Below are 144,179 nucleotides of genomic sequence, written 5' to 3'. Positions count from 1 at the left end.
AATTGAGGTGTACAAAATCATGAGAGGTATAGACAGGGTGGATAGCAAGAAGCTTTTTCCCAGAGTGGGGGATTCAATTACTAGGGGTCACGAGTTCTAAGTGAAAGGGGAAAAGTTTAGATTAGATTATGATTAGATTAGAGATACAGCACTGAAACAGGCCCTTCGGCCCACCGAGTCTGTGCCGAACATCAACCACCCATTTATACTAATCCTACACTAATCCCATATTCCTACCAAACATCCCCACCTGTCCCTATATTTCCCTACCACCTACCTATACTAGTGACAATTTATAATGGCCAATTTACCTATCAACCTGCAAGTCTTTTGGCTTGTGGGAGGAAACCGGAGCACCCGGAGAAAACCCACGCAGACACAGGGAGAACTTGCAAACTCCACACAGGCAGTACCCGGAATCGAACCCGGGTCCCTGGAGCTGTGAGGCTGCGGTGCTAACCACTGCGCCACTGTGCTGCCCTTTAGGGGGGATATGCGTGGAAAGTTCTTTACGCAGAGGGTGGTGGGTGCCTGGAACGCATTGCTAGTGGAGGTGGTAGACGCGGGCACAATAGCGTCTTTTAAGATGTATCTAGACAGATACATGAATGGGCTGGAAGCAAAGAGATACAGACCTTTAGAAAATAGGTGACAGGTTTTGATAGAGGATCTGGATCGGCGCAGGCTTGGAGGGCCGAAGGGCCTGTTCCTGTGCTGTAATTTTCTTTGTTCTTTGTTTCTTTGTTCTTTGTTCTTTGTTCTGACGTTCCAGCTTGCAAAACAAAGGGCTGGTACCTTCTTTTTTTTTTTGGTCATGCTGTTTGGTGAGGTGTTACAGTCCACTTGTCGGGCAATGACCCTGAGCTCCAAGCACCCATTGAAGCAGGTGGACTGTGCCGGAACAGTACCTTACTGACCAGGGGCTGCCCGGTTTGAGGCGGGCGGTAGCTGTCCAGTGAGATGCGATGACTTCTTCCACCGACAAATGCAACCTGTGGCGCCCAATCTCTCCGCTAATTGAGCTGGACTTAGTCTTAGGATAAGGGCATGAAATGAGCAGAAATTTCTTCATTCACGGTTGTGAATCTTTGGAATTCTCTGCCTCAGAGGGCTATGGATGTTCTGTTATTGAATATATTCAAGGCTGACTTTGATCAGATTTTTGGACTCTAAAGGAATCAAGGGATATGGGGATTGGGTCGGAAAGTGGAGTTGAGATCAAGGATCAGTCCTGCTGTTATTAAATGCCAGAGCAGTCTCGAGGGCTCATATTGCTCACTCCTGCTCCTTCCTATGTCACAACTTTCACATACTGCCAGCTATTCAGCTATGTCAGGTACATCATCCAGACAGATTACAACGCTCTCACTGACACTCTTCTTTCTCTCTTCTAGGCCAAGGTGACCCATAATACACGGCAGCAACCGCAAACCATCAGGGGAGCAGGCACGGCTGCATGTGCTGACCCCATGGAGGAGACGGTGCTGGGGATGATTGGAGCAGCCGGCACTGAGGCGTGGCAAGCAGTGTTGCTGAAGCCATCCAGGATGATCATCTGTTGTGGCCTTATGCATCTTCTCAAATCTCACTCACCCACACCCCATAATCTGGTATGACGTACAAGCTTCAGATGGTATAATCATGCACCTCTTGCATTCCCCACAACCCCGCCTTCCTTCAATCCAATCATCCCCTTGTGCATTTGTACTGTCAGCTGGCCAGCCAGACATGCCAGAGTCTGAAGGCCCAGAGGGAGAGCAGACCTCTGAGAAAGAAACACCGTCACTTGATCAAACAATCGCAGCCACCAGCTCCGATAATGGCACTGCATGTACCACTGAAGGAATTGCAGAGGATCTGCACATGGTGAGTCACTGAGCACCAGTGGGCTGCAGTCAGGCTGGGGAGAAATGATAGCACATGTGCCAGTTCACTGGAGGGTGAGGACTCAGATGAAGACTATGATGGGGTGGGTACACACGAAAAAGCTGATGGGCATGCATACAGAAAGGCTTGGTGCATTAGTAGGTCTGCCAGAGAGCCTGTTGTCACTGTTAAGGACCATGGAGGAGTCTGACTCCAACTTGGCAATGGGTTTTGCACAGAGCTTGGAGGCCATTCTTTCCAGCATAGATCTGCAGCTAACTCCATGAGGACACTTGCAGATCCAACCATAATGTAGCATCTGATGGCCAATGTTTCAGCTTCCATTGCAGCACAGGCAGAAGCCACCCAACGTCCGAGTGTTGCAGTGGAAGCTCAGGCTGAGCTCATGGGATCTCTGCTTGTTGCCTTGCAAGTCCAGCTTGGTGCCATGCAGAGGCAGACTGCTGCCATCAGCACTGTGGATACCAGTGCTCAATGGGGCTTGCAGGTCACAAAGCAGTCCAGCATCTGTGCTCCTGCAGATTACTAGGATTGCTGAAGCGCCAACACAGGAGCTTTGGCAGTGGCTCCATGGTGCAGAAACCTACTGTCCTCTCTCAGTATTGCAGCATTCATGCTCCACCATTGCCAATTCACCAGTGCCCTTGCTGTTGCCTGTCAGCCAGCCAGCCAGCCCAGACTGCTGCAGTATGCTGAGGTGGTGCAGTCTGAAGTCAGACTCTTAAGGCCCAGAGCTACTCGAGGTTATCATGCAAGGCCAGTTGCAGTCTCCCCACTGAAAGTCAGCATCCTGCTACCAGCCTTACTGCAGTCACAGGGGTAGCTCTACATGGCAGCATGAGGCCAAGAAAAGGCACCAGCAAGACAGACACTAAGGGAAGGCACAAGGTGATTAGTTGAGTATTGATGTGTCGTTGGATAAAATTAGCATGGAATGTTTGTTTTGTGGTGTCTTTTATTTCAGGATCAAGGCCAAGAGAATGCTGTGATGGTCCACAGCAGAGGGGAACCGGATGATATGCTCATGGACAGCCGTCTAGCTTGCAAATGTGCCGGCTTGCTCCTGCTCTTCTTCCTGCTCCTCCCGAGGTAGTCGCTGAAGCCCTGGTTGGAAGGGTTGCACCCTCATGATGACCGGGTTGTGAAAGATGCAGCAGAGCACCACACATTGGGAGATAGGGTCTGGCAAGTAATGGAGGGCTACCCCTGAGCACTCCAGGCAGCAGAACCAGTGCTTCAGGACTTCGATGCTCTGCTCTCCGATGTTTCTCATGGCAGTATGGCATGGCCCTCATTGTATAAGCACTGGTCACGTGTGCTGGAGATAAGGAGGTGAGTCATTATCCATGTGTAGAGCAGATAGCCTTTGTTGACGAGCAGCCACACTCTGGTTCAACAGCTGGAACTGTGGATTGGCACAGGGTGAAAGCAGACATTCACCAACATTAAGTTCTGGGCATGGCCACACAGTGAATTGAGTGGTACCCCTTGTGATTTTGATACATCTCTTCATTGAGAAGCAGTGCCTGGATGGTGATGTGCATGTAGTTGATGGCTCCCTAAACTATAGGAAATCCCACTATGCTGGTAAAATCATGTGTGCCTTCTCCTGTTTCTCCCTGTTTAGAGAGAAGACAATGAAGTCCCCTCTCCTGGCTTACAGGGCACCTGTGGCCTCCTGGATGTAGCGATGGTTGGTGAACTGCGATGTGTTGGTAATGTCACCTGATTCGGCCTGGAAGGATCCACTGGTGTAAAACTTCAGCGCCACCATCACCTTGATAGGCACTGGCAGTGCCGTCCTTACCCTACTCTGCAGCTGCAGCTCCAGTTCAAGGAGGTGGAGCAGTTCTCCCACCATCTCTTTGGTTTATAAGAATGAGAGGTGATCTCATTGAAGCATACAAAATTCTTACAGGGCTCGACAGGGTGGATGCAGGAAGGAGTTTTCCCCTGGCTAAGGTATCTAGAACCAGGGGTCACAGTCTCAGAATAAGGTGTAGGTCATTTAGAACTGAGATGAGGAGGAATTTCTTCACTCAGAGGGTGGTGAATTCCAGGTGGTGAAGCACAACTGGAAAACATGCTGTTCCTGGCTTAAATGGAGGTAGAAGAAATGTTCCCTGAAGACGCTAGGTGAGTGAGGTCTGCTACTAAGAGTCCTCCTCCTCCTCCCTCTGCAAGCAGATCATCTTCTTTGCTGCCTCTGCTCCAACTGGCTCTGATTCTGTAGTCCCAGGGGAACCACAACTATAACCCCACGACTGGGAGCAAGTGGTGTACACAGAGGTTTTGCAGAAGCACACAACTCCTTCCAAACATCCAGCACCTCTCCCTTCAGACTTAAAACAACTTCTCACAACTCCTGCAAAAGCACTACACTTCATTAACTTTGCAACAGCAAATAGATGGTGTTACGACCTCAGAGAGTTCGTTAATGTGAAAAATACAAGATATGAACCCCCAGACCAATTTAACAAATTACAAGATTTAATGTTTTAACTCTTTTATTATAGCTACTAAACTAAAAGAAATCCCTAATTAACTGTATTTTCTTTGCTTATTCATAGAACCATAGAGTCATAGAGTTATATCGGACAGAAACAGGCCCTTCGGCCTTCGTGTCCATGCCTGCCATCAAGCACCTATCTATTCTAATCCCATTTTCCAGCACAGATGCAACATATGAAAATCTTACAACACACATATACGTTACACAGTCCTTTTTGCAGTTAAAAAGTGCAAAACTCATCCTAGTTGCAATGGGTTGGATCTCCCAGACTTTTCAAAAATCAATATGCTTTCTGCTCCCTTCCTCGAGCACTTCCAACTTGAACATCCACGGTTAATGTGATTTCTGGTGATCCAATAGGTCCTTTACTTCTCCACAAGCTTCAACTCCCAAAACAGGTTCAAGCTTTCACAGCCTTTTGCTGTACATCTTCAGAGAGCATCCTCTCTCTCTCGCTCTCTCTTACTTTCTCCAGCTGTCACCACTTCTCTTACAGCTTGCCTTGAGGCTGCATCCTAATGGATTCCATCTTACAGCCTGTCTGAGGCCACAACTGTTGATTCCTTCTCTTACAGCCTCCTTTTCCTCCAGAATGTCTGTTAAATTTATCTGGAATTCAATAAAAGCAAAATACTGCAGATGCTGGAAATCTGAAATAAAACAGAAAGTGCTGGAAATACTCAGCAGGTCTGGCAGCATCTGTGGAGAGAGAAGCAGAGTTAACGTTTCAGGTCAGTGACCCTTCATCAGAACTGGCAGATATAAGAAATGTAAAAGATTTTAAGCAAGTAAAGTGGGGGTGGGGCAAGAGATAACGAAAGAGAAGGTGTTGATAGGACAAGGTCACAGAATAGCTGGCCAGAAGGTCATGGAGCAAAGGCAAAAAATATGTTAATGGTGTTCTGAAAGACAAAGCATTTGTACAGATAGGCTGTTAATGGACTGAAAATTGAACAGTCACAAGCACAAACATGAAAATAACAGTGGGTAGGGATAGTAGATTCAAACTGAACAAACTAAAATAAAATAAACACAAAAAATAAAAGAAAAAAGAAAAAATAACTAAAGATAAAAGTAAAAAGGGGGGCCCGTCATGCTCTGAAATTATTGAACTCAATGTTCAGTCCGGCAGACTGTAGTGTGCCTAATCGATAAATGAGATGCTATTCCGCGAGCTTGCGTTGATGTTCACTGGAACACTGCAGCAATCCCAGGACAGAGATGTGAGCATGAGAGCAGGGGGGAGTGTTGAAATGGCAAGCAACCGGAAGCTCAGGGTCCTGCTTGCGGACTGAGCGGAGGTGTTCCGCAACGCGGTCACCCAGTCTGCATTTGGTCTCCCCAATGTAGAGGAGACCACATTGGGAGCAGCGAATACAGTATACTACATTGAAAGAATTACAAGTAAATCACTGCTTCACCTTAAAGGAGTGGCTGGAGCCTTGCATAGTGAGGAGAGAGGAGGTAAATGGGCAGGTATTACACCTCCTGCGATTGCAGGGGAAGGTGCCGTGGGAAGGGGACGAGGTGGTGGGGGTAATGGGGGAGGGGACCAGTGTGTCTCGGAGGGAACGATCCCTTTGTAATGCTGAAAGGAGAAGGGAGGGGAAAATGCCTTTGGTAGTGGCATCACGCTGGAGGTGGCGGAAATGGCGGAGGATGATCCTTTGGACATGGAGGCTGAAGGGGTGGAAAGTGAGGACAAGGGGAACCCTGTCGCGGTTCTGGGAGGGAGGGGAAGGGGTGAGAGTAGAGGTGCAGGAAATGGGCCAGACACGGTTGAGGGCCCTGTCAACAACAGTGGGAGGGAATCCTCAGTTGAGGAAAAAGGAAGACATATCAGAAGCGTTGTCATGGAAGGTAGCATCATCAGAGCAGATGTGTCGGAGATGGAGAAACTGGGAGAATGGAATGGAGTCCTTACAGGAGGCAGGGTGTGAAGAAGTGTAGTCGAGGTAGCTGTGGGAGTCGGTGGGCTTATAATGAACATTAGTAGACAGCCTATCCCCAGAGATGGAGACAGAGAAATCAAGGAAGGGAAGGGAAGTGTCGGAGATGGAGCATGTAAAGGTGAGAGAAGGGTGGAAATTAGAAGCAAAGTTGATAAAGTGTTCCAGTTCGGGGCGGGAGCAGGAAACGGCACCGATACAGTCATCAATGTACCGGAAAAAGAGTTGGGGGAGGGGGCCTGAGTAGGACGGGAACAAGGTATGTTCAACATATCCCACAAAAAGACAGGCATAATTAGGACCCATGCGGGTACCCATAGCAACACCTTTTACTTGAAGGAAGTGAGTAGAGTTGAAGGAGAAGTTGTTCAATGTGAGAACAAGTTCAGCCAGGCGGAGGAGGGTGTTGGTGGATGGGGACTGGTTGGGCCTCTGATCAAGGAAGAAGCGGAGAGCCCTCAAACCATCCTGGTGGGGGATGGAGGTGTAGAGAGATTGGACGTCCATAGTGAAGAGGAGGCAGCTGGGGCCAGGAAACTGGAAATTGTCAAAATGACATAAGGCATCAGAAGAGTCATGGATGTAGGTGGGAAGAGACTGGACCAGGGGAGAAAAGATAGAGTCAAGATAGAAAGAAATAAGTTCAGTGGGGCAGGAACAGGCTGAAACAATAGGTCTGCCGGGACAGTCCTGTTTGTGGATTTTGGGAAGAGTTAGAAGCGGGCTGTCCGGGGATGCGGGACTATGAGGTTGGAAGTCCTAGAAGGAAGATCTCTAGAGGAGATGAGGTCAGTGACAGTCCTGTGGACAGTAGTTTGAAGTTCGGTGGTGGGGTCATGGTCCAGGCGGAAGTCGGAAGAAGTGTCTGAATTCAATAGTTTGAATTCAATAGTTTGCTGTTCTGTTTCAAGAGGCAGAGACCATAAGTCTGAGTTCCCAAAGACACTCAGGCCTTTCCTTCCCCAAGTGTTAACACCTATCTGGTTTATTTGCATGTTCTGAATGGAGTTACAACCCAAATGTCTGGGAAGGCGAAACTCATTTTACTTCAGGTGTTCGTGTTGTAGTCTCTGTTTCTTCAGAAGACTGTCTTGATCTGTATTCTCTGTTGTCTTGGTAACCTTTCGCAGAGTGGAGGTGAGGTCAGCTGACCTTCTGGACTCCATCTTGAACTTTTTGAAATCACAATTAAGACATAATTATGTTACAAGGTCTGTATTCATAACAATAGTCAAAAGCACTTCACCTGCAAGTTAAATGGTGATGCCTTTAAGTAGTGCTGGTTCCCTCATACAGCTGAAAGCATGCTTTTCTGAGCATGTTTGAGTCGGCTTTAGCTACAGCAATGAACTTCAAAATGGCAGGTCGGACACCAAATCAGGCATTAGACGCTAACCAATGTCACAATCTGCCCACTCTGCATAATTCTGGTGCATGCATAGGATTCCCATGCTATTGGCCTCCACAACAGACATCGAAGTTGTTAGAAGCACCACCCCCCCCCTCCCCCCTACAGTTTTTTACCACAGCTGGCTCCAATAGCACAATAATCAGTACCACTATGGTTGAATTTCATAGCCACATTGTCTAAATGTTGGATGCCTTGACTGAGTCCCACAAGTATAACTCATAGAACACAAAATTCGGATCCATTGTGCTGCTGGACACAGCGCTACGGAAGATGGACACTCTCTGATTGGGGGTGGGGTGTTGGGGGGGTGCGTGCTGTGTCTCCAGAGTTTATGGCACAGCCATGTGTCACCCCATGTTGAAAAGGACACTCGTGTGGGCAGCACCTATGTGAACCAGAAACGTCTGAACTGAAGCTGTCATGATGTCACTCAGCACTATTGGCTGATTCGATTCTCGTTTTATGAACTATGACCACACAGGTTAATTTAGCATAATAGCTTGTCACTCACCAAAGAACATGTATTTAATTGCAGAGGGGCCCAGCACTCATGTTAGTCAAAGGGCCGAGCACACAACTTCCAGATAATGTAAGTTAGAATATTTCTGCTATTGCAAAGTGCCTGGAAGTCCTATGGACCTTTTCTACAGATGTTGGGTTGAATTCTACAATGGCGGCCCACCTATACGAGCCGCATGTCACGGAGCTGCCACGATCCTCAGCACGGTGGATCATTTAAACAGCCGGGACAGACCGTCCCCACCCCCTGCCGATGACATGGAGGGGGCGGGCTGTCCGTCCCCAGCAATGGCATCAGCTGCCTATGAGCAGGCACTGACGCCATCTTGAAAGGGCTTTGAGCCCTTCCGTTAAATGTAAAGATTTAAAGGTACAGTTATAAAAACAATGAAATACATTAATTTTGCCCCATCCCACCCCCCACAGCCATAAAATTAATTGCTTGCCCTCTCCCCCCCAAAACACTTAGCTTGTCCACCAGACCTTCCCTCTCCCCCCACAAATTGCATAAAACCTAAAACCCTTCCCATCATCCCCTACACCAATGATGTTACTTTGACCCCATTCCTCACGCCCTTCCCCCGCACTGATAAACCTTCCTCCTCCCCCCTCTCCACCAGAATGGCGCCTCATTTTCCCGGATGGGGATCTAAAGGTGCGGGAGTGTGGGCCAGCAGCAGGAAGATCGCGCCAGGACGGAAGGCAGGAATGTAAGTATAATTAATGCGTAATTTTAATTTATTTGCATATGTAAATGGGGGTCCCATCACTGAGCGATGGGGGGGCCCACCAAGAGGCCTCGCCGACAACAACAATATCAGGCTGGGCCCTCCCGGCATCGGGGTCATAGAGAGAGTCATAGTCATAGAGAGATACAGCACTGAAACAGGCCCTTTGGCCCACCGAGTCTGTGCTGACCATCAACCATCCATTTGTACTAATCCTACGTTAATCCCATATTCCCTACCACATCCCCTCAACTCTCCTACCACCTACCTACACGAGGGGCAATTTACAATGGCCAATTTACTTATCAACCTACAAGTCTTTGGCTGTGGGAGGAAACCGGAGCACCCGGCGGAAACCCACGCGGTCACAGGGAGAACTTTCAAACTCCGCACAGGCAGTACCCAGAACTGAACCCGGGTCGCTGGAGCTGTGAGGCTGCAGTGCTAACCACTGCGCCACTGTGCCGCCCCCACTGCACCACTGTGCCACGAGGGGTGCATGGCAGCCCTCTCCCAGAGGCATTTTCAGGCCCCACGTCACCACGTACCCCGATGTCAGGGGGTCTGGAAAATTCAGCCAGTTCTGCAGAGTTCCAGGGTTTGACATGGAGTTTTGCTGCATCCTGACAGGGAGGGCAAAGGATTTAGTGACCTGCCCACGTAAAGGTTGTATGGGGGCTGCAATTGCACTGCCTCTGGGTCAGCAGCACAACTGGGAGATGGAGCAGAGGCTGTGGAGAGGGCAAGCTCTGCACCATGTCCTCTGCCAAGTTGAAGCTGGACCGCCTCCCCCCCTCCCCACCAAGCTCCTTGACAGTGACACGAGGCTGTCTGGCAGGCAATAATGCACCCATTATCTCAGTATGCATCTTCATTAGGGTTCTCCTGACCCCATCAAGGTCCTCCTCTGAGTTCCCTGCAGCAGGACTCATCTGTGATCTTGCCTTCCAATGAGCTGACACACAAGCTATTCTTCCCCCCCCCCCCCCCCCACCAGCTTGGTTGCAGCCCACTCATGCCCGGTTACTCACCACGTGCACATCCTAACTCCATACTTGCCTTTAAGGTAGGCACAGTGCCAGTATCTGAGCTGGTAGCTGCAATGTCAAATTAAGTGACTGTGCCTCTTCATCAGTGCTGTGTTGTTGCTCTCTTTCCTCCTCCAGGGTGTGCTGTGGCTGGGCAGGTGGCAGATTTTGGGCATCTCAAAGCAGAAATCAGAAAGGGGAAGGTTGAGTTGAGGGAAGGTGGATTACGTGGAAAGCAAAACTCCCAGGGTCTCACCATCTGCAATTTGCTCATCGTGCCAGTTAGCAGGATGAGGGTGGGCTGGGAGTTGAGAAGGGCCATAAGGCAGTAACATATCGTCATCCTCAATGTTCTTAGCAATGCCAAATGCCACTGGTTCAGTCACAGCCAACCCCATGATAGGAAGAAACATCTCTGCCGTAGTGCTCAAAGATGCAGGTGCCTTCATGCCCCATCAGTTCTGCTCCGCTTCTTCTATGGTGTGCCAACATGTCCTGTGCGAGAGGGCAGAATGGTTGTGTAGCACTGTCTTTGGGTGATGTGCCTGCCACAGCTGAATAGCTGGAGGTATGTGGATGTGGTGGGAACTGCATATGAGACTGGCCTCATTGGACTGTGTGTGCCAGTGAGATGGAGTATCTGGATGTTAGGTGTACATTCTGACAGCCAGGGACTACTGATGGCTGAGTGATGGCGTGAGCAGCATGAGAGGTTGATGTTGTGGTTGGTAGCAGATTATCATGTGAAGATGCATTCATTGACCTTGTCTACCCATGTGATTTCATTAGATTTCGTGTGGCATTGTAGCCAGGTCCTCAGGACTAGAGTTCATGCATTGACGTCCCTGGCCTCCTGTTCCCAACCCTTCTGAAGGTAGTCCTTGAAGGCCTGGTCCCCATGGCATCTTTCCTCCTGTCCACTTCCATGAGTAAGGCCTCCAGTGCCACATCTGTGAACCTGAGAGTCCTCTCTCTGCTCTGCCCTGGAATGGGGGTCGGCTGTCTTATGAGGAAAGATTGGACAGGTTAGGCTTTTATCTTCTGGAAGTTAGAAGAGTAAGAGATGACTTGATTGAAACACATAAGATCCTGAGGGGTCTTGACAGGGTGGATGTGGAAAGGGTGTTTCCCCCTGTGGGAGAATCTAGAACTGGGGTTCACTGTTTTCAAATAAAGGGTCGCCCATTTAAGACAGAGATGAGGAGAAATGTTTTCTCTCAGAGGGTCGTGGCCTTTGGAATTCTCTTCCTCAAAAGGCGGTGGAAGCAGAATCTTTGAATATTTTTAAGGCAGAGGTAGATAGATTCTTGATAAGCAAGGAGGCAGGAGGTTATCGGGGGTAGCTGGAAATGTGGAGTAATCAGTTCAGCCATGAACTTATTGAATGGCATAGCAGGCTCGAAGGGCCGAATGGCCTACTCCTGCTCCTAATTTGTATGTTCATATGTACGTATGTATATGTTCCATTTTCCTCTTCAGAATTGCTGCAACAGTGTTCAGCAGCATCCTCCTGTAATTGAGTGCAGCTTCCCTTTAAGAAGGACAGAATGCCTTTAAGAGGAGTAGGCTGTCTGCACCATGTGCTATCAGTACATGCAAGTCGGCTCCCTATGAAGTATTTAGGAAACCCACAGCATGAGGCCTGCTTGGAACAACACTATGATCAGGAAAATGAGGAGGCAGCACCAAATTTTCATGGTGTCGCCCTCCACAACAATGGACACAGGCAGATCATTAGTCACGACCCCTGCACTGTTAAAACAGTGTGGGGCAAGTTCTAGTCCGAAGTCTTGACTGATTCTCAGCAACAGTTCACCAAGATCTGTAAGAGAAAGGGAACATTATCTACAACCGCATGAGGTTAAAATGGATTAATTCTGACCTGGAGCATGGTGCTTGATTCATTAAACAGTCCAAAAGGTATGGCTCAAGTTGGACTTTATTTTCCCAGGCTCTCCATCGGCGGTGGGATCTCGCACGCCACTGCCTCCCATCAGGAAATCGGGCATGGAACCACAAGCAGCACATCCACTTCATGCCTCATTATCCAATCAACCTTTTAGGCTTTTGCTTGAAGGCCTCCACAACCAGGATGTGCAAGCTTCCTAATTTTTTTTAACTGGGGTCTTAAGGAGCCAGAATTTCCTGATGCTGAGTGAAGTCCCACCTACAGCACAAGCCATGCACACAAGAACCTGAGTCAAAGACACGGCGGCCTGCTTAGTCGGCCATTTTGAGGAAGAAGGTAAATGTTCATGTTTTTTCAGGTTTGTTTTTGTTTTTATGTGTGCTTGCCTGATTATGCTCTGTGCATTAGGTGATTTTGCTGCCAAGGCTTCCACTTTAGCAGACCACCCCCTACACTAGAGACGTGAGTTCATCTGTGCCACAGATGCTACAGCACTTGTCACAACACGCACAGGCTTCATATTTTTGTTATTAGAAAATTGGACTCAAGGGGACTTTATTCCCCCTTCCAACCCCACTAATATCTTTGAATTGTTTTCTACTTGTATTCAGTTAATATCCTCACATTTGCAACATAACATGTGAAGACAATGGTCATTTGCATACATTCCATGGGTATTCAAATTACATAGAAACATAGAAAATAGGAGCAGGAGTAGGCCATTTGGCCCTTCGAGCCTGCTCTGCCATTCATTATGATCATAGCTGATCATCCAACTCAGTAGCCTGTTCCCGCTTTCGCCCCATATCCTTTCATCCCTTTCACCCCAAGTGCTATATCTAACTCCTTCTTGAAAACATACAATGTTTTGGCCTCAACTGCTTTCTGTGGCAGAGAATTCCACAGGCTCACCACTCTCTGGGTGAAGAAATTTCTCCTCATCTCAGTCCTGAAAGGTTTACCCCGTATCCTTAGACTATGACCCCTGGTTCTACTCCCCCACCAGCAGGAACATCCTTCCTGCATCTCCCATGTCAAGTCCTGTCAGAATTTTATAGGTTTCTATGAGATCCCCCCTCACTCTTCTGAAGTCCAGAGAATATAATCCTAACCAACTCAATCTCTCCTCATACATCAGTCCCACCATCCCAGGAATCAGTCTGGTAAACCTTCGCTGCATTCCCTCTATAGCAAGAACACCCTTCCTCAGATAAGGAGACCAAAACTACACACAATATTCCAGGTGTGGCCTCACCAAGGCCCTGTATAATTGCAGCAAGACATCCCTGCTCCTGTACTCGAATCCTCAAATATTTCAATATTTCAGTACATCTGATTATTAATTGATGTATGAGCAGTCTCCATAAAAATTGGATCCATTAACACCTGCCAATGTGAAAAATCTCATTGCTTTACGCCGCAAAACACTTTCCTCCTGATCTTTTTCCCCACTACACCCCATCTGAATGTTGCCTAGTCTCTTTCCCAGATTTAGATTTGTGTAAAAGACATTCACAAGGAACAACTTCAGTTCACTCAGTCATCTGTTCAGCACTGTAAAATTCTGGACTTCATATAAGCATCAGCTGTACTGTCTTGACACCAAAAGACATGAGGTTTTCTATTATAATTTGGACGGTCCGCCACTGCCAGAGCCACTCTCAGCTGGATTCAATGGGATACACAATCTTGAGGTCCTTTCAAGAAATCTAAAATCAACCCTGCAGAAGTCAGCTTTATACCAATTCTGATACATGTTAAGGGACAATTTAAAAAAAGACATTTTTGACCTAGAAAATCTGTCGACAGTCATGCTAGGATTGCACCCGCAGCAATATTCTGCAGAGGTTTGTGGAGATAAGGGAGGGGGTTTCATTAGAGGCCTTCAGCTAATTGGAAGTGCACCTCCACACCCAACCCCCTTCCCTCGACCAGCCCAAGAAACACTGGCTCTGCAAGAGGAAATTGAAAGATTAGCCTTGGGAAAGAAATCTAGTTTCCACGTGGTTCTATATTGGAGGCTATTTCAAAATGTAAAATTCAAAATGGACCCCAGTTGGGCCACACTGCTGCTACTGTCAGCCAGGTATGCTTGCTAAGACCAGGCACAGACTGAGGGCCAGCACATGAAAACTCCTGACTATGAAAAACTCCACCTCAGATCTGCTCCTCCCTGATGTACATAAGAATATAAGGAATAGGAGCAGGAGTAGACCATATTGCCCATCACGCCTGCTCCACCATTCATTATGATCATGTTTGATGTTAAGTTTCAACTCCACTTTCCCATCCACACACCACATCCCTTGATTCCCTGAGAGACAAAAGATATGTCTAGCCCAGCTGTAAATGTATTCAACGATGGAATGTTCATTATCGTCTGCAGCTGAGAATTCCAAAGATTCCGAACTCTTTGAGTGAAGAAATTTCTCCTCCGGAGACAGAGAGAGAGCGAGGGGCATGGTGGGAGCAGAGAGAGGCGCACGGCGGGAGCGGAGAGAGAGAGAGAGGAGCACGGCAGGAGCAGAGAGAGAGCAGCACAGCAGGAGCAGAGAGAGGAGCACGGCAGGAGCAGAGAGAGGAGCACGGCAGGAGCAGAAACAGGAGCACAGTGGGAGCAGAGAGAGTGAGGAGCACGGCAGGAGCAGAGAGAGGAGGAGTACAGCAGGAGCAGAGAGAGTGAGGAGCACAGCGGGCACAGAGAGAGAGAGGAGCATGGTGGGAGCAGAGAAAGAGAGGAGCAGGGCAGGAGCAGAGAGAGAGGAGCACGGCGGGAGCAGAGAATGAGAGGAGCAGGGCAGGAGCAGAGAGAGATAGAGAAGCATGGCGGGAGCAGAGAAAGAGAGGAGCAGGGCAGGAGCAGAGAGAGATAGAGGAGCACGACGGGAGCAGAGAGAGACAGGAGCACGGCAGGAGCACAGAGAGAGAGAGGAGCAGGGCAGGAGCAGGGAGAGATAGAGGAGCACGGTGGGAGCAGAGAGAGAGTGGACCACAACAGGAGTATAGAGAGAGAGGAGCCCGGCGGGAGCAGACAGAGACAGGAGCATGGAAGGAGCAGAGAGAGTGAAGAGCACAGAGGGAGCAGAAAGAGAGAGGAGCATGGCAGGAGCAGAGAGAGAGAGGAGCACAGCAGGAGCAGAGAGAGATAGGAGCATGACAGGAGCCGAGAGAGGAGCACGGCAGGAGAAGAGAGAGAGAGGAGCACGGCGGGAGCAGAGAGAGAGACGAGCATGGCTGGAGCAGAGAAAGGAGCACCGTGGGAGCAGAGAGAGAGAGGGGAGCCTGGTGGGAACATAGCGAGAGAGAGTAGCACGGTGAGAGCAGAGAGAGGAGCATGCCGGGAGCAGAGAGAGTGAGAGGAGCATGGCGGGAATGGAAATAGAGAGAGGAGCACGACGGGAGCGGAGAGATAGAGGGGAGCACGGTGGGATTGGAGAGAGAGAGGGGAGCATGGTGGGAATGGAGAGAGAGAGAGGAGCACAGCAGGAGCGGAGAGATAGAGGGGAGCACCGCGGGAGCACAGAGAGAGAGGGGCGCAGCGGGAACGGAGATAGAGGGGAGCACGGCGAGAACAGAGAGAGAGCAGAGCACGGCGGGAACGGAGAGAGAGAGAGGAGCACAGCAGAAGTGGAGAGAGAGAAGGAGGAGCATGGCAGGAACAGAGAGAGAGAGAGAGAGAGAGAGAGAGAGGAGCCTGGCGGGAGCAGCAGGAGCAGAGCAGGAAAAATAGAAAAGTAACATCGGATTGACGTCACAATCAACAGTGAGAGCAGGGAAACAGAGAGTCACCGGGGTGAGTGTATCGGCTACGCTTTTAATTTAATTTAAATCAAACATAGCATCAAACATCGCAGGCAAACAGGTATCTGATTGATTTGGGAAGAAGCTAGCTGTTTGGTGAGTATCTGGTAAGTGATTAAGGTCCATTATAAACCTAGCGTTTAAAATAGAAAAGAAACTAGTGGTAAGCTTAATAAAATATATTAAAAAAAGGAAAATAAAATAAATAATTGAATAAAATAATTAAGTAGTTAATTAAAACACATTAAGGATGGCAGGACAGGTGATGTGTCATGGCTGCAGCACGTGGGAGCTCCTGGATGCCAGTGTGATCCAGGGAAAACATGTCTGCGGTAAGTGTTTGTGGCTCGAAGAGCTTCGGTTCAGAGTCATTGAACTGGAGTCCGAGCTGCAGACACATCAGGGAGCGGGAAAGCTACCTGGACATTTTGTACCAGGAGGTGGTCATACCCCTTAGGATAGGGTCTTCTGATTTGGTCAGTGGTCAGGGACAGGAGAGTGTGGCTGCAACTGAGGCAGGTAAGGGGACCCAGAGGACAGGAGTGCAGGAGCCTCAGCCTTTGCAATTGTTTAATAGGTTTGAGGTTCTTTGAGCTTGTTTGGATGAGAATGGGGGCTGCAGGGTGGATGAGCAACCTGACTATGGCACCATAGTCCAGGAAGCCATTCAAGTGGAGAGAATAAAGTAATGTAGTGGTAGTAGGGGACAGCATAGTTAGGGATTGACACTGTTCCCTGCAGAAAAGAGCGACAGTCCAGAGAGCAGTGTTGCCTGCCCGGTGCCAGGGTTCGGGACATCTGCTCAGGGCTGGAAAGGAACTTACAGTGGGAGGGGAGGATCCCGTTGTCGTGGTCCATGTAGGTACCAGTGACATAGGCAGGACAAGGAAAGAGGTTCTGCATTGTCCATGTGACGAACTAGGCACCAAATTAAGAAGCAGAACCTTAAAAGATAATAATCTCTGGATTATTACCTGAGCCACGTGCAAATTGGCATAGGGCAAATAAGATTAGAGAAATTAATGCGTGGCTCAAAGATTGGTGTGGTAGAAGTGAGTTACGGTTCATGGGGCACTGGCACCGGTACTGGGGTAAGTGGTGGCTGTATCGTTGGGACGGTCTGCACCTGAACCATGCTGGAACCGGTGTTCTAGCGGGCCGCATAATTAGAGAAGTAAAGAGGGTTTTCAACTGAATAGTGGGGGCAAGGGATCAAATTTGGGAAGATATGGTAAATCAAGGAGTCGAGACAAGGCAAGAGAGAAAGGTATTAATATGGGAAATGATAGACTGTGACAGGAAGAGACAGAGTGTGCAAATCTAAGAGTAAATTAACAGATAAAGCTAGAGGTTATAAAAATAATAAAAGGACAAAACTAAAGGCTCTGTATCTGAATGCACGTAGCATTCGAAACAAAACAGCTGAACTAACAGCACAAATAGAAATAAATAAGTACGATCTGATAACCATTACAGAGACATGGCTGCAGGACGACATAGATTGGGATGTGAATATTGAAGGGTACATAGCATTTAGGAAAGACAGGAAGGTAGGAAAAGGTGGTGGGGTAGATCTGTTAATTAATGATGGTATTAGCGCAATAGAGAGAGATGACCTAAGTTCAGGAGACCAGGATGTAGAAGCAGTTTTTGTAGAGATGAGAAATCATAAAGGCAAGAATTCAATTGTGGGAGTAATGTACAGACCACCTAACATTAACCATACTATAGGATGGGGTATAAAGGAAGAAATAATGGCAGCTTGTCAGAATGTACAGCGATAATTCTGGTGGATTTTAACCGACATATAGACTGGAAAAATCAGATGGACAGAGGTAGCCTAGATGAGGAGTACGTAGAATGTTTTTGGGATAATTTCTTGGAACAATACGTTCTGGAGTCAACCAAAGAGCAGGCTATACTAGACCTGGTATTGTGCAACGAGATAGGATTAGTTAATGACCTCATAGTTAAGGCACCCCTATGTAGCAGCGATCATAATATGATTGAATTTTACATTCAGTTTCAGGGAGAGAAGAGTGGGTCCAAGACTAGTATTTTAAACTTATATAAGGGCAATTAAAATGGCATGAAAGCAGAGCTAGCTAAAGTGAACTGGCAAATTAGGTTAAGGGATAGAGATGCAGTGGCAGACATTTAAGGGGATATTTTAGAATACACAGAATAGGTACATTTTAATGAGAAAAAAAATTCCAAGGGTGGGACCCGCCATCATGGTTAACTGAAACAGTTAAAGATAATATCAAACTTAAAGAAAAAGCCTATAATTGCACAAAGATGGGAGGAAGATTGGACAGAATATAAAAAACAGCAAAGAATGACTGAAATATTGATCAGGAAGCTAAAATTAGAGTACGAGAGAAAGCTAGCAAGAAATATAAAGACAGATAGTAAGAGTTTCTATACATATTTTAAAAAGAAAAGAGTTAACAAAGTGAGTGTTGGCCCTATAGAAAGTGTGTCTGGGGAATTAATCATGGATAATAAGGAGATGGCAAATGAATTGAACAGATATTTTGCATCATTCTTCACAATTGAGGATACAAGTAATATTCCAGTATTAGCTGTAAATCAGGAAATTGATGGGATGGAGGAACTCAAGAAAATTATAGTCACCAGGGAAGTGGTACTGAACAAATTGTTGGAGCTGCGGGCTGACAAGTCCCCGGGTCCTGATGGACTTCATCCTAGTGTGCTAAAAGAAGTGGCTAGTGAGATAGTTGATGCGTTAATTTTAATTTTCCAAAATTCCCTAGATTCAGGGAAGGTTCCCGTTAGATTGGAAAATAGTGCATGTAACTCCTTTATTCAAAAAGGGAGACAGAAATCAGGAAACTACAGGCCGGTTAGCTTAACATCTGTCTTAGGGAAAATGTTAGAAGCTATTATTAAAGACGTTATAGGAGGGCATTTAGAAAAATTCAAGATAATCAGGCAGAGTCAACATGGTTTTGTGAAAGGGAAATCATGTTTAATCAATTTATTGGAGTTCTCTGAGGGAGTTACATGTACTGTGGATAAAGGGGAACTGGTGGATGTATTGTACTTAGATTTCCAGAAGGCATTTGATAAGGTGCCACATCAAAGGTTATTGCAGAAAATAAAAGGGATCTGTGCTGGGGCCTCAACTTTTTACAATTTATATAAATGACTGAGATGACAGGACCAAAGGTATAGTTGCTAAATTTGCTGATGACACAAAGATAGGTAGGAAAGTAACTTGTGAAGAGGACATAAGGGGTCTACAAAGGGATATAGATAGGAAAAGTGAGTGGGCAAAGACCTGGGTAAAGAGAACGTTTACTAGACTACTACCTGGAATGGACGGGCTGTGTTATAAGGAAAGATTGGACAGGCTAGGCTTGTATCCGCTGGAATTTAGAAGAGTAACAGGCAACTTGATTGAAACATATCAGATCCTGAGGGGTCTTGACAGGGTGAATGTGGAAAGGATGTTTCCACTTGTGGGAGAATCTAGAACTAGGGGGTCACTGTTTTCAAATAAAGGGTCGCCCATTTAAGACAGAGATGAGGACAATTTTTTTCTCTCAGAGGGTTGTGAGTCTTTGGAACTCTCTTACTCAAAAGGCGGTGGAAGCAGAGTCTTTGAATATTTTTAAGGCAGAGGTAGATAGATTCTTGATAAGCAAGGGGGTGGAAGGTTATCAGGGGGTAGGTGGAAATGTGGAGTAATCAGTTCAGCCATGAACTTATTGAATGGCGGAGCAGGCTCGAAGGGCTGAGTTGCCTACTCCTACTCCTGCTCCTAATTCATATGTTCATATGTTCATCCCAGTCCTAATTGAGCAACCCCTGATCCAGAGACTGTACAACCATGTTTTAGATACCCGACCAGTGGAAACATTCTCTCAGTGTCTACTCCATCAAAGCCCTTCAGAATTTTGTTTTGTTTCTATGAGATCACCTCACATTCTTCTGAACTGCAGAGAATATAGGTTCAATTTACTCAGCCTCTCCTCATAGGACAACCCTCTCCTCCCAATCTAGTGAACCTTCCAATGCTAGTATATGGAGACCAAAACTGCACACAGTATACCAGGTGTGATCTCACCAAAGCCATGTACAATTGTAGCAAGACTGCTTTACTCCAATCCCCTTGCAATAAATGACAACATGCCATTTGCCTTCCTAATTGCTTGCTGTGCCTGCATGCTAAGTTTCTGTGTTTCTTGTACAAGCACACCCAACATCAACATTTACAAGTTTCACACCTTTTAAAAAATATTGTGCTCTTCTATTTTTACAATCAAAATGCATAACCACACACTTCCTCACATTATACTCCATCTGCCACCTTGTTGCCCACTTACTTAACCTGTCTATATCCCTTTGCAGCCTGTGTCCCCCTCACAACTTACCTTTCCACCTACCTTTGTGTCATCAGCAAACTTGGACACATCACTCTCCTCGTCTAAGTCATTAATATAGATTGTAAATAGCTGAGGCCCCAGCACTGATCCTTGCAGCACCCCACTAGTCACAGCCTGCCAACTTGAAAATGCCCCATTTATTCCCTGTTCTTTGTTTCCTGTCCGTTAACCAATCCTCTACCCATGCTAATATATTACCCCCAAATTCATGAGCCCTTATTTTACAAATTAACTTTTTGTGTGGCACCTTATCAAATGCTTTTAGGAAATCCAGGAATTCTACATCTACTGGTTCCCGTTTATCTACCCTACTAGGTACATCCTCAAAAAACTCCAATAACTTTGTCAAACACAATTTTCCTTTCATAAAACCATGTTGACTTTGCCTGATCATACTATGATTTTTGAAGTACATAACTAAGACGTCCTTAATAATCGATACCAACATTTTCCCAACAACTGATGTTAAACTAACTGGCCTGTAGTTCAATGGTTTCTCTCTTCCTCCTTTCTTGAATAGCAGTGTTACACTTGCTAACTTCCATTTTGGTGGGACCATTCCAGAATCCAGGGAAATTTGTAAAATCATAGCCAGCGCATCCATTATCTCTGCAGCTAACTCTTAGAACCCTAGGATGTAGGACATCTGGTCCTTGGTGATTTGTCAGATGTTAGTCCATTTAAAATACTTTTTATCTACTGATATTAATTACCTTAATTTCCTCACTCTTTTTAGTCCCATGGTTACTTTTTATTTCTGGTATGCAATTTGTGTCTTCTATTGTGAAGACAGACACAAAATATTTTTTCAATGTCATTTCCTCATTCCCCATAATAATTTCTCCTATCTCTGCTTCTAACAGACCAACGTTTACTTTAGCTACTCTCTTCCTTTTTATATAGTTGTATAAGCTCTTAAAACCTGTTTTAATATTCCTAGCTAGTTTACTCTCACATTCTATTTTTCTTCCCTTTTATCAAAGTTTTGGTGGCCCTTTGATGCTTTCTAACATATTCCCAATCCTCAGGCTTGCTACTATTCTTTGCAACACTATAAGCCTCTTCATTTAATCTAATACTATCCATGACTTCCTGAGTAATCCACAGATGGATTTTTCTTGCTGAGTTTTTATTTTTCAATGGCAAGTATTTTTGTTGAACATTTTGAATTGTTTCTTTCAATATTTTGCACTGTTTATTTACTGCCATACATTTTAGTTTACTTACCCAATCAACCTCAGCTAGCTCTCTCCTCATACCTATGTAATTGGCATTGTTTAAGTTAAAGATTCTTGTTTGTAGCACCAAACAGAGACTCCGTATCTATAAGACCATGCACTTATCCCATTCTTCTGCGCCCGAACTGAGTTTATTCCAAAAGATAGTTGGATATTTTTAAAAATACATCATATCAGCATTATATTACAACAGTGACGATGTGCTGGATATTGTTGCACCATTGGGTCCCACCGCCAGGTTGAACAGGCGAGGGGTGTCCCACCCCAGCCCTTTCAAGTCCCACCCCAGCACGATCTAGCTTTGCTCAGTCACTTAAGTGATTCTTTTAAAGACAGGGATCCCGCCTCCAAGAGCTGCCAGTCAATCACAGGCTGGGAGCTCAGCAATATCGACAGTGCCACCGGAAGTGGTAGCCACTGCCAGTACTGTAGAAGCCTTGGACCCAGGCCCAGCGCTGGAGACCCGGATCCAAGGTAAGTGAGGTGGGGTTGCTGGAGGCAGAGAGGCAGGCCCCAGCAAGGGGGATCAGGGTGGGAGGATGGGTGTCTACTGCAGGGGGAGGGTGGTTGAGGAGGTGCAGGTATTCCTGGTGAGCCATAGATTGCCCACAGAGGAGGGTCCCCCCTCAAAGCCCACAAGGAGGTCACCTCGTTTTACTGGGCTGAATCCAAAAACCAGTTAACCAGGAAAAAAGGGATTTTGGTTTACAGCTGTTTCATAGGAATAAAAGGACTAAAAAAAAACTTAGACTTCCACGATCTGGAATGACTTTCTTTGGTCTGGCGAGGAGTTCCAAAGTCGAATAGTTGGATGCCACTCAAAGTCTTTCCAGGCAAGGCTGATAAACAGTCTGTGATGGGTCGGCATTCAAAGAACTTCAACTGTAGAAGTCTTCACATAGGTCTTCCGTCAGGGGTGTAGCAACAAGTGTCAGTTCTCACATTTGATGCAAAAGTCCTTTTTAAGGTGCAAGATTTCTGCAAATTCAGGGTTTCTTCAAAAAGGCAGGAGGTAACAGTACCCTTCATACAAGCTTTTGCTTTTCAAGAGCAAGGATTCTTTACAGAGAGATAATAGTTATCTGGTTTTTCTTCTGATCTCCAGGTCCAAATCAAATTCCAATTGCCTGCTTTAGTCTAAAGTCACTGGCTTTTAAAGAGTTCAAACTGAAACCAAAACCTTCCAGAAACAAGTGATATGTCAAGACATAAATTCTCCCTTGTCACACAAAGCCTAGCTCTTAGATCAAACCCCCTGCTGGTTCCCTTGAAATTACCTGGTTTCCACTATTTGTTTACTGGTAAAAACCAGGAAGCTCTCTTTGACCCTGCCTTCCTTCCAAAAGCATCCGTAAAGTTTAGCTATCTCCAGATGTCTCAATGTCCACTGAAATCCTTTTCAGTTTGTAAAAATATAGAATCCCAAGTTTTAATACAACAAAAAATGGAAATCCTCGTAACAACGGATATCCTGGCACTTGATCCGGTGCCGCAGTATTGCCCTGGGGGAGCTCCAGAGAGCCGAGGCGGGATTCCCCCCGCCTTTTTAGCCTTCTGCCGGGATCCCCATCGTAAAGGCCTGCTACCTGACCCGAACCCGATGGGACCCGACGAATGTGTCGGGTTCTGGTTGGGTCAGGCACCTCTTCCGGATACGGCCATCGGGCTCAGATCAGGTCGGGTCGGGCGTGGGACGAAATTGGAGGAACTCGGGCCGGGTCGGGCTCGGGTCTGCTGTGGATCGGTCAGGTTCGGGTTGGGTTCTTTTTCCCGACCTAAGCAGACCTTTACTCCACCGTAGGCACAAAGTCCAGCCCACTAGGAACATTCCCCACGTGGCGGGGGCCTACCCCCCACTGCTGGTTAACTCACAGTGGCAGCAGAAAGAAGCCTTTAAGTAGCTATTAATAGGCCTCTTAAAGGCCTCAATTGGCCTCCAGGAGGGAAGGCCATCTTCGGCCTATCCTACCCCAGACAAAGTTGTGTTGCAACGGGAAGGCGATAAGCCCTCCGCCCCCGCCCCTGCCTCTGAACCGGTCTTTGGTTGTGGGAGGTTGCTGGGTGGGTGAGCACCATAAAATTACACCCGTATATTTCAAAAGTCTTCCCCAACAAAGTCAGCAAAGAGTATAAAGCACACACAACAGTTTGGTACATGAGACAATGGAAATGACCTGCTCATTTAATTTTCCCTCAGCATCAAAATCAGTACATGGGCTTTGAAAGATAATTTTATTAAATTCACAATAAGGTACAAGATAACCATAACTACATACATACAATATTAGTCCATGACATGAGAGGGAAGGTCGTCTTGTGTTAATAAACTTAAGCAATGTAGTATGCATTTCCAAATTATTACATTCATTCCAAGTAACCTCTATCTAGCGCATTGCAGGAGCCAAGAGGTTAATTATTTGAAAGGGTGAATTATAATTAAACTCATAAATTAAGCCAATTGTCCATAGTTCTAATTTAATTAAAGCACACCCATTAAATTACATAACCTCCTGCCTCTCTTAATGGAATAATGGAAGCTCTGCTAAATGACTCCGAGAATTCAACCAATCAAGAACCTCGAACCTCGTGATTTGTTATTGAATAATTTGCAATTTACTGCATTGTACAAAATATAAATCACCACATTTGAGGTACTCAGTCCCTTGGTTTCCAGACTGTTAATTAACCCATGGTTGCATGTATATTATAGGATGCTCTCACAGTTCTAATTTTTGATACAAGTGATCATTAACTACATTCACCTTATAATGATGACAGAGAAGGGTGACAACATTATTATGGTTGGGAACACATAACTTGAAAATGCTTTTAAATCAATGAATCTTCATTTCCTGCCAATGTGGATGAAGCAAACTGAGCTTGAGCTCTGTTGCAAAATCACAGTTTGTGAACGTGGGTTAGTAAAGTGCATGTGGGAGAAATTAGTCCACAGTGTGGGTTGTTGGTCAGAAGGCATGGAATGAATGGGGAAGGGCAAAACTGGAGACTGCCCCCTGGAGACCAGGTTCAGAGGTCATACCATCATTTCATGTTATTCTTTCTTTCCCTACTCGCTCTGGTATACAATCCAGCACGAGCCATGACACACAGAGGTCACTTTTCTCAGACCTTGCCCCACTGACTGGAATTCCCACATAGTGGGTAGTTTATCAGGAAATGGTGGGTGCAGTGCCAAAGAGTTTCCATTCACCTGCCTGCTGTGTATAAGTCTGCACCATTTATAACCATGTGGGCACTTTTTGAAGAGATGCCTCCAAGATTTCAATGTAACATGTTTCTATAGGCATCCCCCAAAGCAGCCACTAGTCCCAATGTCATACAGGAAGCAAATACTTCATAGCAGCTAGTGTCTCTCACGCCATCTGTCATTAAGATTGAGAACATCCATTTACCTGCCTCTGCTGCTTCCCTCCTTTCCTGTAGCTCACCAAGCCAAACTTCTCCAAAGGATCCCCCTGCCATATCTCTGAGCTAGCTTCTATTTCTAGTTATTCCCCTATGTATTGTCCCTCATGCCTTCTCCAAGCTTATTTTGTCCATGAAACCTATCTCCTGCTCCCTCAAACCTATTCACACCAAACTGCTTACCACCACCTGGCCCCCATACTACCTGATATTGTTAATGGTTCCCTCTCCTCTGGTACTGTCCCCTTCCCTTTCAGACCTCTGATTTTTCACACTGCTTGTCCCCTCTAATCCTTCTACCAATCACCTTAAATCTGTGCCTCCTTTCCACTAGGGGAAACAGGTCCTTCCTGTCTACTCGATCTAGGCCCCTCATAATTTTATACACCTCGACTAAGTCACCCCTCAGCCTCTACTGTTCTCAGGAAAACAACCCTAGCCTATCCAATCTTTCCTCATAGCTGCTACTTTCGAGCCCTGGCAACATTCTTCTCGTAAATCTCCTTTGTATTCTCTCCAGAGCAATTATGTCCTTTCTGTAATGTGGTACGATTATAGATACTGTACTATTAAAGAAAGAGAAAGAAAATCAAATAGCTTTTAGAAATCTGTTGTTGAATTCAGATTTTCTGCTTCATTTCATATGAATTTGAAGGGACACTGTCACCTGGGCGGCACAGTGGCGCAGTGGTTAGCACCGCAGCCTCACAGCTCCAGCGACCCGGGTTCAATTCTGGGTACTGCCTGTGTGGAGTTTGCAAGTTCTCCCTGTGTCTGCGTGGATTTCCTCCGGGTGCTCCGGTTTCCTCCCACATGCCAAAAGACTTGCAGGTTGGTAGGTAAATTGACCATTATAAATAGTAGGTGGTAGGGAAATATAGGGACAGGTGGGTATGTGGTAGGAATATGGGATTAGTTCAGGATTAGTATAAATGGGTGGTTGATGGTCGGCACAGACTCGGTGGGCCGAAGGGCCTGTTTCAGTGCTGTATCTCTAAACCTCAAGAGTGTTTACAAGCAGAACAGCTAGCTCTGAAAACACAGCTATAACTCTGCCATCTTGGTCACCAGGGAAGGCTTGCACTGTAGCAGATGCTAGATCTACTACTGTGAAAACTTGTGTCACTTTGCTTGTTTAATAATTTATGCAAATTTTACAAAATTTAGCAGCACTTCCAGCTTTGGATGAAATGGCATCACTGATTGAGTTTATGTGCTGCCTTCAGCTTGTTAACTGGGTGAAATGATTTAAAGACAGACATTGCAGTAAAAACAAGTATTGGTCCAGAAAGAAAATTTCCAGACTTGAACGTTCCCAACACACTAGAAAAACTAAAGCATGCATTTAGTATGGATTACAGTGAAATCACTCCCACTTACAAATTCAAGGTCGAGATTTGTATGCACTGATTATACTGCATTAGATTCTGCGTTGTTAAAATTGTTGGGTAATGTGGCATTGCTGCATATCCCATGTAATAGGGACATGATCTGAGCCATGCTGAATGGAGAAGTTCCAAGGGAGGTTATGATGAAAATTGGATGGGGAGGAAGTCACAGCTGCACGGTCCCTACCAGCTCCTCCTGCCCTGTTATAGGGGCCAGTGATGACTGACTGGCAGCTGATACTCCATCTGCCCTCTTGGCTACAATGCAATCAAGCAGGCAGACGAAAGAGGGAGATAATATACAGATGGGATAAATTAACAAAAAAAAAGTTTTTTAAGTTCAAAAAGAGGGCTTGTCATCACTGGAAAGTAATTGGCAAAACATCTTAGTGTTGAAATAAAACAGAATATGCTGGAAATACACAGGTCCATCAGTATCTAGAGCAAGTAAAGGCAGGGTGAGATCATTCCTTAGAACTGACTTCTTAGTGGTATTTCTATATATGTTACACACATTATGATATCAACAATATGGTTTTATTCTCCTCACTGAGCATTTCCCCATAAATAGTTTACAGGAGATAAAAAATGTACCATTTACAGAAAAGCATTATAAGAGCTTGCTTCGCAGCACTATCCTTCACTGTAGCTTGAACAATCTGGCTGCAGAGCTGCTGGCTCCAAAATATAATTTCAGAGCTACAAAAGCACAGACAGTTTTATAATTCCCAAGAGAAGGCATCACTTTAACAGGACTGTGGAGGATGGTGCAGCTCATTTCGGACAGTATAAGGCTGGGAGGATGATAGATTCAATGAAATGGAACTTGCACAGAGGAGTTCAGTTTGTAGAAAAACTACAGATGTCTCCATCCCCCTCATCACATAAATTCAAGATAAAGTCTTGAATCTGAAAGAGCATTAATTGCCTTTTTTCTTGTAGGAGGTAGGAATTCAGATCTGTTATCCTGTATACAGTAAAGGCATAATTTTCCCCTGCACCATTAAAAAATTCAGGCCACTCTGCATAATGCCAGAATCCATTTCCTCACGATGACAACATCTTTGTTCCCATTTCCATTGAAATAATATATTAGATATGGGCAGCATGAAATAGCTCAGCAGGTTCTACATTGGATTGAGACCATTGCAAGGATTGGATTGTGTACAATTCTCTTCCAGTTAAGCTTCCTAATTTAAAATTGTTTTCAGGCTCTGCTCACACTTCTTTCCTATTGATTGAAGTTTTTGACCAGCCCGATAGACAGCAGTAAATATGTTCTTTTTATCCTGTTGGTTTTTGTACTACGTATGTTGCAAGGAATACATTGCCTTTAATGATTTTAAGGGCTTTGTACTGAGTGGCTGGATTGTCCTCTTCAGAGCAGAGCTTTGGTAGGACAAGATTACTACCCAGTCTACCTCAGCCCAGATTTATTGTTCTGGATTGGGGCTCTTTAAAAGTGCACTTGGAATCCTGGATGTCTGCCTATCAGAGGATACCACTGTAGCACCAGAAGATCCACAAGAGGATTTAAAGGGGCAGAGGTCACCCAAAGATTGGAGCAAAGGTTTCCACCTCAGCTGGTTTTTCAGCCTCAGCTGAGTTTATGGGGCTATCTAGAGGGAAAAGGTCATCACTCTATTTGAGTATTTACTTCCCTTCATTATCAGAAACAAATCTGATTGTCTCTTAAACCTATTTGCAGTTCCCACTTCTTTGGTTTTTTTTGGTACTTTATTCCACATTTTACTCTTTCCACATTTTCACTTTCATTTTTACTCCTAATGTTTAAGTTGTTCCACTGATATTTGAAAACATCACCACAGTAAACTGTTTGCATATATTGGTTCATTTTCTAATTTTTAAAAAAGAAAATACAAGTAAATCACCTCAGAGTCTTCTCTTTTCCAAAAATAAACACCAATTTCCTTAACCTTTCTTATAACTTAAATTCCTGATCTGTGGAATCATCTTCGTTACTCACTTCTGCTCTCTCAAAGGCAATAATAATCCTCTGTGATTAAGTAAGCAGAACGATGCAAAAGGTTCCAGATGGAACATAGAAAGATATCTGCCAAGCTTAAGTAATAAAAAATAAATGTCTATATCGAGTCTGAATTTAACAACAGTCTGAGAATATTCTGGAACTCTTAGCTAACTGTAATCGGAAATCTTCAGGCAAATGTGCTAAGAATCACTTAATAAAATATTTCCTTTGTCTAAATCTACTCTTTACAACAGTGCAATAAACCTAAGTTCAACAACTCTGAGATTTATGTTGGCATATTGGACAAATTGGGCCAAGGAAACTTGTGTGTGGAGGCAGAAGCTGTGGGCATAGTTTTTAATGTATACTTTGCATCTGTCTTCACAAAAGAGGGGGACAATGCAGACATTGTAGTTAAAGAGGAGTGTGACATATTGGATGATATGAACATCATGAGAGGGGAAATATTAAAGAGTTTACCATCTTTAAAAGTAGATAAATTGCCAGGATGCAATAAATCCCAGGCTGCTAAGACAAGCAAGGAAAGGAATAGCAGAGGCTCTGACAATCATTTTCCAATCCTCTCTGGATACAGGTGTGGTGCTGGAGGACTGGAAAATGTTGCGTATTGTTGTAGCGTAGATTGAGTGTTGTCTAAAGAAGTCTCGGGTGCAATGAGTTCTTTTATGTTTTCTGATGCAACATAAATGAGATGCGTGGAATTAAAGACAGGTTTATTAGAGCTAACTTAGTATGTACTGTACAGAGCTGACTATTTACAGAACTTGCCTCTAGGTGTTAGTTACTGAGTGATGCAGGCTCTGAGTCACATGACTGTATCCTGGTACTTAGCTCATTGGCATACTAAGATCATAAAGGGGCATCGATCTTAAAGGCAATCATGCATTGGGTTCTTTGTAGGGCTAAAGAATAACTCATTTATTGTATACTGATATAACTATTTACACTCTCCACAAGCCTGTCTAACCAGTACACCTCGTGTTGCTTCTAGCTTCTTCTCAACGAATACCCATGTGACTATTACATCATCATCACTACAGTGAGAGGGGTTTACTCGCACTGTCTCAAACATTAACCTTTTCAGGCCTTTAAACAACATCTTCCCCCAAGTCTTTGTCCCTATCTATTTGAAATATATATGTATATTCATTCATTTTGACTTTACATATTACCCCAAGTCTCTGTCCCTCACAAATTCAGCCTAACAGGAGGCTTCATAATTCTTCCTGATCACGTTCTTATCGGGTTCAGAAGATGGGTAGTCTTCCTTGAAAGTCTTGTTGGACAACTTGAATGGCCTTGGCCAATGTTTGTAGTATCCTGTTGACTCTGTGTTTCTTGATCATCATCTGGTTCGTCAAGATAAATGATTGCCTCTTGTTTCTGTGGAATAGGGATAGTGTTTCTCTTATTTCATCAGATGGAAAGTATTCAGCATGGAGCTCGGTGACCAGTGGTGTTCCACAAGGATCTGCTCTGGGACCTCTGCTCTTTGTGATTTTTATAAATGACTTGGATGAGGAAGTGGAAGACTGGGTGAGCAAGTTTGCCGATGACACGAAGGTTGCTGGAGTTGTGGGTAGTGTGGAAGGCTGTTGTAGGTTGCAACGGGACATTGACAGGATGCAGAGCTGGGCTGAGAAGTGGCAGATGGAGTTCAACCTGGAAAAGTGTGAAGTGATTCATTTTGGAAGGTCGAATTTGAATGCAGAATACAGGCTTAAAGACAGGATTCTTGGTAGTGTGGAGGAACAGAGGGATCTTGGGGTCCATGTCCATAGATCGCTCAAAGTTGCCACCCAAGTTGATAGGGTTGTTAAGAAGGCTTAGGTAAGTTGGCTTTCATTAACAGGGAGATTGAGTTTAAGAGCCGCGAGGTTATGCTGCAGCTCTATAAGGCCCTGGTTCGACCACACTTGGAATATTGTGTTCAGTTCTGGTTGCCTCATTATAGGAAGGATGTGGAAGATTTATAGAGGGTGCAAAGGAGATTTACCAGGATGCTGCCTGGACTGGAGGGCATGTCCTACGAAGAAAGATTGAGGGAGCTAGGGCTTTTCTCATTGGAGCGAAGAAGGATGAGAGGTGACTTGATAGAGGGGTACAAGATGATGAGAGGCATAGATAGAGTGGATAGTCAGAGACTTTTTCCCAGGGTGGAAAGGGCTATCACCAGGGGGCATAATTTTAAGGTGATTGGAGGAAGGTTTCGGGGAGATGTCAGAGGTAGGTTCTTTACACAGAGAGTGGTGGGTGCGTGGAATGCGCTGCCAGCGGTGGTAGTAGAAGCAGATACATTAGGGGCATTTAAGCGACTCTTGGATAGGTACATGGATGATAGCAGAATGAAGGGTAGGAAGTTAGTTTGATCTTAGAGTAGGTTAAAGGTTCGGCACAACATCGTGGGCCGAAGGGCCTGTACTGTGCTGTACTGTTCTATGTTCTATGTTCTATAGCACTCTCTGCCATGTGTACTAGATACGAACTCTGACAATTTTCATCTTTTGGATGAGAACACCTTCCCATTCTAGGTCTCTTATCCATATTTCTCAATTTCCTTTAGCGGAGGTAAGTTTCTGCTACAAAATCTTTTGTTGCAATTGTGAGCTTGTTGGTTCCTGTAGTACTTCTATCTTGCAGTTTTCAGTAGTCTTTGAGGTCTAGTCCTGGAAGCAGCTTTCTAGGCAAAATGGGAAGTTGGGTTTTTATCTTCCTCCTCACCAACAGTTCAGAAGGTGATAGTTCACACAACAATATAGTAGATTGAAAGTTAGTCAATGTGGTTGGAAGATCTTCGTTGTTCTTCAACAACGCCTTTATGGTTCTTACTCCTCTTTTGGCCTCATTTTTCGACTGAGGATATCGTGGTGAACTCCCCATTTTCTTGAAAATTGTGTGAAGTATTCATTTGCGAACTGTGGTCCATTGACACGACTTCGTCAGGGGTACCATGCATCGCAAAGGTCCCCTGCAAAGTTCTGATAACAGATTCTCTTGTTGTTCAGTGCAACCATATCACTTCAATCCATTGTGAGGAATATTCAAACACGATTATACAGGATTTTCTGTTGTACATAAATAAATCCATCCCTAGCCATTCCCAGGGTCTAGTTGGAAATTTTGTTGTAATCAGAGGTTCTCTCTGTTCCGTTCTATGTATTGCACATACTTGGCGGTTCAGGACCATGTTTTCTATGTCTTTGGATATTTCTGGCCACCACACTGATGACTGAGCCCATGCTCTGCACTTTGTTACACCCATGTGGCCCGGATGTAGACGTTGCAAGATCTGAGTGAACTCGGAATGTGTAGTTTTCTTTTCATTTGTTACATGGGATGTGGGCGTCGTTGGTCAGGCAAGCATTTATTGCTCATCCCTAATTGTCCATGAGAAGGTGGTGGAGTGCTGCCTTCTTGAACCACTGCAGTCCATGTGGGGTAGGTACACCCAGAGTGCTAATGGGAAGGGAGTTCCAGGACTTTGAAAAAGCAACAGTGAAGGAACGGTGATATAGTTCCAAGTCAGAATGGTGTGTGACTTGGAGGGAAACTTGCAGGTGGTGATGTTCCCATGCATCTGCTGCCCTTGTCTTTCTAGGTGGTAGAGGTCATGGGTTTGGAAGGTGCTGCCTGAGTAGCCTTGGTGCGTTGCTGCAGTGCATCTTGCAGATGGCACACACTGCTGCCACTGTGCGTCGGTGGTGGAAGGAGTGATTGTTTGTGGATGGGGTGACAATCAAGTGGGCTGCTTTGTCCTGGATGGTTTCGAGCTTCTTGAGTATTGTTGGAGCTGCACCCATCCAGGCAAGTGGAGAGTATTCCATCACACTCCTGAATTGTGCCTTGTAGATAGTGGACAGGCTTTGGGGAGTCAGGAGGTGAGTTACTCGCCGCAGGATTCCGAGCCTCTGACCTCTTGTAGCCACGGTATTTATATGACTACTCCAGTTCAGTTCCTGGTTAATGGTGACCCCCAGGATGTTGATAGTGGGGGTTTCGGCGATTGTAATGCCGTTGAATGTTAAGGGGTGTTGGTTAGATTCTCTCTTGTTGGAGATGGTCACTGCCTGGCACTTGTACAACGTGAATATTATTTGTCACTTATCAGCCCAAGCCTGAATATTGTCCAGGTCTTGCTGCATTTCTACACAGACTGCTTCAGTATCTGAGGAGTTGCGGATGGTGTTGAACATTGTGCAATCATCAGCGAACATCCCCACTTCTGACCTTATGATTGAAGGAAGGTCATTGATGAAGCAGATGAAGATAGTTGGGCCTCGGACACTACCCTGAGGAACTCCTGCAGTGATGTCCTGGAGCTGAGATGATTGACCTCCAACAACCATAATCATCTTCCTTTGTACTAGCTATGATTCCAACCAGTGGAGAGTTTTCCCCCTGATTCCCATTGACTTCAGTCTGGCTAGGGCTCCTTGATGCCATACTCGGTCAAGTGCTGCCTTGATGTCAAGGGCAGTCATTCTCACCTTACCTCTTGAGCTCAGCTCCTTTGTCGATGTTTGAACCAAGGCTGTAATGAGGTCAGGAGCTGAGTGGCCCTGGTGGAACCCAGACTGAGCATCAGTGAACAGGTTATTGCTAAGCAATACTGTCTATGGCACCTTCCATCACTTTACTGATGATCGAGAGTAGGCTGATGGGACGGCAATTGGCCGGGTTGGATTTTGGTATATAGGACATACCTGGGCAATTTTCCACATTGCAGGGTAGATGCCAGTGTTGTAGCTGTACTGGAACAGCTTGGCTAGGGGCGCAGCAAGTTCTGGAGCACATGTCCTCAGTACTATTGTCAGAATGTTGTCAGGGCCCATAGCCTTTGCAGTGCCTTCAGACATTTCTTGATATCACGTGGAGTGAATCGAATCGGCAGAAGACTGGCATCTGTGATGCTGGGGACTTCAGGAGGAGGCCGAGATGGATCATCCACCCGGCAATTCTGGCTGAAGATTTTTGCAAATGCTTCAGCCTTATCTTTCACACTGATGTGCTGAGCTTCCCCATCATTGTGGATGGGGATATTTGTGGAGCCACCTCCTCCAGTTAGTTGTTTAATTGTCCACCACCATTCACGACTAGATGTGGCAGAACTGCAGAGCTTAGATCAGATTGGTTGTGGGATCGCTTAGATCTGTCTGTCGCATGCTGATTACGCAGTTTGGCATGCAAGTAGTCCTGGGTTGTAGCTTCACCAGGTTAACACCTCATTTTGAGGTATCCCTGGTGCTGCTCCTGGCATGCCCTCCTGCACTCTTCATTTAACCAGGTTCGATCCCCTGTCTTGATGGTAATGGTAAAGTGGGGGATATGCCAGGCCATGAAGTTACAGGTTGTGGTTGAGTATAATTCTGCTGCTGCTGATGGCCCACAGCGCCTCATGGATGCCCAGTTTTGCATTGCTAGATCTGTTCTAAATCTATCCCATTTAGCACAGTGGTAGTGCCACAGAACATGATAGAGGGTATCCTCAATGTGAAGATGGGACTTTGTCTCCACAAGGACTGTGTGGTGGTGACTCCTATGCATCTGCAGCAGGCAGATTGGTGAGGATCAGGTCAAGTATGTTTTTCCCTCTTGTTGGTTCCCTCACCACCTGCCGCAGTCCCAGTCTAGCAGCTATGTCCTTTCAGACTCGGTCAGCAGTGGTGCTACTGAGGCACTCTTGGTGATGGACATTGACGCCCCCACCCAGAGTACATTCTGTGCCGTTACCACCCTCGGTGCTTCCTCCAAGTGGTATTCAACATGGAGGAGTATTGAGTCATCAGCTGAGGTGGGGTGCGGTGCGGGGGGGGGGCGGGGGGGTGGTGCGGTGCGGTGCGGTAGGTGATAATCAGCAGGAGGTTTCATTGCCCATGTTTGACCTGTTGCCATGAGACTTCATGGGGTTTGGAGTCAAAGCTGAGGACTCCCAAGGCAACTCCCTCCCTACTGTATACCACTGTGCCGCCACCTCTGCTGAGTCTGTCCTGCCGGTGGGACAGGACATTCCCAGGAATGGTGATGGTCGTGTCTGGGACATTGTCTGTAAGGTATGATTCTGTGAATATGATTATGTTAGACTGTATTTTCTGCCTTAACTATTTTCTCATTCTTAATAACCAGATGGGTTTTTGCGACAATCGACAATGATTCCATCGCCATCATTAGACTAGCTTTTTCAATTCCAGATTTTTTAAAATTGATTTCAAATTCCACCTTCTGCCATGGTGGGATTCGAACCCATGTCCCCAGGGGAATACCCTGGGTCTCTGGGTTACTGGTCCAATGACAATGCCCCTACACCGCTGCCTCCCCGTCTGTCATTATACACCAACAAATAGTCAATGATTGTGAAGTGTTTTCTGAATTCATAGAAGATTTTCATGATTTTACTGCTCGGACATTCTTAAGGCCAACCCTCTGTGCAGTATTGATATATACGAGTACTTTCTTCATCCTGTTTTTGGGCGTGACGAATTTCTTGCAGTTTCTGTATACCTGCAGGCCACTGTTGTGCAGTATACTGTGAATATGACTCTGTCACATCCACAGAGTTCACATCCTGTTGAGTTAGATGATCCACAGTTGCTCTTGACAGTGCATCAGCAAAAGTTTGCATCTTTCTCCGAACATAAACAGTCACGCATGTATAGTCTGCCTTAAAGGCGACTGTTTGACTTTAGCTGTTTGACTTCATCCACTATTTCGCGTAGATGTAGGTCTAAACACACTTCTCTGCTTAACAAGGAAAATTCTTGGTTTTCAAAACGTATAGGGTTTCCCAAATCTGTCTTCCTTTATATTGGAGAGTTGCTTGAAGCTTACCCTTCACTTTCAGTTGGATCCCTCATGGTCCATACAGTTGTGTGTCTGTTGGTTATAAGCAATGTCTCGACAACCAATACTCCTGGTCTGACTGAACTGTGTCCCAATTTGAAATTAGTAATATCTCCATTGACATAGATATCTGCCATCCAAAATTCTTGATTGGGGTCATTAATTTCCCCTAGGAAGTCTCTTCCGCTATTTGGTCCCTGATCAACTCGGACTTCAGTTCTCCATACTCGCATCCCTCAGCCAATCTGTACAAGTCATTAATGAAAGCATCCATGGATTTGCCTATCTTTTGGACTTTCTTATTAAATTTGGCACTTTCCAGGATCTTATTAGCTCTCAAATTAAAATATTTGCTGAATGCTTGTACACTGTGGAAGCTGCGTGTGATTTGAATGCTGTTTTAGGAGGCTCACCTTGTGACGATGAGGTCCAGCTGGTGCCAACGACGTGATCTTGGGTGTCTCCAAGATACCTGGTGACAGGGTTTAGAATGAAGGAACGAGTTGGTGATGCAGAAGTTATGATAGGTACACAACTCAAGCATTACGATCACTTCATCAGCAATGACAGCCCCGGAGTATAAACGAGTATTAACTTGCTCAGCCTTTGATTTAGTGTGTAGCTGAGAAGCTATTCTAAATAGTAGAAATCTTTTTCTCCATACTGACCAATTCTGTATCTGATTGGGTCCTTCCCAATTCTGGAACCTTTCAGGCATCATATATTTCAAATCCATTCTTTGCTAGACTTTTTTTAACTTTCTTTAAGATTTTTTTTTTCTTTTTAGGCTTGCTTGCTTTAATGGACGTGTCCCCACTCTGTTCAGGAGTTCCCGTGCTTTTCGGGGTTTCCTGCTCTTCAGCAGTTCCGCACTTTTACGGGATTTTCCCACTCTTCGCCCTTACATTCAGCCCGAGTTTAGGATTTTTTTCCCTCTTTTTTTCTTTCTGTGCTTACTTCAACCTTTTCAAAAGGCTTCTTACATGATCCCTGACCATTGGATTCGTCTTTTAGGCCACCACACTTCTGTGGTGCAGCCTGTATTTCAGTGCACCAACTCCCCGACTCTACATGTCGGAGCAGCTCCAGAGCGCTTCACAGCCTCTTCTACTGGTCAGCAGTTTTCTTCAGTCTTCAGGCTCTACTATAACAGTAAGTATTTTTCTTTAAATTCTTTGGTTGTTTACCATTGGCACCACTGCCACCATACTGTGTATTGTCATACAGTAGATCAAGTGTTGTCCAAAGAAGTCTCGGGTCTTGGTAACTCATTTATTATATACAAATATAATTATTAATACTCTCCACAAGCCTGTCTTACCAGCACACCTTGTGCTGCTTCTTGCCTCTTCTCAGACTAATACCCACGTGACTATTACATCATCATCACAACAGTGGGAGAGGTTTACTCTCACTGTCTCAAACGTTATCCCATTCAGGCCCTTATACTATGGTGAACTGCTAAAGCTGTACCGTTGTTTAAAAAGGGAGGAAGGGATAGACCGAGTAATTTCAGGCCAGTCAGCCTAACCTCAGTGGTGGGCTAATTATTGGGAAATTTGTTTGGAAAGGCACAGATTAATCAAGAACAGTCACAATGGATTTGTTAAGGGAATACCATGCCTGACAAAGTTGATTGAATTTTTTGCAGAGGTAACAAGGAGGGTTGATGAGGGTAGCACTTTAGCAAGGTTTTTGACAAGGTCCCATTAGGCAGCTTGGTCAGAAAAGTAAAAGCTCATGGGATCCAAGGGCAAGTAGCAAGTTGGATCCAAAATTGCCTCAGTGGCATGAAGCAAAAGGTAATTTTGTGACTTGAAGGCTAATTCCAGTGAGGTTCTGTAAGGTTCAGTATTAAGTCGCTTTCTTTTTGTGGTATATATCAATGATTTAGACTAAAATATAGGGGGCATGATTAAGAAGTTTGCAGGTTATACAAAAAATGATGGTGTGGTTGGTAGTCAGGCAGAAAGCTGTATCAATTGACTTGTCAGATGGGCAGAAAAGTGGCAAATGTAATTCAATCCAGAGAAGTAACACATCTGTGGAGGGCAAACAAGGCAAGGGACTGCACAATAAATTGTAGAATACTAAGAAGTGTAAAGGAACAGAGGGACCTTAGAGTGCATGTCTACAAATTCCTTAAGGTAGGAGAACAGGTAGATAAGATGGTTAAGAAGGCATATGGGAGGTTATGCTAGAACTGTGTAAACTTCTAGTTAGACCACAACTAAAGTACTGCGTACAGTTCTGGTCACATTACAGGAAGGATGTGATCACACTAGACAAAGCACAAAGGAGATTTACAAGAATGTTGCCAGGAATGGAGAATTTTAGCTATAAGGAAAGATTGGATAGGCTGGAGTTGTTTTCTTTGGAACGGAGGAGGCTGAGGGGAGATTTAATTGAGGTGTATAAAATTATGAGGGGCATAAACATAGTGGATAGGAAGGACCAATTTCCCTTAGCAGAGAGGTCAATAACCAGGCAGCGTAGATTTAATGCAATTGGCATAAGGATGACAGGGGTTCTAAGGAGAAATGTTTTCACCCAGAGGATGGTTGGGACCTGAATTCACTGCCTGAAAGGGTGGTAGAGGCAGAAACCCTCATTGCACTTACAAAATGCATGGATTATAACCTCCACGGCTCTGGATCAATAGGTGGAAAATGGCATTAAGCTGGATAGTTCTTTTTCATCCGGCACAGACATGCTGGACTGAAAGACCTCCTTCTATGCTGTAAATTTTCTCTCTTTCTATATTTGTATTTTTCTAGGCTGCAGGCCAGTGGTAGTAATGCGACGTGCCCACCCAGGCCTCCACAATGTTACAGGGTCAGTTGGAATCCTTTTATTTTTATATGACAGACTGGTTTCAGATCATAGGAACATAGGAAGATAGGAACAGGAGTAGGCCATTCAGTCCCTTGAGCCTGTCCCACCATTCAATGAGATCATGGCTGATCTGCGGCCTAACTCCATATACCTGCCTTTGGCCCATATCCCTTAATATCTTTGCTTAACAAAAATCTATCTATCTATCAACTGTTCTAGCTTCAACTGCTGTTTGTGGGAGAGAGTTCCAAACCTCTATCACCCTTTGCGTGAAGAAGTGCTTCCTAACATCTCTCCTGAATGGTCTGGTCCTAATTTTTAGACTATGCCCCCTAGTTTTAGAATCTCCAACCCGTGGGAATAGTTCTTCTTTATCTAGCCTGTCTTTTCCTGTTAATATCTTGAAGACTTCAATCAGATCACCCCTTAACCTTCCAAATTCTAGCGAATTGGTTGGGACTGTTTAGAATTCCTATTTCATTTTTGCATATGGATGCATTCCAAATCATGGTACATAATGGTAAAAGTCCTGGCCTACAAACAAAGCATTTGAATGCACTTCATCTTGCATTTGCTTATAGCACTGCATGTGTGATATTGAGGATTATTAACTTGTCATTCAGCCCACTGTTCCATTTTTAGGAGTTACTGGTATAAAATCAACAGCTGAATGGAGTTTAAAGTCACATCCCCAACTTCAGTGTGAAATTATATTCAGTGAAATGGTGCATTTAAATGATTGTTGAATGTCTGTTAGTGTTAGAGAGAACACAATGTTGGACAGTAGCTAATAATTCTATTGTATGCGATATCCAGACACTTCTTTCACAAAGCTGAGAATTCAGATTTCATGAGTCATTGCAGGTGATAATTTATCAGACTTAGTCGTGTTGGAATAGTATGGATGAAGAACTGTATTTTCTGCCTTAACTATTTTCTCATTCTTAATAAATGATAAATGTTGGCAGGTCTAGGCTATAAATTCAAATCAATTGGCACAGAATCAGATCAGACGATCTGTGAAAATACATTTTTCACAGAAGGGCTCTATTCGTGCTGAGAGTTTTCAAATGGTTAAAATCATCCATGAAAAAGAAGGAAAAAACAAACACACAGAGGCCAAAAAGATCTCATGGGAATTCAACTTGGACTGTATGAGCCCATGTGTGATGTGTATAAACTATATCACTATGGTGTGCTGTCACTTTGAAGTGAGCCATATTGAAGTTTACAATGTTGCAGAGAATCTCTGATGAAAAAATATCTTAGAGCTTGCTGGAGTGATAGTTAATTAGCCTCTGGTAGCCTGTTATTGAGGCTACAGGGAGTGCACTTAAATTTTTCTGTCTAGAAATTCTGCCAAATATCTGTTGGCCTGTTATCTTTTGAGGGTTAATGCATTTATATATATATTTTTAAATCTACCACTTAGCAAGGCCAAATTTGGGCTGGCTCCCTTGCTTAATAGCCTGTGGAAATATATAGACATTTTGATCTTCTTTATAACCTGTGTAAGGTACCTTGCCTTGCATTTTACAGCAAAATATTTTCCACTGGCAATTGGTTTGTTCTGTGTGGTTATTTAACTTTGTGTGAAAAAATGGTTGCTGACAAAGTATCTCAGAAATAAATAACACAAGCTCACATGGTGACCCTGAGTGAATAATGGCAAGTGCTCAATAGAAGCAAAAGCTAGCTGCATTTGTTGTTGCTTCTAGATGCAATCCTCCTTTTATCAACATCACAATAAATCAAGATGCTGGAAATGCATGTTACGAAGCTTGTTTAATATTTTCCAAATCCTAACCACTTGTTACACAAAAACGCTTTTCCTCATGTCGTTTCTGGTGCTTTTGCCAATCGCTTTAATCTGTGCCCTCTGGTTAGCGACCCTTCAGCCATTGGAAATAATTTCTCTATGTTTACTCTATCTAAACTCTTCATGATTTTAAACATGAGCATTGCTGAAAATAGAGATGCTGTCAAAGCTTTTCATCTTGCACTCATCAGGACAATCACAAGAATAAACAATGTAAGGGAAAACAACAACTTATACTGCATGAGAGGAGAGTGCTGATTGGTTGGCAAGTGAAATCTGATTGGTAGAGGTGTTGCCATGGCAAATGCATCAGTTTATGGTGACTGATTAAATGCCAAGCGTTGTTTAAAATTTATCCCAGGCAGCTTGACTATGACTGGTCAAGGCATTGCCCTGAGGAATGAACCAGCGAATGGCCATTACTTATTTGCAGACAGAAAGAATATGTACAAACATTGCGCCTGTTTCAGCTGAACAAAATAAGTTGTTACTTTGTCAGCTCACCTGCTGTGCACCAGTCCACATCTGCAGCATCTCTGTGTAAACCATTGGAGGCAGCAGCTGACTGAGCCAATGTCCATGTCACTGAGTCCGTGGAGACGCTCGTGTGTAATGGTGGCATGGCAGTGATGTTATTGCATGCGTTGGCTCTCCTGAAAGGTCAATGGTGAAAACAGATGTGGCATCGGCACTACATGCTGGCACGCATCATTCACACAGAGAACTGTGGCGGCTGCTAAATGCGGGCATTGCGCTGAGTTGAAAGGGCGCTGCCGCGCAGCGTGGTGCCCGAATAAAATTCAGCACATTGTGCACAGATTTCTCATGGCAACGTTGAGTTAAAAAAACAAGGACTAACAGTTGAGGACTGACTCCCAGGTGGCATTGGACAACTGGGATGGAATTTTATGCTCTCCCCCGTGGCAGGTTTGGAGGCAGGAAGGGCAGGGTACCCTGCCATCATCCCGCCTCCGCCGAAATTTAGTCTGGTGTGGGAAGGCCTTTGAACAGCCTTCCTGCCCTGCTGCCAATTGAGGGACTTGATTGGGTAATTAACTCCTAATTAAGGGCCTCATCCCACCACAGCCACAATTACCTGTGCGGCAGGTGGCCCTGTCACCACACAGGAAGCACGGCATGAAAAACTGTGCTGCCTGCTTCACGGCTGAGGCAGGGGGAGGGTGGGTCCGCTTTCAAAGGCACTTAGTGCCTGAACGCGGGACCCAGCATCAGGAAGGAGGGGGGCACTGAGGGCCACACCCCTGCCCTTGTGCCAACCCTCCTTCCCTTCCCTCCCCACCCACCGCTGCCTCCACTCCGCAAGATCCCTCCCACCCAGACCTACCTTAAGCCTGGTTCCAGTGCCGCTCCTCTGTGTCTGGTCACTGCAGCTACAACAACAGTCATCGCCTCGCAGTAGTGCTGAAGCTGCCGGCCTCTGATTGGTCGGCAGCTCTATAAGGCCGGGACCTCTGGTACCGGGGTCCTAAATCATACGGAGAGCCCTCTGCTGTCCAGCTAAGTGCCTGATTGGTGCTAAACTCGGTGGGTGTTCCATACTAGAGCCAACCCGGGGATCCCGGTGTCCATTTCGCCTGATGCCAGCACAAAATTCCACGCTGTATGTAAGAGATCTGGTGGAATCACTGTGTTAAAGTGCAAGAAGAGATTTTGAGGTTGTACATACCAGGAAGTACTATTGGGAGAGATGGCCTACACGTATTATAAGGTCATTAATTTGTGTCTTTTTAAACAGAATATATTCTAAATAGTTAATTGTACACCTGTTCATTTTAAATGAAGTGTTTTTTTATTTGTTCATGGTAGGTAGGTGTCACTAGCTAGGCCAGCATTTATTGCCCTTCCCTAATTGCCCTTGAACTAAGTGGCTTGCTTGTCCATTTCAGAGTCAACCACATTGCTGTGGGTCTGGAGTCACATGTAGGCCAGACCAGGTAACGATGGCAGATTTCCTTCCCTAAAGGACATTAGTGAACCAGCTGTGTTTTTACAACAATTGACAATGGTTTCATGATCACCATTAGACTAGCTTTTTTTTAAAAATTCCAGATTTATTAATTTAATTCAAATTTCACCATCTGCCTTGGCGAGATTCAAACCCATGACCCCAGAGGACTAGCCTGGACCTCTGGATTACAAGTCCAGTGACATTGCCACTACGCCACTGCCTCCCCTTACTTTTTAATAAGGGTCACTGGATAATGATTTTCCCCTCCTTAGACACCCCAAAGGTGATCAATTAATCAGGAATCAAATCTAGCTCCATTCTTACCTTTATGCTTCAGCATCCCATAAGGTGGTGCATTTATCCATTGCATCATGATAGGAGCTCTGGTTTGAAGTATTTTAACCATCTTTTCTCCGTCTACTTAGTGTTAAATAGTGGAGGCATCAAAGAAATAGAAGCACAATTTTCAATCTGCCTGCCCTGTTTGAACAGTGCAGACGAGGGTTCAAAATGGGGTCAGCCATTCGTTGTTGTGTTCTGCCACTATTTTATCTCCCGGGCTTTTGGGAGCATTCCAGGCAGATTGAGGCGTCATTAACACTGAAATGTCGGGATCCAATAATTAAGACCTGTGATCATAACTTTAGATCTCGCTGCGATGTTCAGTCCCAGAAGTCTCCTCTGGGTCCCGTAGGGAATCCGTGGGCCTCCCCTGCATTATCCATTACCATGATAACTTTCAACCCTCCTTCACGTATTTTGTTGGGAACCATTTCCTTGGGTCACCAGAGTCATGGTCTGCAGCCATGCGATTTCCCGCTCCCACTCGCTGGTCAACACATCCGTTCTATCGGTTTGGGTGGGAGGGCAATGTAAGAAATTAAAATGAAGCCCAGGAGTTAAGATGGCCAGACCTCACAGCAGCACCGTCGTAGGAGCTTCCATTTTGCCCCAACCCTTGCACGCTGCACTCCCAGCCCCCATTAAAATCAGGGCTGGAATACTGTGCTGGAATGTTTTCATTTATTCGTTTCATGGAATGTGAAGGTGGTGGCGAGCTGCCTTCTTGAACCACTGCAGTCCATCTGGTGTGGGTACACCTACTGACCTGTTAGGGAGATTGGCTGGCGTCCTTCGATCTACGAAAGATGGTGGACATGCAGCAAACAATCCATTTAGGTGAGGTGTCTTCTCTTGGTGCACCTTTGTTGATGGCTGTGAAGGCCGATCCTTGAGAGGGCAGGTTCTGCCACAAGTGCTGCTCGTGAAGCTGCCAAGTGATGCTGTGAGTTGTTGTTTTTGATGTTGGCACCTATTGCCAAGCTGCTGTAGCAACTGGCTATCGTGGTTAACAGACAGTCCATGAGTCTTTGGAGCTGAGTTTCTGTGTGAGCGACTAGCGCAGCATCATCAGAGTAGAGGAGTTCCCTGATCAGGACATGATGTGTTTTTGAATTCGCTTTCAGGCTTGATAGATTGTGGAGCTTGCTGTCTGACCTAGTGTACAAGTAGAGTCCTTCCATATCTGCAGGGAAGGTGAAGGTCACAAGCATGGAGAAGAAGATGCCAATCAGAGTGGGGGTTAGGACACAAACCTGTTTCACTCCATTCTTCACTCCGAAACTGCCGGAATTGGAGCCGTCAAGCTGTACAGTGCAGTGGATGAGACTGAGGAGCTTCAGTGGACAGCCAATTTTACCAAAAATCTTGTAGAGCTCTGCTCTGCCAAGGGTGTGAAATGCCTTACTTTGTTCCCTACACTTCTCTTGTAGCTGGCGTATGGAGAAGATCATATCCACAGTCGATCTGCCGGCACAGAAACCACACTGTACTTCTGGGTGCATTCAGTCTGCAAGTGTGATGGAATATAGGTATAATAGGTTTAATTAGGTAGAATTTAGACATAGTTAATATATGATACCTTTTAGAATTAAAGATTGAATAAATGGTCAGTTTTCAAGACTCATTGACATTCTCCTTTAAGAAGATAGAGTTAAAACTTTCAAGGTCTTTCAAGGTCACTGTTACAATAGAATGTGCACCAGAAACAAGTTGGAAAATCCATTTCAGTGCTTCTGTTGCCAGGGAATTGGAGGATAAACACACATTGAAATATCCTGTCTGACATCAGTAAAAGGTAGCCATAAATTTAATGAATGGATGGTGTTGGTAATTGTCAGCAGATTGACCCACATAGAGAGTTCAAGCTACCAGAAAACACAATTATCAATAATATAATAATAAATTAGAAAGGTACTTACAAAAACAGATGTCGAGTAAAGCCAATTATAAACATTTTGACCAGATAAATGCTCACAACTTCAAGAGCAGGGAAATCCAGCAAAACATTAAATGGAGCTGTTAGTTAATGATATTCCCATATATGGATCTTGAAAGCAGGAAAAACACACAGAAAGGTAGCACATAAATGCTAAAAGGTCAGATGATACCTTAGAAACAGTATAAACATGAGGGGTTCTGAAGCAAAAATTAGAAATGTTGAATTCCTCATCAATACTTCCCACCCGATGGCTTACTTGGGGAATTTAAGGTAAAAGTTTACTTAAAATTTTGATGGATATTCTAAGATATTCTGCTGTAACATTAGCAAGGTTAAACTTTTGGATTCTATGTTAGAAATAAGATTATATGTTACATCTCTTAGTAATATTTGATATTGTGATATACTTATCCACTTAAAAGTGTATTGCATGTTAAATTGTTTAATCAATATATAAAAGTTAATAAATATATAAAAGTTAATAAATCATCTCATGTAGTATTCTGTATACAATTACAAGAACCCCCTCTCTATGTCTCTTTAAGTGGACAGCTATGTATTGAAGAGAGTTTCTCAGACCCTTGTATTATCTGGGACATTTATGACTTAGCCATAATTATTACAAATAGGCTATCCGAAAGATGGTAATATTCTCTGTTAGTTTTCTTTCTTTGAGAACAAACTAGTTCAATTCTTTGGACCCAAATAAGTGTCTGTAAGAATTTGTCTGGTTTGAACTTAATTAAGGATGATTCATAAGGATGTATGCCTAATTTGGTTTAATCCCTATAAGGGGTTAAAGTCAAAATCACTTCACAAGTAAATGGAGTCTTTTAAGTATGATCCTAGAAAAGGCCTCCCTCATGACCCTAAGGACTGTGATGCCCCTGTAATTGTTGCAGCCTCCTCTGTTGCCTATATTTTTGTATAGTGTGATGATTTTGGCATCACGCATCTCTTGTGGAACAGAGCCTACTTTACAGCAGAGAAGGAGTAGGTCATAAAGGTGTGGCAACAGATGGGTCTTTCCATACTTGAGCAGTTCAGCTGGGATTCCGTCCTTGCTCGGTGTCCTTCTGTTCGCTAGGTGGTCTATGGCCTTCCAGAGCTCCAGTGACGAGGGTTTTTCATCTAACTCATCCATACCAGGAAGTTGTGGGACAGCGTCGAGCACAGACTGGGAGTCCAGCTCAGAGTAGTGTTCAGCCCAGTGGACATCTGTTTACTTCTGTCAGTGAATACTTCATCATCTGCCGACTTCAGGGGATCAACATTGGTGATAGCAGGGCCAAACCCCCTCTTGATCCCTACCTACATAGCTCATGGATTTCCTTTGCCACATGCAGTTTGGATTTCTTGACATAAATTGATCCAGTCTTTGTTTGAGTAGTATCTCCCTCTCCTTTGCACAGCTGTCTTGGCTACTTGTAGGTCTTGCAGTGTCTTAGCTGTTGTGGTCATGTTGTGCGACAAGTAGGCTTTGTTTTTTGCATCAATGACAGCTATCATCTCAGCTGAGTAGGTCTCAAACCAGCCTTTGTTGCAGGTTCCGTCTTTACCAAATGATGCTTCTGCTGCTTCATAGATGATTGAGTTTAGTGACTTCCAAGCTTCATCAATGCTGGCATCGGTGCTTCCTGTTAAGGCTTTGGTGGGTGCCAGGTGTTAGGGAGGATTTTGACCCAGTGGCAGTGAAGGAACGGCGATGTATTTCCAAGTCAGTATGGTACGGAACTCAGAGGGGAACTTGCAGCTGGTGGTGTTCCCATGCTTCTACTGCCCTTATCCTTCAAGGTGTTAGAGGTTGCGGGTTTGGAAGGTGCTGTTGAAGGAGGCATGGTGCGTTTCTGCAGTGCACCTTGTAGTTGGTACACGCTGCTTCCACTGTGCATCAGTGGTGAAGGGAGTGAATGTTTAAGGTGATGGATGGGGTGCCGATCAAGTGGGCCGGTTTGTCTTGGATGGTGTCCAGCTTCTTCAGTGTTGCTGGAGCCACACTCATCCAAGCAAGTGGAGTGCATTCCATCACACTCAGGACTTCTGCCTTGTAGATGGTGGACAAGTTTTGGGGAGACATGAGGTGGGATACTTGTCACAGAATTCCCAGCCTCTGGCCTGCTCCTGTGGCCACAGTACTTAAGTAACTGGTCCAGTTCAGTTTCTGGTCAATGGTAACCACCAGGATGTTGATCGTGGGGGATTCAGTGATGGTAATGCCGTTGAATGTCACAGATTCACAGAATCAGAGAATTGTTGCAGCACAGAAGGAGGCCATTCGGCCCATCGTGTCAATTCTCCAAATGAGCATTTCACCTAATGCCATTCCCCCACCTCTTCCCCGTACTCCTGCACATTCTTCCTTTTCAGATAACAGTCTAATTCCCTTTTGAATGCCTTGATTGAACCTGCCTCCACCACACTCTCTGACAATACATTCCAGACCTTAACCACTCGCTGAAGGAAAAAGTTTTTCCTCATGTCACTTTTGCTTCTTTTGCCAATCACTTTAAATCTGTGCCTTCTCGTTCTCGATCCTTTCACGAGTGGGAACAGTTTTTTTCCTATCCACTTTGTCAAGACCCCTCATTATTTTGAATACTTCTATCAAATCCTCTCTTAGCCTTTTCTCCAAGGAAAACAGCCTCAACTTCTCCAATCTATCTTCATAACTGAAGGTCCTCATCCCGGAAACCAGTCTAGTAAATCTTTTCTGTACTCTCTCCAACGATTTCATATCTTTCCTAAAGTGCGGTGCCCAGAATTGGATGCAATACTCCAGCTGAGGCCAAACTAGTGTCTTATAGAAGTTCAACATAACCTCCTTGATCTTGTACTCTACGCCCCATTAATAAAGCGAAGGATACTGTATGCTTTATTAACCGCTCTCTCAGCCTGTCCTGCCATCTTCAATGAATTATGCACATATACACCTAGGTCCCTCTGCTCCTGTACCCCCTTTAGAATTGTACCCTTTATGTTATATTGTATCTCCATGTTCTTCCTACTGAAATGAATCACTTCACATTTCTCTACATTGAACTTCATCTGCTACCTATCTGCCCATTCCAACAACTTGTCTATGTCCTTTTGAAGTTCTATACTATCCTCCTCACAGTACACAATTGTTACAAATTTTGTATCATCTGCAAATTTTGAAATTGTGCCCTGTACAACAGTGTCTAGATCATTAATATATATCAGGAAGAGCAAAGATTCCAACACTGAACTCTGGGGAACTCCACTACAAACCTTCCTCCAGCCTGAAAAACATCCATTAACCACTACTCTCCATTTCCTGTCACTCAGCCAATTTCGTGTCCATGTTGCTACTGTCTTTATTCCATGAGCTGTAATTTTGCTCACAAGTCTGTTATGTGGCACTGTATCAAATGCCTTTTGAAAGTCCATGTACACCACATCAACAGCATTGCCCTCATCAACCCTCTCTGTTACCTCCTCAAAAAACTACAGCAAGTTAGTTAAACATGATTTTCCCTTAAGAAATTCCTAAACATCTGAATCTGTTTATTCACCTTTAAAAACCTGCTTAAAATCCATCTCTGCCTAAATGTTTGGCCATTTCTCCTAATCTCTCATTTGGCATTTCCTTTCACCTATTTATGATGTTTGGGCTGTTTTTGTACCTTATGCACAATATGGATAGAAGTTATCATTGTTATAAATATCAATTCAGCATAGTATTCCAGCTCTGATTTTAACCGGGGCAGGGAGTGCAGCACGCAAGGGTTAGGGCAAGATGGAAGCTCCCATAACGGTGCTGCTTTGAGGCCTGGCCATTTTAACTCCTGGGCTTCATTTTAATTTCTTACATCGTCCTCCCGCCCAAAACCAATAGAAAGTATGTGTTGACCAGCGAGTGGGAGTGGGAAATTGCATGCCACTTCTCTTCCAGAAATGCCCACCTTGAAGACGTTCTGCCCTTCTCTCTGATGGGATTTCCATTTGTCTCTTTTACCTTGGTCATCTTCATTGCTTTCTGTTTCTCTTCTCGTGTTTGATCAAGGAGCTGCCCAAACTCACTTTCACACCCACATCGCTTTCCTCAGCAACTGTCTCCGGCTCCGACTTATTCCACGTGGATTTCAATTGAAATTCCACCATTCATGCTTCAGGTCTATCTCTGATTATAGATATCTCCAAGACATTCAATGTTCCTTGAGCCACAGCTCACGCTGCAGCCTGAGATCCATGGCCTGCACCACCAAATGCTCTCAACCTCTCTCTTCAGCAGAACCAACTCATTCTATCTGAAAGCTGTCCTGGTCCGCGGATCCATTTCATCTTTCTGCTCACCTGGTGCTTGAACAAAAAACTTATTTCCTTCCTTTCAGGTGTTAATGACTGCAAGCTTCAACAAGTCTTGGATACCAATGTCCCTCCGGATCCTTCTTTCCTTTCACTTTCATGTGACCACATCCCTTCTTCCAATTTCACCCCTTTCTGTGTTTTCACTCTTCCTTCTGACCTTACATTCTCTGATCCCATACAATCAATCCTCAGCAAAGGCCTCAGCTTCATTGCCATATGTCCCTACCTCAATACATTTCAAACTCTCTTTCTCTCTCCACAGATGCTGGCAGATCAGCATTTTTATTTCAGATTTCCAGCATCTGCAGTATGTCGCTTTTGAATGAAAAAAGCATGTCGTAATCATAAAACTCGCTGTTACCAAGGGTTTATGGATTCACAACTGCATGCACCTCTTGAGTTGGTTTCCTGAACTCTATTTGAACTTGAACTGCGACTTCATGTATGATGTGAAACTGACTGGATGCATTAGACGAGATCCTACTCCATGGAGAGGTCTTTAGGAACTGTACAAAAAGTATATTGTAGCTGGAGGATATTACAGGAATTATGTTTTATGTTTCTCATTAAAGGAGAAAGCTATATAGTAATCAATGCAAGTTAGATCAGAGGCCACAGTGCATTGGAAAGCATTAAATGACAGAGTTGAATAGATAAACTGCTCATTTGCGGCAATATGAACACTTTAAAGTGAAAGGGTGGGCTGGGCAGCACAGTGGTTTGGCAAGCTGTCTTCCAATCCCAAAAAACTTAGGTTCAACTCTAAACCAGGCTGATGGGTTCAAAATCTCCTGTCTGACAGCTGTAGTAGATTTAGCATCCAAGCTAAATCCTGACATATGGATTTTCACCATGCATTTAAATGAACATTGGCAGGCTTAGGGTTAAAGAAGTTAAATGCCTCTCTTGTGTTCTTTTTAATATTGCTGGAACATGATCATGTCTCATTAATTTGACCCTAGCCAGAGCACAAAAATACTTGGGCAAATTATAGCAGCAGACAAGCCCGATATTTCCTCTCTTTTTAGGCAGTCGCTCAGGATCGAGGATGACTTGCCTCCACTTCGGTATGATGGGCGGAATCTAATGCTTGATCTGCAGACTCGGCCACATGAGGGGCAGGTGGTGCTTGAAGGGTCCGGTGGTTGAGTAATTTGGAGGTTTGTGTGCTCCCTCCTATGCCTTGACTTTGCCTTCACATGTTCCCGACAAAGTTCATCGAGGTGTGCAATGCCTGCTGAATGAGCTTTCTCCATCCAGGATGGTCACGAAACAAGGAATCCCAGGAGTCAATGGGGATGTCAGATCTCTTCAGGGATGCTGTGAGGACATTGCTAAAGCATTTCTGCTGCCCTCCTGGGGGTCTCCTGCAGCGATCAAGTTCAAAGTACAACAGCTGCTTCGGCAGTCTGGTGTCAGGCATGGGAACAACATGTCCTGCCCAGGTTTATGTTGATTAGCATCCCAATTAGCAGGTTATCTTGGGAGAGGATGCTGCTGTTGGACCACCTTTCTTGCCACTGGATTTGGAGGATCTTGCGGAGACATCTCTGATGATACTTCTCCAGAGCTTTGACGTGCCTGCTGTAGGTTGTCCAAGTCACTGAAGCATATAGGAGCACAGGGATCACTGCTGCCCAGTAAACCACGATCTTAGTCTGGGTTTGAAAGCCTGATCCTCCAATACTCTCTTCCTTCGTCAGCCGAAGGCTGAGCTGGCATATTGGAGGCGATAATAAACCTCGTCATCAATGTCTGCCTTCACTAGGAGGAGGCTCCCAGGAGATGGAAAATGGTCTTGATTGACAGTGGGAGGTATGAGCTGTGGGAGCTGGTTGGACAAAGACCTTCCTTTTCCGAGTGTTTGGTGAAAGACTCATTTTCTCATATGCTTCGGAGAAGGAGTCGACAATGATCTGGAGCTCAGTTTCACAGTGAGCACACACCAGGGATCGGCACCAACACGTTGCACCACGGACATTTGACAAAATTATTGATTCAGCCATGGACTTGATGCAATTAATCTGTATACAAACTATATAGCCAACCTAATGCCATCAAAACACAGTCTGATCTAAAACACAGTTCTCCCTATTTCGTGAGATGCCTGGCATTGTTTTCACTTGTACCAGTAGTTAATGTCTGCCCACACACTTGCTGAGCGATGCAAAGAATTCAAATAGATGTCCATCGGTCAGGAGTGATCTTGATCTCTTTCTCTCTCTCTCTCTCTCTCCATCCCTCTCCCCTCTCCCCCTCTTCTCTCTGTGTGCATCTCTTTTGCCTCTCCCCTGCTCCTGTGTCCATCCCTCTCCCCTCTGTGACCTATCTCTCCCCCCTCTCCCTTTCTTCATCCTCTCTCCCATCTGTGTCTCCCTCTGCCCCATCCCTCTCCCCCATCCCTCTCCCCCTCTCTCTCTCCCCTTGCCCTCTCCCTCTCCTCCCTGCACCCCTCCCTCACGCCCACTGCACCCTTCCCTCTCCCCCCTTTGTCCCCCACCCCCTTCTCCCTCCTGCTCCTTCTCCCCCTCCCCTCTCCCCCTCTCTCCCCTTTCTCCCTTCTCTCTCCCCCACTGTCCCCTTCTCCCTCTCTGCCCCCTCTCTCTCTCTCTCCCATCTCCCCCTCTCTTACTTTCCTCTATTCTTCACCCCCACTCTCTCTCTCCCCTCCCCACTCTCCCCCCACTCTCCCTCTTTCCCTCACCACCCCCTTCCACCCGCATGCACCAGTTGCTCGGCGCCGGCCCTGTACTCTGAGGGAAACCAGGATGTTTGGAGAGCTGCGACAGTGGACTGTCTGCCTAAAAAAACAGCTTGCTCTGGCTCAAAGAAGTCTTGCCTTCCCAAGTCTATCTTTGCTTTCCTATGTCCTATCCCATCTGTTTTACTCACACCAACACTCTTCAGGGCTGATTCCCCAGGTGAGACAAGGGCAGAGAGCAGCTGATTGATGGCTCCAGTCTTCCCAGCGAGTCCTGCCTCTCCTGTGCTCCGATTGGACGGAGATCTGCGCACAGGCAAACCATTCGCACTTTTGATTGGCGGGCTGGATAAAAAACTTTGGCGGGCTGTATGAACTAGTCCAATGCCCCAAACTTTTGTCATTACTTTTGTTGTTAGTAATTACAAATGTCTTGATCCAAGCCTTTAAAACACAAGTTTAAAGGCTTGGAGCAAGACATTTAAAATTACCACAGAGCTCAAACTTTTTACCACAAACACTGGTGTCCGAGTACGGACATGTTGCTGACCACTGGCCCACACGCAAGCGTCATCTGCATACGAAAGCTTAACAACTGAGGTGATAGTGATTTTGGTTTTGGGTTGAAGGCAGCGTAGGTTGAATAGTTTCCCATCTGTTCTGTACATTAGCTCCACACCTGCAAGTGGTTTGCTGGAGGTGAGGTGTAACATTGCAGCAAGGAAAATGGAGAAGAGGGTTGGTGCGATGACACAGCCTTGCTTGACCTTGGTCTTGACTCAGATAGGGACTGGGGTGGTTCCATTTGTGAGGATCACAGCTTGATGTCATTGTGGAGTAGACGGAGGATGGTGACAAACTTCTGAGGGCAGCCAAATTTGAGCAGGATGCTCCATAAGCCTTCGTGGTTGACGGAGTCAAAGGCTTTTGTAAGGTCGAAAAAGGCCATGTACAGCGATTAGCATTGTTTCCTGTATTTTCCTTGGATTTGCCAAGCAGTGAAGATCGTGTCTGTGGTGCCTCAAGATGGGCAAAAAATGCACTGCGACTCTGAAAGGAGTTCTTCAGCCAGTGGAAGGAGGCGATTGAGGAGAATCCTTGCAATGATCATCCCTGAGGCAGACAGCAGGGAGATTCCTCTGTCGTTGCTGCAATCAGTCTTGTCTCCCTTCTTGAATACAGTCACAATCACAGCGAACCAGAAGTCCCCCGGTAAGCATTCCTCATCCCAGATGAGGGATAAGAGGTTGTGCAGTCGTGCCAGGAGTGTTTCGCCACTGTGCTTCAGGATTTCGGAGGGATTCCGTCTGCTCCAGAGGTATTGTTGTTCTTCAGACTGGGGTAGCACTGAGACTGAGCTGGATGGGTTGTTGAGGGATGGAGTTCAGGACATTCAAGACAAAGGCGGAGTCTCAGTTGAAACTTTCTTCGAAATGTTCCCTCCAGCAAGCACTGACTGTCTCCTGTCCTTGAGTGCTCCTTCAGGATTTGCTGTCAGCGGGGTGGACCACTGAGTGCTTGGGCCATAGGTTGCCTTGACAGCGCTGAAGAAATCATACATGTCATTGGTGTCTGCAAGTTGCTGGATCTCTCACACACTTTCTGACCATTTGTTTTTTTATGTCCCGGGTTTTATGCGGCATTACTGCCTTCAGGAGCCTGTAGGGTTCCTGCCTTACCTTGGATGTGTGTTGAAGACAAGCCCTATATTTCCTATAACTGGAGTGTGTACAATTGGGATCCAATATAAACATGTTAACGGCATTCAGATATGTTGCAATTGACCAAGATAATTGTGAGGAAGATCGGGATTGGAGCAGCGTGAAGCAGAATGGGAGTATTATGGAGTCATAGAGTTATACAGCACAGAAACAGACCCTTCGGCCCATCGTGTCTGTGCCGGCCAACAAGCACCTATCTATTCTAATCCCATTTTCCAGCACTTGGCCTGTAGCCTTGTATGCAATGGCGTTTCAAGTGCTCATCTAAATACTTCTTAAATGTTGTGATGGTTCCTGCCTCTACCACCCCTTCAGGCAGTGTGTTCCAGATTCCAACCACCCTCTGAGTGAAACTTTTTTCCCTCAAATCCCCTCTAAACCTCCTGCCACTTACCTCAAATCTATGCGCCCTGGTTATTGACTCCTCTGCTAACGGAAAAAGTTTCTTCCTACCTACCCTATCTATGTCCCTCAAAATTTTGTATACCTCAATCATGTCCCCCCTCAGCTTTCTCTGTTCCAAGGAAAACAACCTGAGCCTATCCAGTCTCTCAGCACAGCTGAAACGCTCCAGCCCAGGCAACATCCTGGTGAATCTCCTCTGCATCCTCTCCAGCGCAATCACATCTTTCTTATAGTGTGGTGACCAGAACTGTACACAGTACTCCAGCTGCGACCTAACTAGTGTTTTATACAGCTCCATCATAACCTCCCTGCTCTTATATTCTATGCCTTGGCTAATAAAGGCAAGTATCCCATATGCCTTCCTAACCACCTTATCTACCTGTGCTGCTGCCTTCAGTGATCTATGGACAAGTACACCAAGGTCCCTCTGACCCTCTGTACTTCCTTGGGTCCTACCATCCATTGTATATTCCCTTGCCTTGTTAGTCCTCCCAAAATCCATTACCTCACACTTCTCAGAATTAAATTCCATTTGCCACTGAAGGAAACTGGGATTGGAGCAGGATGAAACAGACTGGAAACAATGTGAAGCAGATTGGGATTGGAGAGTGTGAAGCAGACTGGGAGTATTGTGAAGCAGACCGGGATTGGAGTAGTGTGAAGCAGACGGAGAGCAGTGTGGAGTAGGCGGTGCGCAGTATGGTGCAGACAAGGAGCAGTGTGAAGCAGACTGGGAGCAGTGGGAAGCAGACTGGGAGCAGTGGGAAGCAGACTGGGAGCAGCATGAAGCAGACTTGCAGCAGTGGGAAGCAGACTGGGAGAATTGTGAAGCAGACAGGGAGCAGTGTGAAGCAGACTGGAAACAGTGTGGAGCAGACTGGGCGTATTGTGAAGCAGACAGGGAGCAGTGTGGAGCAGACTGGGAGCAGTGTGCAGCAGAATGGGAGCAGTGTGAAGCAGACTGGGAGCAGTGTGAAACAGACTGGGAGCAGTGTGGAGCAGACTGGGATTGTTGTGAAACAGACTGGGAGCAGTGTGAAACAGACTGGGAGCAGTGTGGAGCAGACTGGGAGCAGTATGGAGCAGACTGGGAGCAGTGTGGAGCAGACCGGGAGTATTGTGAAGCAGACAGGGAGCAGTGTGGAGCAGACTGGGAGCAGTGTGGAGCAGACAGGGAGCATTGTGAAGCTGACCGGGAGTATTGTGGAGCTGACCAGGAGCAGTGTGAAACAGACTGGGAGCAGTGTGAAGCAGACGGGGAGCAGTGTGAAACAGACGGGGAGCAGTGTGGAGCAGACCGGGAGCAGACTGGGAGTGGGAGGGCGGCACATTGGCGCAGTGGTTAGCACCGCAGCCTCACACCTCCAGCGACCCGGGTTCAATTCTGGGTACTGCCTGTGTGGAGTTTGCAAGTTCTCCCTGTGTCTGCGTGGGTTTCCTCCGGGTGCTCCGGTTTCCTCCCACATGCCAAAGACTTGCAGGTTGATAGGTAAATTGGCCATTATAAATTGCCCCTAGTATAGGTAGGTGGAAGGGAAATATAGGGAGAGATGGGGATGTGGTAGGAATATGGAATTAGTGCAGGATTAGTATAAATGGGTGGTTGATGGTCGGCACAGGCTCGGGGGGCCGAAGGGCCTGTTTCAGTGCTGTATCTCTAAACTAAACTATTGTGAAGCAGAGAGGGAGCAGTGTGGAGCAGGCGGGAAGCAGTGTGAAGCAGACGGAGAGCAGTGCGAAGCTGACTGGGAGGAGAGTGAAGCAGACTGGGAGCAGTGAAGCAGACCAGGAGCAGTGTGAAGCAGACAGGGAGCAGTGTGGAGCAGACTGGGAGTATTGTGAAGCAGACCAGGAGTAGTGTGGAGCAGACTGGGAGCAGTGTGGAGCAGACTGGGAGCAGTGTGAAACAGACTGGAGCAGTGTGAAACAGACTGGGAATATTGTGAAGAAGGCTGGGAATATTGCGAAGCAGACGGGGAGCAGTGTGAAGCAGACCAGGAGCAGTGTGGAGCAGGCGGGAAGCAGTGTGGAACAGACGAGGAGCAGCGTGGAGCAGACAGGGAGCAGTGTGAAGCAGACCGGGAGCAGACTGGGAGTATTGTGAAGCAGAGAGGGAGCAGTGTGGAGCAGGCGGGAAGCAGTGTGAAGCAGACGGAGAGCAGTGTGAAGCTGACTGGGAGGAGAGTGGAGCAGACTGGAAGCAGTGTGAAGCAGACTGGGAGCAGTGTGAAGCAGACCAGGAGCAGTGTGAAGCAGACCGGGAGCAGTGTGAAGCAGACCAGAAGCAGTGTGAAGCAGACCGGGAGCAGTGTGAAGCAGACTGGGAGCAGTGTGGAGCAGACTGGGAGCAGTGTGAAACTGACTGGGAGCAGTGTGAAACAGACTGGGAGCATTGTGAAACAGACTGGGAGCAGCGTGAAGCAGACTGAGAGCATTGTGAAGCAGACCGGGAGCAGTGTGAAGCAGACTGAGAGCACTGTGAAACAGACTGGGTGCTGTGTGAAGCAGACTGGGAGCAGTGGGAAACAGAACAGGAGCAATGTGAAACAGACCGGGAGCAGTGTGAAACTGACGGGGAGCAGCGTGAAACAAACAGGGAGCAGTGTGAAACAGACTGGGAGCATTGTGAAACTGACTGGGAGCAGTGTCAAACTGACTGGGAGCAGCGTGAAACAGACTGGGAGCAGTGTGAAACTGACTGGGAGCAGTGTGAAACAGACTGGGACAGACAGGGAGCAACGTGAAACAGACTGGGAGCAGCGTGAAACAGACTGGGAGCAGTGTGAAACTGACTGGGAGCAGTGTGAAACTGACTGGGACAGACCGGGAGCAGCGTGAAACAAACAGGGAGCAGTGTGAAACAGACTGGGAGCATTGTGAAACTGACTGGGAGCAGTGTGAAGCAGACAGGGAGCAGCGTGAAACAGACTGGGAGCAGTGTGAAACTGACTGGGAGCATTGTGAAACTGACTGGGAGCAGTGTGAAACTGACTGGGACCAGCGTGAAACAGACTGGGAGCAGTGTGAAACTGACTGGGAGCAGTGTGAAACTGACTGGGACAGACAGGGAGCAGCGTGAAACAGACTGGGAGCAGTGTGAAACAGACAGGGAGCAGTGTGAAACTGACCGGGAGCAGAGTGAAAGAGACCGGGAGCAGTGGGAAGCAGACTGGGAATATTGTGAAGCAGACAGGGAGCAGTGTGAAGCAAAGGGGGGGCAGTGTGAAACAGACCGGAAGCTGTGTGAAGCACACTGAGAGCATTGTGAAGCAGACCGGGAGCAGTGTGAAGCAGACTGAGAGCATTGCGAAACAGACTGGGAGCAGCGTGAAACAGACAGGGAGTATTGTGAAGCAGACTGGGAGCAGTGTGAAGCCGACTGAGAACATTGTGAAGCAGACCGGGAGCAGTGTGAAGCAGACTGAGAGCATTGTGAAACAGACTGGGAGCAGTGTGAAGCAGACTGGGAGCATTGTGAAACAGAAAGGGAGTAGTGTGAAGCAGACTGAGAGCATTGTGAAGCAGACTGGGAGCAGTGTGAAACAGACCAGGAGCATTGTGAAACAGACCGGGAGCAGCGTGAAACAGACAGGGATCAGCGTGAAACAGACAGGGAGCAGTGTGAAACAGACCGGGAGCAGTGTGAAGCAGACTGAGAGCAGTGTGAAACAGACCAGGAGCAGTGTGAAACAGACTAGGAGCAGTGTGAAACTGACTGGGAGCAGTGTGAAACAGACAGGGAGCAGCGTGAAACTGACTGGGAGCAGTGTGAAACAGACTGGGAGCAGTGTGGAGCAGACTGGGAGCAGTGTGGAGCAGACTGGGAGCATTGTGAAGCAGACTGGGAGCATTGTGAAACAGACTGCGAGCTGTGTGAAGCAGACTGGGAGCATTGTGAAGCAGACTGGGAGCATTGTGGAACAGACTGGGAGCAGCGTGAAACAGACAGGGAGTATTGTGAAGCAGACTGGGAGCAGTGTGAAGCAGACTGAGAGCAGTGTGAAGCAGACTGAGAGCATTGTGAAACTGACTGGGAGCAGTGTGAAGAAGACAGGGAGCATTGTGAAGCAGACTGGGAGCAGCGTGAAACAGAGCAGGAGCATTGTGAAACAGACTGGGAGCAGCGTGAAACAGACCGGGAGCAGCATGAAATACACAGGGAGCAGTGTGAAACAGACCAGGAGCAGTGTGAAACAGACTAGGAGCAGTGTGAAACAGACAGGGAGCAGCGTGAAACTGACTGGGAGCAGTGTGAAACAGACTGGGAGCAGTGTGGAGCAGACTGGGAGCAGTGTGGAGCAGACTGGGAGCATTGTGAAGCAGACTGGGAGCATTGTGAAACAGACTGCGAGCTGTGTGAAGCAGACTGGGAGCATTGTGAAGCAGACTGGGAGCATTGTGGAACAGACTGGGAGCAGCGTGAAACAGACAGGGAGTATTGTGAAGCAGACTGGGAGCAGAGTGAAGCAGACTGAGAGCAGTGTGAAGCAGACTGAGAGCATTGTGAAACTGACTGGGAGCAGTGTGAAGAAGACAGGGAGCATTGTGAAGCAGACTGGGAGCAGCGTGAAACAGAGCAGGAGCATTGTGAAACAGACTGGGAGCAGCGTGAAACAGACCGGGAGCAGCATGAAATACACAGGGAGCAGTGTGAAACAAACCGGGAGCAGTGTGAAGCAGACCGAGAGCAGTGTGAAACAGACCAGGAGCAGTGTGAAACAGACGAGGAGCAGTGTGAAACTGACTGGGAGCAGTGTGAAACAGACCGGGAGCAGCGTGAAACAGACTGGGAACAGCGTGAAACAGACTGGGAGCAGTGTGAAACAGACAGGGAGCAGTGTGAAACTGAATGGGAGCAGTGTGAAACAGACTGGGAGCAGTGTGGAGCAGACTGGGAGCAATGTGAAGCAGACTGAGAGCATTGTGAAGCAGACTGGGAGCAGTGTCAAACAGACAGGGAGCAGCGTGGAACAGACTGGGAGCAGTGTGAAACAGTGAGGGAGCAGTGTGAAACTGACTGGGAGCAGTGTGAAACTGACTAGGAGCATTGTGAAACAGACAGGGAGCAGTGTGAAACTGACTGGGAGCAGTGTGAAACTGACTGGGAGCAGTGTGAAATAGACTGGGAGCAGTGTGAATCAGACAGGGAGCAGCGTGAAACAGACAGGGAGTAGTGTGAAGCAGACTGGGGGTATTGTGAAGCAGACTGGGAGCAATGTGAAGCAGACTGAGAGCATTGTGAAGCAGACCAGGAGCAGTGTGAATCAGACTGAGAGCATTGTGAAACAGACTGGGAGCAGTGTGAAGCAGACTGGGAGAATTGTGAAGCTGACAGGGAGCAGCGTGAAACAGAAAGGGAGTAGTGTGAAGCAGACTGAGAGCATTGTGAAGCAGACTGGGAGCAGTGTGAAGCAGACCAGGACCATTGTGAAACAGACCGGGACCAGGGTGATACTGACCGGGAGCAGCGTGAAACAGACAGGGAGCAGTGTGAAACAGACCAGGAGCAGTGTGAAGCAGACCGGGAGCAGTGGGAAACAGACCAGGAGCAGTGTGAAACAGACTAGGAGCAGTGTGAAGCAGACAGGGTGTTGTGGGAAGCAGACTGAGAGCATTGTGAAGCAGACTGGGAGTATTGTGAAGCAGACTGGGAGCAGTGTGAAGCAGACTGGGAGCAGCGTGAAACAGACCAGGAGCATTGTGAAACAGACCGGGAGCAGCGTGAAACAGACAGCGAGCAGCGTGAAACAGACAGGGAGCACTGTGAATCAGACCGGGAGCAGTGTGAAACAGACCAGGAGCAGTGTGAAACAGACCAGGAGCAGTGTGAAGCAGACAGGGAGCAGCGTGAAACAGACAGGGAGCAGTGTGAAACAGACAGGGTGTTGTGTGAAGCAGACTGAGAGCATTGTGAAGCAGACTGGGAGTATTGGGAAGCAGACTGGGAGCAGTGTGAAACAGACTGGGAGCAGTGTGAAACAGAAAGGGAGTAGTGTCGAGCAGACTGAGAGCATTGTGAAGCAAACTGGGAGCAGTGTGAAACAGACTGGGAGCAGTGTGGAGCAGACTGGAAGCAGTGTGAAGCAGACTGAGAGCATTGTGAAGCAACTGGGAGCAGTGTGAAGCCGACTGAGAACATTGTGAAGCAGACCGGGAGCAGTGTGAAGCAGACTGAGAGCATTGTGAAACAGACTGGGAGCAGTGTGAAACAGACTGGGAGCAGTGTGAAGCAGACTGGGAGCATTGTGAAACAGAAAGGGAGTAGTGTGAAGCAGACTGAGAGCATTGTGAAGCAGACTGGGAGCAGGGTGAAACAGACCAGGAGCATTGTGAAACAGACCGGGAGCAGCGTGAAACAGACAGGGAGCAGCGTGAAACAGAGAGGGAGCAGTGTGAAACAGACCGGGAGCAGTGTGAAGCAGACCGAGAGCAGTGTGAAACAGACCAGGAGCAGTGTGAAACAGACTAGGAGCAGTGTGAAACAGACTGGGAGCAGTGTGAAACAGACAGGGAGCAGCATGAAACAGACTGGGAGCAGTGTGAAACAGACCGGGAGCAGTGTGAAACAGACAGGGAGGTGTGTGAAACTGACTGGGAGCAGTGTGAAACAGACTGGGAGCAGTGTGGAGCCGACTGGGAGCCGTGTGAAGCCGACTGAGAGCATTGTGAAGCAACTGGGAGCAGTGTGAAACAGACAGTGAGCAGCGTGAAACAGACTGGGAGCAGTGTGAAACAGACAGGGAGCAGTGTGAAACTGACTGGGAGCAGTGTGAAACAGACTGGGAGCAGTGTGGAGCCGACTGGGAGCAGTGTGAAGCCGACTGAGAGCATTGTGAAGCAACTGGGAGCAGTGTGAAACAGACAGTGAGCAGCGTGAAACAGACTGGGAGCAGTGTGAAACAGACAGGGAGCAGTGTGAAACTGACTGGGAGCAGTGTGAAACTGACTGGGATCAGTGTGAAACAGACAGGGAGCAGTGTGAAACTGACTGGGAGCAGTGTGAAACTGACTGGGAGCAGTGTGGAGCAGACTTGGAGCAGTGTGAAACAGACAGGGAGTAGTGTGAAACTGACTGGGAGCAGTGTGGAGCAGACTGGGAGCAGTGTGAAACTGACTGAGAGCATTGTGAAACAGACTGGGAGCAGTGTGAAACAGACTGGGAGCAGTGTGAAACAGACAGGGAGCAGTGTGAAACTGACTGAGAGCATTGTGAAACAGACTGGGAGCAGTGTGAAACAGACTGGGAGCTGTGTGAAGCAGACAGGGAGCAGCGTGAAACTGACAGTGAGCAGCGTGAAACAGACTGGGAGCAGTGTGAAACAGACAGGGAGCAGTGTGAAACTGACTGGGAGCAGTGTGAAACTGACTGGGAGCACTGTGAAACTGACTGGGAGCAGTGTGGAGCAGACTGGGAGCAGTGTGAGACAGACTGGGACAGACAGGGAGCAACGTGAAACAGACTGGGAGCAGCGTGAAACAGACTGGGAGCAGTGTGAAACTGACTGGGAGCAGTGTGAAACTGACTGGGACAGACCGGGAGCAGCGTGAAACAAACTGGGAGCAGTGTGAAACAGACTGGGAGCATTGTGAAACTGACTGGGAGCAGTGTGAAGCAGACAGGGAGCAGCGTGAAACAGACTGGGAGCAGTGTGAAACTGACTGGGAGCATTGTGAAACTGACTGGGAGCAGCGTGAAACAGACTGGGAGCAGTGTGAAACTGACTGGGAGCAGTGTGAAACTGACTGGGACAGACAGGGAGCAGCGTGATACAGACTGGGAGCATAGTGAAACTGACTGGGAGCAGCGTGAAGCAGACCGGGAGCAGTGTGAAGCAGACTGAGAGCACTGTGAAACAGACTGGGAGCTGTGTGAAGCAGACTGAGAGCAGTGTGGAGCAGACTGGGAGCAGTGTGAAACAGACAGGGAGCAGCGTGAAACAGACAGGGAGCAGTGTGAAACAGACAGGGTGTTGTGTGAAGCAGACTGAGAGCATTGTGAAGCAGACTGGGAGTATTGGGAAGCAGACTGGGCGCAGTGTGAAACAGACTGGGAGCAGTGTGAAACAGAAAGGGAGTAGTGTGAAGCAGACTGAGAGCATTGTGAAGCAGACTGGGAGCAGTGTGAAACAGACCAGGAGCATTGTGAAACAGACCGGGAGCAGCGTGAAACAGACAGGGAGCAGCGTGAAACAGACAGGGAGCAGTGTGAAACAGACCAGGAGCAGTGTGAAACAGACTAGGAGCAGTGTGAAACTGACTGGGAGCAGTGTGAAACAGACAGGGAGCAGCATGAAACAGACTGGGAGCAGTGTGAAACAGACCGGGAGCAGTGTGAAACAGACAGGGAGCAGTGTGAAACTGACTGGGAGCAGTGTGAAACAGACTGGGAGCAGTGTAGAGCAGACTGGGAGCAGTGTGAAGCAGACTGAGAGCATTGTGAAGCAACTGGGAGCAGTGTGAAGCCGACTGAGAACATTGTGAAGCAGACCGGGAGCAGTGTGAAGCAGACTGAGAGCATTGTGAAACAGACTGGGAGCAGTGTGAAGCAGACTGGGAGCATTGTGAAACAGAAAGGGAGTAGTGTGAAGCAGACTGAGAGCATTGTGAAACTGACTGGGAGCAGTGTGAAACTGACTAGGAGCATTGTGAAACAGACAGGGAGCAGTGTGAAACTGACTGGGAGCAGTGTGAAACTGACTGGGAGCAGTGTGAAATAGACTGGGAGCAGTGTGAATTAGACAGGGAGCAGCGTGAAACAGACAGGGAGTAGTGTGAAGCAGACTGGGGGTATTGTGAAGCAGACTGGGAGCAATGTGAAGCAGACTGAGAGCATTGTGAAGCAGACCAAGAGCAGTGTGAATCAGACTGAGAGCATTGTGAAACAGACTGGGAGCAGTGTGAAGCAGACTGGGAGAATTGTGAAGCTGACAGGGAGCAGCGTGAAACAGAAAGGGAGGAGTGTGAAGCAGACTGAGAGCATTGTGAAGCAGACTGGGAGCAGTGTGAAGCAGACCAGGACCATTGTGAAACAGACCGGGACCAGGGTGATACTGACCGGGAGCAGCGTGAAACAGACAGGGAGCAGTGTGAAACAGACCAGGAGCAGTGTGAAGCAGACCGGGAGCAGTGGGAAACAGACCAGGAGCAGTGTGAAGCAGACAGGGTGTTGTGGGAAGCAGACTGAGAGCATTGTGAAGCAGACTGGGAGTATTGTGAAGCAGACTGGGAGCAGTGTGAAGCAGACTGGGAGCAGCGTGAAACAGACCAGGAGCATTGTGAAACAGACGGGGAGCAGCGTGAAACAGACAGCGAGCAGCGTGAAACAGACAGGGAGCACTGTGAATCAGACCGGGAGCAGTGTGAAACAGACCAGGAGCAGTGTGAAACAGACCAGGAGCAGTGTGAAGCAGACAGGGAGCAGCGTGAAACAGACAGGGAGCAGTGTGAAACAGACAGGGTGTTGTGTGAAGCAGACTGAGAGCATTGTGAAGCAGACTGGGAGTATTGGGAAGCAGACTGGGAGCAGTGTGAAACAGACTGGGAGCAGTGTGAAACAGAAAGGGAGTAGTGTCGAGCAGACTGAGAGCATTGTGAAGCGAACTGGGAGCAGTGTGAAACAGACTGGGAGCAGTGTGGAGCAGACTGGAAGCAGTGTGAAGCAGACTGAGAGCATTGTGAAGCAACTGGGAGCAGTGTGAAGCCGACTGAGAACATTGTGAAGCAGACCGGGAGCAGTGTGAAGCAGACTGAGAGCATTGTGAAACAGACTGGGAGCAGTGTGAAGCAGACTGGGAGCATTGTGAAACAGAAAGGGAGTAGTGTGAAGCAGACTGAGAGCATTGTGAAGCAGACTGGGAGCAGGGTGAAACAGACCAGGAGCATTGTGAAACAGACCGGGAGCAGCGTGAAACAGACAGGGAGCAGAGTGAAACAGAGAGGGAGCAGTGTGAAACAGACTGGGAGCAGTGTGAAACAGAGAGGGAGCAGTGTGAAACAGACTGGGAGCAGTGTGAAATAGACCGGGAGCAGTGTGAAACAGACAGGGAGGTGTGTGAAACTGACTGGGAGCAGTGTGAAACAGACTGGGAGCAGTGTGGAGCCGACTGGGAGCAGTGTGAAGCCGACTGAGAGCATTGTGAAGCAACTGGGAGCAGTGTGAAACAGACAGTGAGCAGCGTGAAACAGACTGGGAGCAGTGTGAAACAGACAGGGAGCAGTGTGAAACTGACTGGGAGCAGTGTGAAACTGACTGGGATCAGTGTGAAACAGACAGGGAGCAGTGTGAAACTGACTGGGAGCAGTGTGAAACTGACTGGGAGCAGTGTGGAGCAGACTTGGAGCAGTGTGAAACAGACAGGGAGTAGTGTGAAACTGACTGGGAGCAGTGTGGAGCAGACTGGGAGCTGTGTGAAGCAGACAGGGAGCAGCGTGAAACTGACAGTGAGCAGCGTGAAACAGACTGGGAGCAGTGTGAAACAGACAGGGAGCAGTGTGAAACTGACTGGGAGCAGTGTGAAACTGACTGGGAGCACTGTGAAACTGACTGGGAGCAGTGTGGAGCAGACTGGGAGCAGTGTGAAACAGACTGGGACAGACAGGGAGCAACGTGAAACAGACTGGGAGCAGCGTGAAACAGACTGGGAGCAGTGTGAAACTGACTGGGAGCAGTGTGAAACTGACTGGGACAGACCGGGAGCAGCGTGAAACAAACAGGGAGCAGTGTGAAACAGACTGGGAGCATTGTGAAACTGACTGGGAGCAGTGTGAAGCAGACAGGGAGCAGCGTGAAACAGACTGGGAGCAGTGTGAAACTGGGAGCATTGTGAAACTGACTGGGAGCAGTGTGAAACTGACTGGGAGCAGCGTGAAACAGACTGGGAGCAGTGTGAAACTGACTGGGAGCAGTGTGAAACTGACTGGGACAGACAGGGAGCAGCGTGAAACAGACTGGGAGCATAGTGAAACAGACTGGGAGCAGCGTGAAGCAGACCGGGAGCAGTGTGAAGCAGACTGAGAGCACTGTGAAACAGACTGGGAGCTGTGTGAAGCAGACTGAGAGCAGTGTGGAGCAGACTGGGAGCAGTGTGAAACAGACAGGGAGCAGCGTGAAACAGACAGGGAGCAGTGTGAAACAGACAGGGTGTTGTGTGAAGCAGACTGAGAGCATTGTGAAGCAGACTGGGAGTATTGGGAAGCAGACTGGGCGCAGTGTGAAACAGACTGGGAGCAGTGTGAAACAGAAAGGGAGTAGTGTGAAGCAGACTGAGAGCATTGTGAAGCAGACTGGGAGCAGTGTGAAACAGACCAGGAGCATTGTGAAACAGACCGGGAGCAGCGTGAAACAGACAGGGAGCAGCGTGAAACAGACAGGGAGCAGTGTGAAACAGACCGGGAGCAGTGTGAAGCAGACCGAGAGCAGTGTGAAACAGACCAGGAGCAGTGTGAAACAGACTAGGAGCAGTGTGAAACTGACTGGGACCAGTGTGAAACAGACAGGGAGCAGCATGAAACAGACTGGGAGCAGTGTGAAACAGACCGGGAGCAGTGTGAAACAGACAGGGAGCAGTGTGAAACTGACTGGGAGCAGTGTGAAACAGACTGGGAGCAGTGTAGAGCAGACTGGGAGCAGTGTGAAGCAGACTGAGAGCATTGTGAAGCAACTGGGAGCAGTGTGAAGCCGACTGAGAACATTGTGAAGCAGACCGGGAGCAGTGTGAAGCAGACTGAGAGCATTGTGAAACAGACTGGGAGCAGTGTGAAGCAGACTGGGAGCATTGTGAAACAGAAAGGGAGTAGTGTGAAGCAGACTGAGAGCATTGTGAAGCAGACTGGGAGCAGTGTGAAACAGACCAGGAGCATTGTGAAACAGACCGGGAGCAGCGTGAAACAGACAGGGAGCAGCGTGAAACAGACAGGGAGCAGTGTGAAACAGACCGGGAGCAGTGTGAAGCAGTCAGAGAGCAGTGTGAAACAGACCAGGAGCAGTGTGAAAGAGACTAGGAACAGTGTGAAACTGACTGGGAGCAGTGTGGAGCAGACTGGGAGCAGTGTGAAGCCGACTGAGAGCATTGTGAAGCAACTGGGAGCAGTGTGAAACAGACAGTGAGCAGTGTGAAACAGACTGGGAGCAGTGTGAAACAGACAGGGAGCAGTGTGAAACTGACTGGGAGCAGTGTGAAACTGACTGGGAGCAGTGTGAAACTGACTGGGAGCAGTGTGAAATAGACTGGGAGCAGTGTGAATCAGACAGGGAGCAGCGTGAAACAGACAGGGAGTAGTGTGAAGCAGACTGGGGGTATTGTGAAGCAGACTGGGAGCAATGTGAAGCAGACTGAGAGCATTGTGAAGCAGACCAGGAGCAGTGTGAATCAGACTGAGAGCATTGTGAAACAGACTGGGAGCAGTGTGAAGCAGACTGGGAGAATTGTGAAGCTGACAGGGAGCAGCGTGAAACAGAAAGGGAGTAGTGTGAAGCAGACTGAGAGCATTGTGAAGCAGACTGGGAGCAGTGTGAAGCAGACCAGGACCATTGTGAAACAGACCGGGACCAGGGTGATACAGACCGGGAGCAGCGTGAAACAGACAGGGAGCAGTGTGAAACAGACCAGGAGCAGTGTGAAGCAGACCGGGAGCAGTGGGAAACAGACCAGGAGCAGTGTGAAACAGACTAGGAGCAGTGTGAAGCAGACAGGGTGTTGTGGGAAGCAGACTGAGAGCATTGTGAAGCAGACTGGGAGTATTGTGAAGCAGACTGGGAGCAGTGTGAAGCAGACTGGGAGCAGCGTGAAACAGACCAGGAGCATTGTGAAACAGACCGGGAGCAGCGTGAAACAGACAGTGAGCAGCGTGAAACAGACAGGGAGCACTGTGAATCAGACCGGGAGCAGTGTGAAACAGACCAGGAGCAGTGTGAAACAGACCAGGAGCAGTGTGAAGCAGACAGGGAGCAGCGTGAAACAGACAGGGAGCAGTGTGAAACAGACAGGGTGTTGTGTGAAGCAGACTGAGAGCATTGTGAAGCAGACTGGGAGTATTGGGAAGCAGACTGGGAGCAGTGTGAAACAGACTGGGAGCAGTGTGAAACAGAAAGGGAGTAGTGTCGAGCAGACTGAGAGCATTGTGAAGCAAACTGGGAGCAGTGTCAAACAGACTGGGAGCAGTGTGGAGCAGACTGGAAGCAGTGTGAAGCAGACTGAGAGCATTGTGAAGCAACTGGGAGCAGTGTGAAGCCGACTGAGAACATTGTGAAGCAGACCGGGAGCAGTGTGAAGCAGACTGAGAGCATTGTGAAACAGACTGGGAGCAGTGTGAAGCAGACTGAGAGCATTGTGAAGCAGACTGGGAGCAGGGTGAAACAGACCAGGAGCATTGTGAAACAGACCGGGAGCAGCGTGAAACAGACAGGGAGCAGCGTGAAACAGAGAGGGAGCAGTGTGAAACAGACCGGGAGCAGTGTGAAGCAGACCGAGAGCAGTGTGAAACAGACCAGGAGCAGTGTGAAACAGACAGGGAGCAGCATGAAACAGACTGGGAGCAGTGTGAAACAGACCGGGAGCAGTGTGAAACAGACAGGGAGGTGTGTGAAACTGACTGGGAGCAGTGTGAAACAGACTGGGAGCAGTGTGGAGCCGACTGGGAGCAGTGTGAAGCCGACTGAGAGCATTGTGAAGCAACTGGGAGCAGTGTGAAACAGACAGTGAGCAGCGTGAAACAGACTGGGAGCAGTGTGAAACAGACAGGGAGCAGTGTGAAACTGACTGGGAGCAGTGTGAAACTGACTGGGATCAGTGTGAAACAGACAGGGAGCAGTGTGAAACTGACTGGGAGCAGTGTGAAACTGACTGGGAGCAGTGTGGAGCAGACTTGGAGCAGTGTGAAACAGACAGGGAGTAGTGTGAAACTGACTGGGAGCAGTGTGGAGCAGACTGGGAGCTGTGTGAAGCAGACAGGGAGCAGCGTGAAACTGACAGTGAGCAGCGTGAAACAGACTGGGAGCAGTGTGAAACAGACAGGGAGCAGTGTGAAACTGACTGGGAGCAGTGTGAAACTGACTGGGAGCACTGTGAAACTGATTGGGAGCAGTGTGGAGCAGACTGGGAGCAGTGTGAAACAGACTGGGACAGACAGGGAGCAACGTGAAACAGACTGGGAGCAGCGTGAAACAGACTGGGAGCAGTGTGAAACTGACTGGGAGCAGTGTGAAACTGACTGGGACAGACCGGGAGCAGCGTGAAACAAACAGGGAGCAGTGTGAAACAGACTGGGAGCATTGTGAAACTGACTGGGAGCAGTGTGAAGCAGACAGGGAGCAGCGTGAAACAGACTGGGAGCAGTGTGAAACTGACTGGGAGCATTGTGAAACTGACTGGGAGCAGTGTGAAACTGACTGGGAGCAGCGTGAAACAGACTGGGAGCAGTGTGAAACTGACTGGGAGCAGTGTGAAACTGACTGGGACAGACAGGGAGCAGCGTGAAACAGACTGGGAGCATTGTGAAACAGACTGGGAGCAGCGTGAAGCAGACCGGGAGCAGTGTGAAGCAGACTGAGAGCACTGTGAAACAGACTGGGAGCTGTGTGAAGCAGACTGAGAGCAGTGTGGAGCAGACTGGGAGCAGTGTGAAACAGACAGGGAGCAGCGTGAAACAGACAGGGAGCAGTGTGAAACAGACAGGGTGTTGTGTGAAGCAGACTGAGAGCATTGTGAAGCAGACTGGGAGCAGTGTGAAACAGACCAGGAGCATTGTGAAACAGACCGGGAGCAGCGTGAAACAGACAGGGAGCAGCGTGAAACAGACAGGGAGCAGTGTGAAACAGACCGGGAGCAGTGTGAAGCAGACCGAGAGCAGTGTGAAACAGACCAGGAGCAGTGTGAAACAGACTAGGAGCAGTGTGAAACTGACTGGGAGCAGTGTGAAACAGACAGGGAGCAGCATGAAACAGACTGGGAGCAGTGTGAAACAGACCGGGAGCAGTGTGAAACAGACAGGGAGCAGTGTGAAACTGACTGGGAGCAGTGTGAAACAGACTGGGAGCAGTGTAGAGCAGACTGGGAGCAGTGTGAAGCAGACTGAGAGCATTGTGAAGCAACTGGGAGCAGTGTGAAGCCGACTGAGAACATTGTGAAGCAGACCGGGAGCAGTGTGAAGCAGACTGAGAGCATTGTGAAACAGACTGGGAGCAGTGTGAAGCAGACTGGGAGCATTGTGAAACAGAAAGGGAGTAGTGTGAAGCAGACTGAGAGCATTGTGAAGCAGACTGGGAGCAGGGTGAAACAGACCAGGAGCATTGTGAAACAGACCGGGAGCAGCGTGAAACAGACAGGGAGCAGCATGAAACAGACAGGGAGCAGTGTGAAACAGACCGGGAGCAGTGTGAAGCAGTCAGAGAGCAGTGTGAAACAGACCAGGAGCAGTGTGAAAGAGACTAGGAACAGTGTGAAACTGACTGGGAGCAGTGTGAAACAGACAGGGAGCAGCATGAAACAGACTGGGAGCAGTGTGAAACAGACCGGGAGCAGTGTGAAACAGACAGGGAGCAGTGTGAAACTGAATGGGAGCAGTGTGAAACAGACTGGGAGCAGTGTGGAGCAGACTGGGAGCAGTGTGAAGCCGACTGAGAGCATTGTGAAGCAACTGGGAGCAGTGTGAAACAGACAGTGAGCAGCGTGAAACAGACTGGGAGCAGTGTGAAACAGACAGGGAGCAGTGTGAAACTGACTGGGAGCAGTGTGAAACTGACTGGGAGCAGTGTGAAACAGACAGGGAGCAGTGTGAAACTGACTGGGAGCAGTGTGAAACTGACTGGGAGCAGTGTGGAGCAGACGGAGCAGTGTGAAACAGACAGGGAGTAGTGTGAAACTGACTGGGAGCAGTGTGGAGCAGACTGGGAGCTGTGTGAAGCAGACAGGGAGCAGCGTGAAGCAGACTGAGCGCATTGTGAAGCAACTGGGAGCAGTGTGAAACAGACAGTGAGCAGAGTGAAACAGACTGGGAGCAGTGTGAAACAGACAGGGAGCAGTGTGAAACTGACTGAGAGCAGTGTGAAACTGACTGGGAGCAGTGTGAAACAGACAGGGAGCAGTGTGAAACTGACTGGGAGCACTGTGAAACTGACTGGGAGCAGTGTTGAGCAGACTTGGAGCAGTGTGAAACAGACAGGGAGTAGTGTGAAACTGACTGGGAGCAGTGTGAAACAGACAGGGAGCAGTGTGAAACTGACTGGGAGCACTGTGAAACTGACTGAGGGCATTGTGAAACAGACTGGGAGCAGTGTGAAGCAGACTGGGAGCATTGTGAAACAGACTGGGAGCAGTGTGAAACAGACTGGGAGCAGCGTGAAGCAGACCGGGAGCAGTGTGAAGCAGACTGAGAGCACTGTGAAACAGACTGGGAGCTGTGTGAAGCAGACTTGGAGCAGTGTGAAACAGACAGAGAGTAGAGTGAAACTGACTGGGAGCAGTGTGAAACAGACTGGGAGCAGTGTGAAGCAGACTGGGAGCAGCGTGAAACAGACAGGGAGTAGTGTGAAACTGACTGAGAGCAGTGTGGAGCAGACTGGGAGCAGTGTGAAACTGACTGGGAGCAGTATGAAACAGACTGGGAGCATTGTGAAACAGACTGGGAGCAGCGTGAAGCAGACTGAGAGCATTGTGAAGCAGACCGGGAGTAGTGTGAAGCATACTGAGAGCATTGTGAAGCAGACTGGGAGCAGTGGGAAACAGAACAGGAGCAATGTGAAACAGACCGGGAGCAGTGTGAAACTGACCGGGAGCAGCGTGAAACAGACAGGGAGCAGTGTGAAACAGACTGGGAGCTGTGTGAAGCAGACAGGGAGCAGCGTGAAACAGACTGGGAGCAGTGTGAAACTGACTGGGAGCAGTGTGAAACTGACTGGGAGCAGTGTGAAACTGACTGGGAGCAGCGTGAAACAGACAGGGAACAGTCTGAAACTGACTGGGAGCAGTGTGAAACTGACTGGGACAGACAGGGAGCAGCGTGAAACAGACTGGGAGCAGTGTGAATCAGACAGGGAGAAGTGTGAAACTGACCGGGAGCAGAGTGAAGCAGACCGGGAGCAGTGGGAAGCAGACTGGGAATATTTTGAAGCAGACAGGGAGCAGTGTGAAGCAAAGGGGGTGCATTGTGAAACAGACTGGGAATATTGTGAAGAAGGCTGGGAATATTGTGAAGCAGACGGGGAGAAGTGTGAAGCAGACTGGGGGCAGTGTGAAGCAGACCGGGAGCTGTGTGAAGCACACTGAGAGCATTGTGAAGCAGACCGGGAGCAGAGTGAAGCAGACTGAGAGCATTGTGAAACAGACTGGGAGCAGTGTGAAGCAGACTGGGAGCATTGTGAAACAGAAAGGGAGTAGTGTGAAGCAGACTGAGAGCATTGTGAAGCAGACTGGGAGCAGGGTGAAACAGACCAGGAGCATTGTGAAACAGACCGGGAGCAGCGTAAAACAGACAGGGAGCAGCGTGAAACAGACAGGGAGCAGTATGAAACAGACCGGGAGCAGTGTGAAGCAGTCAGAGAGCAGTGTGAAACAGACCAGGAGCAGTGTGAAACAGACTAGGAGCAGTGTGAAACTGACTGGGAGCAGTGTGAAACAGACTGGGAGCAGCATGAAACAGACTGGGAGCAGTGTGAAACAGACCGGGAGCAGTGTGAAACAGACAGGGAGCAGTGTGAAACTGAATGGGAGCAGTGTGAAACAGACTGGGAGCAGTGTGGAGCAGACTGGGAGCAGTGTGAAGCCGACTGAGAGCATTGTGAAGCAACTGGGAGCAGTGTGAAACAGACAGTGAGCAGCGTGAAACAGACTGGGAGCAGTGTGAAACAGACAGGGAGCAGTGTGAAACTGACTGGGAGCAGTGTGAAACTGACTGGGAGCAGTGTGAAACAGACAGGGAGCAGTGTGAAACTGACTGGGAGCACTGTGAAACTGACTGGGAGCAGTGTTGAGCAGACTTGGAGCAGTGTGAAACAGACAGGGAGTAGTGTGAAACTGACTGGGATCAGTGTGAAACAGACAGGGAGCAGTGTGAAACTGACTGGGAGCACTGTGAAACTGACTGAGGGCATTGTGAAACAGACTGGGAGCAGTGTGAAGCAGACTGGGAGCATTGTGAAACAGACTGGGAGCATTGTGAAACAGACTGGGAGCAGCGTGAAGCAGACCGGGAGCAGTGTGAAGCAGACTGAGAGCACTGTGAAACAGACTGGGAGCTGTGTGAAGCAGACTTGGAGCAGTGTGAAACAGACAGAGAGTAGAGTGAAACTGACTGGGAGCAGTGTGGAGCAGACTGGGAGCAGTGTGAAACTGACTGAGAGCATTGTGAAACAGACTGGGAGCAGTGTGAAGCAGACTGGGAGCAGCGTGAAACAGACAGGGAGTAGTGTGAAACTGACTGAGAGCAGTGTGGAGCAGACTGGGAGCAGTGTGAAACTGACTGGGAGCAGTATGAAACAGACTGGGAGCATTGTGAAACAGACTGGGAGCAGCGTGAAGCAGACTGAGAGCATTGTGAAGCAGACCGGGAGTAGTGTGAAGCAGACTGAGAGCATTGTGAAGCAGACTGGGAGCAGTGGGAAACAGAACAGGAGCAATGTGAAACAGACCGGGAGCAGTGTGAAACTGACCGGGAGCAGCGTGAAACAGACAGGGAGCAGTGTGAAACAGACTGGGAGCTGTGTGAAGCAGACAGGGAGCAGCGTGAAACAGACTGGGAGCAGTGTGAAACTGACTGGGAGCAGTGTGAAACTGACTGGGAGCAGTGTGAAACTGACTGGGAGCAGCGTGAAACAGACAGGGAACAGTCTGAAACTGACTGGGAGCAGTGTGAAACTGACTGGGACAGACAGGGAGCAGCGTGAAACAGACTGGGAGCAGTGTGAATCAGACAGGGAGAAGTGTGAAACTGACCGGGAGCAGAGTGAAGCAGACCGGGAGCAGTGGGAAGCAGACTGGGAATATTTTGAAGCAGACAGGGAGCAGTGTGAAGCAAAGGGGGTGCATTGTGAAACAGACTGGGAATATTGTGAAGAAGGCTGGGAATATTGTGAAGCAGACGGGGAGAAGTGTGAAGCAGACTGGGGGCAGTGTGAAGCAGACCGGGAGCTGTGTGAAGCACACTGAGAGCATTGTGAAGCAGACCGGGAGCAGAGTGAAGCAGACTGAGAGCATTGTGAAACAGAAAGGGAGTAGTGTGAAGCAGACTGAGAGCATTGTGAAGCAGACTGGGAGCAGGGTGAAACAGACCAGGAGCATTGTGAAACAGACCGGGAGCAGCGTAAAACAGACAGGGAGCAGCGTGAAACCGACAGGGAGCAGTGTGAAACAGACCGGGAGCAGTGTGAAGCAGTCAGAGAGCAGTGTGAAACAGACCAGGAGCAGTGTGAAACAGACTAGGAGCAGTGTGAAACTGACTGGGAGCAGTGTGAAACAGACTGGGAGCAGCATGAAACAGACTGGGAGCAGTGTGAAACAGACCGGGAGCAGTGTGAAACAGACAGGGAGCAGTGTGAAACTGAATGGGAGCAGTGTGAAACAGACTGGGAGCAGTGTGGAGCAGACTGGGAGCAGTGTGAAGCCGACTGAGAGCATTGTGAAGCAACTGGGAGCAGTGTGAAACAGACAGTGAGCAGCGTGAAACAGACTGGGAGCAGTGTGAAACAGACAGGGAGCAGTGTGAAACTGACTGGGAGCAGTGTGAAACTGACTGGGAGCAGTGTGAAACAGACAGGGAGCAGTGTGAAACTGACTGGGAGCAGTGTGAAACTGACTGGGAGCAGTGTGGAGCAGACTTGGAGCAGTGTGAAACAGACAGGGAGTAGTGTGAAACTGACTGGGAGCAGTGTGGAGCAGACTGGGAGCTGTGTGAAGCAGACAGGGAGCAGCGTGAAGCAGACTGAGAGCATTGTGAAGCAACTGGGAGCAGTGTGAAACAGACAGTGAGCAGCGTGAAACAGACTGGGAGCAGTGTGAAACAGACAGGGAGCAGTGTGAAACTGACTGGGAGCAGTGCGAAACTGACTGGGAGCAGTGTGAAACAGACAGGGAGCAGTGTGAAACTGACTGGGAGCACTGTGAAACTGACTGGGAGCAGTGTTGAGCAGACTTGGAGCAGTGTGAAACAGACAGGGAGTAGTGTGAAACTGACTGGGAGCAGTGTGGAGCAGACTGGGAGCAGTGTGAAACTGACTGAGGGCATTGTGAAACAGACTGGGAGCAGTGTGAAGCAGACTGGGAGCATTGTAAAACAGACTGGGAGCATTGTGAAACAGACTGGGAGCAGCGTGAAGCAGACCGGGAGCAGTGTGAAGCAGACTGAGAGCACTGTGAAACAGACTGGGAGCTGTGTGAAGCAGACTGGGAGCAGCGTGAAACAGACAGGGAGTAGTGTGAAACTGACTGATAGCAGTGTGGAGCAGACTTGGAGCAGTGTGAAACAGACAGGGAGTAGAGTAAAACTGACTTGGAGCAGTGTGGAGCAGACTGGGAGCAGTGTGAAACTGACTGAGAGCATTGTGAAACAGACTGGGAGCAGTGTGAAGCAGACTGGGAGCAGCGTGAAACAGACAGGGAGTAGTGTGAAACTGACTGGGAGCAGTATGAAACAGACTGGGAGCATTGTGAAACAGACTGGGAGCAGCGTGAAGCAGACTGAGAGCATTGTGAAGCAGACCGGGAGTAGTGTGAAGCAGACTGAGAGCATTGTGAAGCAGACTGGGAGCAGTGGGAAACAGAACAGGAGCAATGTGAAACAGACCGGGAGCAGTGTGAAACTGACCGGGAGCAGCGTGAAACAGACAGGGAGCAGTGTGAAACAGACTGGGAGCTGTGTGAAGCAGACAGGGAGCAGCGTGAAACAGACTGGGAGCAGTGTGAAACTGACTGGGAGCAGTGTGAAACTGACTGGGAGCAGTGTGAAACTGACTGGGAGCAGCGTTAAACAGACAGGGAACAGTCTGAAACTGACTGGGAGCAGTGTGAAACTGACTGGGACAGACAGGGAGCAGCGTGAAACAGACTGGGAGCAGTGTGAATCAGACAGGGAGAAATGTGAAACTGACCGGGAGCAGAGTGAAGCAGACCGGGAGCAGTGGGAAGCAGACTGGGAATATTTTGAAGCAGACAGGGAGCAGTGTGAAGCAAAGGGGGTGCATTGTGAAACAGACTGGGAATATTGTGAAGAAGGCTGGGAATATTGTGAAGCAGACGGGGAGAAGTGTGAAGCAGACTGGGGGCAGTGTGAAGCAGACCGGGAGCTGTGTGAAGCACACTGAGAGCATTGTGAAGCAGACCGGGAGCAGTGTGAAGCAGACTGAGAGCATTGTGAAACAGACTGGGAGCATTGCGAAACAGACTGGGAGCAGCGTGAAACAGACAGGGAGTATTGTGAAGCAGACTGGGAGCAGTGTGAAGCTGACTGAGAACATTGTGAAGCAGACCGGGAGCAGTGTGAAGCAGACTGAGAGCATTGTGAAACAGACTGGGAGCAGTGTGAAGAAGACTTGGAGCATTGTGAAACAGAAAGGGTGTAGTGTGAAGCAGACTGAGAGCATTCTGAAGCAGACTGGGAGCAGTGTGAAACAGACCAGGAGCATTGTGAAACAGACTGGGAGCAGCGTGAAACAGACAGGGAGCAGTGTGAAACAGACAGGGAGCAGTGTGAAACAGACCGGGAGCAGTGTGAAGCAGACCGAGAGCTGTGTGAAAGAGACGAGGAGCAGTGTGAAACAGACTAGGAGCAGTGTGAAACTGACTGGGAGCAGTGTGAAACAGACAGGGAGCAGCATGAAACAGACTGGGAGCAGTGTGAAACTGACTGGGAGCAGTGTGAAACAGACTGGGAGCAGTGTGGAGCAGACTGGGAGCAGTGTGAAGCAGACTGAGAGCATTGTGAAGCAACTGGGAGCAGTGTGAAACAGACAGTGAGCAGCGTGAAACAGAGTGGGAGCAGTGTGAAACAGACAGGGAGCAGTGTGAAACTGACTGGGAGCAGTGTGAAACAGTCAGGGAGCAGTGTGAAACTGACTGGGAGCAGTGTGAAACTGACTGGGAGCAGTGTGAAACAGACTGGGAGCAGTGTGAAGCAGACAGGGAGCAGCGTGAAACAGACTGGGAGCAGTGTGAAGCAGACTGGGAGCAGCGTGAAACAGACAGGGAGTAGTGTGAAACTGACTGATAGCAGTGTGGAGCAGACTTGGAGCAGTGTGAAACAGACAGGGAGTAGTGTGAAACTGACTGGGAGCAGTGTGGAGCAGACTGGGAGCAGTGTGAAACTGACTGAGAGCATTGTGAAACAGACTGGGAGCAGTGTGAAGCAGATTGGGAGCATTGTGAAACAGACTGGGAGCAGCGTGAAACAGACAGGGAGTAGTGTGAAACTGACTGAGAGCAGTGTGGAGCAGACTGGGAGCAGTGTGAAACTGACTGGGAGCAGTATGAAACAGACTGGGAGCATTGTGAAACAGACTGGGAGCAGCGTGAAGCAGAATGAGAGCATTGTGAAGCAGACCGGGAGCAGTGTGAAGCAGACTGAGAGCACTGTGAAACAGACTGGGAGCTGTGTGAAGCAGACTGGGAGCATTGTGAAAAAGATTGGGAACATTGTGAAACAGACTGGGAGCAGCGTGAAGCAGACTGAGAGCATTGTGAAGCAGACCGGGAGTAGTGTGAAACAGACTGAGAGCATTGTGAAGCAGACTGGGAGCAGTGGGAAACAGAACAGGAGCAATGTGAAACAGACCGGGAGCAGTGTGAAACTGACCGGGAGCAGCGTGAAACAGACAGGGAGCAGTGTGAAACAGACTGGGAGCTGTGTGAAGCAGACAGGGAGCAGCGTGAAACAGACTGGGAGCAGTGTGAAACTGACTGGGAGCAGTGTGAAACTGACTGGGAGCAGTGTGAAACTGACTGGGAGCAGCGTGAAACAGACTGGGAGCAGTGTGAAACTGACTGGGAGCAGTGTGAAACTGACTGGGACAGACAGGGAGCAGAGTGAAGCAGACTGGGAGCAGTGTGAAACAGACAGGGAGCAGTGTGAAACTGACTGGGAGCAGTGTGAAACTGACTGGGAGCAGTGTGAAACAGACTGGGAGCAGTGTGGAGCAGACTGGGAGCATTGTGAAACAGACTGGGAGCAGCGTGAATCAGACTGAGAGCATTGTGAAGCAGACCGGGAGCAGCGTGAAGCAGACTGAGAGCATTGTGAAGCAGACCGGGAGCTTTGTGAAGCAGACTGAGAACATTGTGAAACAGACCGGGAGCAGTGTGAAACAGACAGGGAGCAGTGTGAAACAGACAGGGAGCAGTGTGAAACAGACCGGGAGCAGTGTGAAGCAGACCGAGAGCAGTGTGAAACAGACCAGGAGCAGTGTGAAACAGACTTGGAGCAGTGTGAAACTGACTGGGAGCAGTGTGAAACAGACAGGGAGCAGCATGAAACAGACTGGGAGCAGTGTGAATCAGACAGGGAGAAGTGTGAAACTGACCGGGAGCAGAGTGAAGCAGACCGGGAGCAGTGGGAAGCAGACTGGGAATATTTTGAAGCAGACAGGGAGCAGTGTGAAGCAAAGGGGGTGCATTGTGAAACAGACTGGGAATATTGTGAAGAAGGCTGGGAATATTGTGAAGCAGACGGGGAGAAGTGTGAAGCAGACTGGGGGCAGTGTGAAGCAGACCGGGAGCTGTGTGAAGCACACTGAGAGCATTGTGAAGCAGACCGGGAGCAGTGTGAAGGAGACTGAGAGCATTGTGAAACAGACTGGGAGCATTGCGAAACAGACTGGGAGCAGCGTGAAACAGACAGGGAGTATTGTGAAGCAGACTGGGAGCAGTGTGAAGCTGACTGAGAACATTGTGAAGCAGACCGGGAGCAGTGTGAAGCAGACTGAGAGCATTGTGAAACAGACTGGGAGCAGTGTGAAACAGACAGGGAGCAGCATGAAACAGACTGGGAGCAGTGTGAAACAGACTGGGAGCAGTGTGAAACAGACAGGGAGCAGTGTGAAACAGACTGGGAGCAGCGTGAAACAGACAGGGAGTATTGTGAAGCAGACTGGAGCAGTGTGAAGCAGACCGAGAGCTGTGTGAAAGAGACCAGGAGCAGTGTGAAACAGACTAGGAGCAGTGTGAAACTGACTGGGAGCAGTGTGAAACAGACAGGGAGCAGCATGAAACAGACTGGGAGCAGTGTGAAACAGACTGGGAGCAGTGTGAAACAGACAGGGAGCAGTGTGAAACTGACTGGGAGCAGTGTGAAACAGACTGGGAGCAGTGTGGAGCAGACTGGGAGCAGTGTGAAGCAGACTGAGAGCATTGTGAAGCAACTGGGAGCAGTGTGAAACAGACAGTGAGCAGCGTGAAACAGAGTGGGAGCAGTGTGAAACAGACAGGGAGCAGTGTGAAACTGACTGGGAGCAGTGTGAAACAGACAGGGAGCAGTGTGAAACTGACTGGGAGCAGTGTGAAACTGACTGGGAGCAGTGTGAAACAGACTGGGAGCAGTGTGAAGCAGACAGGGAGCAGCGTGAAACAGACTGGGAGCAGTGTGAAGCAGACAGGGAGCAGTGTGAAACTGACTGGGAGCAGTGTGAAACTGACTGGGAGCAGTGTGAAACAGACTGGGAGCAGTGTGAAGCAGACAGGGAGCAGCGTGAAACTGACTGATAGCAGTGTGGAGCAGACTTGGAGCAGTGTGAAACAGACAGGGAGTAGTGTGAAACTGACTGGGAGCAGTGTGGAGCAGACTGGGAGCAGTGTGAAACTGAGTGAGAGCATCGTGAAACAGACAGGGAGCAGTGTGAAGCAGACTGGGAGCATTGTGAAACAGACTGGGAGCATTGTGAAACAGACTGGGAGCAGTGTGAAGCAGATTGGGAGCATTGTGAAACAGACTGGGAGCAGCGTGAAACAGACAGGGAGTAGTGTGAAACTGACTGAGAGCAGTGTGGAGCAGACTGGGAGCAGTGTGAAACTGACTGGGAGCAGTATGAAACAGACTGGGAGCATTGTGAAACAGACTGGGAGCAGCGTGAAGCAGAATGAGAGCATTGTGAAGCAGACTGAGAGCACTGTGAAACAGACTGGGAGCTGTGTGAAGCAGACTGGGAGCATTGTGAAAAAGATTGGGAACATTGTGAAACAGACTGGGAGCAGCGTGAAGCAGACTGAGAGCATTGTGAAGCAGACCGGGAGTAGTGTGAAACAGACTGAGAGCATTGTGAAGCAGACTGGGAGCAGTGGGAAACAGAACAGGAGCAATGTGAAACAGACCGGGAGCAGTGTGAAACTGACCGGGAGCAGCGTGAAACAGACAGGGAGCAGTGTGAAACAGACTGGGAGCTGTGTGAAGCAGACAGGGAGCAGCGTGAAACAGACTGGGAGCAGTGTGAAACTGACTGGGAGCAGTGTGAAACTGACTGGGAGCAGTGTGAAACTGACTGGGAGCAGCGTGAAACAGACTGGGAGCAGTGTGAAACTGACTGGGAGCAGTGTGAAACTGACTGGGACAGACAGGGAGCAGAGTGAAGCAGACTGGGAGCAGTGTGAAACAGACAGGGAGCAGTGTGAAACTGACTGGGAGCAGTGTGAAACTGACTGGGAGCAGTGTGAAACAGACTGGGAGCAGTGTGGAGCAGACTGGGAGCATTGTGAAACAGACTGGGAGCAGCGTGAATCAGACTGAGAGCATTGTGAAGCAGACCGGGAGCAGCGTGAAGCAGACTGAGAGCATTGTGAAGCAGACCGGGAGCTTTGTGAAGCAGACTGAGAACATTGTGAAACAGACCGGGAGCAGTGTGAAACAGACAGGGAGCAGTGTGAAACAGACAGGGAGCAGTGTGAAACAGACCGGGAGCAGTGTGAAGCAGACCGAGAGCAGTGTGAAACAGACCAGGAGCAGTGTGAAACAGACTTGGAGCAGTGTGAAACTGACTGGGAGCAGTGTGAAACAGACAGGGAGCAGCATGAAACAGACTGGGAGCAGTGTGAATCAGACAGGGAGAAGTGTGAAACTGACCGGGAGCAGAGTGAAGCAGACCGGGAGCAGTGGGAAGCAGACTGGGAATATTTTGAAGCAGACAGGGAGCAGTGTGAAGCAAAGGGGGTGCATTGTGAAACAGACTGGGAATATTGTGAAGAAGGCTGGGAATATTGTGAAGCAGACGGGGAGAAGTGTGAAGCAGACTGGGGGCAGTGTGAAGCAGACCGGGAGCTGTGTGAAGCACACTGAGAGCATTGTGAAGCAGACCGGGAGCAGTGTGAAGGAGACTGAGAGCATTGTGAAACAGACTGGGAGCATTGCGAAACAGACTGGGAGCAGCGTGAAACAGACAGGGAGTATTGTGAAGCAGACTGGGAGCAGTGTGAAGCTGACTGAGAACATTGTGAAGCAGACCGGGAGCAGTGTGAAGCAGACTGAGAGCATTGTGAAACAGACTGGGAGCAGTGTGAAACAGACAGGGAGCAGCATGAAACAGACTGGGAGCAGTGTGAAACAGACTGGGAGCAGTGTGAAACAGACAGGGAGCAGTGTGAAACAGACTGGGAGCAGCGTGAAACAGACAGGGAGTATTGTGAAGCAGACTGGGAGCAGTGTGAAGCAGACCGAGAGCTGTGTGAAAGAGACCAGGAGCAGTGTGAAACAGACTAGGAGCAGTGTGAAACTGACTGGGAGCAGTGTGAAACAGACAGGGAGCAGCATGAAACAGACTGGGAGCAGTGTGAAACAGACTGGGAGCAGTGTGAAACAGACAGGGAGCAGTGTGAAACTGACTGGGAGCAGTGTGAAACAGACTGGGAGCAGTGTGGAGCAGACTGGGAGCAGTGTGAAGCAGACTGAGAGCATTGTGAAGCAACTGGGAGCAGTGTGAAACAGACAGTGAGCAGCGTGAAACAGAGTGGGAGCAGTGTGAAACAGACAAGGAGCAGTGTGAAACTGACTGGGAGCAGTGTGAAACAGACAGGGAGCAGTGTGAAACTGACTGGGAGCAGTGTGAAACTGACTGGGAGCAGTGTGAAACAGACTGGGAGCAGTGTGAAGCAGACAGGGAGCAGCGTGAAACAGACTGGGAGCAGTGTGAAGCAGACAGGGAGCAGTGTGAAACTGACTGGGAGCAGTGTGAAACTGACTGGGAGCAGTGTGAAACAGACTGGGAGCAGTGTGAAGCAGACAGGGAGCAGCGTGAAACTGACTGATAGCAGTGTGGAGCAGACTTGGAGCAGTGTGAAACAGACAGGGAGTAGTGTGAAACTGACTGGGAGCAGTGTGGAGCAGACTGGGAGCAGTGTGAAACTGAGTGAGAGCATCGTGAAACAGACAGGGAGCAGTGTGAAGCAGACTGGGAGCATTGTGAAACAGACTGGGAGCATTGTGAAACAGACTGGGAGCAGTGTGAAGCAGATTGGGAGCATTGTGAAACAGACTGGGAGCAGCGTGAAACAGACAGGGAGTAGTGTGAAACTGACTGAGAGCAGTGTGGAGCAGACTGGGAGCAGTGTGAAACTGACTGGGAGCAGTATGAAACAGACTGGGAGCATTGTGAAACAGACTGGGAGCAGCGTGAAGCAGAATGAGAGCATTGTGAAGCAGACTGAGAGCACTGTGAAACAGACTGGGAGCTGTGTGAAGCAGACTGGGAGCATTGTGAAAAAGATTGGGAACATTGTGAAACAGACTGGGAGCAGCGTGAAGCAGACTGAGAGCATTGTGAAGCAGACCGGGAGTAGTGTGAAACAGACTGAGAGCATTGTGAAGCAGACTGGGAGCAGTGGGAAACAGAACAGGAGCAATGTGAAACAGACCGGGAGCAGTGTGAAACTGACCGGGAGCAGCGTGAAACAGACAGGGAGCAGTGTGAAACAGACTGGGAGCTGTGTGAAGCAGACAGGGAGCAGCGTGAAACAGACTGGGAGCAGTGTGAAACTGACTGGGAGCAGTGTGAAACTGACTGGGAGCAGTGTGAAACTGACTGGGAGCAGCGTGAAACAGACTGGGAGCAGTGTGAAACTGACTGGGAGCAGTGTGAAACTGACTGGGACAGACAGGGAGCAGAGTGAAGCAGACTGGGAGCAGTGTGAAACAGACAGGGAGCAGTGTGAAACTGACTGGGAGCAGTGTGAAACTGACTGGGAGCAGTGTGAAACAGACTGGGAGCAGTGTGGAGCAGACTGGGAGCATTGTGAAACAGACTGGGAGCAGCGTGAATCAGACTGAGAGCATTGTGAAGCAGACCGGGAGCAGCGTGAAGCAGACTGAGAGCATTGTGAAGCAGACCGGGAGCTTTGTGAAGCAGACTGAGAACATTGTGAAACAGACCGGGAGCAGTGTGAAACAGACAGGGAGCAGTGTGAAACAGACAGGGAGCAGTGTGAAACAGACCGGGAGCAGTGTGAAGCAGACCGAGAGCAGTGTGAAACAGACCAGGAGCAGTGTGAAACAGACTTGGAGCAGTGTGAAACTGACTGGGAGCAGTGTGAAACAGACAGGGAGCAGCATGAAACAGACTGGGAGCAGTGTGAATCAGACAGGGAGAAGTGTGAAACTGACCGGGAGCAGAGTGAAGCAGACCGGGAGCAGTGGGAAGCAGACTGGGAATATTTTGAAGCAGACAGGGAGCAGTGTGAAGCAAAGGGGGTGCATTGTGAAACAGACTGGGAATATTGTGAAGAAGGCTGGGAATATTGTGAAGCAGACGGGGAGAAGTGTGAAGCAGACTGGGGGCAGTGTGAAGCAGACCGGGAGCTGTGTGAAGCACACTGAGAGCATTGTGAAGCAGACCGGGAGCAGTGTGAAGGAGACTGAGAGCATTGTGAAACAGACTGGGAGCATTGCGAAACAGACTGGGAGCAGCGTGAAACAGACAGGGAGTATTGTGAAGCAGACTGGGAGCAGTGTGAAGCTGACTGAGAACATTGTGAAGCAGACCGGGAGCAGTGTGAAGCAGACTGAGAGCATTGTGAAACAGACTGGGAGCAGTGTGAAACAGACAGGGAGCAGCATGAAACAGACTGGGAGCAGTGTGAAACAGACTGGGAGCAGTGTGAAACAGACAGGGAGCAGTGTGAAACAGACTGGGAGCAGCGTGAAACAGACAGGGAGTATTGTGAAGCAGACTGGGAGCAGTGTGAAGCAGACCGAGAGCTGTGTGAAAGAGACCAGGAGCAGTGTGAAACAGACTAGGAGCAGTGTGAAACTGACTGGGAGCAGTGTGAAACAGACAGGGAGCAGCATGAAACAGACTGGGAGCAGTGTGAAACTGACTGGGAGCAGTGTGAAACAGACAGGGAGCAGTGTGAAACTGACTGGGAGCAGTGTGAAACAGACTGGGAGCAGTGTGGAGCAGACTGGGAGCAGTGTGAAGCAGACTGAGAGCATTGTGAAGCAACTGGGAGCAGTGTGAAACAGACAGTGAGCAGCGTGAAACAGAGTGGGAGCAGTGTGAAACAGACAGGGAGCAGTGTGAAACTGACTGGGAGCAGTGTGAAACAGACAGGGAGCAGTGTGAAACTGACTGGGAGCAGTGTGAAACTGACTGGGAGCAGTGTGAAACAGACTGGGAGCAGTGTGAAGCAGACAGGGAGCAGCGTGAAACAGACTGGGAGCAGTGTGAAGCAGACAGGGAGCAGTGTGAAACTGACTGGGAGCAGTGTGAAACTGACTGGGAGCAGTGTGAAACAGACTGGGAGCAGTGTGAAGCAGACAGGGAGCAGCGTGAAACTGACTGATAGCAGTGTGGAGCAGACTTGGAGCAGTGTGAAACAGACAGGGAGTAGTGTGAAACTGACTGGGAGCAGTGTGGAGCAGACTGGGAGCAGTGTGAAACTGAGTGAGAGCATCGTGAAACAGACAGGGAGCAGTGTGAAGCAGACTGGGAGCATTGTGAAACAGACTGGGAGCAGCGTGAAACAGACAGGGAGTAGTGTGAAACTGACTGTGAGCAGTATGAAACAGACTGGGAGCATTGTGAAACAGACTGGGAGCAGCGTGAAGCAGAATGAGAGCATTGTGAAGCAGACCGGGAGCAGCGTGAAGCAGACTGAGAGCACTGTGAAACAGACTGGGAGCTGTGTGAAGCAGACTGGGAGCATTGTGAAAAAGATTGGGAGCATTGTGAAACAGACTGGGAGCAGCGTGAAGCAGACTGAGAGCATTGTGAAGCAGACCGGGAGTAGTGTGAAACAGACTGAGAGCATTGTGAAGCAGACTGGGAGCAGTGGGAAACAGAACAGGAGCAATGTGAAACAGACCGGGAGCAGTGTGAAACTGACCGGGAGCAGCGTGAAACAGACAGGGAGCAGTGTGAAACAGACTGGGAGCTGTGTGAAGCAGACAGGGAGCAGCGTGAAACAGACTGGGAGCAGTGTGAAACTGACTGGGAGCAGTGTGAAACTGACTGGGAGCAGTGTGAAACTGACTGGGAGCAGCGTGAAACAGACTGGGAGCAGTGTGAAACTGACTGGGAGCAGTGTGAAACTGACTGGGACAGACAGGGAGCAGAGTGAAACAGACTGGGAGCAGTGTGAAACAGACAGGGAGCAGTGTGAAACTGACTGGGAGCAGTGTGAAACTGACTGGGAGCAGTGTGAAACAGACTGGGAGCAGTGTGGAGCAGACTGGGAGCATTGTGAAACAGACTGGGAGCAGCGTGAAGCAGACTGAGAGCATTGTGAAGCAGACCGGGAGCAGCGTGAAGCAGACTGAGAGCATTGTGAAGCAGACCGGGAGCTTTGTGAAGCAGACTGAGAACATTGTGAAACAGACAGGGAGCAGCGTGAAACAGACAGGGAGCAGTGTGAAACAGACAGGGAGCAGTGTGAAACAGACCGGGAGCAGTGTGAAGCAGACCGAGAGCAGTGTGAAACAGACCAGGAGCAGTGTGAAACAGACTAGGAGCAGTGTGAAACTGACTGGGAGCAGTGTGAAACAGACAGGGAGCAGCATGAAACAGACTGGGAGCAGTGTGAAACAGACTGGGAGCAGTGTGAAACAGACAGGGAGCAGTGTGAAACTGACTGGGAGCAGTGTGAAACAGACAGGGAGCAGTGTGGAGCAGACTGGGAGCAGTGTGAAGCAGACAGGGAGTAGTGTGAAACTGACTGGGAGCAGTGTGGAGCAGACTGGGAGCAGTGTGAAACTGACTGAGAGCATTGTGAAACAGACTGGGAGCAGTGTGAAGCAGACTGGGAGCATTGTGAAACAGACTGGGAGCAGCGTGAAACAGACAGGGAGTAGTGTGAAACTGACTGAGAGCAGTGTGGAGCAGACTGGGAGCAGTGTGAAACTGACTGGGAGCAGTATGAAACAGACTGGGAGCATTGTGAAACAGACTGGGAGCAGCGTGAAGCAGAATGAAAGCATTGTGAAGCAGACCGGGAGCAGTGTGAAGCAGACTGAGAGCACTGTGAAACAGACTGGGAGCTGTGTGAAGCAGACTGGGAGCATTGTGAAAAAGATTGGGAGCATTGTGAAACAGACTGGGAGCAGTGTGAAGCAGACTGAGAGCATTGTGAAGCAGACCGGGAGTAGTGTGAAACAGACTGAGAGCATTGTGAAGCAGACTGGGAGCAGTGGGAAACAGAACAGGAGCAATGTGAAACAGACCGGGAGCAGTGTGAAACTGACCGGGAGCAGCGTGAAACAGACTGGGAGCTGTGTGAAGCAGACAGGGAGCTGTGTGAAACAGACTGGGAGCAGTGTGGAGCAGACTGAGAGCATTGTGAAGCAGACCGGGAGTAGTGTGAAACAGACTGAGAGCATTGTGAAGCAGACTGGGAGCAGTGGGAAACAGAACAGGAGCAATGTGAAACAGACCGGGAGCAGTGTGAAACTGACCGGGAGCAGCGTGAAACAGACTGGGAGCTGTGTGAAGCAGACAGGGAGCAGCGTGAAACAGACTGGGAGCAGTGTGATACTGACTGGGAGCAGTATGAAACTGTCTGGGAGCAGTGTGAAACTGACTGGGAGCAGCGTGAAACAGACTGGGAGCAGTGTGAAACTGACTTGGAGCAGTGTGAAACTGACTGGGACAGACAGGGAGCAGCGTGAAACAGACTGGGAGCAGTGTGAAACAGACAGGGAGCAGTGTGAAACTGACTGGGTGCAGTGTGAAACAGACTGGGAGCAGTGTGGAGCAGACTGGGAGCATTGTGAAACAGACTGGGAGCAGCGTGAAGCAGACTGAGAGCATTGTGAAGCAGCCGGGAGCAGCGTGAAGCAAACTGAGAGCATTGTGAAGCAGACCGGGAGCTTTGTGAAGCAGACTGAGAGCTTTGTGAAACAGACTGCGAGCTGTGTGAAGCAGACTGGGAGCATTGTGAAGCAGACTGGGAGCATTGTGGAACAGACTGGGAGCAGCGTGAAACATACAGGGAGTATTGTGAAGCAGACTGGGAGCAGTGTGAAATTGACTGGGAGCAGTGTGAAGCAGACCGGGAGCATTGTGAAGCAGACTGGGAGCAGTGTGAAACAGAGCAGGAGCATTGTGAAACAGACCGGGAGCAGCGTGAAACAGACCGGGAGCAGTGTGAAGCAGACCGGGAGCAGTGTGAAACAGACCAGGAGCAGTGTGAAACAGACCAGGAGCAGTGTGAAGCAGACAGGGAGCAGCGTGAAACAGACAGGGAGTAGTGTGAAACAGACAGGGTGTTGTGTGAAGCAGACTGAGAGCATTTTGAAGCAGTCTGGGAGTATTGGGAAGCAGACTGGGAGCAGTGTGAAACAGACTGGGAGCAGTGTGAAACAGAAAGGGAGTAGTGTGAAGCAGACTGAGAGCATTGTGAAGCAGACTGGGAGCAGTGTGAAACAGACCAGGAGCATTGTGAAACAGACCGGGAGCAGCGTGAAACAGACAGGGAGCAGCGTGAAACAGACAGGGAGCAGTGTGAAACAGACCGGGAGCAGTGTGAAGCAGACCGAGAGCAGTGTGAAACAGACTGGGAGCAGTGTGAAACAGACTGGGAGCAGTGTGGAGCAGACTGGGAGCAGTGTGAAGCAGACTGAGAGCATTGTGAAGCAACTGGGAGCAGTGTGAAGCCGACTCAGAACATTGTGAAGCAGACCGGGAGCAGTGTGAAGCAGACTGAGAGCATTGTGAAACAGACTGAGAGCAGTCTGAAGCAGACTGGGAGCATTGTGAAACAGAAAGGGAGTCGTGTGAAGCAGACTGAGAGCATTGTGAAGCAGACTGGGAGCAGGGTGAAACAGACCAGGAGCATTGTGAAACAGACCGGGAGCAGCGTGAAACAGACAGGGAGCAGTGTGAAACAGACCGGGAGCAGTGTGAAGCAGACCGAGAGCAGTGTGAAACAGACCAGGAGCAGTGTGAAACAGACTAGGAGCAGTGTGAAACAGACTGGGAGCAGTGTGAAACAGACAGGGAGCAGCATGAAACAGACAGGGAGCAGTGTGAAACAGACCGGGAGCAGTGTGAAACAGACAGGGAGCAGTGTGGAGCCGACTGGGAGCAGTGTGAAGCCGACTGAGAGCATTGTGAAGCAACTGGGAGCAGCGTGAAACAGACAGGGAGTAGTGTGAAACTGACTGATAGCAGTGTGGAGCAGACTTGGAGCAGTGTGAAACAGACAGGGAGGAGTGTGAAACTGACTGGGAGCAGTGTGGAGCAGACTGGGAGCAGTGTGAAACTGACTGAGAGCATTGTGAAACAGACTGGGAGCAGTGTGAAGCAGACTGGTAGCATTGTGAAACAGACTGGGAGCAGCGTGAAACAGACAGGGAGTAGTGTGAAACTGACTGAGAGCAGTGTGGAGCAGACTGGGAGCAGTGTGAAACTGACTGGGAGCAGTATGAAACAGACTGGGAGCATTGTGAAACAGACCGGGAGCAGTGTGAAACTGACCGGGAGCAGCGTGAAACAGACAGGGAGCTGTGTGAAGCAGACAGGGAGCTGTGTGAAACAGACTGGGAGCAGTGTGGAGCAGACTGAGAGCATTGTGAAGCAGACCGGGAGTAGTGTGAAACAGACTGAGAGCATTGTGAAGCAGACTGGGAGCAGTGGGAAACAGAACAGGAGCAATGTGAAACAGAGCGGGAGCAGTGTGAAACTGACCGGGAGCAGCGTGAAACAGACTGGGAGCTGTGTGAAGCAGACAGGGAGCAGCGTGAAACAGACTGGGAGCAGTGTGATACTGACTGGGAGCAGTATGAAACTGTCTGGGAGCAGTGTGAAACTAACTGGGAGCAGCGTGAAACAGACTGGGAGCAGTGTGAAACTGACTTGGAGCAGTGTGAAACTGACTGGGACAGACAGGGAGCAGCGTGAAACAGACTGGGAGCAGTGTGAAACAGACAGGGAGCAGTGTGAAACTGACTGGGTGCAGTGTGAAACAGACTGGGAGCAGTGTGGAGCAGACTGAGAGCATTGTGAAGCAGCCGGGAGCAGCGTGAAGCAAACTGAGAGCATTGTGAAGCAGACCGGGAGCTTTGTGAAGCAGACTGAGAGCTTTGTGAAACAGACTGCAAGCTGTGTGAAGCAGACTGGGAGCATTGTGAAGCAGACTGGGAGCATTGTGGAACAGACTGGGAGCAGCGTGAAACATACAGGGAGTATTGTGAAGCAGACTGGGAGCAGTGTGAAATTGACTGGGAGCAGTGTGAAGCAGACCGGGAGCATTGTGAAGCAGACTGGGAGCAGTGTGAAACAGAGCAGGAGCATTGTGAAACAGACCGGGAGCAGCGTGAAACAGACCGGGAGCAGTGTGAAGCAGACCGGGAGCAGTGTGAAACAGACCAGGAGCAGTGTGAAACAGACCAGGAGCAGTGTGAAGCAGAGAGGGAGCAGCGTGAAACAGACAGGGAGTAGTGTGAAACAGACAGGGTGTTGTGTGAAGCAGACTGAGAGAATTTTGAAGCAGTCTGGGAGTATTGGGAAGCAGACTGGGAGCAGTGTGAAACAGACTGGGAGCAGTGTGAAACAGAAAGGGAGTAGTGTGAAGCAGACTGAGAGCATTGTGAAGCAGACTGGGAGCAGTGTGAAACAGACCAGGAGCATTGTGAAACAGACCGGGAGCAGCGTGAAACAGACAGGGAGCAGCGTGAAACAGACAGGGAGCAGTGTGAAACAGACCGGGAGCAGTGTGAAGCAGACCGAGAGCAGTGTGAAACAGACTGGGAGCAGTGTGAAACAGACTGGGAGCAGTGTGGAGCAGACTGGGAGCAGTGTGAAGCAGACTGAGAGCATTGTGAAGCAACTGGGAGCAGTGTGAAGCCGACTCAGAACATTGTGAAGCAGACCGGGAGCAGTGTGAAGCAGACTGAGAGCATTGTGAAACAGACTGGGAGCAGTCTGAAGCAGACTGGGAGCATTGTGAAACAGAAAGGGAGTCGTGTGAAGCAGACTGAGAGCATTGTGAAGCAGACTGGGAGCAGGGTGAAACAGACCAGGAGCATTGTGAAACAGACCGGGAGCAGCGTGAAACAGACAGGGAGCAGTGTGAAACAAACCGGGAGCAGTGTGAAGCAGACCGAGAGCAGTGTGAAACAGACCAGGAGCAGTGTGAAACAGACTAGGAGCAGTGTGAAACAGACTGGGAGCAGTGTGAAACAGACAGGGAGCAGCATGAAACAGACAGGGAGCAGTGTGAAACAGACCGGGAGCAGTGTGAAACAGACAGGGAGCAGTGTGGAGCCGACTGGGAGCAGTGTGAAGCCGACTGAGAGCATTGTGAAGCAACTGGGAGCAGCGTGAAACAGACAGGGAGTAGTGTGAAACTGACTGATAGCAGTGTGGAGCAGACTTGGAGCAGTGTGAAACAGACAGGGAGTAGTGTGAAACTGACTGGGAGCAGTGTGGAGCAGACTGGGAGCAGTGTGAAACTGACTGAGAGCATTGTGAAACAGACTGAGAGCAGTGTGAAGCAGACTGGGAGCATTGTGAAACAGACTGGGAGCAGCGTGAAACAGACAGGGAGTAGTGTGAAACTGACTGAGAGCAGTGTGGAGCAGACTGGGAGCAGTGTGAAACTGACTGGGAGCAGTATGAAACAGAATGGGAGCATTGTGAAACAGACTGGGAGCAGCGTGAAGCAGAATGAGAGCATTGTGAAGCAGACCGGGAGCAGTGTGAAGCAGACTGAGAGCATTGTGAAACAGACTGGGAGCTGTGTGAAGCAGACTGGGAGCATTGTGAAAAAGATTGGGAGCATTGTGAAACAGACTGGGAGCAGCGTGAAGCAGACTGAGAGCATTGTGAAGCAGACCGGGAGTAGTGTGAAACAGACTGAGAGCATTGTGAAGCAGACTGGGAGCAGTGGGAAACAGAACAGGAGCAATGTGAAACAGACCGGGAGCAGTGTGAAACTGACCGGGAGCAGCGTGAAACAGACAGGGAGCTGTGTGAAGCAGACAGGGAGCTGTGTGAAACAGACTGGGAGCAGTGTGGAGCAGACTGAGAGCATTGTGAAGCAGACCGGGAGTAGTGTGAAACAGACTGAGAGCATTGTGAAGCAGACTGGGAGCAGTGGGAAACAGAACAGGAGCAATGTGAAACAGACCGGGAGCAGTGTGAAACTGACCGGGAGCAGCGTGAAACAGACTGGGAGCTGTGTGAAGCAGACAGGGAGCAGCATGAAACAGACAGGGAGCAGTGTGAAACAGACCGGGAGCAGTGTGAAACAGACAGGGAGCAGTGTGGAGCCGACTGGGAGCAGTGTGAAGCCGACTGAGAGCATTGTGAAGCAACTGGGAGCAGTGTGAAACAGACAGTGAGCAGCGTGAAACAGACTGGGAGCAGTGTGAAACAGACAGGGAGCAGTGTGAAACTGACTGGGAGCAGTGTGAAACTGACTGGGAGCAGTGTGAAACAGACAGGGAGCAGTGTGAAACTGACTGGGAGCAGTGTGAAACTGACTGGGAGCAGTGTGGAGCAGACTTGGAGCAGTGTGAAACAGACAGGGAGTAGTGTGAAACTGACTGGGAGCAGTGTGGAGCAGACTGGGAGCTGTGTGAAGCAGACAGGGAGCAGCGTGAATCAGACTGAGAGCATTGTGAAGCAACTGGGAGCAGTGTGAAACTGACAGTGAGCAGCGTGAAACAGACTGGGAGCAGTGTGAAACAGACAGGGAGCAGTGTGAAACTGACTGGGAGCAGTGTGAAACTGACTGGGAGCAGTGTGAAACAGACAGGGAGCAGTGTGAAACTGACTGGGAGCACTGTGAAACTGACTGGGAGCAGTGTGGAGCAGACTGGGAGCAGTGTGAAACTGACTGGGAGCAGTGTGGAGCAGACTGGGAGCAGTGTGAAACTGACTGAGGGCATTGTGAAACAGACTGGGAGCAGTGTGAAGCAGAATGGGAGCATTGTGAAACAGACTGGGAGCATTGTGAAACAGACTGGGAGCAGCGTGAAGCAGACCGGGAGCAGTGTGAAGCAGACTGAGAGCACTGTGAAACAGACTGGGAGCTGTGTGAAGCAGACTGAGAGCAGTGTGGAGCTGACTGGGAGCAGTGTGAAACAGACAGGGAGCAGCGTGAAACAGACAGGGAGCAGTGTGAAACAGACAGGGTGTTGTGTGAAGCAGACTGAGAGCACTGTGAAGCAGACTGGGAGTATTGGGAAGCAGACTGGGAGCAGTGTGAAACAGACTGGGAGCAGTGTGAAACAGAAAGGGAGTAGTGTGAAGCAGACTGAGAGCATTGTGAAGCAGACTGGGAGCAGTGTGAAACAGACCAGGAGCATTGTGAAACAGACCGGGAGCAGCGTGAAACAGACAGGGAGCAGCGGGAAACAGACAGGGAGCAGTGTGAAACAGACCGGGAGCAGTGTGAAGCAGACCGAGAGCAGTGTGAAACATACTAGGAGCAGTGTGAAACAGACTAGGAGCAGTGTGAAACTGACTGGGAGCAGTGTGAAACAGACAGGGAGCAGCATGAAACAGACTGGGAGCAGTGTGAAACTGACTGGGAGCAGTGTGAAACAGACTGGGAGCAGTGTGGAGCAGACTGGGAGCAGTGTGAAGCAGACTGAGTGTATTGTGAAGCAACTGGGAGCAGTGTGAAGCCGACTGAGAACATTGTGAAGCAGACCGGGAGCAGTGTGAAGCAGACTGAGAGCATTGTGAAACAGACTGGGAGCAGTGTGAAGCAGACTGGGAGCATTGTGAAACAGAAAGGGAGTAGTGTGAAGCAGACTGAGAGCATTGTGAAGCAGACTGGGAGCAGGGTGAAACAGACCAGGAGCATTCTGAAACAGACCGGGAGCATCGTGAAACAGACTGGGAGCAGCGTGAAACAGACAGGGAGCAGTGTGAAACAGACCGGGAGCAGTGTGAAGCAGTCCGAGAGCAGTGTGAAACAGACAAGGAGCAGTGTGAAACAGACTAGGAGCAGTGTGAAACTGACTGGGAGCAGTGTGAAACAGACAGGGAGCAGCATGAAACCGACTGGGAGCAGTGTGAAACAGACAGGGAGCAGTGTGAAACAGACTGGGAGCGGTGTGAAACAGACAGGGAGCAGTGTGAAACAGACTGGGAGCAGTGTGAAACTGACTGGGAGCAGTGTGAAACTGACTGGGAGCAGTGTGGAGCAGACTTGGAGCAGTGTGAAACAGACAGGGAGTAGTGTGAAACTGACTGGGAGCAGTGTGGAGCAGACTGGGAGCTGTGTGAAGCAGACAGGGAGCAGCGTGAAGCACACTGAGAGCATTGTGAAGCAACTGGGAGCAGTGTGAAACAGACAGTGAGCAGCGTGAAACAGACTGGGAGCAGTGTGAAACAGACAGGGAGCAGTGTGAAACTGACTGGGAGCAGTGTGAAACTGACTGGGAGCAGTGTGAAACAGACAGGGAGCAGTGTGAAACTGACTGGGAGCACTGTGAAACTGACTGGGAGCAGTGTTGAGCAGACTTGGAGCAGTGTGAAACAGACAGGGAGTAGTGTGAAACTGACTGGGAGCAGTGTGGAGCAGTCTGGGAGCAGTGTGAAACTGACTGAGGGCATTGTGAAACAGACTGGGAGCAGTGTGAAGCAGACTGGGAGCATTGTGAAACAGACTGGGAGCATTGTGAAACAGACTGGGAGCAGCGTGAAGCAGACCGGGAGCAGTGTGAAGCAGACTGAGAGCACTGTGAAACAGACTGGGAGCTGTGTGAAGCAGACTGGGAGCATTGTGAAAAAGACTGGGAGCATTGTGAAACAGACTGGGAGCAGCGTAAAGCAGACTGAGAGCATTGTGAAGCAGACCGGGAGTAGTGTGAAGCAGACTGAGAGCATTGTGAAGCAGACTGGGAGCAGTGGGAAACAGAACAGGAGCAATGTGAAACAGACCGGGAGCAGTGTGAAACTGACCGGGAGCAGTGTGAAACAGACAGGGAGCAGTGTGAAACTGACTGGGAGCAGTGTGAAACAGACTGGGAGCAGTGTGGAGCAGACTGGGAGCAGTGTGAAGCAGACTGAGTGTATTGTGAAGCAACTGGGAGCAGTGTGAAGCCGACTGAGAACATTGTGAAGCAGACCGGGAGCAGTGTGAAGCAGACTGAGAGCATTGTGAAACAGACTGGGAGCAGTGTGAAGCAGACTGGGAGCATTGTGAAACAGAAAGGGAGTAGTGTGAAGCAGACTGAGAGCATTGTGAAGCAGACTGGGAGCAGGGTGAAACAGACCAGGAGCATTCTGAAACAGACCGGGAGCAGCGTGAAACAGACTGGGAGCAGCGTGAAACAGACAGGGAGCAGTGTGAAACAGACCGGGAGCAGTGTGAAGCAGTCCGAGAGCAGTGTGAAACAGACAAGGAGCAGTGTGAAACAGACTAGGAGCAGTGTGAAACTGACTGGGAGCAGTGTGAAACAGACAGGGAGCAGCATGAAACCGACTGGGAGCAGTGTGAAACAGACAGGGAGCAGTGTGAAACAGACTGGGAGCGGTGTGAAACAGACAGGGAGCAGTGTGAAACAGACTGGGAGCAGTGTGAAACTGACTGGGAGCAGTGTGAAACTGACTGGGAGCAGTGTGGAGCAGACTTGGAGCAGTGTGAAACAGACAGGGAGTAGTGTGAAACTGACTGGGAGCAGTGTGGAGCAGACTGGGAGCTGTGTGAAGCAGACAGGGAGCAGCGTGAAGCAGACTGAGAGCATTGTGAAGCAACTGGGAGCAGTGTGAAACAGACAGTGAGCAGCGTGAAACAGACTGGGAGCAGTGTGAAACAGACAGGGAGCAGTGTGAAACTGACTGGGAGCAGTGTGAAACTGACTGGGAGCAGTGTGAAACAGACAGGGAGCAGTGTGAAACTGACTGGGAGCAGTGTTGAGCAGACTTGGAGCAGTGTGAAACAGACAGGGAGTAGTGTGAAACTGACTGGGAGCAGTGTGGAGCAGTCTGGGAGCAGTGTGAAACTGACTGAGGGCATTGTGAAACAGACTGGGAGCAGTGTGAAGCAGACTGGGAGCATTGTGAAACAGACTGGGAGCATTGTGAAACAGACTGGGAGCAGCGTGAAGCAGACCGGGAGCAGTGTGAAGCAGACTGAGAGCACTGTGAAACAGACTGGGAGCTGTGTGAAGCAGACTGGGAGCATTGTGAAAAAGACTGGGAGCATTGTGAAACAGACTGGGAGCAGCGTAAAGCAGACTGAGAGCATTGTGAAGCAGACCGGGAGTAGTGTGAAGCAGACTGAGAGCATTGTGAAGCAGACTGGGAGCAGTGGGAAACAGAACAGGAGCAATGTGAAACAGACCGGGAGCAGTGTGAAACTGACCGGGAGCAGTGTGAAACAGACAGGGAGCAGTGTGAAACTGACTGGGAGCAGTGTGAAACAGACTGGGAGCAGTGTGGAGCAGACTGGGAGCAGTGTGAAGCAGACTGAGTGGATTGTGAAGCAACTGGGAGCAGTGTGAAGCCGACTGAGAACATTGTGAAGCAGACCGGGAGCAGTGTGAAGCAGACTGAGAGCATTGTGAAACAGACTGGGAGCAGTGTGAAGCAGACTGGGAGCATTGTGAAACAGAAAGGGAGTAGTGTGAAGCAGACTGAGAGCATTGTGAAGCAGACTGGGAGCAGGGTGAAACAGACCAGGAGCATTCTGAAACAGACCGGGAGCAGCGTGAAACAGACTGGGAGCAGCGTGAAACAGACAGGGAGCAGTGTGAAACAGACCGGGAGCAGTGTGAAGCAGTCCGAGAGCAGTGTGAAACAGACAAGGAGCTGTGTGAAACAGACTAGGAGCAGTGTGAAACTGACTGGGAGCAGTGTGAAACAGACAGGGAGCAGCATGAAACCGACTGGGAGCAGTGTGAAACAGACAGGGAGCAGTGTGAAACAGACTGGGAGCGGTGTGAAACAGACAGGGAGCAGTGTGAAACAGACTGGGAGCAGTGTGAAACTGACTGGGAGCAGTGTGAAACTGACTGGGAGCAGTGTGGAGCAGACTTGGAGCAGTGTGAAACAGACAGGGAGTAGTGTGAAACTGACTGGGAGCAGTGTGGAGCAGACTGGGAGCTGTGTGAAGCAGACAGGGAGCAGCGTGAAGCAGACTGAGAGCATTGTGAAGCAACTGGGAGCAGTGTGAAACAGACAGTGAGCAGCGTGAAACAGACTGGGAGCAGTGTGAAACAGACAGGGAGCAGTGTGAAACTGACTGGGAGCAGTGTGAAACTGACTGGGAGCAGTGTGAAACAGACAGGGAGCAGTGTGAAACTGACTGGGAGCAGTGTTGAGCAGACTTGGAGCAGTGTGAAACAGACAGGGAGTAGTGTGAAACTGACTGGGAGCAGTGTGGAGCAGTCTGGGAGCAGTGTGAAACTGATTGAGGGCATTGTGAAACAGACTGGGAGCAGTGTGAAGCAGACTGGGAGCATTGTGAAACAGACTGGGAGCATTGTGAAACAGACTGGGAGCAGCGTGAAGCAGACCGGGAGCAGTGTGAAGCAGACTGAGAGCACTGTGAAACAGACTGGGAGCTGTGTGAAGCAGACTGGGAGCATTGTGAAAAAGACTGGGAGCATTGTGAAACAGACTGGGAGCAGCGTGAAGCAGACTGAGAGCATTGTGAAGCAGACCGGGAGTAGTGTGAAGCAGACTGAGAGCATTGTGAAGCAGACTGGGAGCAGTGGGAAACAGAACAGGAGCAATGTGAAACAGACCGGGAGCAGTGTGAAACTGACCGGGAGCAGCGTGAAACAGACAGGGAGCAGTGTGAAACAGACTGGGAGCTGTGTGAAGCAGACAGGGTGCAGCGTGAAACAGACTGGGAGCAGTGTGAAACTGACTGGGAGCAGTGTGAAACTGACTGGGAGCAGCGTGAAACAGACAGGGAACAGTCTGAAACTGACTGGGAGCAGTGTGAAACTGACTGGGACAGACAGGGAGCAGCGTGAAACAGACTGGGAGCAGTGTGAATCAGACAGGGAGAAGTGTGAAACTGACCGGGAGCAGAGTGAAGCAGACCGGGAGCAGTGGGAAGCAGACTGGGAATATTTTGAAGCAGACAGGGAGCAGTGTGAAGCAAAGGGGGTGCATTGTGAAACAGACTGGGAATATTGTGAAGAAGGCTGAGAATATTGTGAAGCAGACGGGGAGAAGTGTGAAGCAGACTGGGAGCAGTGTGAAACAGACAGGGAGCAGTGTGAAACTGACTGGGAGCAGCGTGAAACAGAGTGGGAGCAGTGTGAAACAGACAGGGAGCAGTGTGAAACTGACTGGGAGCAGTGTGAAACAGACAGGGAGCAGTGTGAAACTGACTGGGAGCAGTGTGAAACTGACTGGGAGCAGTGTGAAACAGACAGGGAGCAGTGTGAAACTGACTGGGAGCACTGTGAAACTGACTGGGAGCAGTGTTGAGCAGACTTGGAGCAGTGTGAAACAGACAGGGAGTAGTGTGAAACTGACTGGGAGCAGTGTGGAGCAGTCTGGGAGCAGTGTGAAACTGACTGAGGGCATTGTGAAACAGACTGGGAGCAGTGTGAAGCAGACTGGGAGCATTGTGAAACAGACTGGGAGCATTGTGAAACAGACTGGGAGCAGCGTGAAGCAGACCGGGAGCAGTGTGAAGCAGACTGAGAGCACTGTGAAACAGACTGGGAGCTGTGTGAAGCAGACTGGGAGCATTGTGAAAAAGACTGGGAGCATTGTGAAACAGACTGGGAGCAGCGTGAAGCAGACTGAGAGCATTGTGAAGCAGACCGGGAGTAGTGTGAAGCAGACTGAGAGCATTGTGAAGCTGACTGGGAGCAGTGGGAAACAGAACAGGAGCAATGTGAAACAGACCGGGAGCAGTGTGAAACTGACCGGGAGCAGCGTGAAACAGACAGGGAGCAGTGTGAAACAGACTGGGAGCATTGTGAAGCAGACAGGGAGCAGCGTGAAACAGACTGGGAGCAGTGTGAAACTGACTGGGAGCAGTGTGAAACTGACTGGGAGCAGTGTGAAACTGACTGGGAGCAGTGTGAAACAGACAGGGAACAGTTTGAAACTGACTGGGAGCAGTGTGAAACTGACTGGGACAGACAGGGAGCAGCGTGAAACAGACTGGGAGCAGTGTGAATCAGACAGGGAGAAGTGTGAAACTGACCGGGAGCAGAGTGAAGCAGACCGGGAGCAGTGCGAAGCAGACTGGGAATATTTTGAAGCAGACAGGGAGCAGTGTGAAGCAAAGGGGGTGCATTGTGAAACAGACTGGGAATATTGTGAAGAAGGCTGGGAATATTGTGAAGCAGACGGGGAGAAGTGTGAAGCAGACTGGGGGCAGTGTGAAGCAGACCGGGAGCAGTGTGAAGCAGACTGAGAGCATTGTGAAACAGACTGGGAGCATTGCGAAACAGACTGGGAGCAGCGTGAAACAGACAGGGAGCATTGTGAAGCAGACTGGGAGCAGTGTGAAGCTGACTGAGAACATTGTGAAGCAGACCGGGAGCAGTGTGAAGCAGACTGAGAGCATTGTGAAACAGAATGGGAGCAGTGTGAAGCAGACTTGGAGCATTGTGAAACAGAAAGGGAGTAGTGTGAAGCAGACTGAGAGCATTGTGAAGCAGACTGGGAGCAGTGTGAAACAGACCAGGAGCATTGTGAAACAGACCGGGAGCAGCGTGAAACAGACAGGGAGCAGTGTGAAACAGACAGGGAGCAGTGTGAAACAGACAGGGAGCAGTGTGAAGCAGACCGAGAGCTGTGTGAAAGAGACCAGGAGCAGTGTGAAACTGACTGGGAGCAGTGTGAAACAGACAGGGAGCAGCATGAAACAGACTGGGAGCAGTGTGAAACAGACTGGGAGCAGTGTGAAACAGACAGGGAGCAGTGTGAAACTGACTGGGAGCAGCGTGAAACAGAGTGGGAGCAGTGTGAAACAGACAAGGAGCAGTGTGAAACTGACTGGGAGCAGTGTGAAACAGACAGGGAGCATTGTGAAACTGACTGGGAGCAGTGTGAAACTGACTGGGAGCAGTGTGGAGCAGACTGGGAGCAGTGTGAAGCAGACTGAGAGCATTGTGAAGCAACTGGGAGCAGTGTGAAACAGACAGTGAGCAGCGTGAAACAGAGTGGGAGCAGTGTGAAACAGACAGGGAGCAGTGTGAAACTGACTGGGAGCAGTGTGAAACAGACAGGGAGCAGTGTGAAACTGACTGGGAGCAGTGTGAAACTGACTGGAAGCAGTGTGAAACAGACTGGGAGCAGTGTGAAGCAGACAGGGAGCAGCGTGAAACAGACTGGGTGCAGTTTGAAGCAGACTGGGAGCAGCGTGAAACAGACAGGGAGTAGTGTGAAACTGACTGATAGCAGTGTGGAGCAGACTTGGAGCAGTGTGAAACAGACAGGGAGTAGTGTGAAACTGACTGGGAGCAGTGTGAAACTGACTGGGACAGACAGGGAGCAGCGTGAAACAGACTGGGAGCAGTGTGAATCAGACAGGGAGAAGTGTGAAACTGACCGGGAGCAGAGTGAAGCAGACCGGGAGCAGTGCGAAGCAGACTGGGAATATTTTGAAGCAGACAGGGAGCAGTGTGAAGCAAAGGGGGTGCATTGTGAAACAGACTGGGAATATTGTGAAGAAGGCTGGGAATATTGTGAAGCAGACGGGGAGAAGTGTGAAGCAGACTGGGGGCAGTGTGAAGCAGACCGGGAGCAGTGTGAAGCAGACTGAGAGCATTGTGAAACAGACTGGGAGCATTGCGAAACAGACTGGGAGCAGCGTGAAACAGACAGGGAGCATTGTGAAGCAGACTGGGAGCAGTGTGAAGCTGACTGAGAACATTGTGAAGCAGACCGGGAGCAGTGTGAAGCAGACTGAGAGCATTGTGAAACAGAATGGGAGCAGTGTGAAGCAGACTTGGAGCATTGTGAAACAGAAAGGGAGTAGTGTGAAGCAGACTGAGAGCATTGTGAAGCAGACTGGGAGCAGTGTGAAACAGACCAGGAGCATTGTGAAACAGACCGGGAGCAGCGTGAAACAGACAGGGAGCAGTGTGAAACAGACAGGGAGCAGTGTGAAACAGACAGGGAGCAGTGTGAAGCAGACCGAGAGCTGTGTGAAAGAGACCAGGAGCAGTGTGAAACTGACTGGGAGCAGTGTGAAACAGACAGGGAGCAGCATGAAACAGACTGGGAGCAGTGTGAAACAGACTGGGAGCAGTGTGAAACAGACAGGGAGCAGTGTGAAACTGACTGGGAGCAGCGTGAAACAGAGTGGGAGCAGTGTGAAACAGACAGGAAGCAGTGTGAAACTGACTGGGAGCAGTGTGAAACAGACAGGGAGCATTGTGAAACTGACTGGGAGCAGTGTGAAACTGACTGGGAGCAGTGTGGAGCAGACTGGGAGCAGTGTGAAGCAGACTGAGAGCATTGTGAAGCAACTGGGAGCAGTGTGAAACAGACAGTGAGCAGCGTGAAACAGAGTTGGAGCAGTGTGAAACAGACAGGGAGCAGTGTGAAACTGACTGGGAGCAGTGTGAAACAGACAGGGAGCAGTGTGAAACTGACTGGGAGCAGTGTGAAACTGACTGGAAGCAGTGTGAAACAGACTGGGAGCAGTGTGAAGCAGACAGGGAGCAGCGTGAAACAGACTGGGTGCAGTTTGAAGCAGACTGGGAGCAGCGTGAAACAGACAGGGAGTAGTGTGAAACTGACTGATAGCAGTGTGGAGCAGACTTGGAGCAGTGTGAAACAGACAGGGAGTAGTGTGAAACTGACTGGGAGCAGTGTGGAGCAGACTGGGAGCAGTGTGAAACTGACTGAGAGCATTGTGAAACAGACAGGGAGTAGTGTGAAACTGACTGAGAGCAGTGTGGAGCAGACTGGGAGCAGTGTGAAACAGACTGGGAGCATTGTGAAACAGACTGGGAGCAGCGTGAAGCAGAATGAGAGCATTGTGAAGCAGCGCGGGAGCAGTGTGAAGCAGACTGAGAGCTCTGTGAAACAGACTGGGAGCTGTGTGAAGCAGACTGGGAGCATTGTGAAAAAGATTGGGAGCATTGTGAAACAGACTGGGAGCAGCGTGAAGCAGATTGAGAGCATTGTGAAGCAGACCGGGAGTAGTGTGAAACAGACTGAGAGCATTGTGAAGCAGACTGGGAGCAGTGGGAAACAGAACAGGAGCAATGTGAAACAGACCGGGAGCAGTGTGAAACTGACCGGGAGCAGCGTGAAACAGACAGGGAGCAGTGTGAAACAGACTGGGAGCTGTGTGAAGCAGACAGGGAGCAGCGTGAAACAGACTGGGAGCAGTGTGAAACTGACTGGGAGCAGTGTGAAACTGACTGGGAGCAGTGTGAAACTGACTGGGAGCAGCGTGAAACAGACTGGGAGCCGTGTGAAACTGACTGGGAGCAGTGTGAAACTGACTGGGACAGACAGGGAGCAGAGTGAAACAGACTGGGAGCAGTGTGAAACAGACTGGGAGCAGTTTGAATCAGACTGGGAGCAGTGTGGAGCAGACTGGGAGCATTGTGAAACAGACTGGGAGCAGTGTGAAACTGACTGGGAGCAGTGTGAAACAGACTGGGAGCAGTGTGGAGCAGACTGGGAGCATTGTGAAACAGACTGGGAGCAGCGTGAAGCAGACTGAGAGCATTGTGAAGCAGACCGGGAGCAGCGTGAAGCAGACTGAGAGCATTGTGAAGCAGACCGGGAGCTTTGTGAAGCAGACTGAGAACATTGTGAAACAGACCGGGAGCAGCGTGAAACAGACAGGGAGCAGTGTGAAACAGACAGGGAGCAGTGTGAAACAGACCGGGAGCAGTGTGAAGCAGACCGAGAGCAGTGTGAAACAGACCAGGAGCAGTATGAAACAGACGAGGAGCAGTGTGAAACTGACTGGGAGCAGTGTGAAACAGACAGGGAGCAGCATGAAACAGACTGGGAGCAGTGTGAAACAGACTGGGAGCAGTGTGAAACAGACAGGGAGCAGTGAGAAACTGACTGGGAGCAGTGTGAAACAGACAGGGAGCAGTGAGAAACTGACTGGGAGCAGTGTGAAACAGACTGAGAGCATTGTGAAGCAACTGGGAGCAGCGTGAAACAGAGTGGGAGCAGTGTGAAACTGACTGGGAGCAGTGTGAAGCAGACAGGGAGCAGCGTGAAACAGACTGGGAGCAGTGTGAAGCAGACTGGGAGCAGCGTGAAACAGACAGGGAGTAGTGTGAAACTGACTGATAGCAGTGTGGAGCAGACTTGGAGCAGTGTGAAACAGACAGGGAGTAGTGTGAAACTGACTGGGAGCAGTGTGGAGCAGACTGGGAGCAGTGTGAAACTGACTGAGAGCATTGTGAAACAGACTGGGAGCAGTGTGAAGCAGACTGGGAGCATTGTGAAACTGACTGGGAGCAGTGTGAAACTGACTGGGAGCAGTGTGGAGCAGACTGGGAGCAGTGTGAAGCAGACTGAGAGCATTGTGAAGCAACTGGGAGCAGTGTGAAACAGACAGTGAGCAGCGTGAAACAGAGTGGGAGCAGTGTGAAACAGACAGGGAGCAGTGTGAAACTGACTGGGAGCAGTGTGAAACAGACAGGGAGCAGTGTGAAACTGACTGGGAGCAGTGTGAAACTGACTGGAAGCAGTGTGAAACAGACTGGGAGCAGTGTGAAGCAGACAGGGAGCAGCGTGAAACAGACTGGGTGCAGTTTGAAGCAGACTGGGAGCAGCGTGAAACAGACAGGGAGTAGTGTGAAACTGACTGATAGCAGTGTGGAGCAGACTTGGAGCAGTGTGAAACAGACAGGGAGTAGTGTGAAACTGACTGGGAGCAGTGTGGAGCAGACTGGGAGCAGTGTGAAACTGACTGAGAGCATTGTGAAACAGACAGGGAGTAGTGTGAAACTGACTGAGAGCAGTGTGGAGCAGACTGGGAGCAGTGTGAAACAGACTGGGAGCATTGTGAAACAGACTGGGAGCAGCGTGAAGCAGAATGAGAGCATTGTGAAGCAGCGCGGGAGCAGTGTGAAGCAGACTGAGAGCTCTGTGAAACAGACTGGGAGCTGTGTGAAGCAGACTGGGAGCATTGTGAAAAAGATTGGGAGCATTGTGAAACAGACTGGGAGCAGCGTGAAGCAGATTGAGAGCATTGTGAAGCAGACCGGGAGTAGTGTGAAACAGACTGAGAGCATTGTGAAGCAGACTGGGAGCAGTGGGAAACAGAACAGGAGCAATGTGAAACAGACCGGGAGCAGTGTGAAACTGACCGGGAGCAGCGTGAAACAGACAGGGAGCAGTGTGAAACAGACTGGGAGCTGTGTGAAGCAGACAGGGAGCAGCGTGAAACAGACTGGGAGCAGTGTGAAACTGACTGGGAGCAGTGTGAAACTGACTGGGAGCAGTGTGAAACTGACTGGGAGCAGCGTGAAACAGACTGGGAGCCGTGTGAAACTGACTGGGAGCAGTGTGAAACTGACTGGGACAGACAGGGAGCAGAGTGAAACAGACTGGGAGCAGTGTGAAACAGACTGGGAGCAGTTTGAATCAGACTGGGAGCAGTGTGGAGCAGACTGGGAGCATTGTGAAACAGACTGGGAGCAGTGTGAAACTGACTGGGAGCAGTGTGAAACAGACTGGGAGCAGTGTGGAGCAGACTGGGAGCATTGTGAAACAGACTGGGAGCAGCGTGAAGCAGACTGAGAGCATTGTGAAGCAGACCGGGAGCAGCGTGAAGCAGACTGAGAGCATTGTGAAGCAGACCGGGAGCTTTGTGAAGCAGACTGAGAACATTGTGAAACAGACCGGGAGCAGCGTGAAACAGACAGGGAGCAGTGTGAAACAGACAGGGAGCAGTGTGAAACAGACCGGGAGCAGTGTGAAGCATCCCGAGAGCAGTGTGAAACAGACCAGGAGCAGTATGAAACAGACGAGGAGCAGTGTGAAACTGACTGGGAGCAGTGTGAAACAGACAGGGAGCAGCATGAAACAGACTGGGAGCAGTGTGAAACAGACTGGGAGCAGTGTGAAACAGACAGGGAGCAGTGAGAAACTGACTGGGAGCAGTGTGAAACAGACAGGGAGCAGTGAGAAACTGACTGGGAGCAGTGTGAAACAGACTGAGAGCATTGTGAAGCAACTGGGAGCAGCGTGAAACAGAGTGGGAGCAGTGTGAAACTGACTGGGAGCAGTGTGAAGCAGACAGGGAGCAGCGTGAAACAGACTGGGAGCAGTGTGAAGCAGACTGGGAGCAGCGTGAAACAGACAGGGAGTAGTGTGAAACTGACTGATAGCAGTGTGGAGCAGACTTGGAGCAGTGTGAAACAGACAGGGAGTAGTGTGAAACTGACTGAGAGCATTGTGAAACAGACTGGGAGCAGTGTGAAGCAGACTGGGAGCATTGTGAAACTGACTGGGAGCAGTGTGAAACTGACTGGGAGCAGTGTGGAGCAGACTGGGAGCAGTGTGAAGCAGACTGAGAGCATTGTGAAGCAACTGGGAGCAGTGTGAAACAGACAGTGAGCAGCGTGAAACAGAGTGGGAGCAGTGTGAAACAGACAGGGAGCAGTGTGAAACTGACTGGGAGCAGTGTGAAACAGACAGGGAGCAGTGTGAAACTGACTGGGAGCAGTGTGAAACTGACTGGAAGCAGTGTGAAACAGACTGGGAGCAGTGTGAAGCAGACAGGGAGCAGCGTGAAACAGACTGGGTGCAGTTTGAAGCAGACTGGGAGCAGCGTGAAACAGACAGGGAGTAGTGTGAAACTGACTGATAGCAGTGTGGAGCAGACTTGGAGCAGTGTGAAACAGACAGGGAGTAGTGTGAAACTGACTGGGAGCAGTGTGGAGCAGACTGGGAGCAGTGTGAAACTGACTGAGAGCATTGTGAAACAGACAGGGAGTAGTGTGAAACTGACTGAGAGCAGTGTGGAGCAGACTGGGAGCAGTGTGAAACAGACTGGGAGCATTGTGAAACAGACTGGGAGCAGCGTGAAGCAGAATGAGAGCATTGTGAAGCAGCGCGGGAGCAGTGTGAAGCAGACTGAGAGCTCTGTGAAACAGACTGGGAGCTGTGTGAAGCAGACTGGGAGCATTGTGAAAAAGATTGGGAGCATTGTGAAACAGACTGGGAGCAGCGTGAAGCAGATTGAGAGCATTGTGAAGCAGACCGGGAGTAGTGTGAAACAGACTGAGAGCATTGTGAAGCAGACTGGGAGCAGTGGGAAACAGAACAGGAGCAATGTGAAACAGACCGGGAGCAGTGTGAAACTGACCGGGAGCAGCGTGAAACAGACAGGGAGCAGTGTGAAACAGACTGGGAGCTGTGTGAAGCAGACAGGGAGCAGCGTGAAACAGACTGGGAGCAGTGTGAAACTGACTGGGAGCAGTGTGAAACTGACTGGGAGCAGTGTGAAACTGACTGGGAGCAGCGTGAAACAGACTGGGAGCCGTGTGAAACTGACTGGGAGCAGTGTGAAACTGACTGGGACAGACAGGGAGCAGAGTGAAACAGACTGGGAGCAGTGTGAAACAGACTGGGAGCAGTTTGAATCAGACTGGGAGCAGTGTGGAGCAGACTGGGAGCATTGTGAAACAGACTGGGAGCAGTGTGAAACTGACTGGGAGCAGTGTGAAACAGACTGGGAGCAGTGTGGAGCAGACTGGGAGCATTGTGAAACAGACTGGGAGCAGCGTGAAGCAGACTGAGAGCATTGTGAAGCAGACCGGGAGCAGCGTGAAGCAGACTGAGAGCATTGTGAAGCAGACCGGGAGCTTTGTGAAGCAGACTGAGAACATTGTGAAACAGACCGGGAGCAGCGTGAAACAGACAGGGAGCAGTGTGAAACAGACAGGGAGCAGTGTGAAACAGACCGGGAGCAGTGTGAAGCAGACCGAGAGCAGTGTGAAACAGACCAGGAGCAGTATGAAACAGACGAGGAGCAGTGTGAAACTGACTGGGAGCAGTGTGAAACAGACAGGGAGCAGCATGAAACAGACTGGGAGCAGTGTGAAACAGACTGGGAGCAGTGTGAAACAGACAGGGAGCAGTGAGAAACTGACTGGGAGCAGTGTGAAACAGACAGGGAGCAGTGAGAAACTGACTGGGAGCAGTGTGAAACAGACTGAGAGCATTGTGAAGCAACTGGGAGCAGCGTGAAACAGAGTGGGAGCAGTGTGAAACTGACTGGGAGCAGTGTGAAGCAGACAGGGAGCAGCGTGAAACAGACTGGGAGCAGTGTGAAGCAGACTGGGAGCAGCGTGAAACAGACAGGGAGTAGTGTGAAACTGACTGATAGCAGTGTGGAGCAGACTTGGAGCAGTGTGAAACAGACAGGGAGTAGTGTGAAACTGACTGGGAGCAGTGTGGAGCAGACTGGGAGCAGTGTGAAACTGACTGAGAGCATTGTGAAACAGACTGGGAGCAGTGTGAAGCAGACTGGGAGCATTGTGAAACAGACTGGGAGCAGCGTGAAACAGACAGGGAGTAGTGTGAAACTGACTGAGAGCAGTGTGGAGCAGACTGGGAGCAGTGTGAAACTGACTGGGAGCAGTATGAAACAGACTGGGAGCATTGTGAAACAGACTGGGAGCAGCGTGAAGCAGAATGAGAGCATTGTGAAGCAGACCGGGAGCAGTGTGAAGCAGACTGAGAGCTCTGTGAAACAGACTGGGAGCTGTGTGAAGCAGACTGGGAGCATTGTGAAAAAGATTGGGTGCATTGTGAAACAGACTGGGAGCAGCGTGAAGCAGACTGAGAGCATTGTGAAGCAGACCGGGAGTAGTGTGAAACAGACTGAGAGCATTGTGAAGCAGACTGGGAGCAGTGGGAAACAGAACAGGAGCAATGTGAAACAGACCGGGAGCAGTGTGAAACTGACCGGGAGCAGCGTGAAACAGACAGGGAGCAGTGTGAAACAGACTGGGAGCTGTGTGAAGCAGACAGGGAGCAGCGTGAAACAGACTGGGAGCAGTGTGAAACTGACTGGGAGCAGTGTGAAACTGACTGGGAGCAGTGTGAAACTGACTGGGAGCAGCGTGAAACAGACTGGGAGCCGTGTGAAACTGACTGGGAGCAGTGTGAAACTGACTGGGACAGACAGGGAGCAGAGTGAAACAGACTGGGAGCAGTGTGAAACAGACTGGGAGCAGTGTGAATCAGACTGGGAGCAGTGTGGAGCAGACTGGGAGCATTGTGAAACAGACTGGGAGCAGTGTGAAACTGACTGGGAGCAGTGTGAAACAGACTGGGAGCAGTGTGGAGCAGACTGGGAGCATTGTGAAACAGACTGGGAGCAGCGTGAAGCAGACTGAGAGCATTGTGAAGCAGACCGGGAGCAGCGTGAAGCAGACTGAGAGCATTGTGAAGCAGACCGGGAGCTTTGTGAAGCAGACTGAGAACATTGTGAAACAGACCGGGAGCAGCGTGAAACAGACAGGGAGCAGTGTGAAACAGACAGGGAGCAGTGTGAAACAGACAGGGAGCAGTGTGAAACAGACTGGGAGCAGCGTGAAACAGACAGGGAGTAGTGTGAAACTGACTGAGAGCAGTGTGGAGCAGACTGGGAGCAGTGTGAAGCAGAATGAGAGCATTGTGAAGCAGACCGGGAGCAGTGTGAAACAGACAGGGAGCAGTGTGAAACTGACTGGGAGCAGCGTGAAACAGAGTGGGAGCAGTGTGAAACAGACAGGGAGCAGTGTGAAACTGACTGGGAGCAGTGTGAAACAGACAGGGAGCAGTGTGAAACTGACTGGGAGCAGTGTGAAACTGACTGGGAGCAGTGTGGAGCAGACTGGGAGCAGTGTGAAGCAGACTGAGAGCATTGTGAAGCAACTGGGAGCAGTGTGAAACAGACAGTGAGCAGCGTGAAACAGAGTGGGAGCAGTGTGAAACAGACAGGGAGCAGTGTGAAACTGACTGGGAGCAGTGTGAAACAGACAGGGAGCAGTGTGAAACTGACTGGGAGCAGTGTGAAACTGACTGGAAGCAGTGTGAAACAGACTGGGAGCAGTGTGAAGCAGACAGGGAGCAGCGTGAAACAGACTGGGTGCAGTGTGAAGCAGACTGGGAGCAGCGTGAAACAGACAGGGAGTAGTGTGAAACTGACTGATAGCAGTGTGGAGCAGACTTGGAGCAGTGTGAAACAGACAGGGAGTAGTGTGAAACTGACTGGGAGCAGTGTGGAGCAGACTGGGAGCAGTGTGAAACTGACTGAGAGCATTGTGAAACAGACTGGGAGCAGTGTGAAGCAGACTGGGAGCATTGTGAAACAGACTGGGAGCAGCGTGAAACAGACTGGGAGTAGTGTGAAACTGACTGAGAGCAGTGTGGAGCAGACTGGGAGCAGTGTGAAACTGACTGGGAGCAGTATGAAACAGACTGGGAGCATTGTGAAACAGACTGGGAGCAGCGTGAAGCAGAATGAGAGCATTGTGAAGCAGACCGGGAGCAGTGTGAAGCAGACTGAGAGCTCTGTGAAACAGACTGGGAGCTGTGTGAAGCAGACTGGGAGCATTGTGAAAAAGATTGGGAGCATTGTGAAACAGACTGGGAGCAGCGTGAAGCAGACTGAGAGCATTGTGAAGCAGACCGGGAGTAGTGTGAAACAGACTGAGAGCATTGTGAAGCAGACTGGGAGCAGTGGGAAACAGAACAGGAGCAATGTGAAACAGACCGGGAGCAGTGTGAAACTGACCGGGAGCAGCGTGAAACAGACAGGGAGCAGTGTGAAACAGACTGGGAGCTGTGTGAAGCAGACAGGGAGCAGCGTGAAACAGACTGGGAGCAGTGTGAAACTGACTGGGAGCAGTGTGAAACAGACAGGGAGCAGCGTGAAACAGACAGGGAACAGCGTGAAACAGACTGGGAGCAGTGTGAAACAGACAGGGAGCAGTGTGAAACTGAATGGGAGCAGTGTGAAACAGACTGGGAGCAGTGTGGAGCAGACTGGGAGCAGTGTGAAGCAGACTGAGAGCATTGTGATGCAGACTGGGAGCAGTGTCAAACAGACAGGGAGCAGTGTGGAACAGACTGGGAGCAGTGTGAAACAGACAGGGAGCAGTGTGAAACTGACTGGGAGCAGTGTGAAACTGACTGGGAGCATTGTGCAACAGACAGGGAGCAGTGTGAAACTGACTGGGAGCAGTGTGAAACTGACTGGGAGCAGTGTGAAACAGGCTGGGAGCAGTGTGAAGCAGACAGGGAGCAGCGTGAAACAGACAGGGAGTACTGTGAAGCAGACTGGGAGTATTGTGAAGCTGACTGGGAGCAGTGTGAAGCAGACTGAGAGCATTGTGAAGCAGACCAGGAGCAGTGTGAATCAGACTGAGAGCATTGTGAAACTGACCGGGAGCAGCGTGAAACAGACAGGGAGCAGTGTGAAACAGTCTGGGAGCTGTGTGAAGCAGACAGGGAGCAGCGTGAAACAGACTGGGAGCAGTGTGAAACTGACTGGGAGCAGTGTGAAACTGACTGGGAGCAGTGTGAAACTGACTGGGAGCAGCGTGAAACAGACTGGGAGCCGTGTGAAACTGACTGGGAGCAGTGTGAAACTGACTGGGACAGACCGGGAGCAGAGTGAAACAGACTGGGAGCAGTGTGAAACAGACTGGGAGCAGTGTGAATCAGACTGGGAGCAGTGTGGAGCAGACTGGGAGCATTGTGAAACAGACTGGGAGCAGTGTGAAACTGACTGGGAGCAGTGTGAAACAGACTGGGAGCAGTGTGGAGCAGACTGGGAGCATTGTGAAACAGACTGGGAGCAGCGTGAAGCAGACTGAGAGCATTGTGAAGCAGACCGGGAGCAGCGTGAAGCAGACTGAGAGCATTGTGAAGCAGACCGGGAGCTTTGTGAAGCAGACTGAGAACATTGTGAAACAGACCGGGAGCAGCGTGAAACAGACAGGGAGCAGTGTGAAACAGACAGGGAGCCGTGTGAAACAGACCGGGAGCAGTGTGAAGCAGACCGAGAGCAGTGTGAAACAGACCAGGAGCAGTGTGAAACAGACGAGGAGCAGTGTGAAACTGACTGGGAGCAGTGTGAAACAGACAGGGAGCAGCATGAAACAGACTGGGAGCAGTGTGAAACAGACTGGGAGCAGTGTGAAACAGACAGGGAGCAGTGAGAAACTGACTGGGAGCAGTGTGAAACAGACTGGGAGCAGTGTGGAGCAGACTGGGAGCAGTGTGAAGCAGACTGAGAGCATTGTGAAGCAACTGGGAGCAGCGTGAAACAGAGTGGGAGCAGTGTGAAACTGACTGGGAGCAGTGTGAAGCAGACAGGGAGCAGCGTGAAACAGACTGGGAGCAGTGTGAAGCAGACTGGGAGCAGCGTGAAACAGACAGGGAGTAGTGTGAAACTGACTGATAGCAGTGTGGAGCAGACTTGGAGCAGTGTGAAACAGACAGGGAGTAGTGTGAAACTGACTGGGAGCAGTGTGGAGCAGACTGGGAGCAGTGTGAAACTGACTGAGAGCATTGTGAAACAGACTGGGAGCAGTGTGAAGCAGACTGGGAGCATTGTGAAACAGACTGGGAGCAGCGTGAAACAGACAGGGAGTAGTGTGAAACTGACTGAGAGCAGTGTGGAGCAGACTGGGAGCAGTGTGAAGCAGAATGAGAGCATTGTGAAGCAGACCGGGAGCAGTGTGAAGCAGACTGAGAGCACTGTGAAACAGACTGGGAGCTGTGTGAAGCAGACTGGGAGCATTGTGAAAAAGATTGGGAGCATTGTGAAACAGACTGGGAGCAGCGTGAAGCAGACGGAGAGCATTGTGAAGCAGACCGGGAGTAGTGTGAAACAGACTGAGAGCATTGTGAAGCAGACTGGGAGCAGTGGGAAACAGAACAGGAGCAATGTGAAACAGACCGGGAGCAGTGTGAAACTCACCGGGAGCAGCGTGAAACAGACAGGGAGCAGTGTGAAACAGACTGGGAGCTGTGTGAAGCAGACAGGGAGCAGCGTGAAACAGACTGGGAGCAGTGTGAAACTGACTGGGAGCAGTGTGAAACTGACTGGGAGCAGTGTGAAACTGACTGGGAGCAGCGTGAAACAGACTGGGAGCAGTGTGAAACTGACTGGGAGCAGTGTGAAACTGACTGGGACAGACAGGGAGCAGCGTGAAACAGACTGGGAGCAGTGTGAAACAGACAGGGAGCAGTGTGAAACTGACTGGGTGCAGTGTGAAACAGACTGGGAGCAGTGTGGAGCAGACTGGGAGCATTGTGAAACAGACTGGGAGCAGCGTGAAGCAGACTGAGAGCATTGTGAAGCAGACCGGGAGCAGCGTGAAGCAGACTGAGAGCATTGTGAAGCAGACCGGGAGCTTTGTGAAGCAGACTGAGAGCATTGTGAAACAGACTGCGAGCTGTGTGAAGCAGACTGGGAGCATTGTGAAGCAGACAGGGAGCATTGTGGAACAGACTGGGAGCAGCGTGAAACATACAGGGAGTATTGTGAAGCAGACTGGGAGCAGTGTGAAATTGACTGGGAGCAGTGTGAAGCAGACCGGGAGCATTGTGAAGCAGACTGGGAGCAGTGTGAAACAGAGCAGGAGCATTGTGAAACAGACCGGGAGCAGCGTGAAACAGACCGGGAGCAGCATGAAACACACAGGGAGCAGTGTGAAACAAACCGGGAGCAGTGTGAAGCAGACCGAGAGCAGTGTGAAACAGACCAGGAGCAGTGTGAAACAGACGAGGAGCAGTGTGAAACAGACCGGGAGCAGCGTGAAACAGACAGGGAACAGCGTGAAACAGACTGGGAGCAGTGTGAAACAGACAGGGAGCAGTGTGAAACTGAATGGGAGCAGTGTGAAACAGACTGGGAGCAGTGTGGAGCAGACTGGGAGCAGTGTGAAGCAGACTGAGAGCATTGTGAAGCAGACTGGGAGCAGTGTCAAACAGACAGGGAGCAGTGTGGAACAGACTGGGAGCAGTGTGAAACAGACAGGGAGCAGTGTGAAACTGACTGGGAGCAGTGTGAAACTGACTGGGAGCATTGTGCAACAGACAGGGAGCAGTGTGAAACTGACTGGGAGCAGTGTGAAACTGACTGGGAGCAGTGTGAAACAGGCTGGGAGCAGTGTGAAGCAGACAGGGAGCAGCGTGAAACAGACAGGGAGTACTGTGAAGCAGACTGGGAGTATTGTGAAGCTGACTGGGAGCAGTGTGAAGCAGACTGAGAGCATTGTGAAGCAGACCAGGAGCAGTGTGAATCAGACTGAGAGCATTGTGAAACAGACTGGGAGCAGTGTGAAGCAGACTGGGAGAATTGTGAAGCTGACAGGGAGCAGCGTGAAACAGAAAGGGAGTAGTGTGAAGCAGACTGAGAGCATTGTGAAGCAGACTGGGAGCAGTGTGAAGCAGACCAGGACCATTGTGAAACAGACCGGGAGCAGGGTGAAACTGACCGGGAGCAGCGTGAAACAGACAGGGAGCAGTGTGAAACAGACCAGGAGCAGTGTGAAGCAGACCGGGAGCAGTGTGAAACAGACCAGTAGCAGTGTGAAACAGACTAGGAGCAGTGTGAAGCAGACTGGGAGCAGCGTGAGACAGACAGGGAGCAGTGTGAAACAGACAGGGTGTTGTGTGAAGCAGACTGAGAGCATTGTGAAGCAGACTGGGAGTATTGTGAAGCAGACTGGGAGCAGTGTGAAGCAGACTGGGAGCAGCGTGAAACAGACCAGGAGCATTGTGAAACAGACCGGGAGCGGCGTGAAACAGACCGCGAGCAGCGTGAAACAGACAGGGAGCAGTGTGAATCAGACCGGGAGCAGTGTGAAACAGACCAGGAGCAGTGTGAAACAGACCAGGAGCAGTGTGAAGCAGACAGGGAGCAGCGTGAAACAGACAAGGAGCAGTGTGAAACAGACAGGGTGTTGTGTGAAGCTGACTGAGAGCATTGTGAAGCAGACTGGGAGTATTGGGAAGCAGACTGGGAGCAGTGTGAAACAGAATGGGAGCAGTATGCAGCAGACTGGGAACAGTTTGAAGCAGATTGGGAGCAGTGTGAAGCAGACTTGCAGCCTTGTGGAACAGACCGGGAGCAGCGTGAAACAGACCGCGAGCAGTGTGAAACTGACCGGCAGCAGCGTGAAACAGACCGCGAGCAGCGTGAAACAGACTGGGAGCAGTGTGGTGCAGACTGGGAGCAGTGTGAAGCAGACTGGGAGTAGTGTGAAACAGACTAGGAGCAGTGCCAAACTGACTGGGAGCAGTGTGGAGCAGAATGGGAGAAGTGTGAAACAGACAGGGAGCAGTGTGAAACTGACTGGGCGCAGTGTGAAACAGACTGGGAGCAGTGTGGAGCAAACTGGGAGCAGTGTGAAGCAGACTGACAGCATTGTGAAGCAGACTGGGAGCAGTGTGAAGCAGACCGCGAGCAGCATGAAACAGACTGGGAGCAGTGTGAAACAGACTGGGAGCAGTGTGAATCAGACCGGGAGCACTGTGAAGCAGACTGGGAGCATTGTGAAACAGACCGGGAGCAGCGTGAAACAGACAGGGAGGATTGTGAAGCAGACTGGGAGCAGTGTGAAACAGACCGGGAGCAGTGTGAAGCAGACCGGGAGCAGTGTGAAACAGACCAGGAGCAGTGTGACACAGACAGGGTGTTGTGTGAAGCAGACTGAGAGCATTGTGAAGCAGACTGGGAGTATTGTGAAGCAGACTGGGAGCAGTGTGAAACAGACTGGGAGTATTGTGAAGCAGACTGGGAGCAGTATGAAGCAGACTGGGAACAGTTTGAAGCAGACTGGGAGCAGTGTGAAGCAGACTTGGAGCCTTGTGAAAGAGACCGGGAGCAGCGTGAAACAGACAGCGAGCAGCGTGTAACAGACAGGAAGAAGTGCGAAACAGACTGGGAGCAGTGTGAATCAGACCGGGAGCAGTGTGAAACAGACCAGGAGCAGTGTGAAACAGACTAGGAGCAGTGTGAAGCAGACTGGGAGCAGCGTGAAACAGACCGGAGCAGTGTGGTGCAGACTGGGAGCAGTGTGAAGCAGACTGGGAGCAGTGTGAAACAGACTAGGAGCAGTGTCAAACTGACTGGGAGCAGTGTGGAGCAGAATGGGAGAAGTGTGAAACAGACAGGGAGCAGTGTGAAACTGACTGGGCGCAGTGTGAAACAGACTGGGAGCTGTGTGGAGCAAACTGGGAGCAGTGTGATGCAGACTGAGAGCATTGTGAAGCACACTGCGAGCAGTGTGAAGCAGACCAGGAGCAGTGTGAAGCAGACAGGGAGCAGCGTGAAACAGACAGGGAGCAGTGTGAAACAGACAGGGTGTTGTGTGAAGCTGACTGAGAGCATTGTGAAGCAGACTGGGAGTATTGGGAAGCAGACTGGGAGCAGTGTGAAACAGACTGGGAGCAGTATGCAGCAGACTGGGAACAGTTCGAAGCAGACTGGGAGCAGTGTGAAGCAGACTTGCAGCCTTGTGGAACAGACCGGGAGCAGCGTGAAACAGACCGCGAGCAGTGTGAAACTGACCGGCAGCAGCGTGAAACAGACAGGGAGCACTGTGAAACAGACTAGGAGCAGTGTCAAACTGACTGGGAGCAGTGTGGAGCAGAATGGGAGAAGTGTGAAACAGACAGGGAGCAGTGTGAAACTGACTGGGCGCAGTGTGAAACAGACTGGGAGCATTGTGAAGCACACTGCGAGCAGTGTGAAGCTGACCGCGAGCAGCATGAAACAGACAGGGAGCAGTGTGAAGCAGACTGGGAGCAGTGTGAATCAGACCAGGAGCACTGTGAAGCAGACTGGGAGCATTGTGAAACAGACTGGGAGCAGCGTGAAACAGACAGGGAGGATTGTGAAGCAGACTGGGAGCAGTGTGAAGCAGACTGAGAGCATTGTGAAGCAGACCGGGAGCAGTGTGAAGCAGACTGAGAGCATTGTGAAACTGACTGGGAGCAGTGTGAAGCAGACTGAGAGCATTGTGAAGCAGACCGGGAGCAGTGTGAAGCAGACTGAGAGCATTGTGAAACTGACTGGGAGCAGTGTGAAGCAGACTGGGAGCATTGTGAAGCAGACTGGAAGCATTGTGAAACAGACTGGGAGCAGCGTGAAACAGACAGGGAGTAGTGTGAAGCAGACTGAGAGCATTCTGAAGCAGACTGGGATTAGTGTGAAACAGACAGGGAGCAGTGTGAAACTGACAGGGAGCAGTGTGAAGCAGACTGAGAGCATTGTGAAGCAGACTGGGAGTATTGTGAAGCAGACTGGGAGCAGTGTGAAGCAGACTGAGAGCATTGTGAAGCAGCCTGTGAGCAGTGTGAAGCAGACTGAGAGCATTGTGAAACAGACTGGGAGCAGTGTGAAGCAGACAGGGAGCAGCGTGAAACAGACAGGGAGCACTGTGAAACAGACTAGGAGCAGTGTCAAACTGACTGGGAGCAGTGTGGAGCAGAATGGGAGAAGTGTGAAACAGACAGGGAGCAGTGTGAAACTGACTGGGCGCAGTGTGAAACAGACTGGGAGCATTGTGAAGCACACTGCGAGCAGTGTGAAGCAGACCGCGAGCAGCATGAAACAGACAGGGAGCAGTGTGAAGCAGACTGGGAGCAGTGTGAATCAGACCAGGAGCACTGTGAAGCAGACTGGGAGCATTGTGAAACAGACTGGGAGCAGCGTGAAACAGACAGGGAGGATTGTGAAGCAGACTGGGAGCAGTGTGAAGCAGACTGAGAGCATTGTGAAGCAGACCGGGAGCAGTGTGAAGCAGACTGAGAGCATTGTGAAACTGACTGGGAGCAGTGTGAAGCAGACTGAGAGCATTGTGAAGCAGACCGGGAGCAGTGTGAAGCAGACTGAGAGCATTGTGAAACTGACTGGGAGCAGTGTGAAGCAGACTGGGAGCAGTGTGAAGCAGACTGGAAGCATTGTGAAACAGACTGGGAGCAGCGTGAAACAGACAGGGAGTAGTGTGAAGCAGACTGAGAGCATTCTGAAGCAGACTGGGATTAGTGTGAAACAGACAGGGAGCAGTGTGAAACTGACAGGGAGCAGTGTGAAGCAGACTGAGAGCATTGTGAAGCAGACTGGGAGTATTGTGAAGCAGACTGGGAGCAGTGTGAAGCAGACTGAGAGCATTGTGAAGCAGCCTGTGAGCAGTGTGAAGCAGACTGAGAGCATTGTGAAACAGACTGGGAGCAGTGTGAAGCAGACAGGGAGCAGCGTGAAACAGACAGGGAGTAGTGTGAAGCAGACTGGGAGTATTGTGAAGCTGACTGGGAGCAGTGTGAAGCAGACTGAGAGCATTGTGAAGCAGACCAGGAGCAGTGTGAATCAGACTGGGAGCAGTGTGAAGCAGACTGGGAGAATTGTTAAGCTGACAGGGAGCAGCGTGAAACAGAAAGGGAGTAGTGTGAAGCAGACTGAGAGCATTGTGAAGCAGACTGGGAGCAGTGTGAAGCAGACCAGGACCATTGTGAAACAGACCGGGAGCAGAGTGAAATTGACCGGGAGCAGCGTGAAACAGACAGGGAGCAGTGTGAAGCAGACCAGGAGCAGTGTGAAGCAGACCGGGAGCAGTGTGAAACAGACCAGGAGCAGTGTGAAACAGACTAGGAGCAGTGTGAAGCAGACAGGGAGCAGTGTGAAACAGACAGGGAGCAGTGTGAAACAGACAGGGTGTTGTGTGAAGCAGACTGAGAGCATTGTGAAGCAGACTGGGAGTATTGTGAAGCAGACTGGGAGCAGTGTGAAACAGACTGGGAGTATTGTGAAGCAGACTGGGAGCAGTATGAAGCAGACTGGGAACAGTTTGAAGCAGACTGGGAGCAGTGTGAAGCATACTTGGAGCCTTGTGAAACAGACCGGGAGCAGCGTGAAACAGACAGCGAGCAGCGTGTAACAGACAGGAAGGAGTGTGAAACAGACTGGGAGCAGTGTGAATCAGACCGGGAGCAGTGTGAAACAGACCAGGAGCAGTGTGAAACAGACTAGGAGCAGTGTGAAGCAGACTGGGAGCAGCGTGAAACAGACCGCGAGCAGCGTGAAGCAGACCGGAGCAGTGTGGTGCAGACTGGGAGCAGTGTGAAGCAGACTGGGAGCAGTGTGAAACAGACTAGGAGCAGTGTCAAACTGACTAGGAGCAGTGTGGAGCAGAATGGGAGAAGTGTGAAACAGACAGGGAGCAGTGTGAAACTGACTGGGCGCAGTGTGAAACAGACTGGGAGCAGTGTGGAGCAAACTGGGAGCAGTGTGATGCAGACTGAGAGCATTGTGAAGCACACTGCGAGCAGTGTGAAGCAGACCGCGAGCAGCATGAAACAGACAGGGAGCAGTGTGAAGCAGACTGGGAGCAGTGTGAATCAGACCGGGAGCACTGTGAAGCAGACTGGGAGCATTGTGAAACAGACTGGGAGCAGCGTGAAACAGACAGGGAGGATTGTGAAGCAGACTGGGAGCAGTGTGAAGCAGACTGAGAGCATTGTGAAGCAGACCGGGAGCAGTGTGAAGCTGACTGAGAGCATTGTGAAACTGACTGGGAGCAGTGTGAAGCAGACTGAGAGCATTGTGAAGCAGACCGGGAGCAGTGTGAAGCAGACTGAGAGCATTGTGAAACTGACTGGGAGCAGTGTGAAGCAGACTGGGAGCAGTGTGAAGCAGACTGGAAGCATTGTGAAACAGACTGGGAGCAGTGTGAAGCAGACTGGGAGCAGTGTGAAGCAGACTGGAAGCATTGTGAAACAGACTGGGAGCAGTGTGAAGCAGACTGGGAGCAGTGTGAAGCAGACTGAGAGCATTGTGAAACTGACTGGGAGCAGTGTGAAGCAGACTGGGAGCAGTGTGAAGCAGACTGGAAGCATTGTGAAACAGACTGGGAGCAGCGTGAAACAGACAGGGAGTAGTGTGAAGCAGACTGAGAGCATTGTGAAGCAGACTGGGATTAGTGTGAAACAGACAGGGAGCAGTGTGAAACTGACAGGGAGTAGTGTGAAGCAGACTGAGAGCATTGTGAAGCAGACTGGGAGTATTGTGAAGCAGACTGGGAGCAGTGTGAAGCAGACTGAGAGCATTGTGAAGCAGCCCGTGAGCAGTGTGAAGCAGACTGAGAGCATTGTGAAACAGACTGGGAGCAGTGTGAAGCAGACAGGGAGCAGCGTGAAACAGACAGGGAGTAGTGTGAAGCAGACTGGGAGTATTGTGAAGCTGACTGGGAGCAGTGTGAAGCAGACTGAGAGCATTGTGAAGCAGACCAGGAGCAGTGTGAATCAGACTGAGAGCATGTGAAACAGACTGGGAGCAGTGTGAAGCAGACTGGGAGAATTGTGAAGCTGACAGGGAGCAGCGTGAAACAGAAAGGGAGTAGTGTGAAGCAGACTGAGAGCATTGTGAAGCAGACTGGGAGCAGTGTGAAGCAGACCAGGACCATTGTGAAACAGACCGGGAGCAGGGTGAAATTGACCGGGAGCAGCGTGAAACAGACAGGGAGCAGTGTGAAGCAGACCAGGAGCAGTGTGAAGCAGACCGGGAGCAGTGTGAAACAGACCAGGAGCAGTGTGAAACAGACTAGGAGCAGTGTGAAGCAGACAGGGAGCAGTGTGAAACAGACAGGGAGCAGTGTGAAACAGACAGGGTGTTGTGTGAAGCAGACTGAGAGCATTGTGAAGCAGACTGGGAGTATTGTGAAGCAGACTGGGAGCAGTGTGAAGCAGACTGGGAGCAGCGTGAAACAGACCAGGAGCATTGTGAAACAGACCAGGAGCAGTGTGAAGCAGACAGGGAGCAGCGTGAAACTGACAGGGAGTAGTGTGAAGCAGACTGAGAGCATTGTGAAGCAGACTGGGAGTATTGTGAAGCAGACTGGGAGCAGTGTGAAGCAGACTGAGAGCATTGTGAAGCAGCCTGTGAGCAGTGTGAAGCAGACTGAGAGCATTGTGAAACAGACTGGGAGCAGTGTGAAGCAGACAGGGAGCAGCGTGAAACAGACAGGGAGTAGTGTGAAGCAGACTGGGAGTATTGTGAAGCTGACTGGGAGCAGTGTGAAGCAGACTGAGAGCATTGTGAAGCAGACCAGGAGCAGTGTGAATCAGACTGGGAGCAGTGTGAAGCAGACTGGGAGAATTGTTAAGCTGACAGGGAGCAGCGTGAAACAGAAAGGGAGTAGTGTGAAGCAGACTGAGAGCATTGTGAAGCAGACTGGGAGCAGTGTGAAGCAGACCAGGACCATTGTGAAACAGACCGGGAGCAGAGTGAAATTGACCGGGAGCAGCGTGAAACAGACAGGGAGCAGTGTGAAGCAGACCAGGAGCAGTGTGAAGCAGACCGGGAGCAGTGTGAAACAGACCAGGAGCAGTGTGAAACAGACTAGGAGCAGTGTGAAGCAGACAGGGAGCAGTGTGAAACAGACAGGGAGCAGTGTGAAACAGACAGGGTGTTGTGTGAAGCAGACTGAGAGCATTGTGAAGCAGACTGGGAGTATTGTGAAGCAGACTGGGAGCAGTGTGAAACAGACTGGGAGTATTGTGAAGCAGACTGGGAGCAGTATGAAGCAGACTGGGAACAGTTTGAAGCAGACTGGGAGCAGTGTGAAGCATACTTGGAGCCTTGTGAAACAGACCGGGAGCAGCGTGAAACAGACAGCGAGCAGCGTGTAACAGACAGGAAGGAGTGTGAAACAGACTGGGAGCAGTGTGAATCAGACCGGGAGCAGTGTGAAACAGACCAGGAGCAGTGTGAAACAGACTAGGAGCAGTGTGAAGCAGACTGGGAGCAGCGTGAAACAGACCGCGAGCAGCGTGAAGCAGACCGGAGCAGTGTGGTGCAGACTGGGAGCAGTGTGAAGCAGACTGGGAGCAGTGTGAAACAGACTAGGAGCAGTGTCAAACTGACTGGGAGCAGTGTGGAGCAGAATGGGAGAAGTGTGAAACAGACAGGGAGCAGTGTGAAACTGACTGGGCGCAGTGTGAAACAGACTGGGAGCAGTGTGGAGCAAACTGGGAGCAGTGTGATGCAGACTGAGAGCATTGTGAAGCACACTGCGAGCAGTGTGAAGCAGACCGCGAGCAGCATGAAACAGACAGGGAGCAGTGTGAAGCAGACTGGGAGCAGTGTGAATCAGACCGGGAGCACTGTGAAGCAGACTGGGAGCATTGTGAAACAGACTGGGAGCAGCGTGAAACAGACAGGGAGGATTGTGAAGCAGACTGGGAGCAGTGTGAAGCAGACTGAGAGCATTGTGAAGCAGACCGGGAGCAGTGTGAAGCTGACTGAGAGCATTGTGAAACTGACTGGGAGCAGTGTGAAGCAGACTGAGAGCATTGTGAAGCAGACCGGGAGCAGTGTGAAGCAGACTGAGAGCATTGTGAAACTGACTGGGAGCAGTGTGAAGCAGACTGGGAGCAGTGTGAAGCAGACTGGAAGCATTGTGAAACAGACTGGGAGCAGTGTGAAGCAGACTGGGAGCAGTGTGAAGCAGACTGGAAGCATTGTGAAACAGACTGGGAGCAGTGTGAAGCAGACTGGGAGCAGTGTGAAGCAGACTGAGAGCATTGTGAAACTGACTGGGAGCAGTGTGAAGCAGACTGGGAGCAGTGTGAAGCAGACTGGAAGCATTGTGAAACAGACTGGGAGCAGCGTGAAACAGACAGGGAGTAGTGTGAAGCAGACTGAGAGCATTGTGAAGCAGACTGGGATTAGTGTGAAACAGACAGGGAGCAGTGTGAAACTGACAGGGAGTAGTGTGAAGCAGACTGAGAGCATTGTGAAGCAGACTGGGAGTATTGTGAAGCAGACTGGGAGCAGTGTGAAGCAGACTGAGAGCATTGTGAAGCAGCCCGTGAGCAGTGTGAAGCAGACTGAGAGCATTGTGAAACAGACTGGGAGCAGTGTGAAGCAGACAGGGAGCAGCGTGAAACAGACAGGGAGTAGTGTGAAGCAGACTGGGAGTATTGTGAAGCTGACTGGGAGCAGTGTGAAGCAGACTGAGAGCATTGTGAAGCAGACCAGGAGCAGTGTGAATCAGACTGAGAGCATGTGAAACAGACTGGGAGCAGTGTGAAGCAGACTGGGAGAATTGTGAAGCTGACAGGGAGCAGCGTGAAACAGAAAGGGAGTAGTGTGAAGCAGACTGAGAGCATTGTGAAGCAGACTGGGAGCAGTGTGAAGCAGACCAGGACCATTGTGAAACAGACCGGGAGCAGGGTGAAATTGACCGGGAGCAGCGTGAAACAGACAGGGAGCAGTGTGAAGCAGACCAGGAGCAGTGTGAAGCAGACCGGGAGCAGTGTGAAACAGACCAGGAGCAGTGTGAAACAGACTAGGAGCAGTGTGAAGCAGACAGGGAGCAGTGTGAAACAGACAGGGAGCAGTGTGAAACAGACAGGGTGTTGTGTGAAGCAGACTGAGAGCATTGTGAAGCAGACTGGGAGTATTGTGAAGCAGACTGGGAGCAGTGTGAAGCAGACTGGGAGCAGCGTGAAACAGACCAGGAGCATTGTGAAACAGACCAGGAGCAGTGTGAAGCAGACAGGGAGCAGCGTGAAACTGACAGGGAGTAGTGTGAAGCAGACTGAGAGCATTGTGAAGCAAACCGTGAGCAGTGTGAAGCAGACTGGGAGCATTGTGAAACAAACTGGGAGCAGTGTGAAGCAGACTGGGAGCATTGTGAATCAGACTGGGAGCAGCGTGAAACAGAAAGGGAGTAGTGTGAAGCAGACTGAGAGCATTGTGAAACAGACCGGGAGCATTGTGAAACAGACCGGGAGCAGCGTGAAACTGACCGGGAGCAGCGTGAAACAGACAGGAAGCAGTGTGAAACAGACCGGGAGCAGTGTGAAGCAGACCGGGAGCAGTGTGAAACAGACCAGGAGCAGTGTGACACAGACTAGGAGCAGTGTGAAGCAGACAGGGAGCAGCGTGAAACAGACTGGGAGCAGTGTGGTGCAGACAGGGTGTTGTGTGAAGCAGACTGAGAGCATTGTAAAGCAGACTGGGAGTATTGTGAAGCAGACTGGGAGCAGTGTGAAACAGACTGGGAGCAGTATGAAGCAGACTGGGAGCAGTGTGAAGCAGACTTGGAGACTTGTGAAACAGACCGGGAGCAGCGTGAAACAGACCACGAGCAGCGTGTAACAGACAGGAAGAAGTGTGAAACAGACTGGGAGCAGTGTGAATCAGACCGGGAGCAGTGTGAAACAGACCAGGAGCAGTGTGAAACAGACTAGGAGCAGTGTGAAGCAGACTGGGAGCAGTGTGAAACTGACCGGGAGCAGCGTGAAACAGACCGCGAACAGTGTGAAGCAGACTGGGAGCAGTGTGGTGCAGACTGGGAGCAGTGTGAAGCAGACTGGGAGCAGTGTGAAGCAGACTGGGAGCAGTGTGAAACAGACTAGGAGCAGTGTGAAACAGACAGGGAGCAGTGTGAAACTGACTGGGCGCAGTGTGAAACAGACTGGGAGCATTGTGAAGCAGACTGGGAGTATTGTGAAGCAGACTGGGAGCAGTGTGAAGCAGACTGAGAGCATTGTGAAGCAGCCCGTGAGCAGTGTGAAGCAGACTGAGAGCATTGTGAAACAGACTGGGAGCAGTGTGAAGCAGACAGGGAGCAGCGTGAAACAGACAGGGAGTAGTGTGAAGCAGACTGGGAGTATTGTGAAGCTGACTGGGAGCAGTGTGAAGCAGACTGAGAGCATTGTGAAGCAGACCAGGAGCAGTGTGAATCAGACTGAGAGCATTGTGAAACAGACTGGGAGCAGTGTGAAGCAGACTGGGAGAATTGTGAAGCTGACAGGGAGCAGCGTGAAACAGAAAGGGAGAAGTGTGAAGCAGACTGAGAGCATTGTGAAGCAGACTGGGAGCAGTGTGAAGCAGACCAGGACCATTGTGAAACAGACCGGGAGCAGGGTGAAATTGACCGGGAGCAGCGTGAAACAGACAGGGAGCAGTGTGAAGCAGACCGGGAGCAGTGTGAAGCAGACCGGGAGCAGTGTGAAACAGACCAGGAGCAGTGTGAAACAGACTAGGAGCAGTGTGAAGCAGACAGGGAGCAGTGTGAAACAGACAGGGAGCAGTGTGAAACAGACAGGGTGTTGTGTGAAGCAGACTGAGAGCATTGTGAAGCAGACTGGGAGTATTGTGAAGCAGACTGGGAGCAGTGTGAAGCAGACTGGGAGCAGCGTGAAACAGACCAGGAGCATTGTGAAACAGACCAGGAGCAGTGTGAAGCAGACAGGGAGCAGCGTGAAACTGACAGGGAGTAGTGTGAAGCAGACTGGGAGCATTGTGAATCAGACTGGGAGCAGCGTGAAACAGAAAGGGAGTAGTGTGAAGCAGACTGAGAGCATTGTGAAACAGACCGGGACCATTGTGAAACAGACCGGGAGCAGCGTGAAACTGACCGGGAGCAGCGTGAAACAGACAGGGAGCAGTGTTAAACAGACCGGGAGCAGTGTGAAGCTGACCGGGAGCAGTGTGAAACAGACCAGGAGCAGTGTGACACAGACTAGGAGCAGTGTGAAGCAGACAGGGAGCAGCGTGAAACAGACTGGGAGCAGTGTGGTGCAGACAGGGTATTGTGTGAAGCAGACTGAGAGCATTGTAAAGCAGACTGGGAGTATTGTGAAGCAGACTGGGAGCAGTGTGAAACAGACTGGGAGCAGTATGAAGCAGACTGGGAGCAGTGTGAAGCAGACTTGGAGACTTGTGAAACAGACCGGGAGCAGCGTGAAACAGACCACGAGCAGCGTGTAACAGACAGGAAGAAGTGTGAAACAGACTGGGAGCAGTGTGAATCAGACCGGGAGCAGTGTGAAACAGACCAGGAGCAGTGTGAAACAGACTAGGAGCAGTGTGAAGCAGACCGGGAGCAGTGTGAAACTGACCGGGAGCAGCGTGAAACAGACCGCGAGCAGCGTGAAGCAGACTGGGAGCAGTGTGGTGCAGACTGGGAGCAGTGTGAAGCAGACTGGGAGCAGTGTGAAGCAGACTGGGAGCAGTGCGAAACAGACTAGGAGCAGTGTGAAACAGACCAGGAGCAGTGTGAAGCAGACCGAGAGCAGTGTGAAACAGACCAGGAGCAGTGTGAAACAGACCAGGAGCAGTGTGAAACTGACTGGGAGCAGTTTGAAACAGACCGGGAGCAGTGTGAAGCAGACCGAGAGCAGTGTGAAACAGACCAGGAGCAGTGTGAAACAGACCAGGAGCAGTGTGAAACTGACTGGGAGCAGTGTGAAACAGACCGGGAGCAGCGTGAAACAGACAGGGAGCAGCGTGAAACAGACTGGGAGCAGTGTGAAACAGACAGGGAGCCGTGTGAAACTGACTGGGAGCAGTGTGAAACAGACTGGGAGCAGTGTGGAGCAGACTGGGAGCAGTGTGAAGCAGACTGAGAGCATTGTGTAGCAGACTGGGAGCAGTGTGAAACAGACAGTGAGCAGCGTGAAACAGACTGGGAGCAGTGTGAAACAGACAGGGAGCAGTGTGAAACTGACTGGGAGCAGTGTGAAACTGACTGGGAGCAGTGTGGAGCAGACTGGGAGCAGTGTGAAACAGACAGGGAGCAGTGTGAAACTGACAGGGAGTAGTGTGAAGCAGACTGAGAGCATTGTGAAGCAGACTGGGAGCAGTGTGAAGCAGACTGAGAGCATTGTGAAGCAGACCGTGAGCAGAGTGAAGCAGACTGAGAGCATTGTGAAACAGACTGGGAGCAGTGTGAAGCAGACTGGGAGCATTGTGAAGCAGACTGGGAGCAGCGTGAAACAGAAAGGGAGTAGTGTGAAGCAGACTGAACGCATTGTGAAACAGACCGGGAGCAATGTGAAACAGACCAGGAGCATTGTGAAACAGACCGGGAGTAGCGTGAAACTGACCGGGAGCAGCGTGAAACAGACAGGGAGCAGTGTGAAACAGACCGGGAGCAGTGTGAAGCAGACCAGGAGCAGTGTGACACAGACTAGGAGCAGTGTGAAGCAGACAGGGAGCAGTGTGAAGCAGACTGGGAGCAGTGTGAAGCAGACTGGGAACAGTTTGAAGCAGACTGGGAGCAGTGTGAAGCAGACTTGGAGCCTTGTGAAACAGACCAAGAGCAGTGTGAAACAGACTAGGAGCAGTGTGAATCAGACTGTGAGCAGTGTGAAACTGACCGGGAGCAGCGTGAAACAGACCGCGAGCAGCGTGAATCAGACTGGGAGCAGTGTGGTGCAGACTGGGAGCAGTGTGAAGCAGACTGGGAGCAGTGTGAAACAGACTAGGAGCAGTGTCAAACTGACTGGGAGCAGTGTGGAGCAAACTGGGAGCAGTGTGAAGCAGACTGGGAGCATTGTGAAGCAGACTGGGAGCAGTGTGAAGCAGACCGGGAGCACTGTGAAGCAGACTGGGAGCAGTGTGAAGCAGACTGAGAGCATTGTGAAGCAGACCGGGAGCAGTGTGAAGCAGACTGAGAGCATTGTGAAACTGACTCAGAGCAGTGTGAAGCAGACTGGAAGCATTGTGAAACAGACTGGGAGCAGCGTGAAACAGACAGGGAGTAGTGTGAAGCAGACTGAGAGCATTGTGAAGCAGACTGGGAGTAGTGTGAAACAGATCAGGAGCATTGTGAAACAGACCGGGAGCAGCGTGAAACAGACCGGGAGCAGCGTGAAACAGACAGGGAGCAGTTTGAAACAGACCGGGAGCAGTGTGAAGCAGACCGAGAACAGTGTGAAACAGACCAGGAGCAGTGTGAAACAGACTAGGAGCAGTGTGAAACTGACTGGGAGCAGTGTGAAACAGACCGGGAGCAGCGTGAAACAGACAGGGAGCAGTTTGAAACAGACCGGGAGCAGTGTGAAGCAGACCGAGAGCAGTGCGAAACAGACCAGGAGCATTGTGAAACAGACCGGGAGCAGCGTGAAACAGACAGGGAGCAGCGTGAAACAGAATGGGAGCAGTGTGAAACAGACAGGGAGCCGTGTGAAACTGACTGGGAGCAGTGTGAAACAGACTGGGAGCAGTGTGGAGCAGACTGGGAGCAGTGTGAAACTGACTGGGAGCAGTGTGAAACAGACAGGGAGCAGTGTGAAACTGACTGGGAGTAATGTGAAGCAGACTGAGAGCATTGTGAAGCAGACTGGGAGTATTGTGAAGCAGACTGGGAGCAGTGTGAAGCAGACTGAGAGCATTGTGAAGCAGACCGTGAGCAGTGTGAAGCAGACTGAGAGCATTGTGAAACAGTCTGGGAGCAGTGTGAAGCAGACTGGGAGCATTGCGAAGCAGACTGGGAGCAGCGTGAAACAGAAAGGGAGCAGTGTGAAGCAGACTGAGAGCATTGTGAAGCAGACCGGGAGCAGTGTGAAGCAGACTGAGAGCATTGTGAAGCAGACCGGGAGTAGTGTGAAGCAGACTGGGAGCATTGTGAAGCAGACTGGGAGCAGCGTGAAACAGAAAGGGAGTAGTGTGAAGCAGACTGAGAGCATTGTGAAGCAGACCGGGAGCAGTGTGAAGCAGACCGAGAGCAGTGTGAAGCAGACTGGAAGCATTGTGAAACAGACTGGGAGCAGCGTGAAACAGACAGGGAGTAGTGTGAAGCAGACTGAGAGCATTGTGAAGCAGACTGGGAGCAGTGTGAAACTGACCATGAGCATTGTGAAACAGACCGGGAGCAGCGTGAAACAGACCGGGAGCAGTGTGAAACAGACAGGGAGCAGTTTGAACCAGACCGGGAGCAGTGTGAAGCAGACCGAGAGCAGTGTGAAACAGACCAGGAGCAGTGTGAAACAGACTAGGAGCGGTGTGAAACTGACAGGGAACAGTTTGAAACAGACCGGGAGCAGCGTGAAACAGACAGGGAGCAGCGTGAAACAGACTGGGAGCAGTGTGAAACAGACTGGGAGCCGTGTGAAACTGACTGGGAGCAGTGTGGAGCAGACTGGTAGCAGTGTGAAGCAGACTGAGAGCATTGTGAAGCAGACTGGGAGCAGTGTGAAACAGACAGTGAGCAGCGTGAAACATACTGGGAGCAGTGTGAAACAGACAGGGAGCAGTGTGAAACTGACTGGGAGCAGTGTGAAACAGACAGTGAGCAGCGTGAAACATACTGGGAGCAGTGTGAAACTGACTGGGAGCAGTGTGAAACTGACTGGGAGCAGTGTGAAGCAGACTGAGAGCATTGTGAAGCAGACTGGGAGCAGTGTGAAACAGACAGTGAGCAGCGTGAAACAAACTGGGAGCAGTGTGAAACTGACTGGGAGCAGTGTGAAACTGACTGGGAGCAGTGTGAAACAGACAGGGAGCAGTGTGAAACTGACAGGGAGTAGTGTGAAGCAGACTGAGAGCATTGTGAAGCAGACTGGGAGTATTGTGAAGCAGACTGGGAGCAGTGTGAAGCAGACTGAGAGCATTGTGAAGCAGACCGTGAGCAGTGTGAAGCAGACTGAGAGCATTGTGAAACAGACTGGGAGCAGTGTGAAGCAGACTGGGAGCATTGTGAAGCAGACTGGGAACAGCGTGAAACAGAAAGGGAGTAGTGTGAAGCAGACTGAGAGCATTGTGAAGCAGACCGGGAGCAATGTGAAACAGACCAGGAGCATTGTGAAACAGACCGGGAACAGCGTGAAACTGACCGGGAGCAGCGTGAAACAGACAGGGAGCAGTGTGAAACAGACCGGGAGCAGTGTGAAGCAGACTGGGAGCAGTGTGAAGCAGACTGGGAACAGTTTGAAGCAGACTGGGAGCAGTGTGAAGCAGACTTGGAGCCTTGTGAAACAGACCAAGAGCAGTGTGAAACAGACTAGGAGCAGTGTGAATCAGACTGCGAGCAGTGTGAAACTGACCAGGAGCAGCGTGAAACAGACCGCGAGCAGCGTGAATCAGACTGGGAGCAGTGTGGTGCAGACTGGGAGCAGTGTGAAGCAGACTGGGAGCAGTGTGAAACAGACTAGGAGCAGTGTCAAACTGACTGGGAGCAGTGTGGAGCAAACTGGGAGCAGTGTGAAGCAGACTGGGAGCATTGTGAAGCAGACTGGGAGCAGTGTGAAGCAGACCGGGAGCACTGTGAAGCAGACTGGGAGCAGTGTGAAGCAGACTGAGAGCATTGTGAAGCAGACCGGGAGCAGTGTGAAGCAGACTGAGAGCATTGTGAAACTGACTGGGAGCAGTGTGAAGCAGACTGGAAGCATTGTGAAACAGACTGGGAGCAGCGTGAAACAGACAGGGAGTAGTGTGAAGCAGACTGAGAGCATTGTGAAGCAGACTGGGAGTAGTGTGAAACAGATCAGGAGCATTGTGAAACAGACCGGGAGCAGCGTGAAACAGACCGGGAGCAGCGTGAAACAGACAGGGAGCAGTTTGAAACAGACCGGGAGCAGTGTGAAGCAGACCGAGAACAGTGTGAAACAGACCAGGAGCAGTGTGAAACAGACTAGGAGCAGTGTGAAACTGACTGGGAGCAGTGTGAAACAGACCGGGAGCAGCATGAAACAGACAGGGAGCAGTTTGAAACAGACCGGGAGCAGTGTGAAGCAGACCGAGAGCAGTGTGAAACAGACCAGGAGCATAGTGAAACAGACCGGGAGCAGCGTGAAACAGACAGGGAGCAGCGTGAAACAGAATGGGAGCAGTGTGAAACAGACAGGGAGCCGTGTGAAACTGACTGGGAGCAGTGTGAAACAGACTGGGAGCAGTGTGGAGCAGACTGGGAGCAGTGTGAAACTGACTGGGAGCAGTGTGAAACAGACAGGGAGCAGTGTGAAACTGACTGGGAGTAATATGAAGCAGACTGAGAGCATTGTGAAGCAGACTGGGAGTATTGTGAAGCAGACTGGGAGCAGTGTGAAGCAGACTGAGAGCATTGTGAAGCAGACCGTGAGCAGTGTGAAGCAGACTGAGAGCATTGTGAAACAGTCTGGGAGCAGTGTGAAGCAGACTGGGAGCATTGCGAAGCACACTGGGAGCAGCGTGAAACAGAAAGGGAGCAGTGTGAAGCAGACTGAGAGCATTGTGAAGCAGACCGGGAGCAGTGTGAAGCAGACTGAGAGCATTGTGAAGCAGACCGGGAGTGGTGTGAAGCAGACTGGGAGCATTGTGAAGCAGACTGGGAGCAGCGTGAAACAGAAAGGGAGTAGTGTGAAGCAGTCTGAGAGCATTGTGAAGCAGACCGGGAGCAGTGTGAAGCAGACCGAGAGCAGTGTGAAGCAGACTGGAAGCATTGTGAAACAGACTGGGAGCAGCGTGAAACAGACAGGGAGTAGTGTGAAGCAGACTGAGAGCATTGTGAAGCAGACTGGGAGCAGTGTGAAACTGACCATGAGCATTGTGAAACAGACCGGGAGCAGCGTGAAACAGACCGGGAGCAGTGTGAAACAGACAGGGAGCAGTTTGAACCAGACCGGGAGCAGTGTGAAGCAGACCGAGAGCAGTGTGAAACAGACCAGGAGCAGTGTGAAACAGACTAGGAGCGGTGTGAAACTGACAGGGAACAGTTTGAAACAGACCGGGAGCAGCGTGAAACAGACAGGGAGCAGCGTGAAACAGACTGGGAGCAGTGTGAAACAGACAGGGAGCCGTGTGAAACTGACTGGGAGCAGTGTGGAGCAGACTGGGAGCAGTGTGAAGCAGACTGAGAGCATTGTGAAGCAGACTGGGAGCAGTGTGAAACAGACAGTGAGCAGCGTGAAACATACTGGGAGCAGTGTGAAACAGACAGGGAGCAGTGTGAAACTGACTGGGAGCAGTGTGAAACAGACAGTGAGCAGCGTGAAACATACTGGGAGCAGTGTGAAACTGACTGGGAGCAGTGTGAAACTGACTGGGAGCAGTGTGAAGCAGACTGAGAGCATTGTGAAGCAGACTGGGAGCAGTGTGAAACAGACAGTGAGCAGCGTGAAACAAACTGGGAGCAGTGTGAAACTGACTGGGAGCAGTGTGAAACTGACTGGGAGCAGTGTGAAACAGACAGGGAGCAGTGTGAAACTGACAGGGAGTAGTGTGAAGCAGACTGAGAGCATTGTGAAGCAGACTGGGAGTATTGTGAAGCAGACTGGGAGCAGTGTGAAGCAGACTGAGAGCATTGTGAAGCAGACCGTGAGCAGTGTGAAGCAGACTGAGAGCATTGTGAAACAGACTGGGAGCAGTGTGAAGCAGACTGGGAGCATTGTGAAGCAGACTGGGAACAGCATGAAACAGAAAGGGAGTACTGTGAAGCAGACTGAGAGCATTGTGAAGCAGACCGGGAGCAATGTGAAACAGACCAGGAGCATTGTGAAACAGACCGGGAACAGCGTGAAACTGACCGGGAGCAGCGTGAAACAGACAGGGAGCAGTGTGAAACAGACCGGGAGCAGTGTGAAGCAGACAGGGAGCAGCGTGAAACAGACAGGGAGCAGTGTGAAACAGACAGGGTGTTGTGTGAAGCAGACTGAGAGCGTTGTGAAGCAGACTGGGCGTATTGTGAAGCAGACTGGGAGCAGTGTGAAACAGACTGGGAGCAGTATGAAGCGGACTGGGAACAGTTTGAAGCAGACTGGGAGCAGTGTGAATCATACTTGGAGCCTTGTGAAACAGACCGGGAGCAGCGTGAAACAGACCGCGAGCAGCGTGAAACAGACAGGGAGCAGCGTGAAACAGACTGGGAGCAGTGTGAAACAGACAGGGAGCCGTGTGAAACTGACTGGGAGCAGTGTGGAGCAGACTGGGAGCAGTGTGAAGCAGACTGAGAGCATTGTGAAGCAGACTGGGAGCAGTGTGAAACAGACAGTGAGCAGCGTGAAACATACTGGGAGCAGTGTGAAACAGACAGGGAGCAGTGTGAAACTGACTGGGAGCAGTGTGAAACAGACAGTGAGCAGCGTGAAACATACTGGGAGCAGTGTGAAACTGACTGGGAGCAGTGTGAAACTGACTGGGAGCAGTGTGAAGCAGACTGAGAGCATTGTGAAGCAGACTGGGAGCAGGGTGAAACAGACAGTGAGCAGCGTGAAACAAACTGGGAGCAGTGTGAAACTGACTGGGAGCAGTGTGAAACTGACTGGGAGCAGTGTGAAACAGACAGGGAGCAGTGTGAAACTGACAGGGAGTAGTGTGAAGCAGACTGAGAGCATTGTGAAGCAGACTGGGAGTATTGTGAAGCAGACTGGGAGCAGTGTGAAGCAGACTGAGAGCATTGTGAAGCAGACCGTGAGCAGTGTGAAGCAGACTGAGAGCATTGTGAAACAGACTGGGAGCAGTGTGAAGCAGACTGGGAGCATTGTGAAGCAGACTGGGAACAGCGTGAAACAGAAAGGGAGTAGTGTGAAGCAGACTGAGAGCATTGTGAAGCAGACCGGGAGCAATGTGAAACAGACCAGGAGCATTGTGAAACAGACCGGGAACAGCGTGAAACTGACTGGGAGCAGCGTGAAACAGACAGGGAGCAGTGTGAAACAGACCGGGAGCAGTGTGAAGCAGACAGGGAGCAGCGTGAAACAGACAGGGAGCAGTGTGAAACAGACAGGGTGTTGTGTGAAGCAGACTGAGAGCGTTGTGAAGCAGACTGGGCGTATTGTGAAGCAGACTGGGAGCAGTGTGAAACAGAGTGGGAGCAGTATGAAGCGGACTGGGAACAGTTTGAAGCAGACTGGGAGCAGTGTGAATCATACTTGGAGCCTTGTGAAACAGACCGGGAGCAGCGTGAAACAGACCGCGAGCAGCGTGAAGCAGTTTGGGAGCAGTGTGAAACAGACTAGGAGCAGTGTGAAACAGACTGGGAGAAGTGTGAAACAGACAGGGAGCAGTGTGATACTGACTGGGAGCAGTGTGGAGCAAACTGGGAGCAGTGTGAGGCAGACTGAGAGCATTGTGAAGCAGACTGAGAGCAGTGTGAAGCAGACTGAGAGCATTGTGAAGCAGACTGAGAGCAGTGTGAAGCAGACTGAGAGCATTGTTAAGCAGACCGGGAGTAGTGTGAAACTGACTGGGAGCAGTGTGGAGCAGACTGGGAGCAGTGTGAAACGGACAGGGAGTAGTGTGAAACAGACTGGGAGCAGTGTGGAGCAGACTGAGAGCAGTGTGAAACTGACTGGGAGCAGTGTGAAGCAGACTGCCAACATTGTGAAACAGACTGGGAGCAGCGTGAAACAGACAGGGAGTAGTGTGAAACTGACTGAGAGCAGTGTGGAGCAGACTGGGAGCAGTGTGAAACTGACTGGGAGCAGTGTGGAGCAGACTGGGAGCAGTGTGAAACTGACTGGGTGCAATGTGGAGCAGACTGGGAGCAGTGTGAAGCAGACTGGGTGCAGCGTGAAGCAGACTGAGAGCATTGTGAAGCAGACTGGGAGCAGTGTGAAACAGACCAGGAGCATTGTGAAACTGACCGGGAGCAGCGTGAAACTGACCGGGAGCATTGTGAAGCAGCGTGAAACTGACTGGGAGCAGTGTGAAGCAGACTGAGAGCATTGTGAAGCAGACTGGGAGCAGTGTGAAACAGACAGTGAGCAGCGTGAAACAAACTGGGAGCAGTGTGAAACTGACTGGGAGCAGTGTGAAACTGACTGGGAGCAGTGTGAAACAGACAGGGAGCAGTGTGAAACTGACAGGGAGTAGTGTGAAGCAGACTGAGAGCATTGTGAAGCAGACTGGGAGTATTGTGAAGCAGACTGGGAGCAGTGTGAAGCAGACTGAGAGCATTGTGAAGCAGACCGTGAGCAGTGTGAAGCAGACTGAGAGCATTGTGAAACAGACTGGGAGCAGTGTGAAGCAGACGGGGAACAGCGTGAAACAGAAAGGGAGTAGTGTGAAGCAGACTGAGAGCATTGTGAAGCAGACCGGGAGCAATGTGAAACAGACCAGGAGCATTGTGAAACAGACCGGGAACAGCGTGAAACTGACCGGGAGCAGCGTGAAACAGACAGGGAGCAGTGTGAAACAGACCGGGAGCAGTGTGAAGCAGACAGGGAGCAGCGTGAAACAGACAGGGAGCAGTGTGAAACAGACAGGGTGTTGTGTGAAGCAGACTGAGAGCGTTGTGAAGCAGACTGGGCGTATTGTGAAGCAGACTGGGAGCAGTGTGAAACAGACTGGGAGCAGTATGAAGCGGACTGGGAACAGTTTGAAGCAGACTGGGAGCAGTGTGAATCATACTTGGAGCCTTGTGAAACAGACCGGGAGCAGCGTGAAACAGACCGCGAGCAGCGTGAAGCAGTTTGGGAGCAGTGTGAAACAGACTAGGAGCAGTGTGAAACAGACTGGGAGAAGTGTGAAACAGACAGGGAGCAGTGTGATACTGACTGGGAGCAGTGTGGAGCAAACTGGGAGCAGTGTGAGGCAGACTGAGAGCATTGTGAAGCAGACTGAGAGCAGTGTGAAGCAGACTGAGAGCATTGTGAAGCAGACTGAGAGCAGTGTGAAGCAGACTGAGAGCATTGTTAAGCAGACCGGGAGTAGTGTGAAACTGACTGGGAGCAGTGTGGAGCAGACTGGGAGCAGTGTGAAACGGACAGGGAGTAGTGTGAAACAGACTGGGAGCAGTGTGGAGCAGACTGAGAGCAGTGTGAAACTGACTGGGAGCAGTGTGAAGCAGACTGCCAACATTGTGAAACAGACTGGGAGCAGCGTGAAACAGACAGGGAGTAGTGTGAAACTGACTGAGAGCAGTGTGGAGCAGACTGGGAGCAGTGTGAAACTGACTGGGAGCAGTGTGGAGCAGACTGGGAGCAGTGTGAAACTGACTGGGTGCAATGTGGAGCAGACTGGGAGCAGTGTGAAGCAGACTGGGTGCAGCGTGAAGCAGACTGAGAGCATTGTGAAGCAGACTGGGAGCAGTGTGAAACAGACCAGGAGCATTGTGAAACTGACCGGGAGCAGCGTGAAACTGACCGGGAGCATTGTGAAGCAGCGTGAAGCAGACTGAGAGCATTGAGAAGCAGACTGGGAGCAGTGTGAAGCTGACTGGGAGCAGAGTGGAGCAGACTGGGAGCACTGTGAAGCAGACTGAGAGCATTGTGAAACAGACTGGGAGCAGCGTGAAACAGACAGGGAAAAGTGTGAAACTGACTGGGAGCAGTGTGGAGCAGACTGGGAGCAGTGTGAAACTGACTGGGAGCAGTGTGAAGCAGACTGGGAGCATTGTGAAACAGACTGGGAGCAGCGTGAAACAGACTGAGAGCATTGTGACGCAGACCGGGAGCAGTGCGAAGCAGACTGAGAGTTTTGTGAAACAGACCGGGAGCAGTGTGAAGCAGACTGAGAGCATTGTGAAGCAGACCAGGAGCAGTGTGAAACAGACAGGGAGCAGCATGAAACAGACTGAGAGCATTGTGAAGCAGACCGGGAGCAGCGTGAAACAGACTGAGAGCATTGTGACGCAGACCGGGAGCAGTGCGAAGCAGACTGAGAGTTTTGTGAAACAGACCGGGAGCAGTGTGAAGCAGACTGAGAGCATTGTGAAGCAGACCGGGAGCAGTGTGAAACAGACAGGGAGCAGCATGAAACAGACTGAGAGCATTGTGAAGCAGACCGGGAGCAGTGTGAAGCAGACTGAGAGCATTGTGAAACAGACTGGGAGCAGTGTGGAGCAGACTGGGAGCAGTGTGAAGCAGACTGAGAGCATTGTGAAGCAGACTGGGAGCAGTGTGAAACAGACAGTGAGCAGCGTGAAACATACTGGGAGCAGTGTGAAACTGACTGGGAGCAGTGTGAAACTGACTGGGAGCAGTGTGAAACTGACTGGGAGCAGTGTGAAACAGACAGGGAGCAGTGTGAAACTGACAGGGAGTAGTGTGAAGCAGACTCAGAGCATTGTGAAGCAGACTGGGAGTATTGTGAAGCAGACTGGGAGCAGTGTGAAGCAGACTGAGAGCATTGTGAAGCAGACCGTGAGCAGTGTGAAGCAGACTGAGAGCATTGTGAAACAGACTGGGAGAAGTGTGAAGCAGACTGGGAGCATTGTGAAGCAGACTGGGAACAGCGTGAAACAGAAAGGGAGTAGTGTGAAGCAGACTGAGAGCATTGTGAAGCAGACTGGGAGCAATGTGAAACAGACCAGGAGCATTGTGAAACAGACCGGGAACAGCGTGAAACTGACCGGGAGCAGCGTGAAACAGACAGGGAGCAGTGTGAAACAGACCGGGAGCAGTGTGAAGCAGACAGGGAGCAGCGTGAAACAGACAGGGAGCAGTGTGAAACAGACAGGGTGTTGTGTGAAGCAGACTGAGAGCGTTGTGAAGCAGACTGGGCGTATTGTGAAGCAGACTGGGAGCAGTGTGAAACAGACTGGGAGCAGTATGAAGCGGACTGGGAACAGTTTGAAGCAGACTGGGAGTAGTGTGAAGCATACTTGGAGCCTTGTGAAACAGACCAGGAGCAGCGTGAAACAGACCGCGAGCAGCGTGAAGCAGTTTGGGAGCAGTGTGAAACAGACTAGGAGCAGTGTGAAACAGACTGGGAGAAGTGTGAAACAGACAGGGAGCAGTGTGATACTGACTGGGAGCAGTGTGGAGCAAACTGGGAGCAGTGTGAAGCAGACTGAGAGCATTGTGAAGCAGACTGAGAGCAGTGTGAAGCAGACTGAGAGCATTGTTAAGCAGACCGGGAGCAGTGTGAAACTGACTGGGAGCAGTGTGGAGCAGACTGGGAGCAGTGTGAAACAGACAGGGAGTAGTGTGAAACAGACTGGGAGCAGTGTGGAGCAGACTGAGAGCAGTGTGAAACTGACTGGGAGCAGTGTGAAGCAGACTGGCAGCATTGTGAAACAGACTGGGAGCAGTGTGAAACAGACAGGGAGTAGTGTGAAACTGACTGAGAGCAGTGTGGAGCAGACTGGGAGCAGTGTGAAACAGACTAGGAGCAGTGTGAAACAGACTGGGAGCAGTGTGGAGCAGACTGGGAGCAGTGTGAAGCAGACTGAGAGCATTGTGAAGCAGACTGAGAGCAGTGTGAAGCAGACTGAGAGCATTGTTAAGCAGACCGGGAGTAGTGTGAAACTGACTGGGAGCAGTGTGGAGCAGACTGGGAGCAGTGTGAAACAGACAGGGAGTAGTGTGAAACAGACTGGGAGCAGTGTGGAGCAGACTGAGAGCAGTGTGAAACTGACTGGGAGCAGTGTGAAGCAGACTGCCAACATTGTGAAACAGACTGGGAGCAGCGTGAAACAGACAGGGAGTAGTGTGAAACTGACTGAGAGCAGTGTGGAGCAGACTGGGAGCAGTGTGAATCTGACTGGGAGCAGTGTGGAGCAGACTGGGAGCAGTGTGAAACTGACTGGGTGCAATGTGGAGCAGACTGGGAGCAGTGTGAAGCAGACTGGGTGCAGCGTGAAGCAGACTGAGAGCATTGTGAAGCAGACTGGGAGCAGTGTGAAACTGACCGGGAGCAGCGTGAAACTGACCGGGAGCAGTGTGAAGCAGACAGGGAGCAGTGTGAAACTGATTGGGAGCAGTGGGGAACTGACTGGGAGCAGTGTGAAACTGACTGGGAGCAGCGTGAAACAGACTGGGAGCATTGTGAAGCTGACTGGGAGCAGCGTGAAGCAGACTGAGAGCATTGAGAAGCAGACTGGGAGCAGTGTGAAGCTGACTGGGAGCAGTGTGGAGCAGACTGGGAGCACTGTGAAGCAGACTGAGAGCATTGTGAAACAGACTGGGAGCAGCGTGAAACAGACTGGGAGCAGCGTGAAACAGACTGAGAGCATTGTGACGCAGACCGGGAGCAGTGCGAAGCAGACTGAGAGTTTTGTGAAACAGACCGGGAGCAGTGTGAAGCAGACTGAGAGCATTGTGACACAGACTGGGAGCAGTGTGAAGCAGACTGAGAGCATTGTGAAACAGACTGGGAGCAATTTGAAGCAAACTGAGAGCATTGTGAAGCAGACTGGGAGCAGTGTGAAACAGACTGAGAGCATTGTGAAGCAGACCCGGAGCTGTGTGAATCAGACTGAGAGCATTGTGAAGCAGACCGGGAGCAGTGTAAAGCAGACTGAGAGCATTGTGAAACAGACTGGGAGCAGCGTGAAACAGACAGGGAGTAGTGTGAAACAGACCAGGAATAGTGTGAAGCAGACTGGGTGTATTGTGAAGCAGACTGGGAGCAGTGTGACGCAGACTGGGAGCAGCGCGAAACAGACCAGGAGCATTGTGAAACAGACTGGCAGCAGTGTGAAGCCGACTGGGAATATTGTAAAGCAGACACGTTTATAGATTTGGTCACCCTGCAGCGTAATTGTGTGTGAGGAACGAGGGAATGGATGACACATGGCAGGAAAGGAGGACCAAGCATTTGAGTGCATCTCACTCACCAACCAGTGTTCCACACTGAATACTGATGAGAGTGATGGTTCCTCTGGGGCGTGCAGCCAGTGTCGAGTCCACGGCACCATGGCTGACTCAGCCTTACTGGGGCAGGAGGAAGACTGGAAAAGCAATAGTCATAGGAGATTCTATAGTTAGGGGAACAGACATGCGTTTCTATGGCTGCAGATGTGAATCCAGGATGGTGTGTTGCCTCCCTGGTGCCAGGGTCAAGGATGTCACAGAGCAGCTGCAGAATGTAGAAGGTGAGCAGCTAGTAGTCGTGGTCCATATTGGTACCAACAACATAGGAAGAAACAGGGTTGAGGTCCTTCAGGGAGAGTTTAGGGAGCTAAGAAAGCAACTAGCAAGCAGACCTCAAAGGTAGTAATCGCCAGATTACTCCCAGTACCACACGCAAGTGAGAATCGAAATAGGAGGATAGAGCAGATGAATTCGTGGCTGGAGTGATGTTGCAGGAGGGAGGGCAACTGAGTTCCGGGGCATTGGGATAGGTTCTGGGGGAGATGGGAGCTGTACAGCGAATGGATTGCAACTGAACAGAGCAGGAACCAATGTCTTTGCAGAGCAATTTGCTGGTGCTATTGGGAAGGTTTAAACTAACTTGGCAGGGTTGTGGGAACCAGGAGGTAAATCATAGAATCACAGAATTGTTACAGCACAGAAGGAGGCCATTCAGCCCATCGTGTCTGCACTGACTCTCCAAGTAAACAATTCACTTAATGCCATTCCCCCGGCTTCTCCCCATTACTGTGTACATTCTTCCTTTTTCAGTAACAGTCTCGTTCCCTTTTGAATACCTCCATCACACTCTCAGGCAATGTATTCCAGATCCTAACCACTCGCTGCATGAAAAAGTTTTTCCTCATGTCACCATTGCTTCTTTTACCCATTACTTTAAATCTGTGCCCTCTCGTTCTTGATCCTTTCAGGAGTGGGAACAGTTTCTCCCGATCTACTCTGTCCATACCTTTCATGATTTTGAATACCACTGTCAAATCCCCTCTCAGGCTTATCTTATCCATGGAAAACAGTCCAAACTTCTCCAATCTATCTCCTGGAACCATTCTCGTGAATCTTCTCTGCACTCTCTCCAGTGCCTTCAGATCATTCCTTCAATGTAATGTTGAGAACCCGATGCAATATTCCAGCGAAGGCCAAACTAATCTCTTATACAAGTTGAACATAACCTCCTTGCTCTTGTACTCTCTGCCCCTATTAATAAAGCCTAGAATACTGTATGCTTTATTGACCACTCTCTCAACCAGTCCAGCCACCGTCAATGACTTATGCAAATATACACCTAGGTCCTTCTGTTACTGCACCCTCTTTAGAATTGTACCCTTTATTTTATATTGTCTCTCCATGTTCTTCCTACCAAAATGAATCACTTCACATTTCTCCACATTGAACATCATCTGTCACATGTCTATCCATTCTACAAGCTTGTCTATGTACTTTTGAAGTTCGATACCATCCTTCTCACAGTTCACAATGCTTCCAAGTTTTGTATCCTCCACAAATTTTGAAATAGTGCCCTGTACACCAAGGTCTAGGTCATTAACATATGGTACACACTGCTGCCACTGTGCATCAATGGTGAAGGGAGTCAATGTTGAAGGTGGTGGATGGGGTACCAATCAAGTGGGCTGCTCTGTCCTGGATAGTGTCGACTTTCTTGAGTGTTGTTGGAGCTGCACCCATCCAGGCAAGTGGAGAGTATTCCATCATACTAAAATAAAAGCAAAATACTGCGGATGCTGGAAATCTGAAACAAAAACAAGAAATGCTGGATTCACTCAGCAGGTCTGGCAGCATCTGTGGAAAGAGAAGCAGAGTTAACGTTTCGGGTCAGTGACCCTTCTTCGGAACTGACAAATATTAGAAAAGTCACAGATTATAAACAAGTGAGGTGGGGGTTGGGCAAGAGATAACAAAGGAGAAGGTGCAGATTGGACCAGGTCACATAGCTGACCAAAAGGTCATGGAGCAAAGGCAAACAATATGTTAATGGTGTGTTGAAAGACAAAGCATTAGTACAGATTAGGTGTGAATATGCTGAATATTGAACAGCAGCAAGTGCAAACCTGAAGAAAAACAACCTGAAAAAAACAGTGGGTAAGCAAACTGAACAAACTAAGATGAAATGAAATAAATGCAAAAAAAGATTGTAAAAAATGTAAAAAGGAATGTAAAAAAAAAAGGAAGAAAAAATAACTAAAAATGAAAGTAAAGTGGGGGGCTGTCATGCTCTGAAATTATTGAACTCAATGTTCAGTCCGGCAGGCTGTAGTGTGCCTAATCGGTAGATGAGATGCTGTTCCTCGAGCTTGCGTTGATGTTCACTGGAACACTGCAGCAATCCCAGGACAGAGATGTGAGCATGAGAGCAGGGGGGAGTGTTGAAATAGCAAGCAACCGGAAGCTCAGGGTCCTGCTTGCGGACTGAGCGGAGATGTTCTGCAAAGCGGTCACCCAGTCTGCGCTTGGTCTCCCCAATGTAGAGGATACCACACTGTGAGCAGCGAATACAGTATACTACATTGAAAGAAGTACAAGTAAATCGCTGCTTCACCTGAAAGGAGTGTTTGGGGCCTGGGATAGTGAGGAGAGAGGAGGTAAATGGGCAGGTAGTGCCCTCTCTCCTCACTATCCCAGGCCCCAAACACTCCTTTCAGGTGAAGCAGCGATTTACTTGTACTTCTTTCAATGTAGTATACTGTATTCGCTGCTCACAGTGTGGTATCCTCTACATTGGGGAGACCAAGCGCAGACTGGGTGACCGCTTTGCAGAACATCTCCGCTCAGTCCGCAAGCAGGACCCTGAGCTTCCGGTTGCTTGCCATTTCAACACTCCCCCCTGCTCTCATGCTCACATCTCTGTCCTGGGATTGCTGCAGTGTTCCAGTGAACATCAACGCAAGCTCGAGGAACAGCATCTCATCTACCGATTAGGCACACTACAGCCTGCCGGACTGAAGATTGAGTTCAATAATTTCAGAGCATGACAGCCCCCCACTTTACTTTCATTTTTAGTCATTTTTAGTTATTTTTTCTTCCTTTTTTTTTTACATTCCTTTTTACATTTTTTACAATCTTTTTTTGCATTTATTTCATTTCATCTTAGTTTGTTCAGTTTGCTTACCCACTGTTTTTTTCAGGTTGTTTTTCTTCAGGTTTGCACTTGCTGCTGTTCAATATTCAGCATATTCACACCTAATCTGTACTAATGCTTTGTCTTCCAACACACCATTAACATATTGTTTGCCTTTGCTCCGTGACCTTTTGGTCAGCTATGTGGCCTGGTCCAATCTGCACCTTCTCCTTTGTTATCTCTTGCCCAACCCCCACCTCACTTGTTTATAATCTGTGACTTTTCTAATATTTGTCAGTTCCGAAGAAGGGTCACTGACCCGAAACGTTAACTCTGCTTCTCTTTCCACAGATGCTGCCAGACCTGCTGAGTGAATCCAGCATTTCTTGTTTTTGTTTCAGTATTCCATCACACTCCTGACTTGTGCATTGTAGATAGTGGACAGGCTTTGGAGAGTCAAGAAACAGGCAACAGGAACTCCAGAGGTGAGGTGAGAGAGACTGCCCTTGACAGCAAGGCAACATTTGACCGAGTACGGCATCAAGGAGCCCTAGCAAAACTGAGGTCAATGGGAATCAGGGAGAAAACTCTGCTGGTTAGAGTCATACCTAGCGCAATTGAACGTGATCGTGATTTTTGGACCCCTCTGCATAAGCTACAAATGTCTATAATTTATATAACACACAAAAACTCTCACAGCTAAGAAGGATCAAAAGCTGTACCTCCAACACCCTCACTGATTGCCTGCCCTCCTCCAACACCCTCACTGATTGCCTGCCTTCCTCCAACACCCTCAATGATTGCCTGTCCTCCTCCAACACCCTCAATGATTGCCTGTCCTCCTCCAACACCCTCACTGGTTGCCTGTCCTCCTCCAACACCCTCACTGGTTGCCTGTCCTCCTCCAACACCCTCACTGGTTGCCTGTCCTCCTCCAACACCCTCACTGATTGCCTGCCCTAATCCAACACCCACAATGATTGCCTGCCATCCTCCAACACCCTCATTGATTGCCTGCCCTCCTCCAACACCCCCAGTGATTGCCTGCCCTCATCCAACAACCCCACTGATTGCCTGCCTTCCTCCAACACCCTCAATGATTGCCTGTCCTCCTCCAACACCCTCACTGGTTGCCTGTCCTCCTCCAAGACCCTCACTGATTGCCTGCCTTCCTCCAACACCCTCACTGATTGCCTGTCCTCCTCCAACACCCTCACTGATTGCCTGCCCTCATCCAACACCCACACTGATTGCCTGCCGTCCTCCAACACCCTCATTGATTGCCTGCCCTCCTCCAACACCCTCACTGATTGACTGCCCTCCTCCAACACCCTCACTGATTGCCTGCCATCCTCCAACACCCTCATTGATTTCCTGCCCTCCTCCAACACCCTCACTGATTGACTGCCCTCCTCCAACACCCTCACTGATTGCCTGCCCTCCTCCAACACCCTCACTGACTGCCTGCCTTCCTCCAACATCCTCACTGACCGCCTGCCTTCCTCCAACACCCTCACTGATTACCTGCTCTCCTCCAACACCCTCTCTGACTGCCTGCCTTCCTCCAACACCCTAACTGAATGACTGCCTTCCTCCAACACCCTCACTGATTGCCTGCCTTCCTCCAACACCCTCACTGATTGCCTGCCCTCCTCCAACACCCTCACTGATTGCCTGCCCTCCTCCAACACCCTCACTGATTGCCTGCCTTCCTCCAACACCCTCACTGATTGCCTATCCTCCTCCAACACCCTCACTGATTGCCTTCCCTCCTCCAACACCCTCACTGATTGCCTGCCTTCCTCCGACTCCCTCACTGATTGCCTGCCTTCCTCCGACTCCCTCACTGATTGCCTGTCCTCCTCCAACACCCTCACTGATTGCCTTCCCTCCTCCAACACCCTCACTGATTGCCTGCCTTCCTCCGACTCCCTCACTGATTGCCTGCCCTCCTCCAACACCCTCTCTGATTGCCTGCCTTCCTCCGACACCCTCACTGATTGCCTGCCTTCCTCCAACACCCTCACTGATTGTCTGCCCTCCTCCAACACCCTCACTGATTGCCTGTCCTCCTCCAACACCCTCACTGATTGCCTGCCCTCCTCCAACACCCTCACTGATTGCCTGCCCTCCTCCAACACCCTCACTGATTGTCTCTCCCCCTCCAACACCCTCACTGATTGCCTGCCCTCCTCCGACACCCTGAATGATTGCCTGTCCTCCTCCAAAGCCCTCACTGATTACCTGTCCTCCTCCAATACCCTCACTGCGTGTCTCTCCTCCTCCAACACCCTCACTGATTGCCTGCCCTCCTCCAACACCCTCACTGACTGCCTGTCCTCCTCCAACACCCTCACTGATTGCCTGCCTTCCTCCAACTCCCTCACTGATTGCCTGTCCTGTTCCAACACCCTCACTGATTGCCTGACCTCCTCCAATACCCTCACTGATTGCCTGCCTTCCTCCAACACCCTCACTGTCTTCCTGCCTTCCTCCAACACCCTCACTGATTGCCTGCCCTCCTCCAATACCCTCTCTGACTGCCTGCCTTCCTCCAACACCCTCGCTGATTGCCTGTCCTCCTCCAACACCCTCACTGATTGCCTGCCTTCCTCCAACCCCCTCACTGATTGCCTGCCTTCCTCCAACCCCCTCACTGATTGCCTGCCTTCCTCCAACACCCTCACTGATTGCCTGCCCGCCTCCAACACCCTCACTGATTGCCTGCCTTCCTCCAACACCCTCACTGATTGCCTGCCCTCCTCCACCCTGACTGATTGCCTGCCCTCCTCCAACACCCTCACTGATTCCCTGTCTTCCTCCAACACCCTCACTGATTGCCTTCCCTCTTCCAACACCCTCACTGATTGCCTGCCTTCCTCCAACACCCTCACTGATTGCCTGCCTTCCTCCAACACCCTCAATGATTGCCTGTCCTCCTCCAACACCCTCACTGATGGCCTGTCCTCCTCCAACACCCTCACTGATTGCCTGCCTTCCTCCAACACCCTCACTGATTGCCTGCCCTCCTCCAACACCCTCACTGATTGCCTTCCCTCCTCCAACACCCTCACTGATTGCCTGCCTTCCTCCAACACCCTCCCTGATTGCCTGCCCTCATCCAACACCCACACTGATTGCCTTCCCTCCTCCAACACCCTCACTTATTGCCTTCCCTCCTCCAACACCCTCACTGATTGCCTGCCTTCCTCCAACACCCTCACTGACTGCCTGCCTTCCTCCAACACCCTCACTGATTGCCTGCCTTCCTCCAACCCCCTCACTGATTGCCTGCCTTCCTCCAACACCCTCACTGATTGCCTGCTCTCCTCCAACACCCTCTCTGACTGCCTGCCTTCCTCCAAATCCCTCACTGATTGTCTGCCTTCCTCCAACACCCTCACTGATTGCCTGCTCTCCTCCAACACCCTCTCTGACTGCCTGCCTTCCTCCAACACCCTCACTGATTGACTGCCTTCCTCCAACACACTCACTGATTGCCTGCCTTCCTCCAACACCCTCACTGATTGCCTGCCCTCCTCCAACACCCTCACTGATTGCCTGCCTTCCTCCAACACCCTCACTGATTGCCTATCCTCCTCCAACACCCTCACGGATTGCCTGCCTTCCTCCAACACCCTCACTGATTGCCAGACTTCCTCCAACACCCTCACTGATTGCCTGCCCTCCTCCAACACCCTCCCTGATTGCCTGCCTTCCTCCAACACCCTCACTGATTTCCTGTCCTCCTCCAACACCCTCACTTATTGCCTTCCCTCCTCCAACACCCTCACTGATTGCCTGCCTTCCTCTGACACCCTCACTGATTGCCTGCCCTCCTCCAATACCCTCACTGATTGCCTGTCCTCCTCCAACACCCTCACTGATTGCCTGCCCTCCTCCAACACCCTCACTGATTTCCTGCCCTCCTCCAACACCCTCACTGATCGTCTCTCCTCCTCCAACACCCTCACTGATTGCCTGCCCTCCTCCAACACCCTCACTGATTGCCTGTCCTCCTCCAAAACCCTCACTGATTGCCTGTCCTCCTCCAACACCCTCACTGATTGCCTGCCCTCCTCCAACACCCTCACTGATTGCCTGTCCTCCTCCAAAACCCTCACTGATTGCCTGTCCTCCTCCAACACCCTCACTGATTGCCTGTCCTCCTCCAACACCCTCACTGATTGCCTGTCCTCCTCCAAAACCCTCACTGATTGCCTGTCCTCCTCCAACACCCTCACTGATTGCCTGCCCTCCTCCAACACCCTCACTGATTGCCTGTCCTCCTCCAACACCCTCACTGATTGCCTGCCCTCCTCCAACACCCTCACTGATTGCCTGTCCTCCTCCAAAACCCTCACTGATTGCCTGCCTTCCTCCAACTCCCTCACTGATTGCCTGTCCTCCTCCAACACCCTCACTGATTGCCTGCCCTCCTGCAACACCCTCAATGATTGCCTGCCCTCTGTCCGCTTAAAGACTCTGCGTCCCCGACACGATCAATGTCGCGAGTTACGCCTTTAAAATCGGACTGCCCATGTAAATTTGCAGTCAATTGGGTTTTCAAGGACTTTAGCTGCGTTCAAATTACTTGCAGTCGGGCGGCGAATGGCAACTCAATCTCGCCCGACTTCCTGGTTCGTGAATTGTCGTCTGTGTGTGATGTGCCGGGGGCCCAACCCAACATCATCGGATGCCATTTCACCACCTGGACGCCTCCAACTTCACCCGATTTCGGTCTGTAAATTTCCGGCCATGGTGAAAGAGGAGCTAGTTGAGACACTGGATGGGCTAAAATTTGATAAAGAGGAGGTATTATATAGGCTGGCTCTACTTAAAACTGAGAAGAAACCAAGGCCGGATGAGATGCATCTGAGGATTCTTCGGGAATTACGGATGGAAATTGTGGAGCCACTAGTCGCAATCTTCCAATCCTCCTTAGATACAGTGATGGTGCCAGAGAACAGGAGAATTACAAATGTTACACCCTTGTTCAAAAAAGGGTGTAAGGATAAATCCAGCAATTATGGTCTGGTCAGTTTAACCTTGGTGATGGGAAAGCTTTTAGAAACAATAATTTGGGAAAAAAATCAATCGTCAATTGGACAAATGTGGATTAGCTAAGGAAAGCCAGCATAGACTTATTAAGGGAAAATTGTGTTTAACCAACTTGCTTGAGTTTTTTGATGAGGTTACAGAGAGGGTTGATGTGGTTGACATGTTGTACATGGACTTCCAAAAGGCATTTGATAAAGTGCGACATAACCGGCTTGTCAGCAAAGTTGGAGCCCATGGAATAAAAGGGATAGTGGCAGCATTGGTTAGAAATTGGTTGAGTGACAGGAAACAGAGAGCAGTTGTGAATGGTTGTTTTTTGGACCAGAGGAAGGTCTGTGGTGGGGTTCTCCAGGAATCGG

This window comes from Heterodontus francisci, chromosome 4 (assembly GCF_036365525.1).
Source record: "Heterodontus francisci isolate sHetFra1 chromosome 4, sHetFra1.hap1, whole genome shotgun sequence".
In the NCBI taxonomy this organism is placed as follows: Eukaryota; Metazoa; Chordata; class Chondrichthyes; order Heterodontiformes; family Heterodontidae; genus Heterodontus; species Heterodontus francisci.
The sequence above is the reverse complement of the archived record's forward strand: the minus strand, read 5'-3'. Positions refer to the sequence as shown.